At 36.8% G+C, this 141,823-nt stretch overlaps 19 protein-coding genes across 20 annotated transcripts in view; 13 read left to right on the plus strand and 6 right to left on the minus strand.

The window, feature by feature from the left end:
• Nucleotides 1-846, minus strand: part of LOC106392007 (zinc finger protein ZAT9) — a 1,107-nt gene extending 261 nt beyond the window's left edge. The window contains exon 1 of the mRNA XM_013832769.3: nt 1-846. This exon is cut by the window's left edge and continues 261 nt beyond it. Coding sequence (XP_013688223.1) covers nt 13-597 — 585 coding nt within the window. The 5' untranslated portion in view covers nt 598-846 and the 3' untranslated portion in view covers nt 1-12.
• A 2,475-nt stretch (nt 847-3,321) lies between these two features.
• LOC106395532 (putative glucuronosyltransferase PGSIP7) lies at nt 3,322-8,383 on the minus strand. The gene is made up of 4 exons (XM_013835959.3): nt 8,018-8,383; nt 4,336-4,799; nt 4,107-4,254; nt 3,322-3,962 (listed from the first exon to the last, which is right to left on the minus strand). Exons 1-4 carry the CDS (start codon nt 8,341-8,343, stop codon nt 3,434-3,436), a joined length of 1,467 nt encoding a protein of 488 aa, XP_013691413.1. The 5' UTR covers nt 8,344-8,383; the 3' UTR covers nt 3,322-3,433.
• Nucleotides 8,384-14,299: 5,916 nt separating this feature from the next.
• Nucleotides 14,300-15,946, plus strand: LOC106394251. The gene is made up of 3 exons (XM_013834832.1): nt 14,300-15,215; nt 15,369-15,652; nt 15,737-15,946. Exons 1-3 carry the CDS (start codon nt 14,300-14,302, stop codon nt 15,944-15,946), a joined length of 1,410 nt encoding a protein of 469 aa, XP_013690286.1.
• A 30,145-nt stretch (nt 15,947-46,091) lies between these two features.
• LOC106392003 (probable protein phosphatase 2C 55) lies at nt 46,092-48,094 on the plus strand. The gene is made up of 2 exons (XM_013832764.3): nt 46,092-46,343; nt 46,431-48,094. Exon 2 carries the CDS (start codon nt 46,507-46,509, stop codon nt 47,914-47,916), a length of 1,410 nt encoding a protein of 469 aa, XP_013688218.2. The 5' UTR covers nt 46,092-46,343; nt 46,431-46,506; the 3' UTR covers nt 47,917-48,094.
• A 279-nt stretch (nt 48,095-48,373) lies between these two features.
• Nucleotides 48,374-52,548, minus strand: LOC106392002 (protein arginine N-methyltransferase 1.6). 2 transcript variants are annotated; one of them, XM_022694856.2, is made up of 14 exons: nt 52,050-52,548; nt 51,741-51,954; nt 51,533-51,658; nt 51,144-51,308; nt 50,938-51,056; nt 50,755-50,834; nt 50,307-50,569; nt 49,937-50,167; nt 49,701-49,774; nt 49,512-49,605; nt 49,277-49,426; nt 49,120-49,200; nt 48,911-49,007; nt 48,374-48,685 (listed from the first exon to the last, which is right to left on the minus strand). In XM_022694856.2, exons 1-14 carry the CDS (start codon nt 52,388-52,390, stop codon nt 48,543-48,545), a joined length of 2,178 nt encoding a protein of 725 aa, XP_022550577.1. In that variant the 5' UTR covers nt 52,391-52,548; the 3' UTR covers nt 48,374-48,542. The 2 variants fall into 2 exon arrangements, with proteins under 2 accessions (XP_022550577.1, XP_013688217.1); XM_013832763.3 differs by having other exon boundaries at nt 49,120-49,197; nt 52,050-52,546.
• A 1,377-nt stretch (nt 52,549-53,925) lies between these two features.
• LOC106394250 (RGG repeats nuclear RNA binding protein A-like) lies at nt 53,926-55,475 on the plus strand. The gene is made up of 5 exons (XM_048743733.1): nt 53,926-54,082; nt 54,180-54,447; nt 54,674-54,791; nt 55,151-55,201; nt 55,278-55,475. The coding sequence occupies exons 1-5, from the start codon at nt 53,926-53,928 to the stop codon at nt 55,473-55,475; spliced, it is 792 nt and encodes a 263-aa protein (XP_048599690.1).
• Nucleotides 55,476-57,442: 1,967 nt separating this feature from the next.
• LOC106392000 (bifunctional adenosine 5'-phosphosulfate phosphorylase/adenylylsulfatase HINT4) lies at nt 57,443-58,887 on the plus strand. Its single transcript, XM_013832758.3, has 6 exons — nt 57,443-57,631; nt 57,722-57,768; nt 58,002-58,078; nt 58,193-58,256; nt 58,394-58,471; nt 58,564-58,887. Exons 1-6 carry the CDS (start codon nt 57,554-57,556, stop codon nt 58,661-58,663), a joined length of 444 nt encoding a protein of 147 aa, XP_013688212.1. The 5' UTR covers nt 57,443-57,553; the 3' UTR covers nt 58,664-58,887.
• Nucleotides 58,888-61,785: 2,898 nt separating this feature from the next.
• Nucleotides 61,786-63,636, plus strand: LOC106391999 (probable aspartyl protease At4g16563). Its single transcript, XM_013832757.3, has one exon. It carries the CDS (start codon nt 61,899-61,901, stop codon nt 63,375-63,377), a length of 1,479 nt encoding a protein of 492 aa, XP_013688211.1. The 5' UTR covers nt 61,786-61,898; the 3' UTR covers nt 63,378-63,636.
• A 2,529-nt stretch (nt 63,637-66,165) lies between these two features.
• Nucleotides 66,166-66,864, plus strand: LOC125579854. The gene has a single exon (XM_048743734.1). It carries the CDS (start codon nt 66,166-66,168, stop codon nt 66,862-66,864), a length of 699 nt encoding a protein of 232 aa, XP_048599691.1.
• Nucleotides 66,865-72,165: 5,301 nt separating this feature from the next.
• On the plus strand, nt 72,166-77,749 carry LOC106394248 (putative 57 kDa heat shock protein). The gene is made up of 3 exons (XM_022694857.2): nt 72,166-72,639; nt 72,754-72,780; nt 72,859-77,749. Exons 1-3 carry the CDS (start codon nt 72,279-72,281, stop codon nt 73,146-73,148), a joined length of 678 nt encoding a protein of 225 aa, XP_022550578.1. The 5' UTR covers nt 72,166-72,278; the 3' UTR covers nt 73,149-77,749.
• LOC125579855 (glutathione S-transferase T3-like) lies at nt 75,527-75,958 on the plus strand. The gene has a single exon (XM_048743735.1). The coding sequence runs from the start codon at nt 75,527-75,529 to the stop codon at nt 75,956-75,958; it is 432 nt and encodes a 143-aa protein (XP_048599692.1).
• Nucleotides 77,750-77,955: 206 nt separating the features above from the next.
• Nucleotides 77,956-82,168, plus strand: LOC106395171 (putative 57 kDa heat shock protein). The gene is made up of 5 exons (XM_013835685.3): nt 77,956-78,934; nt 79,039-79,386; nt 79,501-79,533; nt 79,621-79,668; nt 79,782-82,168. Exons 1-5 carry the CDS (start codon nt 78,895-78,897, stop codon nt 80,105-80,107), a joined length of 795 nt encoding a protein of 264 aa, XP_013691139.1. The 5' UTR covers nt 77,956-78,894; the 3' UTR covers nt 80,108-82,168.
• On the minus strand, nt 82,019-82,779 carry LOC106391998 (napin-2-like). The gene has a single exon (XM_013832756.3). The coding sequence runs from the start codon at nt 82,717-82,719 to the stop codon at nt 82,183-82,185; it is 537 nt and encodes a 178-aa protein (XP_013688210.1). The 5' UTR covers nt 82,720-82,779; the 3' UTR covers nt 82,019-82,182.
• Nucleotides 82,780-84,090: 1,311 nt separating this feature from the next.
• On the minus strand, nt 84,091-84,606 carry LOC125580933. Its single transcript, XM_048746234.1, has one exon. The coding sequence runs from the start codon at nt 84,555-84,557 to the stop codon at nt 84,387-84,389; it is 171 nt and encodes a 56-aa protein (XP_048602191.1). The 5' UTR covers nt 84,558-84,606; the 3' UTR covers nt 84,091-84,386.
• A 363-nt stretch (nt 84,607-84,969) lies between these two features.
• Nucleotides 84,970-86,762, plus strand: LOC106391995 (autophagy-related protein 8f). The gene is made up of 6 exons (XM_013832753.3): nt 84,970-85,169; nt 85,403-85,450; nt 85,528-85,583; nt 86,166-86,218; nt 86,306-86,424; nt 86,493-86,762. The coding sequence occupies exons 2-6, from the start codon at nt 85,414-85,416 to the stop codon at nt 86,585-86,587; spliced, it is 360 nt and encodes a 119-aa protein (XP_013688207.1). The 5' UTR covers nt 84,970-85,169; nt 85,403-85,413; the 3' UTR covers nt 86,588-86,762.
• A 594-nt stretch (nt 86,763-87,356) lies between these two features.
• LOC106394783 (protein GOLVEN 1) lies at nt 87,357-88,283 on the plus strand. Its single transcript, XM_013835341.3, has one exon. The coding sequence runs from the start codon at nt 87,763-87,765 to the stop codon at nt 88,150-88,152; it is 390 nt and encodes a 129-aa protein (XP_013690795.1). The 5' UTR covers nt 87,357-87,762; the 3' UTR covers nt 88,153-88,283.
• A 10,373-nt stretch (nt 88,284-98,656) lies between these two features.
• Nucleotides 98,657-100,210, minus strand: LOC125579856. Its single transcript, XM_048743736.1, has one exon. It carries the CDS (start codon nt 100,208-100,210, stop codon nt 98,657-98,659), a length of 1,554 nt encoding a protein of 517 aa, XP_048599693.1.
• Nucleotides 100,211-111,695: 11,485 nt separating this feature from the next.
• On the plus strand, nt 111,696-113,285 carry LOC106376918. The gene is made up of 4 exons (XM_048746235.1): nt 111,696-111,933; nt 112,036-112,323; nt 112,399-112,504; nt 112,574-113,285. Exons 1-4 carry the CDS (start codon nt 111,806-111,808, stop codon nt 113,183-113,185), a joined length of 1,134 nt encoding a protein of 377 aa, XP_048602192.1. The 5' UTR covers nt 111,696-111,805; the 3' UTR covers nt 113,186-113,285.
• A 7,016-nt stretch (nt 113,286-120,301) lies between these two features.
• LOC106395561 (cysteine proteinase inhibitor 4) lies at nt 120,302-121,088 on the plus strand. The gene has a single exon (XM_013835979.3). It carries the CDS (start codon nt 120,567-120,569, stop codon nt 120,897-120,899), a length of 333 nt encoding a protein of 110 aa, XP_013691433.1. The 5' UTR covers nt 120,302-120,566; the 3' UTR covers nt 120,900-121,088.
• The last annotated feature ends 20,735 nt before the right edge of the window (nt 121,089-141,823 follow it).

The following is a 141,823-nucleotide window of genomic DNA, read 5'->3' on the forward strand; positions in this document are numbered from 1 at the left end:
CCCTCATCTGTTTTACATGACCGAAACTACGGTGGTAACATCGTTTTCTTGCGGCGGAGGAAGATTCAGATCTATCACACAGCGGCGGAGCTCCGGGAATTGTCTCTTTTCCGGCTTCGTTTCTTCAACTGCAAAAACTGGTTTCTTCAGCACAATCTTCCTTGAGTCTCTCGAGAGCATCATCAAACACATGGCTAAATCATGTTCCTGAGAACCATCGGAGACAGAACTCGCAGGTTCGGGAGAGCTAATATGACTCGTCATCTTCTTACTCCTTTTCTTCTTCTTCTTGTTCTTGGAAACCGCTGTCCTGCTCCGTTTACGAACCGGGTCTACGGATTCAGGTTCGGTGTCGCTGTTGTAAACGATGGATGACTCAGGATCTTGACTGAAGACCCGGAAACTTTTCCTCGGGTTCTCTCGCAACCCGTAGACCAGAGTTTTACCTTCTGAAGAAGACGAAGACGAATACACCGAGTCGCTGAGTTTCTTCCGAGTTGGCGTGTGTGATGAGACCAAGTGGGACTTCATGTGACCTCCAAGTGCTCTGCCATTACAGAAACTCTTGGAACAGAGCTTGCATTTGTGCTTCTGCATTTTCCAAATGAAACAAGAACAGAACTAAAGACTTTATGTTTCTCTGTCCTTTAGAGAGAGAGAGAGAGAGAGAGTAGGTAACAAGCATTCTACTCTTTTGGTCCATACGATAACTACTACTAATGATACGTAAAGATAAACTTTATTTATTTAGTTTTAGTAGAACAATTTAGAGAAAACTATACTATTTTTTAATTCGACTGACAACGATGACCACTACCGAGTATAGAATCTCGAATTAATCCTAAAGATTGGAATTTTTAATGATAAGTTCTGTGTATATTGTGATTGGAATTATACATGTTCTTGCAAGAGAATCAGCTAAATTTTGTTTATTAAAAATGTAAAATCGTTTAAAAGAGAGACGAAAGGAGACACGAAAGAGCAAAAAGAAAGTTGTTGCTTTGCCTTTTATTGACTAGGCACTTCTCCAATGCATAGATGAGTTTAGAAGCTTAATAAAGGTAAATGATGTACAAAAATACAATTTTTTTAAAAAAAAACTTGACAAGAAAACGATTATTGATTGAAAAATCGTTTGCCAATATACCGAGAGATTATTGATTGTACTCATTGCTCTTATTTCGAATGAGAGAAAAAAAAAACAAAGCAACTTTCAGCTTTGTGATGTGTTCAAGTATATGATTAGGGTCTCAATATTTTGAAATTCGAACTAGGATTGGATTTTTTTTTTTGGTAATCACTAGGATTGGATTTTGTTTTATGACTGCAGGTTTTATTTGAACGGTCATATAACTGCAGTTTCATGTTTCTACAAACTTGACACATTCAGTTCGATCAGACCGGCCCTGAAATTTTGGGAACCTGTTGATGTTTCTATGTAAAAATTTTTTTTTTACAAATTTGGGGTTCTAAATATTATTTTAGGAACCTATTTGTATGTAATTTTTTTCAAAAAATTTGGGGGTATGTTACAAATGTTTCACCTATCATGACCTATGGTCTACCCTGGGTTCGATCAAAATTTTGTTATCAATTACATTTTCTGTTTTATTCTTTAAATTTCCAAGCCAAACAAATGTTCATTCATGTGTTCATTTGAGTGAACATCCAAAAATTGAAACAATCACATTTATATGGATTAGTTATACTCCTCTGTTTCATAAAATTTAAGATAATGATAGAAATACATTTATGTTTTTATTAATTACATCTATTTAACTAATAATATTTAAGATAAATAAAGCTATTTTTAAGATCAATGCATTTTGTAATTTCTGTTAAGGTTAAAGTAAATATAAACTACATTGAAACTCTAAAATGTCACTATTTGTGTAATAAAAAGAAAAAGTCAAAATAAATTGCTTTGTGAAACACATCGAATACTTCCTCTGTTTTTTGTTTACATGATGTTCTATGAGTTTCACACAAATTAAGGCATCTAATAAAATATTTCTAATACCCTTCTCCATCAATTCATTATCATCTCTGGTGACACACATTTCATTTTGAAAGAATAATAGTATAAGGGTTAATAAAGTCATATGTCATTATACTTCGTATTGTTTGAGAACGTCAACTATATTGAAACAAAACAAATATTCTAAAACATCATTTAAAAGAAAATGGAGAGAGTATTAAACATTTATAGACTAGTTGAATGAAAAGGTAGATAAATAAAAGAGAAATTAGACTCAATATACATAAAAAAAAAACACAAATTCACAAACTAACTAAAATCAGTCTCTCTCTCCTCATTTCTCTTTCTATCTCTCTTTATCTTCTTACTAAAAATCTAATTTCCCATTGTTTTTTGGTTATTTCACAAATAATCCCTAAATAAAGGTCGTGTTTAAAAAAAAGTATATAAGTAAAGGTACAATCCATGTCTAGATAATGAAATATCTAGTATTTATTTGTCAACAATGAGACATCTCAGGAAACCAAAAAAAAAATTGAGAAATTTGGCTAAAATGTAGTAAATGGGAGACATACATTATCGCTGGCTGGATATAAATTTCTGGAATATCGGTCTACATTCACCTTATTCGTTGCTACTTTTCAAAATTTTAAAAACAAAGTTTATTTTTATTTTTTTGGTAAAAAAGTATATTTTATTTATTCTGTTAGGTTCCTACTTTCTTTGTGGTTGCAGTTTCTGTCGCCAGCTGCATTCGTAGCTTTGTAGTGGTAGTTTTATAACACTAATACAGAACCATTCATGTTTCTGTCTTGACACTAAAGAAACATAACACCTTTTTTAATGGGCACCAAGTAACTTCCTTATTTATTACAGAAATATCCCTGATCCATCTTTTAAAATCACGTTTCTGCATGTTTACCCTTACCTGACTTTCAGAGTTAAATAATCATTTATCCACTGACGGTCGACACCATAATAAAGATGAAGAGTTTTGTTTAATGTTTAGATTTTTAACTTAACTGGAGCAACTTTCTTTTAAAGAAAAGACAGAGGGAAAAGATTTCATCATGTTTTTTTTTGGACAAATGATTTCATTATGTTATCCGAACAAAAACATGAGATGAATGGTTTTTGGTAAATCGGGTCTCGTTGGCCATATAAATGTGGGGCATGTGGCATACCCTTAGGCGCTTTAAGCCTTTAAGCTTCTGGTGGATAAATGTGGTCCTAGTGGGCCGATCATACATAAAATGAACTCAATTTAACAAAAGGTACTTACGTTTTCTTTTGAAATCTTTAGTTCCACTCATGCATTTCCTTTTAATCCCAGTGAAAAAAGCTAGACAAATGTGAGAGATATATCTTTGATAGGATATTAAATGAAGAAAAAGCCAATGTCATATTTGTTAATATTCTCTAACCTTTATGTACAGAAGCAATCCACCGTATTAATCAATACAATTTGCTGAGACTAGAACTACTCCCGGACTCCCCCAACCGGGGAAACAAAACCTCTTTGTCAATCAAAATTTGAAGATGGGATGTGATCTTCACAAAGGAGACCCATAGAAACGGTGCACAACAGAAGGCATATCCGAAAACCGACAATGCTCTAACAACACCATCAGGATAAGAGGGAAAAGCCATCACAAGGAGCGTCCCGAGAATGCCAAGCCACGGTGTCAAAACATGGAGCACTGGAAGCAAGAAAGCATTGATGGGAATGGAGGAGAAAGCAAAAGAACCGGTCAGGTAGAGTGACCAACCCATGAGCGGGTGGATGGTCTGTGGGATGATGAAGGAGGGTATAATGTATGCTGACAGGATCAAGAGGAGTGCAACCATCTTGAAAGCTGTTAGATTCTTGTCAGAACGTCGGTGACATAGCTTGGACATGCTGGAACGCGTTAGACGCGTGACTAGTATGATTCCTAGGTAGAACATTGCTTGGATTAGGACCCAAGGCATCTCCGCTGAGTAACTGCAATGTAAGAGGAGTGTGAGAAATTTATAAACTTAGACGTGGCTCCATAATATATTAAATATAGCCTTTTTTAATTTATAACAAAGCGATATGGAGATTATGAAGACTAGTATGGGTTTCGGTATGTGCAATGAAATATACCTTATGGTGTAGCAGCGTTGGTGGTGCCATGATATACCTAAAGGAAGAACAGGCCATGACCACCAGTACCATGGCTTTAACCAGACTGCTCCAGGGAATGTGATTACACTGTTTGGTCCACACGGTACGTTCCATCTGAGTTTAAGGTCTAATAATAATCCACAAAGATTAGCAAAATGTTCCTGAACTTTGGGGTTATTGAAATGGAGAGAGAATAGAGATCACTTACAATAGTAAGTGGCGTCCATTTGATACCCCAAAGGAAGCCTAAAATGTCCGATGAGCACGGTGCTGCGGTTATTAGGAGGACGAAACAGAGGCTGATTAAGTAAATCAGAGAAGTAACTAACAAGAAAGCCTTGATCAGCTCCATCAGGATTATCTCTTTTTACTTCAAGCTCACGAATCATGTCTCTGAAGACCTCCATTGATGGCTGCAACACAAAGAGGCCAGTGTGGAAGATGCAAGGGTTGATGAAGACAGCACAAAATGAGCCGCATTGGAAGAGCTCGTCGGTGCTCTTGAGGAATAGATTGTCGGCATCGAGCATAACAACACGGTCGTAGTTTGAGAGAGACCAAGCGTAGAGCTTGTTCAGACTAAGTTTGAATCTATTGTCGAAGTTGGTTTGTTTCTTGTATGGATTCTCCAGATTCTCTACTCTCACTACTTTTGCTCCGTCCAGTTCTTCCCTACATAAGAGCATGTTCATTGTTCAGTGGTAACTTGGTAAGATCTCAAGAAGGTATTAAAAAGATAATAAGAAAATGAAAAAGACAAAAAAAGAAAGAATTAAAAAGAAAAAAAAAAGAGGTGGGATAAACTTTTTGGACTAAAATGAGAACTCATGACACGTTTTAAGAGATTCTTGTACCATTTGTCAAAGTGTAATTAGTTTCATTTTCTTAAAAACAACTGAAATTTATTTAATTACAAAATGCTTTGAAATACAATATTTTATATTTTAGAAATCTCTTTGAGATACTAAGCATTGAGGGTCTTCTCCCCCATTAGTGAACTGTATTAATTAAGAATCTATTGTTCGAGAATTGTATTTGTTTTTGTAAACCCTCGAGAACTGTATTAGAGCACCTCCAACCATAAATATGCTAATTTGAGATTTTTATTAATAAAGTATTAGTATTTTTAATCTAAATTAATTATTTATTTAAAATTAAACTTATAAAGAACAATTGACCGGTGACATGATAAATAAGTGGGTGTAATGTCTTTCATACGGTTCTTGCTGAGGTTTGTTTTAGAACTTTTTTGATTTCTCTTTCCTATTTTGTTTTTAAATATTTTATGTCAGAGAACTCTATTTACAAACCTCCGTCGGAGATGCTTTTAGTTTCTTGTAGTTGAATGTTTTTTAAATATTATGTATTAAGCAAGAAATGTATTTTTAATTAATTTGACACTTTTCCCTTTTCAGAAAAGGAAAACCAACAAATTTTTTTTAAAAGGACCGAAACTATGAGTTACTAAAATAAGGTATTTGACAGCCCCATTTACTTTTTATAATATCTTTTCTTATCTCTTAAAAATTAAAATTATCAACAAGTCCACTATTGTTTATCATATAGTTTATTTCCACTTTACCTGGGAAAATTGTTTTTAGGCAAAAAAATAGTAACTATTGTCTATTAGACTAATTTCTATTTTGTATCATTTTTGCTTTTAGTGCTTTTTAGTATTTTTGAAATAAATTAAATAAATAGTTTTACAAACAAACAAAAAATTGGAAAAATAGTAACTACTAATAAAATACTTATAGAACTTAGTGGTATTTTTTCCTGTTCTAAAAAATGTTTAAATCATAATTTCAGATTTTGTTCTACATAAAGTAGAATTGACATTCTACGTACGAAGTAGAAAATGAAATCCATTTTTTTCATTGAATCTACTATGTTTATAATATGTGATCTACGTGATCTACGTAAATAATAGTACTTTAAAAATATTTAGAATACACATTCAGCGCTTAACTTATCACTCTTAAATCTGTAGAAATCGAAATTTACAGATTACAATAAATCTAAAACCTATAGTAATCGAAATCTACACATTATTATAAATCTAAAAACCTGTAGAAAACAATTTCTACAGATTTACTGTAAATCTAAAACCTGTAGAAATCAAAATCTACATAATACTATAAATCTAAAAACTTGTAAAAACCGAGTTCTACAAATTTAGTGTATTCTATGGATAAGAATAACCAGTTCCGAAAATATGAGAATAAAATATTTGGAAATATTCAGTTTCCATATATGAAAAAATTATTTTTTCAGAAAAATATGGAAAGAAAATAATCATTTTTATGTGGATTTTAACGTTTTCTTTTATTTTAATTACTTTAATTATTTATTATATTTTAATATTTAACAATAATTTTGTTAATTTTAATTTCGAACTTATAATTGAAATTAAGGACATTATTGCAATTTTAAAAATAATTAACATAATGAAACATAAAGTATATGAAGATTAGTCTAACACGACATAGTTACAATTTTTTTGGCTTAAAAACAATTTTATCAAGAAAAAAACATTAAACTTGCACCTAACCCGTGTAAGTTTTGCATAAGAAATCAAAAGGGTGATACGTATGGTAGACAAAAACGGAATTGATCATTACTCCCTCTGTTTAAAAAGTGTCATCCGAAAGATTTTGCAGCACATTAAAAAAAATTCTTTCTAATTAATACACTAATACATTGAGTTTAAAAATAAATATTTATTTAAAATTTTGTATTGAAAACACAAAACGACAGTTCTTTTAAACAAAAAATAAAACTCTAAAACAACATTTTCAAGAAATGGAAGGAGTAAAACTTTAAAAGTTAGCTTTCTATGTTTGAAGGAAACCATTTAATTATCGCTAAGAGAATTGTATATCAACCCCTGTTAGGAACTACGGTATGCGCTAGTCAGACGGTAATTTCGGACCTAGCGAATTACCGAAAAATTGGAGAATACTCGGAGATTATGTGAGACCTAGTTTTAAATACAATTTAATATATTTATAATATATTTAGCTAATTTTAAACATGATGATACAAGTTCTTAGACATAATTATATAATTTTTTATATATAATTTTAAACAGTCTCTTTTTGATTTGTAAATGGTGGGTTTGGTACGAAAAAAATCCCTAAATGTAGTATGTATGTGTTTGTTTTGGGTTTGATAGCTAATTATAATTATTTAGTAATGAATAATTACACAAAATCTGTCAATAGTGAGTAAAAAATAATCAACCGTGTTTTAACTTACACGGACGGAAAAAATAAAAAAATAAAAAAATAAAAACTTAGGCGGTCAACGCGGGATTAGGCGATCAACGCGGAAATTAGGCGGTCTTACGTGGGTCAACGCCTGACTACACCAATTTAGGATAATCACCGCAGTCAACCTCGGAACAGCGGCTAGACGGCCGTCTAGGCAGCTGCGTTTTCGAATAGGGATATCAACAATAGGTAGAGCCTAGAGATAAAAACGAATAAAATAGACAAGAAAGCTTATAAAGGTCGTGGAAACACTTCTGCTATTGAGACTGTCTTGTTCGGATATTTTCAGTTTTATTTTATGTTTTCAAAAGAGCCAAGGCGTCCTAAGCATAATCTTAATTGTTATTATGCCGTCTTTGTTGCTTCTAAGCTAAAAATACTTATAATTACTAATTTTTGAAAATATTAGAATTTTTTTCAGGCTGTTACCCGCACACTGCTCTTCCATGTTCTCCTCTATTTAGATATTAACAATTTGACTTTTAACATTTTTGTAATTTATACAAGGTTGGGAATTTTATGATATTACTTAATTAAAAGTTAAAAAAAATGTTTTAAACCAATTAAAACGGAAGTGTTTCGGGGGTGAAAAGAATAAGAAGATGAGAAGACACTTACAGGTTGTGAATCCAGTTGAGTGGAACGTCGAGGGAGGCGATAACGACGATATCAGCGTTAACATGGTGACCTTTGAGCGATCTGATCAAGACACGTGTCGCAACGTAAAACTCGTAGTCCCTTGGAGTTCCCATGTACATCATCGTCGCATATGCGTTCTTGTGCTCCGGCCGCCGCGTCTGTAAACCTCGCTCCATCACCATGGTCATCGCGTTTGCGTTTTCAGCTTCCAGCGGCTGAAACAGCTGATCGCGATACCCTGACGTCTCGATGATCAAAAGAGACAGAACCCAACACGAGAACACCATAGCTCTCTGCAAATCCATGCTTAGTACTCTCTATACACCAGCCAAGAAGGAAGAAACTAACAACTTTGAGAACTGTGTGTTTGTGGGGATTTTCAACTTTAAGGTTTTGGGTTTTGTTTCTCTCTTTTTGAGAGAGACTTACGTCACTCATATACTTATAAAGGGTAAGCAATTATATACAAACACATGTACTAGTTAGACTTAGGCATATTTCCCGGATCCGAAGATCCGAACCGATGCCCATCCGAAAAATTCGGTTTTGCATCGGAGGATATAAAGAAATACCCGACTAGATATGATTTTGTTTAAGCTTCGGGTACCGGATCGGATCGGGTATTATTACCCAGTATCCGAACAAGTATCCGATTGTATTTGATATACTTATGCAATTACGTAAATTCGGCCTCTTTTCTCCTTTTCATTGATATAAGATATTTTGATGTTTCTTAATCATTTTTTACAACTCTTGTTTTAATACATCTTTTTGAGCAACTTTCTTATGCATCTTTTTGTTTGTTTCATTATAAAACTTTGGGAAAATTGGCAATATAGAATAACTAAACTAAAGTATTGTTGTGGATAAGCTTCAATAAGATAGCTTAGGATACAAGTTATTCATTAAGGAAAGTAGAATAACTTATAGATTAGGATAAAGATAAGTTTCCTAGTCTCAAGTGTATTAGGACAAGTTAAGAGTTCCTATATAAAGAGATCTATAATGTATGTTGATCTCATAAGTTAAGAAATAAATAAAACGAAGGTACTGTTTTATTAAAAGCTTTGCACACAAACATACGATCCTTGGCAACTAGATTTGGTATCAGAGCTACAGGTTCTGTGTTTTGTTGGACACGAAACAATGGCTGATCCAATGGCATTGGTGGACACGAAGATATTAGGGAAAAGAGAAGGAATCCCTGGCACTGTTGTCTGTCCAATGTTAAGCTCAACCAACTACACGGTTTGGACAATGCGAATGAAGGTCCTGTTGCGTTTTCACAAAGTATGGGAGGCGATCGAACCAGGCACGAACGAAGGGGACAAGAATGATTTTGCTACTGTTCTTCTGTTTCAATCAATACCCGAGAACGTGATACTGCAGGTAGGCGAATGTGCATCTCCTAAAGAAATATGGGGAGCCATAAAAGCAAGAAACCTTGGCGCAGATCGTGTAAAGGAAGCTCGGCTGCAGACGTTGATGAACGAATTTGACCGCTTAAAGATGAATGACGACGAGTCTGTTGATACCTTCTCAGGAAAGTTATCTGAACTCTCTTCTAAAGCGGCCTCGTTAGGACAAAGTATTGACGAACCGAAACTTGTAAAGAAGTTCTTAAATAGTCTTCCTCACAATAAGTACATTATGATGGTGGCTTCTCTCGAGCAGATGTTGGATCTAAATACAATCAAGTATGAAGATGTTGTTGGAAGAATTAAAGCGTATGAAGAACGCATTAAAGGGAATACACCAAACGATCAACAAAACAGCCTGCTATTCTCAAGTTCAGAAGGATCATATGATCAGAACTCGAAAGGACAAGGGAGAGGTTCAAGTCGTGGCCGTGGCAGAGGGGACAGAGGAAGAGGACGCAGAAGAGGCAGCTCTGCAGAGTGGACAAAGGGAAAGAAAGATTACTCGCAGATCACCTGTTTCAATTGCAAGAAAAAAGGTCACTTCAAGTCAGTGTGCCCTGAGAAGAAAGAAGAAAATCAAGAGCTCAATCAGAATGAAACTGAAACTGCAGACGTCGCACTTTACATGCATGAAGTGGTGTTCTTAAACGAAGAAAAAGTGTTACCTAAAGCGTTTGATCCAAGCAAAAAAGAAGATGGTGAGTGGTACTTAGACAATGGTGCCAGCAATCACATGACTGGTGAGAAATCATATTTTTCTGAGCTAAACCATAATATCAAAGGAAGGGTGAGATTCGGAGATGGATTTTGTGTTGATATCGATGGAAAGGGATCAATATTGTTTGAAGCCAAGACGGGTGAACAACGACTTCTCACAGACATCTACTACATTCCTGAGCTGAGAAGTAACATTCTCAGTTTAGGACAAGCAACTGAACAAGGCTGCGTTGTTAGAATGCGGGAAAACTATCTAACTTTGAGGGATCCAAACGGGAGACTACTGACTAAGGTTCTTAGGTCCTCTAATCGACTTTATAAGATATCTCTCAAGGTAGGTAAACCCGTATGTCTTCTTACAAAGCTAAAAGAGGAACCATGGAGATGGCACGCACGCCTTGGTCACATAAGTTTCAAGTCAATTAAAGCTATGGCGACGAAAGAGATGGTTCATGGCCTACCAGAGATTCAAGAAGAAAAGCAGGTGTGCGACTCATGCTTAGTAGGCAAGCAGACAAGACACAGCTTTCCGAACGCAACGCCGTACAGATCATCAACTGCATTAGAGCTTCTACATGCGGATCTGTGTGGGCCAATTTCTCCAACTACACCATCTCAGAATCGATATATTTTTGTGATAATCGATGATTGCACAAGATATATGTGGTCCATCTTAATGAAAGAAAAGAGCGAAGCGTTTGAGAGATTTAAAGATTTTAAATCCTTTATTGAAAAAGAAGTAAAGAAATCAATAGGAACGCTTCGTACGGACAGAGGAGGAGAATTTACGTCCCGTCAGTTTCTAGAGTTCTGTAACAAAAGTGGCATCAAACGCCATCTTACTGCCCCCTACTCTCCGCAACAAAACGGAGTGGTTGAAAGGAGAAACCGAACTCTCATGGAGATGACCAGAAGTATGTTGAAAGCAACCAAAGTTCCTAATTACATGTGGGGAGAAGCAGTACGTCACGCTACGTATATTATCAATCGTGTTCCTACCAGAGCTCTAATGAATCAGACGCCATACGAGAGCTTGAAAGGAAGAAAACCTAGCATTGGACACATTAGAGTGTTTGGTTGTGTTGCACATGCAAAAGTGGACTCGGTCCATTTAAGAAAATTAGATGATCGCTCACAAGCTCTCGTTCATCTTGGGATCGAGCCTGGCTCGAAAGCTTATCGACTTTACAACCCTACTACTAAGAGGGTTGTAGTAAGCCGAGACGTAATTTTCAATGAAGATGTAGCTTGGAATTGGAAGGGAGCAGATATAGAAGAAAGCAACTCTGGTAACTTTCATATGGCTTGGGGAACAACACTGGACGAAGGCAAAGGTCCGTTTGTAATAGGTGCTAATCAAGAGGATGCTGCCGAAGAAACAGAACATCAAGAAACAGAGCAACAAGAAGATGGAACAGAGCAAACACACGCCGAAGATCAAATAAGTGAGGGAGCTAAAACTCATGCAACAAGAAGATCAACTCGTCAAACAAACAAACCTAGCCATCTTGACGACTATATCTTGCTTGCAGAAGTAGAATGTGAGTTGCTGCTACACTCAATCAATGAAGAACCTACTAGTTTTCGAGAAGCAAAGAACAATAAGCAATGGACAGGCGCGTGTGAAGACGAGATAGAAAGCATCAACAAAAATCACACTTGGACGTTAGTAGATAGACCAGACGGAGTCAAGATCATTGGCCTCAAATGGGTGTTTAAAATAAAAAGAAACGCAGATGGATCTATCAACAAGTTCAAAGCTCGTCTTGTGGCAAAAGGATATGTACAAGAACAAGGTATCGACTTTGACGAGGTATTTGCCCCTGTAGCCAGACTAGAGACGATAAGACTTCTAATTGGCTTAGCTGCTGCAAATCAGTGGGAGATCCATCATTTAGATGTCAAAACAGCTTTCCTACACGGTGAGTTGAATGAAGATGTTTACGTTTCACAACCTGAAGGGTTTGAAAAGAAGGGAGATGAACATAAGGTTTTCAAACTCTCTAAAGCGCTTTATGGTCTAAGACAAGCTCCACGAGCTTGGAACACAAAGCTTGATCAGATCCTGAAACGACTAAAGTTCAAGAAGTGCTCAAAGGAGAGTTCTGTGTATCGAAGAGAAGATGGAGGTAAATTACTTATAGTGGCGATCTACGTTGATGATCTCTTTGTGACTGGAACTTCTGTAAAAGAAATAAAAGAGTTCAAGAAGGATATGTCGAGTAACTTTGAGATGTCCGATTTGGGTCTGCTAACCTATTACCTTGGGTTAGAAGTTAAACAGAGTTCGGGCTGCATCACGATCAAACAAGAAGCCTATGCTCAACGTATACTAAAGGAAGCTGCAATGGATGACTGCAACTCAACTTGTATACCAATGGAGTTTGGTCTACAACTCTCCAAAGGAATGGATGAACCGGAGATTGATGCAACACTCTATCGAAGAAGAATCGGATGCCTCAGATATCTTATGCATACACGACCTGACATGGCTTTCTCGGTTGGCATCCTAAGTAGATATTTGCATTCTCCTAGAATTTCACACGGCAAAACATTGAAACAAATCCTAAGATACTTGAGAGGAACAGTTGGTTACGGCTTATCATTCAAGCAAGGAGGATCCAAGAAGCTCATTGGATATAGTGACAGTAGTCACAACACCGATCCCGACGATGGAAGAAGCACAACAGGTCATTTGTTCTGCCTAGGAGAAACGCCAATCTCTTGGTGTTCTCAGAAGCAAGACACAGTGGCATTATCTTCGTGTGAAGCGGAGTCTATGGCCGCAACTGAAGCTGCTAAACAAGCTATTTGGCTACAAGACCTGGTGAGTGAAATCACAGGAAAAGAGATGGAAAAGACAATGATTCGTGTGGATAATAAATCAGCTATTGCACTGGCTAAGAATCCTGTTTTTCACCGTCGAAGCAAGCATATCCATAAACGCTTCCATTTCATACGAGAACGTGTGGAACAAGACGAGATCGACATTGAGCACGTACCCGGAGTCGAACAGAAAGCGGACATCCTAACTAAAGCCTTAGCAAGAATCAAGTTTAAGGAGATGAGAGAAAAGATTCAAGTTCAAGACCTAAGTGAAAATGATTTGAAGCTTAGAAGGGAGAATGTTGTGGATAAGCTTCAATAAGATAGCTTAGGATACAAGTTATTCATTAAGGAAAGTAGAATAACTTATAGATTAGGATAAAGATAAGTTTCCTAGTCTCAAGTGTATTAGGACAAGTTAAGAGTTCCTATATAAAGAGATCTATAATGTATGTTGATCTCATAAGTTAAGAAATAAATAAAACGAAGGTACTGTTTTATTAAAAGCTTTGCACACAAACATACGATCCTTGGCAACTAGAAGTATTGTCTCCTTAGAATAAAATCAACTTTTGTCACTTTTGGACATTCACTACCCTTTTTGTATATAAAAATTCATATCAATTTTTTTAGAATGCAAAAAAATCTGGAAAAATAGTATATTTGATGTAGATAAGCAACTGCATATAAGAAAAATATATTTGGATTAAAAAAATGTTTGATTAGTAATTTCAAAAATGAGGTAAAAGTGTTACAAAATCAGATCTACTATCTACGGAGGTTTATAATATATAATCTAACAAAGACATAGTGATCTACCAACCGTAGAATGCGCAATACACCGAAAACATTAACAACTACTAGGGAAGAATATAAAATCCTCATTCCCTCTATGTTCTACATAACTGGTAGATTTGATGCGCTACAAAAATTAATTAATCTACTAAGGTAGGAAATGCATTATTCATATTGTCTTTTTGTCTACATTGGTGGTATACAATATTCTACCAGGCCTTCTAATTTCTAAACAGATAGAATGCAAATTCTACCTAACAAAATTACAAAATCCGAAAATTTAGCCAAAAACGGTTAGGAAATATTCAGTAAATCTTTTAATTTTTTTTTATTTCCTTTTTTAATTTTTTTTTCCTAAAATCTAGTCTTCTTCTTCAACATAGCACGATTTCTGAAGTTAAACATGGAAATTCTTCTTCATTTTTTAGTTCTTCCAAACTTTTGTCATTTCAAAAATATGAAGATTAACATCTATGCTTCATGTGGTTTTTTGAAATCGTCGATGAACAATGGATGGGGATTTCTTGTTGATGAAGAAAAAAGAGGCAGGTTACTTACTTTGGACACAGGTTCAAGCTTTGAAAACCTAAAGGTTATGGTGTGTGAAGACTTTGGAATTGATGTAAACATGGTCAATATAGAGCTGAGTTATTTACCTTCCGATTTGATCAGTAGCATCTACTCACCACCTGTTATCATCACCAATGATCGGCAAGTTAGAAATTTTCTTACATATGTAAAGAACAAAGCTTCGACGCAGTTTTGTGTGAGTACTCAAGCCCCTAACATAGCGGAAGAAGGTATTGAGTCGCCTAACAGAGAGGAAGAGCCTATGGAGTCTGACGACTCAAGTGATATGGAGTCTGACGATGCAGCTGATATGGATTCAGAAGAAGATGTTGAGGTACCTGACAGTGAAGATGACAAAAAGTGTGACAAAGAGAAGATCAATGAAGATAGTGTTCGCTTTTCTTTGGTGGATGTTGTGAAGAAGGGTCAATCTTTTAGTTCCAAAACACTTTTGAAGGCAGCATTCGAAATATGTGCAATGAAACATAATTTCGACTACGTGGTTGCCAGATCAGATAAAAAAATGTGGTACATTCGTTGCTCAGATGATGATTGCAGCTGGCGTGTTTGTGCAGAAGGATTAACAGGCTCATCGTATTTTATCATCAAAAAGTATGTACCTGATCATTCATGTGCTGCATCCAATAGGAAGGGTTCTGTTAGGACAGCTTCACCAAAAACAGTGGGTACTATGATTATGCATAAGTATGAAACTGCTAAAGAAGGGCTGATATCGAATGATATAATCCAGTATATGCGTATGGTATATGGAGTTGAGATATCCTATTCTTTGGCGTGGGATGCACGCGAATATGCAATCAACGCAATGAAAGGTATTCCAGAGAAAGGTTATAAAAAAATTCCCAAATACTTGCACATGATGAAGGAAGCAAATCCAGGGTCACACACGTTTTATGAAACGGATACAAAAGGGAGATTCATATTCCTCTTCATCTCGTTTGGTCAGAGTGTTCGCGGTTTTTATGATGCAATTTGAAAAGTTATTGTGGTGGATGGGACGTTTTTGAAGAGCAAATACAAAGGAGTATTACTAGTTGCTACTGCATTAGATGGAAACTCGAGTTTATATCCAATTGCCTTTGAAGTTGTCGACTCAAAGAATGACCTCGCGTGGAACTGGTCTATGAGACAACTTAATGTGGTCATTGCTGACGACCATAGTTTAGCTTTTGTGTCTGATAGGAATTCCTCAATTGCTAAAGCTATTGCGAGAGTGTACCCGCAAGCTCATCATGGAATTTGCATTCACCACTTGCTGAATAATGTTTGTAACATATTTCAGCGGGAAAGGTGCAGCTGGTTTGGTTGCAAAGGCTTCTAAAGCTTATCGAGCTGCTGATTTCGTAAGGTGTTCACTGCTATTTTCGCTATTAGTCCTGAAATTGGAAAGTATCTCATAGATGCCGATGTGAGGAAGTGGGCTCGTTGTCAGTTTTCGAGTTACATATATGATATTAGGACTACTAACCCTGCGGAGTCGAAAAATGCTGCTTTGCGTACGCCTAGAGAGTTTCCAGTGATACCTTTGTTGGACAGCATTAGGAAAATGATGATTTGATGGTTTTTCAAACGTAGAACTTTAAGTTCTAAGCATTCGAAACCACTGACCATTGTTGTGGATAAGAAGATTGACAGAAGGATTGAGAAGGGTAAAATGTTTAAGGTCTTTCCAGTTAGCGATCATAGGTTTTTAGTTCAAGGTGACACTTTCGACTACTCGGTTGACTTGGTCAGACGCACATGTTCTTGTGGGAAATTTGATCTGATGAAAATCCCATGCCGACACGCCATAAAAGCAGGCTTCAGTGTTGGAATAAGACCACACACACACTCACATATGACATGTACACAACTGCCTCATGGCGCTCTGCTTATGAAGAAAGCATAAATCATATTAGCGTCCCCGAAGATGCATGGAATGTTCCATCTCATGTGGAGAAGTCGAAAATCCTTCCTCCAGAGAGTAGACGAGCTGCAGGTAGGAGAAAGAAACGCAGATACGAGACAAGGAACTCAAGGCTCTACAGTTCGGAAATGCAGTCGATGTGGGATTGAAGGTCACAACAAGAGAACATGTGATAGAGCAATATAGGATTCTCAATTCGTTCTATGCAAGTTATGTTTCAGAGACTATGTGTTTCTTTCTTCTTGTTTTATGCAAGTTATGTTTCATTTTTTTCATGTTGAATTCAGTTTGATGCATATTTCAAGATTGTTTAACAATAGAATTTTATGTTTCAGAGACTATGCATTTTGTTCTTCTCGTTTTTGGAAGTTATGTTTCAGTTTGTTCATGTCAAATCGTGCAAGTGGAAATCGTTTAGGTCTTAACAATAGAATTCAATAGATGTTTTATTTTCACATTTGTTCGATACATGACGATAAAACTGGAAATCAGATTGGTTTAATCTTTGACAATGTAACTTGAATCAAAGAACCATTACAATATCAATCATATTTGGACCAGAGACATAAAATACTGAGAATGGATCCTACACAACCTACATGGAGCGAACTCTTCTGTTTCATAACTTCCTCCTCAGCTGTCTTCTTCATAGAACTCCTCAGATCTTTAATTTCCTCAGCAATTCTCGCCTGATGGTCATCCATCCGGTGAATCTCATTAAACAGAGCCTCGTCGACCCACTTAAAAAGATGCTCTTCTTTCTTTCTCTGTTTGAAAACACAAAAACAAGTCAATCTCACATCTGTTTATTCTCTTATCATATAGAATAATGATGAATAAGTAATTACAGATTTACCTGTATACCAATCTCGCATCTGAAGAATCGTCTTTATGGGTTCTCCTCTGTTTTTGAAACATAAGTGACAATCCCCTTCCCACACCAGCATCTGGAAGGGATCCCTTCATTGTTATTCATGTTAGTCATTCTTTATTGAGAAGGAAACAGAGGTTTTTTTTAAAGAGAAGTAGAAGAAACAAACGATGGAATATGTAGGGTTTCTGGCTATTTGATGGTCTTATATAAGATTATTTTTAGGGCAAACGTTTCTTCCACTCGGGTTTGGTTTTAGAGTAAACTTGTATGTGTTTTGATAATTAAGATTTGTTATGATTATTAAGATTTTTTTGTGATTTATAAGGTTTGTGTGGATTAATTTGGGTTGAAATCGTTTGTTATACTTTAGTGGCATTTAGGGCATAGATAAGGGTTCAAATAGTTTGTGATACTTTAGTGGCATTTAGGGCATAGATAAGGGTTCAAATGGTTTGTATTACTTTAGTGTCAAATAGGGTATAGATAGGGGTTGAATTGGTTTGTTTTACTTTACTATCATTTAGGGTTTAAATAAGAGTTGAAATCGTTTGGGTTTTACTTTAGGGTATCTTTAGGGGTTGATAAGGATTGTCTTTGCATACAACTCATTTAGGAAATATTTAGGCAAACTCAAACTGTCACAAGAGTTAAAGAGAGCAACTAAAAGTTTCAAATAAAGTAAAAAATAAAGAGTAACTACAAGAATCAAATACAAGAGTCAAATAAGAGAGTCAATAACAACCTACTTCCTTAACAAGTTATAATCGAAAGAACTTCATTCAAGTTTCACTAGAGGATTTGTAATCGTCTTTGGAGGAGTGTATTGTGCCATTCTCAAAATAAGCTCAGGATCATTGGCAGTTTCCCATAGGTCGTAAGCAATCTTTTGGCGCGCTTCTCGAATGTTATTGTCATTCACCAGGGAGAAGTCCAAGCCTAGAAGATGACATTAAATGTGCTTCAAGGCATATACTCCACAATCACTGCTACTCTTGTTTAGTAAGTAGGGCACTGGGCATAACTGACAGTATATTGCTTGACCTTGAGTTGCTGCCGACTCTTTGAAGACTGAGCAACTTTGACAATTCTAGGGATGAGAAAGGCAAATGGCTCCACTTCCTTGTTATATTTCAATCCCTCACAGTCAAGGACCTCTATCGAACGAGAAACAAAGTTGACACACATAGAGATCTAGTGTTTACCGACATTTAGAGGCACATACATGCGTGTAACGTCAAGATCCCACATTAGTCATGTTCGTCCGTGTGCTGGAAGTTCACCAATGTCGTACCGGCGAAGCAGTTCTGATACTTTGAATTTCTTCTTGTCCTTCCGAAACTCTTCGAAAGAGTTCTTCATTTGATTACTGAACATGCAGCTCATGAATGCTACTTTACTTGGTTCCCATCATCGCAAAGTAGTCCTCTCAGTGAATAAGTACATTATAGCATCAATTTCCTGAAAATTTTATAAGAGATTGTAAGTCGTGTACTGAAAATATTAATGACCAAATTTAGACTCACGTGATTCTTAAGCCACTCTGTAGGTCCCATGACGTGTGCTGCTAACTCACTTGTTAACATAGAAGGTCCAATTTTCAGTTCACTGCAATGCAAAATTCAGTTAAAAATGATCCAATTCTAACGCTTTGAGAAACAATAATATAAACTTACTTGGAAGTTGAGGACCACTCATTCAGTTTGGCCCATGAATCCTCAGGGGCAAACACTAATGAGTGACCACTGTCATGCACCCGATCCTCAAGTAAATCCTCATCTTTGAGAGTAGGTGGTCTCCAATCCGGAGGCTGAACTGAAGACAGTGGAGTAACCCATTCTGCTGGTTCTTCGTCCTTCAATTTTTGTGAGGGATTAAAACCTTTAACATGTGATGCTTGAGAAAGGTTTCTCATGGCGTCTTGTAACGACTCTTGCATCCCCTTATCTACATAGTTCGATGATTGTGACAAATTCTTCAAAAAATCGAACATGTCATCGTCATCAGTTTGAACTTCCTGTTAATAAAGCCAAGCATAACAACATTAATAGCAAATTACATTACAAAATATTCAATCCAACATGTCATAGTTATCAGTTCACTTCATAGAAAACAACAAGATACATTACAAGCCGATATACAACATAGCCCAATACAAGGACATTACAAAATAGTCAAACCACAGAAAAACTTACAACCGAAGATAATTCGTCCTACATATTATAAAGCTTCATGTTTTGGTTACCTTTCTTACTGGCCGAGGGCTACGACGAAGCGGAGGAGGATCCACACTCAAAGCTGCCTTGCCTTTGCCTTTTCCCTTTGCTCCTAAAGGACCCAGACTCTGTGATGATTTGTCTTGGTCTTTCCCAAGTGTTGCAGAAGGACAGAGAATCTCAGATGCTCTGTCTCGTCCCACTGCATTTGAAGGATCCGTAATCTGAGACATGGTTTCCTTCAGTTGAGCCATCTCATTGTCGACCTTGTCAAAACACTTGTATGTCCTTCTGCAGCAGCTCCTTGAAAGAATTGAAAGTAGAGGTGAACAAACCTTCAATGAAGGTCTTCATTTCACCGGAGACACCAATATTATGTTCACCCGTCCATTGACAAAGTAGTTGTTTCTTTCGAGACTCGACACCAGGATCAATTAGTTTACGCTTGCCCCTTTTTGTAACAACAACCGGTTCCTCTGCAACAACAGCTGGTTCCTCCACATGTGTTTCTGTAACATTTTCAACTTCGACATCCTCTTATGCGTTAGATAACACCATATTTGGAGGCAGAGTCTCAACTTCCCAAGTGAATTGCTTCTAATCTTGTTTGGCACTGATCAGAGCAACAATGCGACCGACTCTTCCGTCATTCTTCTCATCTTCCCTAAAGAACTCAACATTATCAATTGCCTTAGAGCTTCCAATAGATGATATAAACGGGAACAACTCTCCCTGGGAAGAACAAACGAAACAATAAGCTTCAGTTGTTTGATTATTGAACTCAACATTAATATAAGAAAGATAACTACCTTATCAAAGTTGGGCTATAGGCTGGTGATATCTTGGTATGATACTTTTCCACTTCCTTTCCAACTCCTACATCTCACTTTGGTCAAGTTTTTTTTTATCTTTTTACCCACCATAGAACCAATGTTTGGAATTGCCTCCATAATCCATATCTGAAACGCATATGAGAATCCATCCAACACATAACTGTTTTTCAGATGCACATCTTCCCTTGCTTTGAATATTGATGCAATCAGCTCATCATACGCGCCAAGACCCCAAGGATACATCCTCATTTTCTCAAAATCCATCACCAAACGAATGAACTCGTGAGGGATAAACACTCTCAAATCCTTAGCAATGACGAATCCATGTATAATACACAGATACACTAGCCTCACCCTGTCGACATACGTCCACTCGTTACAGACTTTAAGGAGCTCATCCCTTATAATCAATAAGTTGATCTTTCTATTTTCCTTCAGCACTGTGCTCCAGAACCCCTTATCACTCTTCCAGTTATTGAAGTCTACATCGGGTTCTTCTTTAAACTTCAATCCAGTCACATCATAAAACTCTTGCATAGAGAACCTGAGAGGCCTCTTTGCAAATATAAACCACAACTCGTGAAGCTTGGAAACCTTAAGCTTCTTGCATATGAAGCTGTGAATAATATTCCCTGAGTAAATGAGCTTGTTCTCTACGATTGCCAGAATCGGACCAAAGACAGGGTCTTTCAAAACTTCTTGATACTCATCCCTGAGAACCACCTTCAACGTCCCCAGAATCGTGCGTCTACAAGTGTTGTTAATCTTATCAATCTTGGTCTCAGCTCCTTCTTCAAGAATGTGTTTTGGAAACTGGTAATCCATTCCTATAAAACATGAAATCAAAAACTTTAACTCCTTAGCCTTTTCAAGTCCATTACGAATTCAAAACACAACACAAAGCCGATACCAAAAAAAATAGAATTCAAAATCAACTCAAAAATAAACTACAATCAACTCAACCCACAAACTACAATCAAAACCATAAACGTGAATCGATTTGTGTTTTTAAACAATTCAAGCTCTTTCTACTACATGCACATAAACAAAAACGAACAAAAAGAAAAAAAAAATCATAAAGGGGATTTCCAAACCCTAACCTTCAATTCTTGGGAACCGAGATGAAGGAAGATCAAAAGAAGAACAATGTGAAGCCAATCGTCCTTTATAAGCCAGAAGAAGCTACTCCCGAGCTTGAATAACTCCTATCGGTATCGGCGGATATTAAAAAGTGATTGTAATCGATGGTTCTCAAAGAGGAAAGACGACAGAAGAAGGACGCGAAGAGACGTGACGACGATATCGTCGTCTCCGACGAACGTAGACGGCCAAGAGAAAGAAAGTGTCGACGGCGGCGATTTGAAATCGCTTCTGCCTTTTACAAACGGGAGTCGGAGACAAAGAAAATTCTTTTTTTTTTACTGCCTACGTTTTTACTTCTTATTATTAACTGTATTTTACTAAAAATGACAAAACATGTTTTTCATATTTTTTTGTTCTAAGGGGACAAAGATTGGGATTTTTATTCTAAGGGGACAAAAGTATACTTCTTTTGTTCCTTATCGGCAAAAATCCTAAACTTTCATCTCTATTTTATGTTTCTTTGCTTGTTTGGAATGCTGGATTATCCTATATTTGAAATGTTGGATTTCTTGTTTGTTTGAAGTTTGCTTAAACTTTTGTTTTTTTTGGTTTTAAATCTTTTGTATTTATCTTATTTTTATAATGTGTTTGGGTTTATAGTAATTTAGGATAGGATGTTGATATTTTCGATTATGATCGGATAAAATATGTCAACCCGAACCAAAACCAAAAAATTTCCAGTTCATTTGGATATATCCAAAAATATTCGGATCTAACAAGTACCGAACTGAACCTGATCTGAAATTCTTAATTACCCAATCAGTTCCCATTTTTTTCTATCCAAAAGATCTGCTACCTGAAATATCCGACCCGAACTCGATCCGGTATCCGAGTGTCCATACCTATGCCTAGTACTAATAAAAGAGGAGGAGGTTTAGAGTAGATTGGGAAGGCGTTAAAGTTATAGACTGATAGTTGTGAGCAAGATTTCTTATATATAAAAGTTTCTTTTTCTTCCAGAATTGTAAAATTTCCTACTTAAGAATTAAATATTTGGAAAAAGTTTAACCAAAAGTGGTGGATTTTGGTTGTTATAACCGAATAAATTACTGGTAGTTGAACCCAAAATTTTAATGGACACTGAGAATTTCTGATACATGCATTGGCTGTAAAATTTCATTTTCACATTTAGCTTAATAGTACATGGAGTTTTTTCTAAATATACGTTGCATTTAATCAGAAATTTAGCAACGGAACAATCAGTCCATCTTTAGAGAACCCATCTAATAGAACTTAAATATCGTAGTCCAATATAGTAAGTAGCCCAAGACACGAAATTGCAACGTAAATTTATTTCCATCAAATTGCATCCTAATTTAAACAGTAGAGAAGAAAAAACATATTACTGATAATATATGGCAAATTCGTAGGAATTCAAACTCTTTGTGGACGAAGGAAAGAAATTTTGGCTACGAATGATTAGAAAAAAATATAGTAGCAAACCAATTTTTAATAACTTTTAAAATAAAAAAGCAATTAAAATAAAGGAAACCTAATTTTACTATTAATTCACGAAAACAAATCCATCACTAATAATTATATTCACTATTAGTTATATATTTTATTTGCATAATTAAAAGACTAATCTAATTAATTTCCAGTTGCATCTGTATTCATTATACAAACAAATTTTAACACCAACAGCTGTTAAGTTTAGAGGGTAATAGTTGAATTACAACATCGACTTTCAAATAAGGGATACTACAGTATATTAATTTTAGAGAAAAAATGCTATACATTTTTACACAAAACATCTTATTTTTAACAGTGAATAACAAACAACTAGGTAATAGTCCGCGCGTTGCGCGGTATGTGATTATTAGTTTCGTTATTTTTAATAAAAAGACATTAAATCTGTTTAATCTGGATATTGGTTTGGTTTTAAGTTTTTTTTTAGTTTTTAATCTTCTAAAATATAAATGTTATTTTAAATAATATTCATTTTAGTTTATTCGGTTAAAATATTTGACTTTTTGGTTTTTTCCCGTAAAAACTAAAAATTAATATTATTTGTTTATTTTCATGTTATGAATTTTAGATAGTCATCGTGTTGAACCAATAGTTTCATATTATAGCTTCTAAACAGATAATAGTTTATGAAAAAGAAAAGAAAATTATTAAGACAAATCATTTCACTACAATTTGGTCGGTAGTGAAAGAAGCATTAATAAAAAATATTTTAACTTTCAAAAAAATTAGATATTTCTGTTGTGGTGAATATTTAGTTAGAAGGTGCTCACATCAAGATGCACATGTATGTGTATGTAAAAAATAAATAAAAATAGTTGATAAATAGATAAAGATATTGTTAATTAATACTATTAAATGACATTTTTGTTCAAAATAATACATGAAAGATAAAATTAAAATTAATTTAAAGCAAAAAAGACTTTGACATTAGTCATTTTTTCATATAAAGAAAATAAAATTGTATCCGTAAATAGGGGTGGGCACAGATCGAATATCTGGGTATTTGTAAGCATTCGTGTCGATTCGATCTTTAGCCACCTATATATTCAGTGACTCGGATATCCGAAATATTTTAGAATTTTAAAGAATATTCGATTTAATCCGTAAATAAAATAAAATTTTAAAAATAATTGAAAATTTTAATAATAACATTTTATTACAAAAATAAAACATTACTTATTTTAAATTCTAGTACCTAATATAATAAATCTAATTCATAAAAATATTGTAAAACTGATATAAAGTATAATATATATAACGTATATATATATATATATATAATTCTTTTCATATATGTATATATAGGAATATAACAGATTGAATTAAATATATGTTCCTAAAAATATTGGTATTTGTGATTTGCTTCTTTTTTGGATATTGTATTTTAGTATTTGATTTGTTTCATAGAGTTATGGATATCCAGATTTTTTGGTTCAAATCAAAACGAATAACGAATCGAATCAAAATTTATGAATATGTTGCTCAACTTTATCCGTAAACAATAAAAATAATATATATATAGTTTGACTTTTGATTCGTTATCTATTTTTATTCGAACCGAAAAATCCAGAGTTTTATTGGGAACCATGTATTGGGAACCATGTATTGGGAATCATGTATGTGAGTTTTATATTAAAAAAAAGCACAAAGTACATAGTGTGAACACATTTATGAATATAGTGTGACGCGTTAGAATATTTATTATCAAATCATTGTGAGATTGCTACATGTCTATTATTGTGTGAATGCATTTATTACAATGCTTCTCATTTAATATATAAGAGATTTACATGCGATGATTAAACAATGGGGAAAGTTCTTAGGTTCTATTTTCAAAAAAAATTCAGAGGTTCGGATATAACCAAAACCGGAGACAAAGAAAGCAGTGGCCTGAAAAAATGATAGAAATGTAACCACTGGCGGACCCATGTTAAGAACTATGGTGTCATTTGACACCACAAAAATGTAAATCGAACTTTTCAAGCTGTAATTGTTAAATGACACTAGCTTTTGAAAGCTTGTCTCTGAACCCACAAATCTGGGATCACATCCCTTCTATGTCACTTTTTCTTAATATTTTTGTATAAAAAGTTTTCTGGATTCGTCTCTGAATGTAACCACGTGTGACCATTAATATATAACACCATATAATGCACATCCTAGTATGTATACTCCCACTTTTGACCCAAAAAAGAAGTATGTATACTCCCACCATCACTTCCTTTGAATTCACTCTGCAACAAAAACAGTCACACGTTGTTTTTTAGAATGTACTAGTATTAAAGCATGGGAATATTTTTCCTTTCAAACAAACAAAATTTTAGTATAATATGAGAAAAATGCCTAAAACCATTAGACAATTTTGAATAATTTTTTTCATATTTAACGCACAGAATCTACTTTCGACATATACTCATTTGTTTTATATACTCATCTCTTTACCTCATTTCGTCAGTTTCATATGACGAAACTTACATGTACAAAATAACTCTGATTAACCACGACATATAAGATTAGATTAGATTAGATTAGTTAAAAAAAAATTGATCTTTAATTAGTCCACTGGATACAAATACTATTTTAAAGCTTTCCTTTTTTCTATGTCTTGTTTAACTTGTGGTCTTCCTAATTATTAACCTACAATTTATGGCTTCTTTGTCTTATTACATTTAGTATCAAAGTATTCACTATTTTCAAAAGTGTCAGACATTTTTCTGTAAAACCTTTTGTACAATACGAAAACAATTAAACAATTAAGCTAATACGTCCTTACCTGAATAAATTTCTGAATTTGGTGCCCAAAAATGGGAAAGAGCACAAAAGACAACTGTGGTCAAGGAAATTTCACGTCTTGGAAATTCTAGAAATATATAAGAACAGGAGAAAAAAAGTTTGTGAAGGAAGGAAAAGGATGGTGGTTCGTGGGTTATGGTGGAAAAGAAACTGTTTCTACAGTTTGTTTTCAAAACATTATTTTGTTTTAGTTGTTTTTTCTTAATTTTGATAATATGAATTATGTGGCAAATTTTAATTGGTCATATGACTTGTACTTTAGTATATAAAGAATGTGTATTTCTTAAAAATACCACGTAGCTCTACTAGTAAGTTTTCTTTTAAATTTTGTTTTTCTAGCTTTTTAATGGGTTCATTCGATCTAAGGTCAAGGTGAACCTATACATTCACCAATCAATAATAGTTTGTCATTCTGTGTTCGAAAAAAAGAAACAAAATAATAATAACTTGCTAAGTTATATTATTTTTTAAAGTAAAAAGATAAAAATAAATAAAAAATAGTAGGAACTGCCAAATTTTTTTTTAAAACATTGTTAATGCCGTCAACAAAACACTAATCATAAATCCTAAACACTAAATCCTAAATCCTTGGAAAAAACCTTAAACTCGTAACAAATAATTGTTCCCCTGTATTTTTGAAATAGAAATTTTAATGGAAACAACAATTTGTAACTAACCTATTTGTGATACTTTGATGAATGGCTAGCCTGTTACAGATGATAGTCACAATAGTTTTGGAAAAAAAAACATATATACGTGAAGATATTTTTTGTGTAATGATTTATTGTACTTGTCTTGTGGTTGTATTAGGCTGTTCATCTTCATCTCATGAGTTCGACGCGTCACCTGTGTGAAATTTTATGTGTGGGGTTAAATGGTCCAGTGTCCAAGGGTCCATACGCTCAAAAGGCCAAAACGCCCAAAATATTGACAGTTGGGGTGGCTTATTTAGGCTATCTGAACTGACTTTAATTTTAATTCTTATCTAAAAATATCATTTGATTCGTCGATCGTCAAAAATGTTTTGCTACAAAAAGATTTTTTTTTAGCAAGTTTTAAAATTATCAGTTGTGTTTTATATCAGTTTTCAAAGCAATAGCTAAAAGATTAGAAAAATCTGACAATAAAAAATTATTATTATTTTTGTTTGAATGAATGTAAAATTTTATTCAAACAAAAACACTGTTACATCAAGTGCCACTATTATCCCTACTATATAAAAATAACTATTTTCAAATCTTCTTACACTGTCCACATATGATGAAATATTCCTAGCCAATCATTTGTCCATGTCATCAAGGATTCTTGGGCCATGAATCTGTGTTTTCATTTGGGCTGTGTTTACATTTATTAAACTACTTGAATCCAACCCATCTCACCATTTCTGAAGCGTGACTCTTCCCCGACTATTCATCTTCGACATTACTGATCAATTTCTCATCACCAAACACTTCGCCATTACAGTTATCCCTCTTCATTAGTATATTATGCTCTTTAATCTTGCTTTAATGGTTTCATTCCACCTTCCCTTTTCTCTCTTTCTATATAAAGGGCTCCATCTCATCGTTATCCCAGCCCTAATTGAAACTCTGCAGAAACAACTACATTTACCGGCATGAAATCCACTGGATACTCTCCCCTCTCCACCGGCAAGTCTTCCGTCGCTGTTTCTCTCTCCAATTGAAAATGACGGGCTCAAAGAAGGACGAGGAGGACCATCTTAAAAGAAGGAGGAGATGAAGAATCTACTCCTCCGTGATGATGACAGCCCGAGAAGTAGAAAAAAAAATATTTCGATCCAACTTCTTTTGGTATGTTTTCTACTGTTTCATCTGATCAAATTTCAGTTAAGCTTCAAATTTTGTGTTAAATTGTGGTGACAAAATATGATTTCGGGTTTTGAACCTATCCTCCAAAATAAGTTAAGAGGCTACACGATGGGTTATAAAGTTTATGATTTTAGCATTGGCCATTTTAATTATGTCGAGTTCTAACCATTTTTTGTCTTCTCAGTTTTCAAGATCATGTACTTGGATGGATATGGACCTCCACCTAGACGTTTCCAACCAAACACTCGAGCAAGTTGAGTGATGAAGAGCTTACCTACTTACAAAAATATTTTTCTCAAGCTTTACCATTTCATTTCATCCTTGGTAATTTGCTTTCCCTATTTTTTACTCATCTTCCTCGCCACTTTGTGTCTTCTCTATAGTTAAGCTTCAGGGAGAGTTGTGCATAAGCATCTTGAAGATTTCATGAGAGAGTGAGGTAACTTGCTCAAACGAGTTCTTTTCACAAAAATAAATCAGTTCATGAGTAGGTTTATAGAATGGGAAGAGCTAAGATCATGAAATGGTTCTAATGGTTATACAAGTTGCAATATTTCAATATTTGTGTTTAAATTTCTGTCTTTTGATTTGTTGATACTAATCTTTGTTCTCTTTACTTTGGTATTAACTAAGTTATGATTCTTCTGCATTTGGCCTGAGGTTTTCTTCCTCCAGCTCCTAAGTTCCTAACAGTCTTTTCCTTTTTCCTTAATCTGTAAAGGGAGGAATAATGAGCTAGCTTCTGCCATCGTGAAACTGTGGAAGAAATGTGTTACTGCAATCAATTAATTACTGTTTATCGTCTTTATATTTTGTCACGCACGTAAATACAGAACAAATACAGAACGGCAAGGCATCAACTGGAGACTTCAGAGGCTACCGGTATATACTTTTACATAATAATTTTGTGTTTTTCTGAACTATTAACCACACATGTCTCTAGAAAGTTGCTTACTCTTTTGAAAGGTAAAGTCTCGAAGGCAAAACATGTTACAAATATTTCTCTTTTTTTTTTCTTTCACAGGAGAACCTCGAGTGAAAGAAGATAAGGATGGCATCTATCAAAGATATCAAATCTCTTGACATTAAAACTTAAATTTCTATCAAAGATATCAAATCTCTTGACATTCTTTTGTATTTGTTCAGAATTTAATTGTTATAATATTACTTACATGTTTAATTTTGTCACTCTTTCTTTACAAGGAGCTTCGAGATCACATAAGCTCCAATGCCACAAGTGGAAGCTTAGAAACGTTTCTTTGAGCTGACAGAGGTAATTATATCACATGCATGGTTGCTAAAAATAACCTTTGTCTGCTTTCTAACCAAAAAGAGCATCAGTCCTATTATATTTGATGTTGTTTTGTTTATATGCCCCATATCCAAAGCTCCTTGCAAATACAGATTGAAAACAGGGTGGTACCTACAGATGATGTTGGAGAAACAACAGAAGTTACAAGAGACCCATGAGCTTTTCCTCAGTGACATCGCCAAAGCAATGCAATGTCACATTTGCCGCATCCGAATTTGGTTTCAAGACAAACTGTGAACCAAACTGTATCTGCTTTGGTATCAATTAAACTAAGTCCATTCATTTATTATTTTTCAATTCAGGTACAATTAAGGAAATATTTTATGTTGGAAAAATGAAGATACATATATATATATACATATATATATATATACATTGTTATAACAGTCCATATAAGAGAACACTACAAAGAAGCTAGTTTTTTTTTATCTGTGTGTATACTTAGAAGTAATATAGAGCTCAAAGGTTAATAATGTGTGGAAGTTCAGTTAGACAAACTTTTGCCTAAACCGAGAAGAAATGACTACAAAAACAAGACAAAGATAACAAGCCACCACACATAACCAGAGAATATTAGTACATTAACATTTAAGGTTGATTTTTTTTGGCTAAACATGTTTAGTGGGAATAATGTTAGATGGTTTGTTAAAACTCAGAGATTCAACAATACCATTTGTGTTATAAGAAAATTGTCTTTTCTTTGCTTCGAAGCTCATGCAACACAACTGAAGTAGTGAAGATGAGCACCAACACTACTAAAACTTTATATCTATTATTAATATTTAAATAAGTCACTCTTTTGTTTAGCTTATTATGATATTTATATTTTATCTTATAAATAATATTAGATTGGAAAATCAAAAGGCAGATAGTCTAGCACGATGTGCCAGAAAACAATCGTCTTTCGTCGTTCACATGGATGCGGAGTTACCAGTTTGGTTCGTAGAGTCTATATGAGTCTGTTTGTTGATGACAAAAAAAAAAATAAATAATAATAATAATATTAGATTCATATAATATACTAGCTAATTTTCTATTTATAAAGTAACCACACTACAACGATTACTTTAAACAATATTATGTTATTTTAATTAGACATGTGCTTTGCATATAAAGTATCTGGTCGGTTTGGTTATTATTAAGGTATGTTAGATTATATATATTTTTCTGAATTCAACCATAATATTATTATTTTTATAAATTTGATTATTTTTGTTAATGCATTTAGTTTAGTTATTTTTTCTTAGATTTGTAAATTTGATAGAATTATATATGATTTATATATTTTGTATTGAGAATTGAATATAAAAATTAAAGTATTGATCAATTTAAAATTTATAATCTCATGCTTATATATAAATTTTCAAAAGAATTAAATCATAACAATTTAATTAAAAGTACACTTTCATTTATCAATGTATCTTGAGTCATTCCGTAATTTTACATGTATAAAATTAAAAAATATTATAAAGTTAATTTTTTATTTTTTATAAGAATCTAGATTGATTTGGTTATTCATTTTCAGATATATTGAATTACATATCTCTCTAAACGGAATTAAAATATTTCTGATAATAATTCGACCAAATCATATTAGTTTTATTTATTGCATTTAGTTAAGTTCTTTATCTAAGATATGAATCTATCTTTTCATAAAAAAAATTGAAATTCATAATTTTACTGATCTTTTTAGTTGATATATTTTGAAAAAAATATATAAGAAAAATGTATGTTTTTTTGAAAATTAATATGCAAAATAAATAAGTATATCCAAAAAATACTTACATAATTAGAAAAAATCAAATAGTTTTTATTTTAGTTTACAAAATAAATATTTTAATAGACGTGTTTAAGTATAAGATAATAAGTTACTATATTTTCAAAACAAAGTTATAAATTCATTAAGATTTAGATAGTTTTAGAACTAATTAACAATAAACCAAATAATTAACCCAAAAATACTATGTTAATTATTTTGCTTCTGCAAAGCACACATCTCACAACATAAAGATGTCTTCGCCACAAGCTAATAAAAAATTATGAAAATTAAAGCATATAAGTTTTCAACCTTAAACAATATCTTCTAACTACTTTCATTAATATTAGGGAAATTAATATCCTCTTCTATTTAAGAGCTCCAATGGAGGTTCTACCCACTGGAGTTCTAAACTTACCATAAATGTATATGTATATATTGTATATATGTATGCAGTTGTAGGGTCCATTATTTTGTGGAGAACCTCTCCAAAATCTCTTAAAATCTCTTAAGAAACCTGATTTTACTTCAACAAGAAGATGGAGAATACTTCATACAAATTTGTAAAGATAAAACCAGAAATAAAAACAATGGAACCAAAGTCTACGCCACCACAAATCCACAACTTGATTTAACAAAGCCAATGTTTTCGGCATAATTTCTTTCACTAGCCTATGTTCTTTATATTTTGACATCATGTATTGATATTATTCTTTGCTTAACAAAAATTCTATAATAATTCTTACTTTTATGCTACACCAAGTAGAACCACTAACCACCTCTGATCAATTATATAATTTATTTCTCACTCAACCCTATTCAAAATGAGCAATACTAAGTTTACTCTACCATTATGTGCAAATTGGTAATTATACACATGTATTTAACGTTACAAATAAAATTTACGCCCACATGAAATCATCAACAAAACATTAACAAAATGGAACCCAAAATCTTATCGTACTTTTCATGTACAAAGTTTGTAGGTTTTTTTGATACAAAATGATGAAACTATCGATAACACATATTCATATTTATCTAAACAGAAAAAAATATAAATACATAACTCATAAATCAGCTTCTTCTATCTTAAGTTGTTCGTGTTCCAAACCAAACACTCAGCCCTTCTTCTAAATACTTCTTCCCCTTCCCTTTAACTGTCAACAGCTTCAAACGGATCAACTTATCCACAAACTTTGATATCATTCTCTCATCCTTTGGTTGCTCTCCATGTTTACGAGCATTCCTTTCTCTCCATATGCTATGAACCAAAGCCTGAAAAGCGTAGCTTACGAGGAATCCCTCCGCAGTTGTATAACTGATTCGAGATATGAGGGAAATAATTTCATCCCAATCAGTCGTAAATTCTTCTCTTAATAGTCCTCCAACCATTTCCTTCCAAATTTTCCCAGAGTAACTGCAACTGAAGAACAGGTGGCTCCGCGACTTGTGGATCCTAACATAGCACACATGTTGTATCTGTTGCTCTGTTCCAAAGCTGCATCCTATCACAGGTTTGCAATCTGTTCCGACTTGCTAACCAAACTGTCAAAGAATATTTTGGTGTTGATTGAGGAAGCCAGACTCCTAATTTATTCCAAATGCACTCCGGCTGGGATTGACGTAGATACAACCAAGTTTTCTTTGTAGAGAATTGCTTGGAGTATTTTCCTTCCTTATACTTCCACAGAAGAATGTCTTTCTCCTGATTCACACGCGTTCTTAATGTATCAATCTCATCCTCCAACTGATTTAAAATGCTAAGCATGTGCCTTCTCCTTCTATGGCATCTTAGGACATCAGCAATGTGAGCTTCATCATCAATACCGAAGTCATAACTTCCTCTTCCATTTAACAGATCCTTCAGGCAGCCCAACTGAGACCATGAATCATACCAGAAAGATGTGTATCTTCCATTCGCTGAAGTGTTTTTGCCAAATCTCTTAACTTCAAAAGCTTTTTCCACATCCAAGAACCAGAATTCATGTTGTATTTGATAGACGAGAAAGAGCCTTTTCTGATCAAATAACAATTGATCCACTGGACCCATAGAGACGATCGAGCAGCTGATAGCCTCCAAATCAATTTCAGGCAAAGAACCTTATTAACCTCCTTCAATGGCCTAATAGCCAATCCTCCCTCCCTTTTTGGTAAACAAACACATTTCCAGCTTACTTTTGCCATACTTGTTTTGAGTTCAGGTCCAGACCATAGAAAAGCTGAACAAAGACTTTCTATCTCCTTTAGACAGCTACTCGGTAGTCTGAAAGCTTGGAGCCAAAAATTAGCTAGACTTGTTATAACAGACTTAATAAGCTGTAATCTACATGCATGTGAGAGGAACCTCTCAGTCCATGATTTCATTATCTTTCTCACTTTCTCAACCAGAGGCATATAATCATGAACCGTCATTCTTTTTGTGAGTAAAGGAAGCCCTACGTACTTTACCGGTAACTGGCCTGATGAGAATGAGAATTGGGTAAATATTTCCTCCTTCTGGCTATCTGACATCCCAGCAGTATATAATTTTTTTTTTTGCCAAATAAAAATATTATTATCTAAAACAATATTTTAGCTGTAACAAAAAGTAGTGATGTAAAAATATTTTTATTTTTCATTTTTTCTTTTAAACTTTATACGTACAACATATAAAATATTATTACAATTACAGCATAACCAATCATCATCTGCATTTGTTTATTACATTTTTTGACGAATATTTTAACAAGTTATAATTCCTTGTAAATAAAAGTACACATTTATTTCTATTTTTGAGAGGTTTGAGGTCTTAGGGCATCTCCAACGGTTGTCATAAAAAAAAAATTCAACATGATGTAAACTCAAAATTAATTTGAGTTTTGCTCCAATGGTTGCATTCATTTTTCCCATCAAAATATAATATTCTAAATATATTATATTATTAATAATTATTATTATTTATAATAATGATATATATTTTAAAAACTTACAATTTTACCCTGCTATAATTTTTATTTTAACTAAACTAAATCTTCATTTATACAAAAATTTAGTTTCTAAAAGAATAAACAATTATTTATATGAACTTATAATTGTATTAGTGGAAGTATTATTAATTTCAATGAAGTATAAAACACAAATATTTAATCTCTTAAATATAAAATAAAAATATATAAAAATTTAAGAATCAATTTGTAAATAAAAGTTCAATAGTAAAAATGAGGTTGTGAATAGTATTCTCTCCCCTGGAAGCCAAGAGACAAACCATGTAAGATATCATATATTCCTATACGTGTGCAGCTTATTTGAGTGGTAGGTTTTGAACCTAAGATGTTTAGCACCTTTCCAAGTCCGCCACACCATCTGGTCACGCCCGTGTGGGCTAAAATAATTGCGTTTGGAGAAATCGTACACATATTGTAATAAATATAATATTTGTTTTTGTTTTTTGGGTTCACTTTGGTACACTACAAGAAAACACCGGTATTCCGACGACAAATATCGTCGGTATGTCCTCGGAATAACAGTATTCCAAGGACATACCGACGAGAATGGTCGTCGGAAATTTCTCGTCGGAAAGTAAAATTTCCTCGGAATTTCACCGGAAAATTTAGAGGGAATACCGAAAATCAAAGATTCCGAGAACATTTCGAAGAAACATTTTCTAGGATTTTTCGTCGGTATCTCCTCGGATATTTCCGATGGAACGGTCCTCGGAAACATTCCGAGAGAAAAGAAGTATCGGAATATTCCGACGAACTTTGGCCGTCGGAATATTCCGAGAAACCTTTGCCGTCGGAAAATTCCGAGGAAGTGTATCCGTCGGGATATTCCGAGGAACTACGGCCGTCGGAATATTCCGAGAAACCATTGCCGTCGGAATATTCCAAGGAAGTGTATCCGTCGGAATATCCCGAGGGATACACTTCCTCAGAATATTCCCAAAAATAATTTTTTTTAAAATTAAAAATTTATTTTTTTAATTGAAATTCGAAAATATAAAATTAAAATTGAAATAGAAAACATATTAGATAATATTCAAAGTTGTACGTACCAAAATAAAACATTCAGAGTTTTTGAAAAAAAAAAAAGAAACTAGGGGAACTGCTCGTTCGGGTACATCTTCCTCATCATCTCCATCATTTGCTCGTTCTGCCTCCTCGTTGCCTCCCATCCCGCCTCTTGATCCGCCATCTTTTGCTCCAACGCAGCTATGCGGTCATATTTGTCCTTCAACTGGTCCAGCACTTCTGGATCAACATAGGTCTTTGGTGCAGAAGGAGGAACCGACCGGGCTCGACGACCTAAACCGACCAAACGTCCCTTCTTCTTTGGAACCGACTGAAATAGAAAATAAACAAATTTAAATAATAAAAAAGATGATAAAATGAAAATAAAGAAATAAATGAATTGAACTTTTTTATAAAGAACATACCGATTCAACGATTTCGTTGATTCGAATCCGGGACAAGTTGGTCGAATCCGTCGAAGTGGCGTCCAGGTCGGTTTGAAGCTGAGATAGACGGGTCTCTTCGTCTTCCTTCTGAGTTTCGATCAGGCTGAGCACATCCCTCACAACACCATCATCAATCTCCTCGGTGTGCTTGTTGGTATGCGCCGTCTTCATTAGGACGAAATCATCAACCAGCTCGCCATCATTTTGATCCGCCTTGAAAAAAAACAAAAGTTAAACAAACATTAGAAATTAGAAGAAATGCATAAAAAATAAAATAAAAATACTTAAATCATTAAAAAAAAAGATTGAACTTACCAAGCGATCCCCCAGAGTGGCAATAGTCTGGGCACCCAAATTTTGCTTGTACATGCCCTTCCTGCCACGATCGCTCTTGCGGTTGGCGGAGTTGGTCACAGAGGTAGCTTTCGTCTCGTCCTTATCCCAATGCACACACAACTCCTCCCAGACCATGCTGTTGATCGACTTCGGGACCTTTTAATAAAAAAAATATAAAATAGTTTGATAAATCCAAAAATAGTTTAATAAATTCAAAAAATTGTTTAATAAATTAAAAAAAACCTTGTTGATGAGCCACTTCTGCTTCCACTCGTAGATATGCTTCCCATAGTTGTCCATAACTTTATGGACGAAGGCGTCACGGATAAAGTTCGGGTGATCGGGATTCCAGGTGAACTCTTACTGAAAAAAAAACACAATTTGTAGAAATTTTATATTAAAGATTAAATATATAAGTTAAAAAATTAGAATACTTACCGCAAACTGACGAAACCACATCTCCTGATCCTCGGCAGGGAAGTGAGAGAAAGTCGGATATCCCTTGCTGAGGTTCGAGTTCATCATATTGTTGATCCATGCGCTGATCCCGTTCTCGGATCGGTTGAACCTAATATAAGAAACAAATTATTAATAACGAAACAAATTTTAATGAAAGCAAAAAAAAAAGACTTTTTAATTACCATGTTTGACGTCGTCCCTTTGGACACGGAGTGAGATAGAGAAGATGCTCACGACCGGGCTGTTGAAACAACTGGGCAACAGTCGTCACTCCCGGAACGACTGGAGGAGCGGGAGGGGGTGCAGCAACGGGAGGGGGTGCAGCAACGGAAGCAAAAACCGGAGCGGAAAATGAAGAATCCCGACAGTGGCTGCTCGACCCCCGAGAGTGGCTGAACGAACCCTGAGAGTAGCTCCCCGTACCACTACGACCTCGTGGTGAGGCACGACGAGATCGAGACCGGGTCTGATCACCAGTAGACCTGTAAATTAAAAACAAAAACATATTTAAAAATAGTTTTAATAAATATTAATTAAAAAATATTTAAAATTAGTTATAATAAATATATAAATTAAAAAAACATATTTAAAAATAGTTTTAATAAATATTAATTGAAAAAATATTTAAAATTAGTTATAATAACTATATAAATAAAAAAAACATATTTAAAAATAGTTTTAATAAATATTAATTGAAAAACATATTTAAAAATAGTTTTTATAAATACAAAAAATAATAAAATAGTGTTTATAAATAAAAAAAATGTTTTATATATACAAAATTAGTTTTAATAAATATAAATATTTTTATAAATATGAAATCATCTTTTATAAATCCAAAAATCGAATTTATATACAAAAAACGTTTTGTAAAATCCAAAAAATCTAATTTATATACAAAAAACGCTTTGTAAAATACAAAAATCGAATTTATATACAAAAATCGATTTTATAAATACAAAAATAATAAAAAATTTATAAAAAAATTATAAATCAATTCAACACAACAAATTATCCAACCAAATCACAATTCTAAACCTATTATACAACCAAATCACAATCATAATCAATCACCCTAACAAAAATCTATCAAAAAACTTCTAAAATCATCAAATCTACACAAAAACCTAACAAATAGAACCTAAGAGAGTGGGATAGGGTCCATACATGATTTGTGTAGGTTTAGAGAGGATTCACCGGAGAGATCGTCGGGAGAGAAGGGGGAAATCGCCGGAGAGGAGGGAGAGGAGCCGGAGAGGAAGAAGAGAGAAATGGGGAAGAAGAAGTTTTTCGTCTTTATAAAACCTAGGGTCCGACGGAAACTATCCGTCGGAATTTCCTCGGTATTCAATTTCAATTTTCGTAAAATATTTCGCGGCTGGTTTGCCCGGTTAAATGAAAATATTCCGAGGAAATTCCGACGGACACTAATATATCCGTCGGAATTTCCTCGGATATTTCATTAATTCGAGGAAAAAGAATATCTTATGCATGTATTTCTATTGGTTTATATTGTTCCTCGGAATTTCCTCGGATATTTCATTAATTCGAGGAAAAAGAATATCCTATGCATGTATTTCTATTGGTTTATATTGTTCCTCGGAATATTCCGAGGAAATTCCGAGGAACACATGTTTGGGGTTTCAAAACATCAAATTTTTTTGCCCTATATCATTTCTTATACAAATACAATGCATACCATTGAGGAATCTTTGTATAGATGATCATAAACTATGAAATAACAAAATTTCAAAACGAATTGTAAGTATTCTCTTTACCGTTCATTAAAGTGTATAAGTGTTTCTCTTATGTTGTGGGGATTTCGTTCATACAATCGGAAAAGTGTTTATTATAGGGTAAGGAACAAATTTTTGACTTCATAATCAGTCTAAGACACTTAATAAGGGTTATATAAGTGTTATTCAAACCGCAAAATGTTGTTTTCGGTTTAAAAACCCTACTTCCTCGGAATTTTCTCGGAACTTGGATTTCCTCGGAATTTCCTCGGAATATTCCGAGGATTTTCCGAGGAAACAGAAACTCTAAAAGAAAAGCCTTAAATCGTCAAAAATCTCGGACTATTCCGAGGAAATTCCGAGGAAATCCCTAAATCCTGTTATCCCTCGGAATTTCCTCGGTATTCTTATATTTAAAAAAAAAAAAGCGATGCTACTCTGTTTCTGAGTCATCATCACCAGATGAATCTGAATCTGGATCTTGGTGAAACTCTCCAATCTCTTGTTCATCCTCTACGTGAACGACGGCTTCCTCTCTAAAGTCAGTTAAATCAACTACAAGGCCAACCGCAGCTAAATCTTCTGCTGCACTTAAGTTACAGGATGTGCTTGGTTGTAGTGGGTCTTCCAGCTCAGAACTTCCCTGAACTCGGCCTCTCGGGTTGAGTGATGTAACAGTGACCCATGGATCATCTCTGTTCCTAACCCGGGGGTACTTGATAAAACAAACCTGTAACATTTAAAAAATTATTTAATTTGTAAATAAGTGTTATTAATACACATGATGATGAATCATTATGAATAATTGATATATGTATATTTAATTACATGATCGGCCTGAGAAGCAAGAATGAAAGGATCATAATATTACAACTTTCGCCTCGAATGTACTGATGTAACACCAAATGCATATGTTCTCACACCGCGATCTGGAGTGTTGTCGTACCAATCACAATAGAAAACAGTACAGCGCAATCCAACCATGCCCGGATACTTGATTTCCATAATCTCCCGTATGTTTCCGTAGTATACATCATCTCCAGATGCAGAACAAACGCCAGCATCATAAGTCGTACTCGAACGTCTCCTCTTTTGAGTTGTGAATGCATATCCTCGAGTACAAAATCTCGGATATGACTTCACAACATACTCTGCTCCACGCATCATCTCGCGTATCCAATCGTCAAATGTTTCACCTCTGGTCATACCAGCAGACACCTATTAATAGCACATATATATGTTATATCAATATATGTGAATTAGTATAAATATGTGATAAATAATATTTTAATTTGTGTAAAGCACTCACATAAGTAAGCATCCATCCAGAAAATTCTCTCTGTTTTAGTTCTTCAAGTTCCTCCTCTGTGGCGTATCTATATTCGAACCGCTTTTCTGACATGAAAATCCTGTACATATGTTGACAAGAATATAATTAATTAAAATTCAAATTTCAACTCATTAAAAAAAAAATTTGTAAGCTAATTTATTTACCTATCATATTGAAGAACATCTTCGCAATTGGTGAGCAAATATGTTTGCAAATGACTGCGCTCCTGCTCAGTAAGTTGACGGTCCTTTGGTTTTCCGCTAAGTCGTCCAACATCTGTGAAGATGTCTGGAACCGTAAAATGATATGTTGCCCGTTCGCCTCTATCATCATGCCGAGCAGGTCTTCTTTTTCTGGCCTGCACTTCTGCTGGAAAGTAGAACTCGGCAAATTTTGAAGTTTCTGAATTTATCATCTGTGCGATTATAGAACCTTCCACCCTACTATAATTTTCACCATCTTCTTCAAATGGTACATATACCGCTCATACAAATACATCCATCTATACTGCACAGGACCACCAAGTTCCAATTCTCTTTCCAGGTGAATAACAAGATGCTCCATAACATCAAAAAATGATGGAGGAAATATCTTCTCAAGGTTGCACTGAATCACGGCTATGTTAGTCTTCAAATTTTCAATACCTTCAAAAGTCACTGATCTCGTGCATAAATCGCGGAAGAAAGCACTAATCCCTGCAATTGCTTCATGAACATTCCGTGGTAATAGTCCCTTGAAGGCAAACGGAAGGAGGCGCTGCATCATTACATGGCAATCGTGACTCTTCAAGCCGATAAACTTTCCTTCCTTTCTGTCGACACAGTTACGCAAATTAGATGCGTAACCGTCCACATCATTTGAAATCCAATCAAAGAACGAATCTTTTCCCTCTGCATCAAGTCGGTATATGGGAAAAGGAGCCCTACCATTCTCATCAACATGAAGTTCTGAACGAGCACATATATCGACTAAATCCAGTCTTGACTTCAAATTATCCTTTGTTTTACCTTGAACGTTAAGGATCGTGTTCATGAGATTGTCAAAAAAGTTCTTCTCAATATGCATGACATCTAAATTATGCCTCAGCAGATGATCCTTCCAGTATGGCAGATCCCAGAAAATACTCTTTTTGTGCCAGTTATGTAGCTCTCCAACCGCACTGACTCGAATGTTTTCATGTCCACCTACATCTGGCGTCCTTTTTGCATCAAAATACCTAAACTGCTTCAACGAATCTTTCCCACTAACTTCCTCAGGTGGACCATCAAACACCTGCTTGTTCTTCGTAAACGAAGTCTTACTCCTGCGATATGGATGATCAGGTGGTAGAAATCTCCTGTGACAGTCAAACCAACACGTTTTCCTTCCGTTCTTTAGTTGGAAAGCATCTGTGTCATCTTGACAATATGGACATGATAGCCTTCCATGCATTGTCCATCCAGATAACATACCATATGCTGGAAAATCACTTATTGTCCACATAAGTACTGCCCGCATTTGAAAGTTTTCTTTACATGAAGAAACCCATCAAGTGAATAACAAGTGATCTCTTAGGATGCTCTGGTCCGGGAACGAGAATGGAGAGAAACAAAAACTCTCGTCGCAAGCACAAGTTTGGCGGTAAGTTGTATGGTGTAAGAATGACTGGCCATAGAGAATACTGTCTTCCACTCTTGCCAAACGGGCTGAAACCATCAGTACATAATCCAAGGTATACATTTCTTCTCTCATACGCAAAGTCGGGATATTTTGATTGGAAATGTTTCCACGCTTTTGCATCTGAAGGATGTCTAATCTCACCATTTGTTAAATGCTCCGCATGCCATCTCATTGGTTGCGCTATGCGTTCAGACTGATACAACCTCTGCAACCTTTCCGTCAAAGGCAAATACCACATCCTTTTAAATGGCACTGGAACTCTTCCACTCGTATCTTTATAACGAGCCTTTCCACAAAATTTACATGTAACCCGCTCTTCATCCGCCCTCAAATAAATCATGCAGTTATCGCTGCATACATCTATTACCTGATACGATAAACCAAGACCAGCTACTAGTTTCTGAACCTCGTAGTATGAATCAGGGGCTACATTATCCTCAGGTAGAATACCTTTTACAAAATCAGCAATCGCATCCACACAGTCTTCAGCCAAATTATAATCTGTTTTAATGCCCATCAGTCTTGTTGCAGATGATAAAGCTGAATGACCATCTCTGCAACCTTCGTACAAGAGTTGCTTTCCAGTATCCAACATAACATAAAATCTCATAGCTTCTGCATTGGGTAAATCTTCCCCTCTAAAATGAACATTTACCATCTGCTCAGTACCTACACCATAATCTACATCCATTCTAATTGGTTCTTCTAACCTAACCGCAGGCTGAGGTTCACTAGTACTACCATATTCATAATCAGTTTCTCTATGATGATACCAAATTTTGTAACTTCGTGTAAACCCATTCAAATATAAATGAGTCCAAACATCCCACTCTTTAATAATCTTTCTATTTTTACAATTAGAGCAAGGACATCTTAACATACCTGTTTCTGCTTCCGGTTCTCGTTGAACTAACCCCATGAATTCGGTTATACCTCGTTGGTATTCTTCCGTAAGCAATCTCGTGTTCGGATCCAAAATAGGTCGATCGATCCAAGAACGATAATAATTTGAAGAAGACATGTTTTTTTCAATCAAATTAGTGTGTAAATATAGTATGTGAGAGGATGAAGAAATGAAGTGAATGAAGAGGTTGGGGGTGCGGGTATTTATAGATGAAATGCTGCCGACAGTACCGAGGAAATTCCAACGGAATACCGACGGCAACGGCTCTTTTCTCGGAATTTCCTCGGAATTGTTAAAATCCCCAACGGCTCTCCAACGGCTATAATATATCCTCGGATATTCGTCGGTGTTTTCCGAGGAATATGCCTTCCTCGGTATTTCATCGGTATATTCCGAGGAAATTCCGAGGAAACCCAAATTCGTCGGAATATTCCGAGGATCTCATTTTCCGTCAGAATATCCGTCAGAATTACGATGTTTTCTTGTAGTGGTATGTATATAGATGATTTTAACAACTTCTTCTTCAATGCGAAATCAGAAAACAATTGTATCAAAATATCTAAATTATGTTTTATTGTTATGGTATTAGAGCACTTTTTTTCCTCTTTGAATCTCTTTTGTTTTTTATTTTGGGTTTTGTTCCTAGCTCAAATTTATCGAATAATCAATTTTCCTAATTTTGATATGTGTTCCTAAAACTCATTTTGCTCAAAATGGTGAAGCGAGGTAGAAAGACGTAGATTCAAAGCTCAACGCGTGAGATTCTATGTTCTGAAGCTTGGACTAGGTTTTAAAGCTGATTCTTGATGAACACGAAGATTCTCATGCATATGTATTCAATAATAAAGTGTTTTTTCAAGAATCCTAGAATTCTATATATACTAAGAACTAAAAGATAAAGAAGATATATGATCATAAGAGCATCGTTAGTAGTGTAGTACTTCCACAAATTATTTAGTCAATTATCTCTCTTAAAATCCATTCTATCTAGCCTTTTTCTACCTCTTCTAGGGTTTCAGCCGCAAAGTCCCATTTTTTGGCGGTTGCCACCGTGCTCTCAAGCGACCGTTGGGACTCAGATTTCTTTGTCTATGTTCTCCTATGTCGCCCCTGTCTTCTGCGGCTGAGGGAGTGGTGGTCCAACGCATCAGGTCTGGTTTCACCAAATCCGATCTAGGATTGTGGCATTTGGAGATGCTTGAGGACGGTGTCACTTTCTGTCGCGTTCATCCTGCATCTGGCTAGGTCTCTCCAGCGTTTTTTCCGTGTGCTTAGTCTTCTCCTCCGAGTGTAGTGTAGAGGCGTGTGCGGCGCCGTCAAACTCTTCGTTGGTCTCGTGTTCTTCCTCTGGTGTGGCGTCTGGTGGTGTATGAGACTGCTTGTTGAGTTGGAGCTCTGGGGTTTGTCGTCTCCGGTAAGGCTTGTGTCTCTGTTTTGTTTGTGGTGCCTCCGGTGTGTTCCCGTTGGTAGCAGCACGTGTGGATGGCAGAGGCGTCGGTCTGCTTCTCCGAGGTCCCTGGTGGCAGCGTGTTGGTGTTTAGCTACCTCCAGTTGGCCTCAGATCGTCTTTGGCTCCAATGTGTGCCGTCACTCTCCATATCAAAACGGTAGGTTGTGGCCTGCTCTGTCTCTCGCTCTTCTCAAATAATCCTTTCAACGCCGTGTTCATGTCTCGTGAGCGAGTGACAGCTCGGGTGTGTTCTTTGGTGCGATAGTTAGTCACTCAGATCAGAGTGTGGCTTCAGATTTTTTCTTCTGGAGGGTTGTGCGTTTCCTGATCCGTCTTCTCTATATGAGTAGGGATTGGATTGGTGTGTACGGTCCCGGTGGAATGCAAAGGACGTGGTAATCTCTAGCGTAAACTACTGAATGACAGCATCTTTGGGTCTCGGCTTCTCCTCGTACTGGTGGTCTCATTTTTCTGGCCTGCTTTGGTTTCATGTTCGGATTCTTTGCTCGGGTATGCTATGGGTTCTCGTTTTAAGCTGGAGAAGCCGTAGCATTCAGGGTTTTAGAGTGCTCTTCTCTTGGTAGCTCGCGGTAACTAGCGGGTTTTCTCATCTAGAACTTGTGGTTGGTTGGTCTGAGCCTGTTTCGCTATTAACTGTTTAATCGCTTGCGTTTGTATTGCTTTTGGTTCGTTCCTTTGTTGTTGCGTAGTTGTTCTGGTGTTTTTGTTCATTGTTTTTGTTACTTGTTTCCTATGTAATGTCTGTCAATTTAATATTAATATTATTTTTCTGTGTAATTAAAATTAAAGAGAAAAGAAAAAGATCATACATTATTTGACACTTAAGATTTTGAGTCTCTCACCATTCTTTCCAAGTTTCTTTAAGAATAATCACTTTTCCGTTTCAAAATAAATAATAATTTCAAAAATAAAACTTTTTATACATTAATAACTCTATAAATTAATAAAATATTATAGCTCCAACATTATTAGTTTATAGAGTTTTTACTTAATTGGTGAGAATCATGGGAAGAAGCACTGCTCTAATAATAGTAATCATAATCTAAGAAGAATTTTTTTACAATTATCCTAATGTAAAATAAAAATAAAAGAACTATTTTTAGACGTATGCACCATCCAAGTAAGTCTAAACCGTCTAAAGTAGTGAAAGATATGCTGAAACGAAAATCAACAAAGAGAACACAATTAAGCCAATTAGGACTTCAAGCCCTTGCAGTTGCAGCTACATATGTTCCAGGCTTTTGCTCCAAATGAGTTTCTCAATTTCTCATTGAAAAAATATTATTCAGTTCTTCATTTTTTTAAGATGAACTTTTTTATTTACAAACTAGTTCTTAACTTTAACTTATTGTTATTTTATACTTAAATAAATTATAAGTGTTGATTTCACCCAATTAATTTCAAAGTTTGTATTATTATTCTTTTCTAATTAGATGTTAATAACATAGAACATGAAAATAATGATTTTTAAGAATTTTAAGTTTCTTTTAGAAGAATTTAGAATAAAATAAATACATTTTTTGTTCTTACATACTTTTTGTTAATCACTTAGGAGATATATATACTTGGTGTTTCTTCATAAAATCTAATATTCTTTATTTATTTATTTATGTCATGTGTAATAATTAAATCATATAATAATTTTTAAATTATAATAAACAGTGATTGTTTCGGATTATTGTTAAAATAAAATAGTTGGGTAAAATTAGTGAATTTGAAAAAAAAATTAAGGTAGTATTTATAATTGATTATAAAGTGATAATATAATATATTTAGAATATTTCTTTTTAAAGGAAAAAATGAATTAAACCATTGGAAAACATGTGGTTCATTGTTTTAAGAACTTCAGAAAAATAATTTAAAAGAAAGAAAAATCTATACTATTAAAGTTTTGGATTATGCCCTTGAGTTTTTATCATATTTACAAGACAGTACCACTCTTTATTTTTAGAATTTTGAACTAAAATTGGCAAGAAATATAACAGATTTTATATATATATGGAAAACTATATATATGGCATGTCAACAATTATTATTATTTTAATAGGTTTTGGAAAAATATATTTAAAACGATTTTCCAAATTATGGTAACCAAATTTATCTCATCATTTTAAAAAGTCACAATATTAAAATATTAACAATATTTTAATTTTGAAAATCCTTATACGCTCCAAGGTATTCCCTAAAAATACTAACAACCTAAATATTAAAATAGCTTAACGTGTTTTCCTATCTATATTATTAAAGTTGAAGTATCTATATGAATTAAAATTTGAAATAACCTTTTAATCACATCTACTTTCATTTCTTTTTTACTCATAAATATAATTAATTTTAATAAGTGAATTTACAAAAAAAAAATATGATGAATATGAGTTTCCTTATAAATCATAGGTATTACATTAAATTACCTAATATTTAGCTAATTGAAAAGATTGCAATCTTTCAATCATTTAATACTTAACAAAAACGATTTTATAAATAGCATATATATATATATACAATCATATCTAATTTTAAATTTATCTAATATTCTCAAATCTTGGTTAGAAATTATTGCGAATAATTATTTGATTTCGTTTGATCTATGTGCAGGTCGGTTCACTTTCACAATATAAATTTTCTACGTGTATCAATTTATTACTAACTTTCTTTTATTGTTTTTAACTAAATTTACATTATTTTGAACCCTCTAAGCATGACAACTGTAGATACTGAATTTTTTATACATGAATTACATTAATTTAATTTTCTATTTTTTCAAAATAAAAAATCTAAACACTGCTTTCAATTTTTTAGAAATGAATTAAACACTTCTTAAGAAAAATACAATACAAATCTATTTTTCTAAAAACTAAATGATTTTGGTCACTCAAAATTAACTCAAACCGGTTTAAATATATGATCATTACAATTCATCTAAATAGATAGAATTATTAAGAACTTAAAAGTAAATGAGTTCAAGCGGTCAAGACATAAATGTGTGATCTAAATAAGGTGAATCTACCATTTTATAATTCTTAACAAAGAATTTGACAAATTTTTCAAAATCTAGTTAAGCATTAGAACACATACTCTCGTTGACTTGCTCGGCTTCTTGTGAGTCAATCGTTTTGGTTTTTATCTTTTTGTGAGTTCGGGTTGATTGGTACTTAATGGGCTTTACTAGGCCCAGTAACATGTCGGTTCTAGGGTATTAGACTCCATGTAAACACAAAATATATACGGCTGAGATATCGCGAAACAAAAGATCCAACGGCTAAGAAAAATTTACATCCAATAAGATGTGAGACGAACAACAATCCATCATCCACAGAAAAAATTAGACATCCCTAATTTGACCGATTTGTTATTTGCCTCTGACCTCCTCCTCCACCAGCTCTTGTGTCTTTCCTTTCCCTGAAGATCAGATTGGCTAGGGTTTTATCCCTTTCCTAAAATCAAAATTCTCGATTCTAGCCAATTTGTGCGAGAATAGAAAAGTTTCGTCCTTTTGGTAAGTTACGAATCCGTCTACGTTTCTGGGGTTTCGTTTTGTGTTCATTCAATCGGATGGTTTCGTGAAAGCGTTTTTTGTTTGCAGTGATGCCTTGGGGTGAGATATGATCCTCTCCGTCTCTGGTGATTACTACTGGTTTCTATATCATCCTTAAACAAGAATGTTACCCGTGAGAGAAGGTCTTCAGAAACAGGTTAAGATTCTTATTGGATTAGGGTTTGGGGGTTACCGGGGTTTCCACTCTAGATTCGCTCACCCTAACAGGTTTCTCGAGCCCGCGAGCTCCGATTTGCTTCTGAGCAACGAAAGGAGGAACCTTTCTGTCCTCGGTGCTCTCTCTCGAACTTTCTCCGTTCCTTCAGTGTCCGGTCCGGCGTTTCAGGTCTGTGGTTATCACATTGATCTCTTGCTCTCGGACGCGAGTTTGAGATCGGTGGGTGAATCAATGGCGAGTCTTGGTGGTTCAAAGTCCTTGTTTTTAGATCGCCGTTTTGATCCTTCCGTTTCTGGTGTGATGGTGTGTGGAGATGGTCGTAGCCGTGGAAGGATCAGTATGAGACTCAGAGGAAGAGATCACGGGGATAATAACTCTACGGTCTACGGCTACTTTGCTTATCGAGCTGCTAAGAAATGGATTGCTTTCAATCCTAAAACTGGAGGGTTAGGGTTTAGAGGCTTACACAGCTCACTGTTGAGCCGCTTTTCAGTTGGGAATGCGCCTGATGTCTCGTTTGATAGCTCTCCCGCCGAGGAGCTGGCTAAAGGCTCTTCGGATTCTGTAGCGGATAAGCTTTGTGTTAAGCCGTTGAAGCTTGTCTCCGGGTCTTGCTACCTACCTCATCCTGATAAAGAGGCGACGGGAGGAGAGGATGCTCACTTTATCTGCGCAGAGGAGCAAGCTTTGGGTGTTGCAGATGGTGTGGGAGGTTGGGCAGAGCTTGGCATCGATGCGGGTTACTACTCTCGTGAGCTTATGTCTAACTCTGTGAACGCAATCCATGACGAGCCTAAAGGATCGATCGATCCTGCCAGAGTATTGGAGAAGGCTCATACTAGTACAAAGTCACAAGGGTCTTCAACGGCTTGCATCATAGCGTTGACGGACCAGGGACTTAACGCGATCAACCTAGGGGACAGCGGGTTCATGGTGGTCCGTGAAGGGCATACCGTTTTCCGCTCTCCCGTTCAACAGCATGACTTCAACTTCACGTATCAGCTGGAGAGTGGGAGCAACGGCGATTTGCCAAGCTCAGGTCAGATGTTCACGGTCGCTGTAGCTCCCGGAGACGTGATAATAGCTGGAACAGACGGATTATTCGACAATTTGTACAACAACGAGATCACAGCGATAGTGGTTCAAGCGGTGAGAGCTGGAACAGATCCTCAGGTGACAGCACAGAAGATTGCAGCTTTGGCGAGGCAAAGAGCACAGGACAAGAACAGACAGACTCCATTCTCTACAGCAGCGCAAGATGCTGGGTTCAGATACTATGGAGGTAAGCTTGATGATATTACAGTTGTAGTCTCTTATGTGGCGGCTTCGAAGGAAGAAGGGAGAACATTGAAATGAAGATACAAATACAGATGTTGTGTGATGTGTTGAGTTTCTTAAGGTTTGTGTTTTGCAGAGAGACCTCTCTTGTTTTTGTTTGGTGGCTTGTGAGCAAGCCGGATCAACTGATTATATTTGATTTTTTTGATATATGTGTTGTATATGTAAATAAAAGGAGAAAGAGAACTTGTGTTAATAGCTCGTTAGCTGTAATTGATTCAACACACCCACGGGACTTGCAAAATCTATTAACACGCCCACAATATAAGTCTCTGCTGGAGTTTCTCTGTCACATACTTTTTTTTTTTTTTTATCTTTTTACTTTGACTACATATCTCAACTACATAGTCACTCAAAGTTTCACTTTCTTTGTTGATCAAGATTCTCATCTACTCTACATTTAGCATTGAAGTGCATCATTTTTAGCTGTCAAAACAATGAGTGCATGACTTAGTCATTTGAGGAACCATTACTGTACATCACCAGCATCAAGTTTACTTAGATTTCTACTTTCTAATAAGCTTAGGCGTCGTTGATCAGTACAAATAAACAATTAGGTCCCAACTCTCAAGTCATTTGGTTGTGAGAAAGACTGACTCGTACAGATATTTAGACATAAAGTGAAAATGGTTAGACGAAAACAGTCAACAGAGAGTATGTGTGATGATAAGCTCGCCGTTAGAAGAAGGATCTAAGGAAGCTTTGATCCCTATGGATGATAGACCTTCCACTCCCACTGCGACTGGCTTTCCTAGTAGCTTCACTCCTTGCTTCCAATATCTTTCATCTGCACGATAGATAATGTGATAAAAAGGATTGCAACAATACCGATAAATATATTCGCCTCCTGAAACTAACATGTTAGACAACCCTATTCTACCCCTCCTGAAAGTAGAATCCATCCATCAACAACAGCCTTTCGTCGTCAAATTAAATCCAAATTACATGTTAGTAACCACAGGCATTATTTCGAACCGCTTTATGAGTACACTGAGAGTTATGAGTCTCATACCCGGTCCTGTTGAGATCACGATTGAGTTTTCTTTGTCCATCACCCAATCCATCCACAATGCAATTCCATGGCATACACCGGGTTTGGTAAACTCAATCTGTTTGCAGAGAAAATGCATTCATCAGAGTTGTTTGTACTAAGGATGCATGCCTCTGCAAACTGTCTGCATGTACATAATATATACGTTCTGAATTCTCCAACGAACATACCTGGACTTCCCCAGAACATGGACCTGCGATGGGCTTGGAGAAATCAAAGTCCATAACTGTGAATTCCTTGCTAAGTTTCTGCTAATTAACAGGAAAAAGAACAACGTTAACATACACCCAACGCTTGTCAGTACAGATTTTAAGAACTTTTGTTTACCTTTGTCTCTCCACATTGCCAGACAAAAAAGGGCAAACAAGGACTTTCTTTACCAGAAGGTAGATCACCACATCCCCCTAAAGTTGTATTCACCAGTGCATGGTCAAACCCTTCTACACTCCCAAGGCAACAACGGCTCTTCCAAAGATCCTGCACCATAAGCCAGTTAATGAATAATATATAAGCAAACGCGTCACTGTTTTAGAATTGGAAAGAAATGATAAGGACTACTTACAGGAAGATACATTGCGCAACCTCTCAAAACTCCTTTATACGGCATCACCACTGCATCTTTTGACAGGACAGGATCCAGTAGAGTTCTGTCTTTCCTTCACGCATACCAGAAAGCAAATCAGCCAACCGTTAGCAAAACTTTATAGCATCTTTTTCAAAGCTAAGCGACCAATCGAATAGCTACATTTACCAGAATCTGAGATTCTGCCACGGAAGCCCGCTTTCAAGTCCGTAGTAGTATGGCTCTCCAATCAGCAGATCAATCTGTTGATAGAACATAGGGACACAGTCAAAATGGAACCAACGAATCACTAATTTTATTGACTTATTAGCATAATGACTAAACTAAGAGACATCACTTTTCAAGAGGCACAATTTAACTATGAGTTTTGATTCTTTAAATGTGATGTAGATCACGTGAATTACCTTGCTTGGAAACGCTTCCGTCAACTTTGCCTTCCCTTCTCTGAAATATTCAAAACGATCTTCTGAAAAGCCATTTGAGTCAGCAATGGCTTCCAAATATCTGGCAGCATTCTCTTGCAGCCCCGGTGACAGTGATATTACCCGTGATCCGTTGGAGATATGTAGAGCCGTAAGTGGTAAGAGAAGACTATCATCAATGACGAGACATTGTGCATCAGATTTTCCCTGTAACTGGAAAATAGGTGAAGAAACATTAAAGTGTGAACCAGAATATATGAGAAAAAATAGCATAACTATACGAATAATGTTCCTTATGCAATTTTTCAGAGCAAACTATTTGTTGTTAACGTAAGACAGATATAGAACATACAGCATTTCGTGTGGCCTCAAATATGGTTTGCCTATATATGCTGTCGCCATATATTGCAACTCTTTCGGGTGGTAATGTGAGTAGCAGTTCTCCAGTGCTAAAAGAAGAGTGTGTCATCTCATGTGCCTTCTTCAGATTGTACAGGATGTTAGTACAAGTATGAGCAGCCTGCAAATGAAACTTTTCTCCTTTGGATATGGATACGCCTGCTCCTGGAGTAAACCAAACACACTGTTTCCAATGGTCACACCAGTCCCTAGCACCTGTATTATTATGGATAAAAGAAACGAAAATTCGTCAAATGAGATCAGTGGGCAAATACGGCATGGATCCCAACGGAGCTAAATGTGGTGCGAGGGTCTGTAGAGAAAAGGGATTCCACTACAACCATATAAGTGCGTGAGAAATGAGGTAAATCAAATGATTTCCACACGAAGGTGTGACTCACTTATCTCAGAATTTGACTCTATCCATCTGGGAGCGGTAGAGTAGAAGATTGTTCCTTCACTGTCAAGCTGAAGCACCCACCTGAATGGAGAAAATAAAAGGTTCCTCATATCATATTGGGAAAACAGAACAGATCTTGATCCCTTTCCCTAGGCCTTTAGGTGGACTTTAGTGAACATATTACCATGAAATTATGGCATGGACACTACCCTCGTTTATAGCTTCGATGTGCACATCAAGCTCTCCATTACTTTCAGGCCGTTTCCAAAAGTCAAATTCAAATACTTTGACGGGCTCTGACAACTGGATGAATATATATAAACTGAGTCTATGTGTATAAACACTAAATCTTATAGCAAAACTGTAGAGGAAGGTTAGCGATATAAATACCAGTTTGATCTCTTTCTCAATTGCATCGATATGCATGCTATATTGCTGTGATTTGATGCCAAACAGACTCTCTAAGCCAGGAGGAGCTAGACGAACACCATCGGATATTCTAGCCTCGTTACTTTGTAGATCGTGCATGTTACATAAGAATGTGCTTTCTACAAGCTTGACATTTCAAAGGAAAACAACGTGAGAAGAGGTATTCAATCAAAATCAAGATAAGCCAGTGTTCTTAAAATCGGTCTAGTCTGAGCAAAACGATTTTTTCAAACCGATTTATTAAAAATCGTTCTAGGCATTCAAAAATTAGGTCTAGGCGGCGCCTAACCACCTAGCTATTTCTTGAACACTGAGATAAACAATAAAGACAAAGCACACAAGCAACGAACCTGACAATACGTAGTAGCACGGTACGGCACCGTTTTAGGATTGTCAACAAGCAACATGTCATGAGCATGTTGTAAACTTGGGATTAGACCTTCACCAAGTAACTCAGAGTCCAATATTTCGCTTACCTAATAAAGAAGTAGCCATTTATAATTAACATTTCCTCTCAAATTCCATACAAAGTATGTACATTTGTATCTTTTTACTCACAAGAACATCAGCTCGTGAAGCAATGTCAGACCCAACTTCCAGTTCATCAGATCGTTTATTGAAGAGGTTAATGTTCTTGGTCATCCCGTTCTTATGCAAAACCTTTCTCATAAGCTTCACCATCGGGAGGTACGATTCACACGCCGTCACACAAGACTCTTCTTTATCTCCCATTGCTCTGGCAGCCATCATCGATAGCAATCCAGTTCCAGCACTATAACACACACGCACATTCTCCGTGTCGGTTAATTACTCATTAGGGACCAAAATTGAATTCAAATTGAGTTGTGGTAATGAGGAGAAACAAACCCAATGTCGAGGACGTGGCAAGGTTCGGTGATGGTTTTCTCGATTGCTAGACGGTAAGCTCGGTTGCGGCGAGTGTCGTTGAGCATGTCTAGATACGACGTCGTAGCGAGGAGGCCGTCCGTGGAAGTTACTGGAGCTCCAGCTTCGTCGTTCTCGTCGATGACGATCCATTCCGAGGTGCCGGTGAGAGGGTCTTGTCTGAGCTGGAAGACGCGTTGATTTGATTGCGAGGTCATGGTGCGAGCAGTGACGACGGAGCTTAGGCGAGTCGGTGGGGGCCAACGGAAGGAGAGAAAGGGAATAAAGGTTTTGGGGAGAAGAAGAGACAGTGGCGGAGACATAGACGGAGGAGCCTTAAAGGGTTTAAGCCGCCGTGATGACTAGTGTGAGGAGATTCCGCACTCTAGATCCCCACAATATTCATTTTATTTCACATTAACTCCAGAGGTTTTAAAAGGAGAGTTTTACCACCAAATCAACATGCAACGAAATTTTGATGTCAACTGATAGTAGACTAGACTAGTAGTAATATGTTGTAAATGTTATATGATGGTAGTCAACTCAAACGATGCCGTCATGTTTGAGGATGAAATGTTGAAACATTTTATTGAAAACCAAACCGAAGTCTTCGGGTCTGACCAGTGACCATTCTGGAAACAAGAAGAACGAATAGGAAAAGAACGTAAAGGAATAAAATTGCAGGAACGAAAAGGAATGGTTGTTTCATCTCAAATTTGACAAGAAATAATTTTGTTCTTTATTTCTTTAAAAAAAAAAGAATGGTAGGGAACGAGAAGAAAAAATTATTTTTTATGAATGGTGATTTTTTTTTAGGAACATTAAGGAATGCATTATTCTTTGTCGTTCCTTGGTCACCATTCGTACCCTTCCTAACAAATTTGTTTTTAATAATTATGAGTGATTTAATTTATAAGATATTTGGATTTGGCGAGAGGGAAAATGCAGAAATTATGATTTGTACTAATAAATAAAAACAATCTATATTATAATAGATCAGTTTTTGTTCACTTCTCAGCGCGCCACGTCATCGTTTTGTGGATCCCACTTTTAAAAAGTGTGAAAAAGTGTCAAACTCATGGCTCGAACCCAGGTTATTGAGATATAAACACCAACATTTATACCACTAAGCTAACTGATACCTTTGTACATTGATGGCCGAACCTAATATATATTTATGAAGGTCGGAAGCTCTTGCCCCTCGGCTTCCTCTGAGGGTCTTGAATCTTTGTGACACGTCAGCAACTCCTTTATGTTTGTGGGTCCCACATTTACATAAAGTTTCTTCGATATTTTAGATTTCCTGAGATATAGTTGAGACGAGACGTAGCTCTTCGCTTCCAAGCGTTTCTGTTCTTCTTCTTCATCTCCTGAACTGTGTCTTCATCGTCTCTACGCTCTACCAAGCGATCTAAGGCTAAGATCGATGCCGCTATTGAATTTGTACGTTATTTCTTGTCCAAATCTGAGTTTTTTTTGTTTCGAATCTAATTTTTGATTTTTTTATAGCTTAGGCGAACCGGCGGGGTCTTCCTCGGCGAGCCCGTGATGGAGATCTATCCTGAAGCCGATACACAAAACTGATGTAGCTGTGATGGAGATCTATCCTGAAGCCGATACACAAAACTAAATCTAATTGTTTATTGAATCTCAACAGATTTATTTCAGTAGTAAATTTAGGTGTTGATAAGGTTCATGTACGTCTCCTCGCAAAAACCCTCCAAATATGAAACGTTACACCTTCGCTGCAATTATAGATTTCTCTCACCAACTGATGTAATCAGTTGTGTTCTGTCTGTGTGATAATTTTGGTTAGGAAAAAAACAAGGGTTGTAATCAATTCGATTGATTTGAAGATATGGCAACTTTGAACCCTTTTGATCTGTTGGATGACGGCGCTGAGGATCCGAGCCAGATCGCCGTTTCCATCGCTGCAGATAAGCCTAAGAAACCTGCACCTGTTTCCGCCGTCTCTGCTAAGTTATCTGCTCCGTCGAGGCAGCTTGCTCAACCTGGTGAGATTCGCTTAACACGATTAGCAAGTTATTAAACTTTCGTGTCTATTTGATTCCATTCGTGGTATCTAATTGTTTTTTTAATGATGTTGATTAGTGAGAGAGGCTAGGAGTGATGCTTCACGTGGCGGTGGACGTGGTGGTGGAGACGGTGGATTTAGCCGTGGTCGTGGTGGTTACAACCGTGATTTTAGAGGCGGTGATGGTAACAGTAAGCCCTTTGAGGAAGCAGGCGTTTCAAAGCCTCTCTATGAGAAACGTAGTGTATATGGCGGTGCTCGTCGTGGTGGTGGTCGACGTGGTGAAGCTGGTGACGGTGAACGTCCTCGAAGGACATTCGAGCGTCATAGTGGAACTGGCAGAGAGTCTGTCCTAACCTCATTCAATTTTTGTTGTTGTTGTTGCATTAATCTTTTAAGGTTAAGCTTTAAGTTTTGGTGAAGGGGTGACATCAAAAGCGAAGAAGCTGGTTGTGGAAATTGGGGAACACCATGAGAAGGAGTTGTTGTTGTGTAAACATTTTCTGATGTTTTATCTCATAGTAGTGATTGTGAAATTGGATTAAAAAAGAAGCTCTGGTGTCTATTTTAGGGAGACTGGAGAAGTTGCTGGTGTTGAGACTGAGAAGCCTGCTGGTGATGAGGTTGCTGCTGATGCTAACAAGGAGAACACTGCTGAAGTGGAGGAGCAGAAAGAGTCTGAAGAAAAGGTAAGCAGATGAGTTAAGAGAGATGTTAGGTTGCTAGATTAGGACTTGGAACTGAACTTACTCTTGTCTCAGCTTTTTTCTTTATTATCCTTCAATGCTTATTGGCTTGTGGTTTGGTAGGAAATGACTCTCGATGAGTATGAGAAAAATACTTGAGGAGAAGAGAAAAGCCCTTCAGTCTCAGAACACCTCTGAAAGGAAAGTTGATACTAAAGTGTTTGAATCAATGCAAAAACTCTCAAACAAGAAGAAGTCTCGATGAAATCTTCATCAAGTTGGTAAGACATATTATCTCTCTGTCTTGTCGACTAGAAACACTCTTAACTGGTTCTGAACCTTGCATTTGATCTATCTCCCAGGGTTCGGATAAGGACAAACGCAAAGATGACAAAGAAGAGAAGGCTAAGAAGGTTTACAATGTTGTCTGAATGAAGGAGTTTGTAAAAGTCAATAAGTTTGCTTATGGATGTGTTCTGTGGTTTACAGGCTGTGAACATCAACGAGTTTTTGAAACCAGGTGAGGGTGAGAACTACTACCGAGGAGGAGGTCGTGGTGGTCGTGGAAGGGGACGTGGTGGTCGTGACGGGGAAGGTGCTTCTGGTGGTGGATTTGATGGTTACCGTAGTGAAGCTGCGCCTGCCATTGGAGATACTGCTCAGTTCCCATCTCTTGGGGGCAAGTAGGATCCATCCTTGGAAACTTGTGCTGTCTCCTTCAGTTTTCCTCATCAAGACTGAAGTGTTTCATGCTGAGTGTTTGCCGGTCTGTTGTTGTCAGGTGTAAATTGTTAGTTGTCGTCAGTTTTTAGAGTTTCTGCAAACTTATGCATGACCTGTCTTTTTTTTTAACGTTTGAAACAATACCCTTTTCTATTTTGGTTTACCACTTAGTCTTTATAGTTGTTTGTTGTCTTCTCAATATACCTTTTTTTTCACTCAACTCATCGTCTCCCATCTCTCTTGATTTCTTATATACTGATTACGTCAAAATCTCAAGCGATCATAACCAAAATCAGATGAACCACTATAAAAAACGAGCCCCCAAAAGAGATACCAACATCTGATTCTCTCATTCTGTCCATCTCCACGTTGATGTTATTATCTCTCTGTTCTAAAATGATTACATATGCGGTGATGCTATTTCTGACCGATGCGATTTGACGATATTCGCCCTTGCCAAATTTCAAAGGAGATTAGTGGTCGTCATCTCCGTTTCTGAGATTCACGTAACATCATGGGTATCATCCTCTTACTTTAAGATGAGAAGGTATGAACATCACGAACCTCGCACCAACTCATTAATTCATTACCATATTCTTAGCTTTGAAACAAATCGTTTTTTATCTTAGACATGGCGAATTCATGGGCTTTCTACTTTGATTTTTGATCATGAAAAGTTATTTCAGTATATATACTTAAAAATATGTAACCTTCTGTTTAGAATATGTGACTAATAACGTCTTCACTCATTGTCCACATCATATTGTAATCCATGGCTTCATTTCAGCTTGACTTATTTTTGTCTACCACAAATCATTTTCAACAAAGTCCAGTAAAAACTATAAAAATAAATAATTTTGTAATTATATAATTTTATAAATTTCTAGAGTTATTAATTTAATAAAAAAAACAGTATACTACAATTCTATATTTTTGAAGTTAATTTTGGATAAAAAAAAAAAATTATTGTTCGTATAAATTGTTAAATTTTTAAATCCGAATATTATACATTTTTTTACGCTATTTGATTTATATACTAACAACTACCTAAGTAAACACTAACCAATCCCTTAAATTTCAGCTTTTGAACATGGAAGCGCTAATAATGTTAATGTCCATCAAATCATTACGAAGATAAGATAATAAAATATCAACAAATATGAATTCGCCGGTCATTCTTATATCACCTTAATCAAACTGTGTAATATCTGATGTTCCATTCATCACCATAATAAACAACACGGAAAATCAAAAGTTAAAAAAAAAACGACAACAACCCATACACAACACTACACAACTCATCAAACAACGTATCCGGCTCCCGCTTGCGCGGGGGCTATGTCCCTAGTATATATAAAAGTGAAAGTAATGGTCGAATCAGTTGAGACTTGAGAGAATATGGTAAGTGTTATAGTTAGACAAGTTAGAGAAAACTTATGGTTTATCACATGAACAAAGTGTGACATATGGAGGAAGTGTGTAGAATTATAATTAATGTTTTTAAAAGTATGCATGAGGGTAAATAATTATATTTTGAATTGCTTATGGAGACTGGTTACATACTTCCATAGTAGTAATATGTTTTTTTTTTTTTGCAACCTAGAATTAGATAGTTGAAATATGTTGAATTCTCAATATCATGATTTTTTCGTAAAGTTACTATTAAAACTTTTTTTTTACTTTCATGCTAAACAACAACAAAAATGTTGTAGCTATTTAGTCCAAAAAATCACTATTCTCTCATAAGATGTATCTGTTTTTAAAAGGTTACAATATCTCATATGCGTTGTCAAAGAAAAAACATATATACAAAATGCGTATGTTTTTCAAATTTGGCACTGAAATATAAAAATTAGTATACCAAATTGTAATAAACAGGAATAAAGGGTTTAACTCAGAAATTTAAAAATACTTGTGGGTACTTAACAAATGTTTCTCAGTTATGACAAACTTCTTGCACGGACAGTTTCATCCAAAGTCCGAAGCCACCCCAAAAACTTTGAAATCGGAATCCAGATTGCCGAATTTGATCGGGAGAAGAAATGACGGGAGCGAATCAAACGTGTATATTCTGTCAGATCTTGCACGATCCCAGCTCAACTACTCGTCTCCTTCACACCGTTCGTTCTTCTTCTCCCCTTACATCGTTCCCAATTTCTTTTTGATGAGAGGCTAATTGAAGAACTTTTATTTTTTTTTGTCTTTCTCAGGATGAGAAGGTCGTCGCGTTTCAAGACATCAAGCCTGCCGCCCGGAGGTTTGTTTTGTTCACTCGCTTTGGTTCATGTTGATTCAGATAAATTATTTTTTTGTAGCATATAACAGCTAGTAATAACACCATTAACCTGTGTAATCTGGTTTATGGAAATGACGATAAAACGAAATGACTGGAAATGGTGGTTATTAGTTTCTTTTTGAATTAGCCATCTCATCACTGTTGCAACTTCTTGCTTAATTATTATTATTAAGAACCAAAAAACACTCATGTAGGCACTACTTGGTCATTCCAAAAGAACACATCCCAACTGTGAGAGACCTCCAGAGAAGAGATGAAGACTACTCTTTGGGTTAGTCCGGAAAAAAAACATATATTCTGTTTTATACACTATTATTCTGTTATATATCTAATGAAAAATTCGGATAAGGATGCGTTATTATTTTTGTGTGTGTGATTTGAGCAGTGAGTCACATGCTAAGTGTGGGACAAGAACTGCTGCAAAAAGACGCACCTCAAACCATTCATAGGTGAGGCTCTCTCTATTATTATTATTATTATTTTTGGATCAAACCCTCTACTATAATCGTAAGTGATGCTTGATGTTTTCATTGTCTTTGTGCTAACTAACTTATGTAGCATTGACCTGATCTGTACTCCCTCACAGATTTGGTTTTCACCAGCCGCCTTTTAACAGTGTCGATCATCTCCATCTCCATTGTTTTGCATTGCCTTTTATGCCCAGGTACACCAATATCCTTCATATCTTACTTTCCCATGCCTTGAAACTGCAAAAATACGATTTTCTTTTCTTATCACACATTGTCATCAAAACAGATGGAAAGTCGTCAAGTACATGTCTTTGGGACCTTTCGGTGGTTTTATTGAAGCACATAAACTTCTGGAGAAGATAAGGCCTCTTCCTTCAAAAGTTTAACTGAATCTAACTTCATTGCAGTGCTAAAATTGGTGCTATATCTCTTTTCTATTCTTTTTTTTTCTGGCATGTCAATACCACATATCATTGTTGGTTTTGTATGTAAGAAGGACGTGTCGTGTAATTTTATGTAATTTCTGTCGCTTGCCAATAGTTGTAGGCAATGACGCCATTCTCATTTTTGTGTCATACTTATAATATAGACATTAATAATTCTTCTAATATAATCTCTGGTGACTGACATAGAAGTAGACTTAAACAGAGATTCATATAGGATCTCTTATGTAATTTGTTTGTAGGCTTCTGCTGTTGTTTTGATGCTCTGACATCTCTAACAACAAGTGTAGGGGGAGGTACTGGTTGCAGTGCATGAGATTATCATTATTATACTCCAGCTTAACTGAGTGAAGATGCGCTCTTGCAACATCATAGCAATCTCCGCAGAACAGGTAACGCTTTAGTAAACCTGTACGTTAGCAGTAATCTTTCATGCTAACAAAATTTATGAGTTGTTAAACAGTGTGATAAACTTGTACATTAGCAGTAATCTTTCAGTAATTCATGCTAACAAAACTTGAGTTACTAAACAGTGTGATAACCTTGTACGGTAGCAGTAACCATTTATGCTAACAACACTTACGAGTTATTAATTAGTGTGACACGAGAATGAAATCCTTATAGCACTCAAGTTTCAGACAAGCACCTATACTTATCAATAGCGAGGATTAATATTTTGATGTTAAACTAAAAATTATGTGCTTATCTTAAGAACTAGATGCAACTGATACCAAATCTTCTCTGCGCACGTGCAACTTGTTCAACTAGGCACAAGTACAGCTTGCAGTTGCAGTGCCTTACGCTTCTTTGGTTGATATTTCGTCTACGGGACTAGTGTTTCTAAATAAAAGATTGGTTATGGGATAACATTCTGGTGACGTTTGATAAGATTCACTAGAAGAACATGAGCTAACAAACAACATAGCTTCTTAATGGTGTTGTGTCTTCAATAATTGAAATTCTTGATTTGCTATGGTCTTCGAAGGAAATAGCCCCACAAATTATAAGTTCTTTTGGATGGATTTACTGGTTATTCTCAACCACTCTTGTCAAAATACCAACTCTTTGTTTGGACTTGTTTCTCTGTTCTTTAGTTAATAAGTTCTGCATACAGACATATTCACAGTAATCAAGCGTTTTATTTTGCTTAAATTTTAAAATGGTTGGTCCTGTCCTTATATGTTTTTTTTTGTTTTGTATTTCTAATGCCTTTAAAGCAGATATATTATATTTTATAATAAAATATCGATTTGTTGTTTTGATTGGCAATGATTATAGATATAGAGTTTGGTGAGTTCTTAGGTTTCTCAATGATTATAGAGTTTGGTGAGTTATTATTCCCCATGTCTGTTGTGTCACCTTATGATACTACATGTCTAAGTAGTTTATTGAATCATATCCTCAAATAAACCATGAAATGTATATAGTTTATGGAAATAAGTGGTAATCTCATGCATGGACTAGCTTTTTTATTACATCAAATGTCTAATAACCTTTTTGTTTGTGGTGACACAAGAAAGTTGAAAAGCTTGAGCTGGCTCCTGTGACTTGTGAGGAGAACATCTCTTGCGAGGAAGACATCAATGAACCTTTTCTTCTCGAAGTGACGACCAAAGTTTATTGATTTTTTTTTGGTGCAGAAAACAAAGTTGCAATAACGTCACTGTCAAGTCTCAACACACTCAGGTATGCCTTTGCTTCATTGGTGCCTTCTTCTCGTTTTCCGATTTTCCAAATACAGCAAATATAATTTTTCTTGCATAATTCTTCGAATACGCCTCACTGTTAACAGCTGTATCCAAAAGCTGAATTTTTATAAATAAAATTCTTGTATGATTTTTTAAGAAAAAAAAAAAAGAATCCATACTCTCTTTAATTTAAGAGAAGAAGAATCCATATTCTGTACATTGACACGGTTTCCTTTCGTTTTTCAAAATTTCAATTACTTTTAGTAAAATATAATGCTAGTATTTTATATTTCCAAATTTTCAATGCGTTCCTTTTGCGAAACTTATCCTTAAAGTTATTTTATTTTATTTGTTTATAGAAAAATAACTAAAAAGTATCGGCTTGTACCGGAGGAGGTTGGTGAATTTTTATAGGTCCCTTGGTAGTAGCCCTTTTGTCGTTTAGCAATTCTCCACCTAATCCAGCTTCCAATAAAACATAGCCATAGCAATTATATTTAGCACTCACATATTAATTCTTTAAATTCTTATCTAATCACTATTTGTAATTGTAAGTACTTATCTTCCTTTGGTATTGATTGATTAGTTCATAAAAGTTATTCAAATTCATTTTCTCAAAAAAAAAGTTACTCAAATTCAGTATACGTTTATATAACAAGATATACTTGTTTGGAATACACAATGCATCGCATTTGGTCATATATCTTTCTACAAATTAATAAAATCTTTGATATCATAACTAGCAAATGTAATGTGTGGAATTATAAAGTTTGGCTGCATGACATAAATTGTCAGGAGACAATACCGAAGGAGAATTGAAGTTGTGTGTGGAGAAGACTATGGTACACGTACCTTTCACTCTTTAACCTTGTCCATGGCGATAGTCCACCTGGCTTGTCTATGTGGCCTGTACACAATTATTATTTTGTAATTTTTCGTTGTTATGGTATTTTAGGGTTTCAATGCATTGATTTTCATTTTGAGGTTTATGTGTAACCGAGGGGATGAATTGGATATGTTATTAGCCAATTAATATGGTTGATATTGAAATATTAATAGGGACCTAACCTAAATAAGAGAAGAAACATACTACTGAAAATGTAATAAATGTAGAAAATGTATGGTTGCATTGCATGCAAAACTCCCCCCACAATGGAGTTGACTTCCAGTGATCAGTTTTCACTATTCTATTGCGTATTTGTTTTGTATTGGTTAGTTCCGTGTCAAACTCCAATGCTATATTTGGGACTCTGCATGACACTATTTAAATCGCTCATCAAGTCTTTTTCTTTCAACCATAAGTAGATAGTCCAAAACAATGTATTTTGTTACTAGTCTTCATAATTGCTATTTAAATGTTAAACAGTTATACTTCATGCCATCATTTAATAATAATTTTATCTACCGATCATGTCTTATTGCTCTGTACTATAAAAAAGAGTCGACCTCTTCTTCACATTCAAAAGCAGAGTCATACAAATATATCCGCCATGAAAACGTGTTGCATCTTCTTCCTCTACTTGGCGATTATTCTCGAATACTGTTTCTACTTCTCTGTTTCGTCATCATCACCTCTTCTTCTCCCTCTCTCTCACTCTCTCACGACCTCCAAACACTCTTCCTCTCCTCTCCACCTCCTAAAGTCATCTTCCTCCCGCTCCTCCGAACGTTTCCGCCGCCACCACCATAAACGCCAACAACATCAACTTCCCCTCCCACTATCTTCCGGCAGCGATTACCTTCTCTCACTCTCCGTCGGCTCCTCCTCCTCCGTCTCTCTTTACTTAGACACCGGAAGCGACCTCGTCTGGTTCCCTTGCCGTCCTTTCACCTGCATCCTCTGCGAATCCAAACCTCCTCCTTCTCTGACCTCCCTCTCCTCCTCCGCCACCACAGTCCCCTGCTCCTCCCCCTCTTGCTCCGCCGCTCACTCCTCCCTCCCCTCCTCCGACCTCTGCGCCATCTCAAACTGTCCTCTCGACCTCATCGAAACCGGCGAATGCAACAATTCTTCCTACCCTTGTCCTCCTTTCTACTACGCCTACGGTGACGGCTCCCTCGTCGCACGTCTCTACTCCGACTCGCTCTCCCTCCCTCCCCTCTCCGTCGCTAACTTCACCTTCGGATGCGCTCACACCACCCTCGCCGAACCCATCGGCGTCGCTGGCTTCGGACGCGGACGCCTCTCTGTCCCCGCGCAGCTCGCCTCTTTCGCACCTCACCTCGGTAACAGCTTCTCTTACTGCCTCGTCTCTCACTCGTTCGACTCGGAGCGAGTCCGCCGTCCGAGTCCACTCATCCTCGGACGCTTCGTCGAGGAGAAGGAGAAACGCGTCGGAACCGATGATGACGATCATAAGGAGAAGGTCGAGTTCGTGTACACAGAGCTGCTTGATAACCCCAAGCATCCTTACTTCTACTCTGTTTCCCTCCAAGGAATCTCCGTCGGAAAACGGAATATTCCTGCTCCGGCGATGCTCAGACGAGTGGATAGAAACGGAGGCGGAGGAGTGGTCGTTGACTCGGGGACGACTTTCACGATGCTTCCGGCGAAATTCTACAATTCGGTGGTGGAGGAATTTGATAGCCGGGTCGGGCGGGTACACGAACGGGCTGATCGGGTCGAACCGAGTTCGGGAATGAGTCCTTGCTACTATCTTAACCAGACGGTTAGAGTTCCGGCTCTGGTTTTGCATTTTGCCGGGAACGGATCCAGTGTTACGCTCCCCAGGGGAAATTATTTTTACGAATTTATGGACGGTGGAGATGGGAAAGAAGAAAAGAGGAAGGTTGGATGTTTGATGTTGATGAACGGTGGAGATGAATCGGAGCTTCGAGGTGGGACCGGGGCGATTCTGGGGAATTACCAGCAACAAGGGTTCGAAGTCGTGTATGATTTGTTGAATAGAAGGGTCGGGTTCGCTAAGAGGAAGTGCGCATCTTATTGGGATTCGCTCAATCAAAGCTAACGAGCGCGCGTTATCCAATCCCAGCTTCAATCTTTTAAATAAGTCAATGTGCGCCTTACCGGTTCTACCGAAAACCGGATGATGGGTCTTATCGAACAGTAATTATGATATCGAGCTGTACGTAAAAATAGCTGTAGGTTTAATAATTCGATGGACCTGTCATCTAAAAGTATATAGAAGGGTGTATCATGTATGTATCTATCACCGGTTTTGAAACGTTGTAGATATATATTTTTTTTAATTAAGGCCATTTGTAGTATTATGTTTCGTTTAAAGATTTTATTCATTATAAAAAAAAGTTAAAAGTTTGGGTGTTGTTATTCATTATTGGTACGCGTCGCATTAACTAATTGAGAACCAGACGGATCAAAGAAAATCTTAAACGATGTCGGCAATTTAGTCAAAGTTTTGCTTGTAAACCAATTAGACCACACCTACAAGTGACTACTATAATTTGTGATATTTCATAAGATATCACTGTCTTGATAGATATTTAACGAACAAAAACAAACGAGTAACCATCAATTATTTGGCTTAGTGTCACTATTTAGTTGGAGGCAAAGAACTATTTAGTTGGATGAAAAGAAGATGGCTTTGAATCTTTGATAATTATGAATCAGATGACTAGACAAAAGGATTGACAGGCGAGCATACGTGGCGGCGGATTACGACCAGCAAGACTAGCAAGCACTAGTCGTTCGTTAATCTTAATTATTGATTTGCTTTTCAACTTACGAAGATAAAATTTTGTTATCCAAGTTTAAAACTTCAAGAGGGATTGGCTCGGAGTCCAGAGACAGCTAGCTGTGATCCACACGTGTGCTTATAGATTCTTTCCGCATATTTATGTAGGAGTGTAGGACCATTCATTACAAAATAACGAAGAACAAATTATCTCAAAAGTTTTTTTTACACTAAATGTATCCATTGTTTTATTGGTTTTGAGACATATTTTGTTGTAGCCAACTTAGTGTTATAAACCAAATGATGATCGACCATGGACCAGTCCGTACTGCAGGCTCAATCCGGGACATGATAAAGACAACCAGAGACTATATGTTTATCTAGTATATATTCCATGTATATCTGTAACATAGTGTTTATCCTTATCCTTATCTTGTTAGGATAAACATAACCTTATGACGGTCTAATACCTTGTATATATATGGACCTTCTGGTCGACAGTAATAATAACAGATGTATTTCCCCAACACTTCATTTACAACACGTTATCAGCACGACGTTGCTCTCATAAACCCTAACCCTAAAAACCAGAAATAAATCCGAGCAGTAAAAACCCTAATTCCCGACGAACTTCAAACAACTCTATCCCTCAACTCCGGTGGATACAGACGACGAGCCAGATACCAAATTAAAGCTCTTGACGAGACGAAGCCAACGCCGCTAACCCCGCATCAATCGGAGTTCGGACGCGCCCTCACGCTCAGCTACAATACAGGCGGAAAATTTGTTCCAAAAATCAAAATCTCTCTCAACCATATACCAGTCTCCTATTCCAACAAGCAGCAACAAAAACAATAATTCCTAGCAATCCATCGGCTAACTAGGAAAATCTCTAACTGATAGACCGATCAACCCATCAAAAGTCTTCAGGTATCATCGAAAACTCATATAAAACCCATAAAAGTATTAAATACCCCCATCCGCAGCCATGTAGCTATATATAGCAACATGTTTCTGCAAATAAAATAAAACCAGAAACCATAAACTCTTTAAAATCTCGAACCTGAACTTGTTTTGAACCTGTTCTTAATCTAAAACTGATTTTAAAATTGTTTAAAACTTTTCCTGATGATCGTTTCACATTAGAACTGTTTAGGATTAAAAGTTAAACAATTTTTTTAAAATCTGACTGATATATGTTGAAAGAAACCGACTGTTACTTGCTTAAACTTATCATTATTGTCCTGTTTAATGTTCTTATCTGATCTGAATCAACTAGAACTGTTAAGGACTGCATGTTACATAATTTTTTTTGAAAATCTGATCATGGTTTCATAAATTAATCTGAGGTTTTACCTCCTGTTCTTGTCTGAGAAATTTATTTTCCTGATGATTGATAACGACTAGAACTTGATTTGGATTGAAAAAAAAAATAATGATTGATAACGACTAGAACTTGATTTGGATTGAAAAAAAAAAATATTTTTTTTAATATTTAAAATCAAAATATCAGAGATATATCTGAGAAAATATATTTATTTTTAAATTGAAAAGTATATAATAAATTGCTTGAATAAATCAAATCTTCCTGATTTTTTTTTAAGTCACAATAATTTCTGATTTGATTATTTTTCGAAAAAAAAATAATAATAAATATATGGTATATTTTTTGAAAACCCTAACCTGATTTCATGATTGAATTGGTTTGCTTGATTGCATATTGTTTGCATACTAATATTGCATACTGAACATGAAATCTCGACTGTTAGGGATATAGATCATTCATAGTTTTCAAGAAATCTGATCTGAACTGAAAAAAAAAAATCATTATACTAAATGATCCGATCCAATGGGATGAAGAAAATATGGAACATTTTCCTGATCATCTAAGATAGAATCCCTAAAGGCCTTGAAACCTTGTGTTTGAAATAAGAGGACCTTAAATCTGAAAAATACATTGATCCACACCTTAAACCGTATGGTTTTAAGAAAATGCATCATTTAGAAAAAAAATTTCTTTTGGTCCGTGTGTGGCATTGATATGAAGCATGAAAAATTTCAAAAAGATTACTTGATTAAGACCTGTTTTGAATAATGATTTCAGATGTCGAGTTTCATACCCTCAGATTACAAAGCCCTTGATCTCTCTGGAGATAATTATCTTGATTGGGCTATAAACACTTCAGCCGTCTTGAAGTCTAGAGGACTTGGGAAGTGCATCAAGTATGGCAATGACACCCTTGCGTGTGAAAGACACAGAGCCATAATGATTATGCGACACCATCTCTGTGAGGACCTAAGAGACGAGTTTGGATATGTTAATGATCCTCATAATCTCTGGTCATTTTTGAATTCTAGATTCTGTGAGCCATTGTTGCACGAATCCAAGAAAAAATGGGAAGCTCTAAGGTTCCAGGATTATGAATCCGTGGACAATTATCACTCTGATCTTATGAGAATCACCTATAGTCTTAGACTATGTGGTGAATTGGTAACAAACGAGGATTTGTTAAACAAAACTCGTGACACATTCCATTCAGAGGAAGTGTTGTTATCACATCAGGCCAAAGGTTTCACCACCTATTATGACCTGTTCTCATATTTATTAGACATTGAGCAAAAGAAGCAGAAAATGATGGATAACATCAGACGGTTTAATGACATCATGGAGATATATTATGAAGTACTAGACAGTGAGATGAAAATCCCTGAAGCTAATAAAGCCACATTTGATAAGAAGAGATCTGAGGAGGATTCCGAGTGGACACTCATGGACCATGAGGTCGGATTATACATTGAATAATTTTCCGACATTCTGATTTTATGTTTTCATATCTGATTTGATTTATTTGTTATTCATTTATGTTATTGAAATAATAAAAACGATTTTGTTTTTATATATTATCTTGCTTGGTCTTGCTTGATGATTCTTGATTAAATAACAAATAAAACCTTAATAAAAGGATAATCAGTCCACTGATAGTTGATTTCATGCATGGTTTAACTTTACCTTGATTGTATAGGTTTAACTTTACCTTCCTGCAATCACATAAAATCAATTGTTGGGTGTAGACTAATGAGTCAGTTCACTGATAGATTGATTTCTCGCATAGATTTAACTTCATCTTGATTGTATAGGTTCAACTTTACCTTCCTACAATCACTTGAAATCAATTAATTGGTACTGACAATGGCAAAAGACACGACATTATTCAGACCCATTGAGTTATAAAGAAAAAAAAAATCAATGTTTTCTACATTGAACCAGTTTGCAAAGAAAATACGATTCCTTTCAGATTTTTGAAAAATCGCCTAAAAGCATTATGAATGCCTATACCCATATTTTCTACTGATTTATTCTATGCTAAGGATCAGTATGAAAGAGGCATAAAGCCATGGTAACCAGTATGGTTCACCACGAAATAAACACTTATGGCATGACCAGATTAGCCATCTTGATCCAAAACATGATGAAAAATTAATTAAGGCACAAAAGTGATCCCATAAAATCTCACAATGTGTTATAAGTACACAAAAGGAAAATCACTAAAATAATTAAGGCTCCACTGTCCTAAGCACTACGAAATTATGAGTATGTTCATGAGGGGGAGAGAGGACTAAAACCCACAGTCCATGATCATATCATAAATTCGGATTCCATGGTTTACAACCATAATATACACGGCTGGAAAGCTTTAAAGCTCTCACTAATGGTACATCACCCACGTCCAGCCTAAAGCTTAAGGACATTATGTATATAAATATTGATTTACATCAGGCCATACATGTAAGCATAGACATTCCCACCTCTGAATGATTAAGGGTCATAAACCAGACATATACACAAACCATCTTAAGAAAATACGAATATTCCACCACATATATGTGTGCCATTTAAGATGGAACCTCAGATGAGGATTGGGAATATATATTAGATAAATAAGACTTCCTCCACGAAACTATAATGTATCTTGTGCCAAACATGGATGATTTAATCAAGTGGCCAAGAACACAGATTACAAAAGATAGTAATCTGATTATCCAACTTTGAAAGGAGAAAGTTATCAGGCTGATAAAGAGTAAAGAGTAAAAGAGAAATATAATGGTATCAACCATAGTTGTCTTGGCAAGATCCTCAGACCAAAGATTATGATCTAGACGTTCTAAAAGAATATGATCAAAAGATATAAAAGCTAGCAGAAATATATGCCAGACACACTGACCCGAAAAGAAAAAATGACTATGTCATACCAGCTTAAGCACCACGAATTTGATGTCTAAGAGACACAATCAAGTTGCTACAATGTCTATTAGAGATAGACAAATAAGTTCCAAATAATAAGGAACCTCGGAAAGTAATGAAAGGTGCTCAGAATCGTACAAATCCGAGTTCATAAGAGAAACCAGTTCAGACAGAGAAATAAGGTTGCGCAACCACACATCTAAGGTACCAGACCATGTAGTTTGGGACGCCAAACTGCAAGGTATAAAGGTCTTGGATAATAAGATCTCAAAATCTAATTAGATCATGTCTGGAACAGTATGAAACTAAAGATAAAGAGTGTTAACACCAAAGATGTATTTACATACATAAGAGCTCATAAAAGATTGTAGTACTTGGGATTTGAAGGATATAACCTGAGGATCATGAACCCACATAGAGTACTCATAAAACCTATATAGGGACGTGGGGTGTTCAAAGAATTCAAAGTAATTATAAGACAGATGGGCGTAGTAACCATGTACATACAGAAAAGCCATCTAAGAAAGAAACCAGTGAATGGATCTTGTGAGATAAGAAATTTCGTGAGATTAAAGGACATGACCACATGGTATAGTGTGTCCATGTTCCTTCTAAATAACGTTCAAGTATAGCTTGATTACACAAGGATACTCACAAGGACCAAGAAACAATTTATAAAGAGATATGCTCCTATATGGTGGATGCTACTACAGAAAATCAAGTTTAATTTTGTCTGGATATTTACTAAAGAAATAATGGTGTAGTAAGCAGCAAATGGATCACTGGATAAAGGTATCAACGTACCATAGAAATATGAGAAAGAAATTCTCATAGAACAAGCTTTGTTCCTAAGTTGTTTATGGATTGTAATATACAGCAGCTGTAAGTAATATGAAAGACTAAGTATTTACTTAGTACAGTCAGTCCATACAGAAAATATTATAATTCCTTGTGATCATAATAAAGACCAACTGAGAGAAAAAAGTTTAATGGTTCAAAGGTTCAATGATACAAGTTATCGATTGATTAAACAGGCTATGTTTTACATATGGAAAGTCTGTAGAAAAATCATAGCCGTGTGTGTGTGTGTCAGCACGCCTAAGTGAGAACCATAAACCAGGATAGTGACCAGAAGGATGTCTGGTCGTGGCTTAATGATTATAAGCATTGCTAAAGCAAGAAAAGATCGATAACCATGTACAAAGGACATGAGTGTATGACTGCGAATTCATTGTGTGATGAGTTTCATTGCAGCAAATAATTATTGATGGTATGACCTTAGACACTCATGATTATGAACGAATATAGACAAGGTCTATAGCTCAACATGGATCGACAAAAGAAAATAAAGAATGATTGGTTACAATGGATAAAGCCATTGACACATACGAAGAGATATAGGTCCGAATGAACGAAAGATATGAAGTAAAGTTGTTCGTATGTGTTCTGGGTCTATGACTCAATATATATTGAATGTCCACGTTTTGGGAAAGCCATATAACCAAAGAGAATCCGTGGGATATGAAAAAGGACCTGCAAGTAAAGTTTTATTGCAGATTATAAAGTCCATCCGAGCACCGTTTGAAGCACCATCAGTTCATCCAAAACTTACAAGTTCATTCAAGGAGAATCCAGCTGATCATCTTCACCAAGTCATAGGCAACTTCCAAGAAGACTCGGATACCAGATGGGAATGCGTCTACTACAGTGATGCATTCATCTGGGGGAGTTCATGTGTTGTACTCTTTTTCCTGTCCTTAGTTTCCCATTTTGTCACATTGGTTTTGGGGTTTTTCAGGAGAGGTTTTAATGAGGCAATATTAAGCATGCAACGAACCTGTACCGGATGTGTCGATCAAAGGGGAGTGTTATAAACCAAATGATGATCGACCATGGACCAGCCCGTACTGCAGGCCCAATCCGGAACATGATAAAAACAACCAGAGACTATGTGTTTATCTAGTATATATTCCATGTATATTTGTAACATAGTGTTTATCCTTATCCTTATTTTGTTAGGATAAACATGACCTTATGACAGTCTAATACCTTGTATATATATGGACCTTCTAGTCGACAGTAATAATAACAAAAGTATTTTCCCACACTTCATTTACAACACTTAGCATATAATTCGAGTTTCTGGCGAATTTAGTTGTAGTCTGTTAACCAGGTGATCTATCCGTCTTCATAGCAGGTGTCCACTGATCAGATGGAGAAACTTTTTTTACTATTTTGTCGATTTATTTGATCAGCTGTCCAAGCGTGTATTGGGATTCTTCACCGCTTTGGCAGTTTGGCGATTCCTCTCTCCAAATATGATTAAAAACATGTATCAAAATATATGTCAAATTTTCTAATGTTAGGTTGTCGATATAAACGATAGTATATAGTCCCAATCAGACATGTAATGCTGCTGCAGCCTGCAGGAGGCCACCCGCCAAAAATACAAACCAGACCTGTTTTGAATAGTGATATGTAAAGAACATATGGCTTTATATTTTTTTTTTGCGGATATCCACAAAAAACACATTCCAATAGCCGGCATGCAGTCCACTGTAACATTCAGTCTCCAGTTGTTAGACGATTGTATATGGCTAGCCATATTTCAAAGGAGAATTTTGGTGTTAAATGCTTGAACCAAACTTCTTAACTCCATACTTTGATATTACTTCTTAACTGCTTGAACCAAGGAGTAATATAATTGCTAGCTATTTGTTGTACACTCTCGATCATAAATTTTTTGAAACCATTAAAACTGTTATATTAAACACATCGACTAAAAGCTACTACTTCTATATGTTATAGGTTTATGTTATCATGTGATTCATGTCCATATATAAAAGCATCACCTCGAACCCAAGAAAAAAACCATCACCCAAATTAGTTTCTGAAGTGGGCTTACATCCGATTAATATAAGGCCATTTAAAACTTGAAGATATTATTCATGCATAGTCCTGAGAGAATAGGCTCTATGCTAGATCATTAGTAGATGTATAGACACTGTTAACAAAAAAATATATGTATAAACAAATAAAAGAAAGAGAATAACGAAAATCGTATATGTTAACTAGGTCTGAGACGGATCGGATATCCGGACAATTTTAAGGTATCCGGATCCGGATTTTTATTCGGCGGATCCATAATTTTACTATCCTTATCCGGATCCGAGGTTCTCGGATATCCGGGTGTCGGATATCCTTCTAAAAATTGTAATATCCGGTGGATATCCGGATCCGGATTTGGATCCTTAAAAATAAATAAAAAATAATATTAATATATATAAAATATTAAAATAATTTTAAAATAAAAAATATATAATGTTTTTAATTATTTCTATGTATAATATTACAAAATTTACGTAAAATTTACATATACTATTATAAAAATGAAAATATATTAAATAAATTTAATTTTTATTTATAGATATTACTAATTTTGAAATAGTTATAAATAAAACTTACGGATCCGGATATCCGGACGAAAAAATCAAGATATCCGGATCCGGATCCGGATCCGATTTTGACGATCCAACATTTTAGTATCCGGATTCGGATTCGGCCCCTCCGAATATCCGAATTTTCGGATCGGATCCAGATCAAATCTCGGATCGAATCCGGATATCAGATAAAAGTCTCAGACCTAATGTTAACCACATGCATTATACGTGGGAATGAATTTGGGGACTGCGCAATAAAGTTTCAGTCTTGCTAATATTTCCAAAGACGAACTTAAATGTAAAAACACAGACCTTTTTCAAGTCTTCAGATTTTTTTAACAAATTAGAGGATGACGCGTATCCTTTTTGTCGTTTTCACTGAGAATATCTTCTTTCCCTCTCTCGTTGTTACCTTGCCCTCCCACAAAGATCCAAAAAAGAACTATAAAGCTTAAAATCTCAGAGAGCCAGATAGTATTATAAAGGAGAAGAAACCCTAACATTAAGTAGCTTTGAAACTCCCTCTGCTGAATCATGGCCGCCGTCCCTGAAGGATATTACGAATCCACAAACCCGTTTCTTGTTCACGGGCCAAGAGGTTTTGAAGAGTTCAAGTTGCTTGAGAGTTTTGGAATGTACGTGAGGATGGACTTTCCCGGCGTTCCGGAGGAGTGCGTGAGGGTTTCTCTAGACCCGGCGAAGAAATCTTTGGCTGTCTACGCAGATGCTCCCAAGGTCCACAGATACGACCTCGCTCAACGGAAGTACCTCTCCGTCATCGAAACCGTCTGCAGATGCTGCGTGTTCGACCGCTTCACTTACCAAATGTCCGACGGTGTTTTAAGGCTTCATCTCTCCAAGTCTAACATCGATCCAAGTCACTCTTCCTGCATCGGTACGTACGAGACTTTTCTTTTTCTATTTTCTTGTTCTTCATACATTTAAATTTATTAATTAGAGTATAGGTGAATGATTAGATTAATTTTCTGATTCTTTTTGTTTTCTACAGAGTTTAAATATTCTGCTTTCGGAGAAGGTATTTTCACATTTATTCCATTTCAATCGATATTTTGAAAAAATGTGTTTACTCATTTGCCTGTATTTGTGCTTGTAGATATCTCTGGCAATGACATGGACGAGTCGTATGAGTCGAAGCAGCTCGAAGACGGCAATTTATACGTGCGTTTAGACATGCCAGGCGTTCCCAAGGACAACTTCACTGTCTCAGTGGCTAACGGCAAAGTAAACGTGACTGGTCAAGCTCCTGCTCTTGACCACGACTCAGGTTCTCGGTTGTACTCTAGCGACGTGGTTATCCTCTCCGGTCCTGTCGACTTTCCTAGCCATCAGGTCAAAACCATCATCAAGAACGGTGTCATTAGACTCCTCATCCCTCCCGTTTGATATCATTAATTATGATGACGTGGCTAAAGATATGTTTCTTTCTGTTTGTTAAGTGGACCTATTTTGTTGGGATTGATTAATATTAGGATCAATGAGTTTGGATATATTCCAAAAAGAAACATTACTTCAATTTGTGTAGCACTCTTATCTTTTTTTTTTATATGAATATATGTCTAACCAAATAAAAACAATATGATAATAATTATGAACAAATGAAAAGTGTATTTTATGTGTGCCTCAAGGCTGCATTTACGAAGTCTACGATAAAGCTGAAAACTTACCAAATTTAGGCAAAGACCAACTTTGTTGTCTATCTTGATACAAGACAAAAACCTCAGAGCTTTCACCAGTGTAGAAACGAAAAGATGAAATTAATAAAACTTATACGTTTGTATATTAGTGGTAATTAATAAGAAAGATGATATTTTCGTGTCACTGGAAACTGTTGAGGTGAACACGCATCCTAGTACTATCATATAGATCACATTCACAAATGTAAAGTTAACACGTGTCATAAGAGGGATTGGTTGTCATTTTCACCTGACAACCTCCCCATACAGTCTCCAAAACCTCTCTAAAACCCTAGAGACAGTGAAAGAAAGAAAGAGAGAGATCTCCAAAAAGAAAAAACACTAAAATCCTAATTAAAAACAGGAAAATACTTAGCTGCCTAAGACCATGATTATCGGGGTGCCTTAACCCTGGTTCTTAGCTTAATTTTGATTAAAAGAAAAACAAAAAATTTTTTAATCTAAGGAACGTCGCTTAATTAAGCGTTACAAAAACCGTCGCTTGTGGACACGCGTCGTCCAACAACGAAGTCTCTATCTCTCTCTCATCCCTATCTCTCTCGCGAAAGGAAGAAAGATGCCGGTCTCGATTCCGAAATTTCTCTCGTGATCTCTCCTCCATGGATGATTCAGTCGGAGATTCCCCCTCCCCTTCTTGATTTCTCGTCGACTATGAGAGAATCGGCGTCTCTGTCGGTGCCTCCCCTCGAGGACTCCGCCGCTTTTTCGTGATCTCTCTTTGACGACTCCGGATCTCTTTGGTGATCTCTCCTCCACGATGAATCACTGGACGTCTCTCTCTGTTGCTCTCCTCGAGGACTCCGCCTCTCTATCTTAATCGTCGATTCCAATACCATATATCTCTCTCTCTCTCGACGACCGTTTGAGCTCGGTCTAATGGAAAGGTAAAGCAACAATTTTATTTGCTCAATAGGTCTTAATCCTTCATGCATGTCTTAGATTGTGCCTCTTATAATTGATTTTGATTTGATTTTGATTTTTTTGTTCTGCTGGTTTGGATCTGTTGATTTTGTCTCTTGTGTTTGTTTAGAGTTCGTGATGAATATATATGTGATCTGGTTCTTTGTGATTTTTTTCTGTCATTGGGAGATGGTTGGAGCGTTGAAGACACACGAAGGTTCGTCAGACCAGAGAACACATGAAGGTTCATCAGACACATGAAGGTTCGCCAGACCAGAGAACTACAATTGCAACAGAGGTAAATGCATATTTCTTTGCTCTTTTAAATTGATTGAAAGTGTGATAAAATAGCTGTGAATATTTTCGTTGGTTGTTTTTGAGAAATGGTTCACATAGAGGTTGATTAGTTCGTGTATCTGTTCACATGAATTGATTGTGTATCTGTTCTAAATTGATTAGTTTGTAATAAATGGTTAGCTTATGGTTGCTAATAAATATCATCTGATGGTTAGATAGAAATAGATTTGAAGTGTTATGAATGTGTGTTAGATATATGTCAACTCGTTTATGGTTGGGCCGATCTATTAAACACAATGCCTTTGCTTTCTCTCTTCTATAAAGTGTTTCTTCTTCTCTTCTATCTATCTAAAACAAAGTTATTAGCTTCATCTCTTCTTTAAATCATCTCGGATATGGATTCTCTTCCAAATACGCTGAGGCAAAAGTTTGTTGAACTTCTAAACAGTCAACAAAACATTGTCTTTGGTTTATCTGAAGATAGTCTCGAACTATCTTCATCTCAAATCCCTCTTTTTTACTCGCAACCGATGGAAGATTCCAACTTTGTGGAAGGCACTCCTGCAGAGCGTCGAAAAAGGAGGCACTAGACGCCGGTAGATGATGTTGTGCTCATTAGCTCCTGGCTAAATACAACCAAAGATCCAGATGTATCGAATGAGCAAAAATCCGGAGCTTTCTGGAAAAGGATTGCAGCATACTTCGCTGCAAGTCCTAAGGTGTAAGGCTGTGAAGTAAGGGAGGCGTCCCACTGCAAGCAGCGTTGGCACAAGATTAACGATCTAGTCAACAAGTTTTGCGGGGCATATGAAGCTGCAAGTAGAGAGAGAAGCAGTGGTCAAAATGAGAATGATATTCTTAAGCTAGCTCATGAGATTTTCTTCAACAACCAAAAAAAAAATTAACCTTGAACATGCTTGGAAGGAACTTCGAAATGATCAGAAGTGGTGCGAGCTTAATACTTGTAAAGCCGATGGAAGTGCAAAAAGGAGGAAGCTTGATGAGGGTGCAAATTCTTCAACCTCTCACGCGTCTGACAACAATACTGGTGGAGCTGATCAAGCAGCCACTCGGCCCCTGGGTGTTAAGGCATCTAAGGGGCATGGTAAGCAAAAGACTAAGGCAGAGGCGAAGTCGGCGTCTGAGTTTCAGAGCATGTGGAGCATCAAGAAGGAGGATATGGCCATGAAGGAGAGGCTGTCGAAGATGAAGCTGTTGGATAGTCTTATTACAAAACCAGAAGTGTTGCATGAGTATGAAGAAGCGCTGAAGAAGAAGCTTATTTCTGACTTGTTGTCTTAAGCTTTGATGCTTTTAAGTTGATGTTGTCTAAGTCTAATTAGGTTAAATGTTTAAATATTTGTGTTTGTGTTTCTGTTTAAACTCTTTGTTGTTTAAATCTGTGTTTGTGTTTCTGTTTCTTGTTCTTGTAATGGTTATTGATTATGGAAATGCCTATGTTTGTGTTTCATGTTCTTGTTATCGTTATTGATTAAGGATGCGTTTGTTGTTCATTCTGTTAGCTTAAAAATTATTGAAGTGTGCTCTCGTCTGAAGCTACTGTCACGGACTTGCTCTCATCTGCAATCAGGTAACTTTGATCACTTGTTTGTGTCGTCTTGTGTCATGGACATAACTCTGATCACTTGTTTGTATCTTCTTGTGTCTTATTGTCAGGGTGGAGAAGCTGCTTCTCCTCTGAAGCTTGTGTCACAGACACACTGTTTGTGGAGGCTGTTTGTGTCACGGGGAAGCTGTGTAGTTGTGTCTTTTTGTGTCTTATTGTCACGGGGAAGCTGTGTGATCCATTGACTACTTGTGTCTTATTGTCACGGGAATTTTGTGTACTTGTGTCTTATTGTGTAAAACTTGACAAGCTGTGAAGTTGTATATAAATGTTGTATTGCACAAAGATTTTATTCACAATCTCATCTTCTCTCTTCTCGTGTTCTATATAAATTTGGTGTTCTGCAAACTTTACAATCTCATCTTCTCTCCTTTATCTCTTTCTCTCCTTGATCTATATAAGTTTGGTATTGTGCAAACATTACAATATCATCTTCTCTCCTTGGTCTATATACATTTTTATCAACAAAATCATCTTCTCTCTTTTATCTCCTTGTTCTTGTTTGATATAAAGATTTTAAAATTCTTCATTTCCATCATAAATTTTATTCACAAATTCTCCGTTCTTTCCTTTGTCTATTCCCAATCTCATTATCCATTCTCTTCTTAATCATCACAAAGTAATCAATTTTTTTTTCACATATATGGCATCTTCCTCTCATAACACTTTTGAGGGAGTAGCTGATGCAAGTTTTGATCAATATTTTGATGAACATTTTGATCAAGCTTTCGAGAATTTTGCCATTGCTTCCGGTGATCAAGACGAAAGAAAAAAATGAATTTATATCGAAAGAAATCGAGAAGAAGGCGATGTACGTTTATGGAACGATTATTTTAGTGAAACTCCAACTTACCCTGATAATCTCTTCCGTCGACGATTTAGAATGAACAAACCATTGTTCATGCGTATTGTTCATCGACTCTCCAATGAAGTTGATTTCTTTCGCCAAAAGAAAGATTGTCTTGGAAGGCTTAGTCTCTCTCCACTTCAAAAGTGTACAACAACCATTCGTCTCATGGCATATGGTAGTGCGGCTGATACTTTTGACGAATATCTCCGACTCGGTGCAACTACTACTCGGTCATGTCTGGAATATTTTGTGGAAGGAATAATAAATTTATTCGGCGAGGAGTACCTAAGAAGACCAACACCGACTGATCTTCGACGTCTGCTTGATATTGGTGAACATCATGGATTTCCCGTGATGATAGGAAATATCGACTGTATGCATTGGTAGTGGAAGAATTATCTCACCGCTTGGAAAGGTCAATATTCACGTGGTTCGGGAAAACTAACAATCGTTTTAGAAGCGGTTGCTTTCTATGATCTATGGATATGACATGCGTTTTTTGGACCTCCAGGTACCTTAAATGATATCAATGTTCTTGATCGCTCTCATGTTTTCGATGACATAATAAAAGGTCAAGCTCCGCAAGTCACTTTCTCTGTCAATGGAAGAGAGTATCATTTGACTTACTATCTCACCGACGGTATTTATCCGAAATGGACAATTTTTATCCAATCTATTCCAATACCACAAGGGCCGAAAGCGGTTTTATTTGCTCAACATCAAGAAGCGGTCTGAAAAGATGTGGAGCGTGCTTTTGGAGTCTTGCAAGCTCGCTTTGCCATCGTTAAAAATCCAGCACTTTTTTGGGATAAAGTCAAAATTGGAAAGATTATGAGAGCATGTATCATACTCCATAACATGATAGTAGAAGACGAACGAGATGGATACACTCAATATGATGTTTCAGAGTTCCAACAAGGAGAAGGCACCAGAGGTTCACAAGTGGATCTCACGTATTCTACAGATATCCCAACAAATATCGCCAATATGATGGGCGTTCGAACTAGAATTCATGATAGACAAATGCATCAACAACTGAAAGCTGATTTGGTTGAACATTTATGGCGTAAATTCGGACAATATCAAGACAACAACTGAGTTCGGATGCTTCTTTCAAATTATTCTCGTTTATTTTACTAATCTTTTTTGTAATGTTTTTTTAAATCTATGTTTAAAACGTTTTCTTTTAATATGTTCTATTTAATAAATAATTTTTATCTTTATAAATTTTTATCTTTATAAATTTTTATTTAAATAAATTTTTTATTTTTAAGAATCCCAAATTAAGAAACCTATCATTGGAGCTCTAAAAATAGGGGTCTCTTGACTAAAAGTTCTTAACCATTATTAATTACTAAAAGATCATTAAGAGACCCATTTGGGTCTTTAGGGTTCATGCCGGTCTTAAACATTGGTCCCATTTGACCCAAAAAAAAACATTGGTCCCATCCCTTAATGTCAAGTTTAATTTTTTTGTTATTATTCAAATTATTAATCGTTATGATATAATCATATAGACATAATTAACCGTACGTGTATAGTAATGAGTTTGGTTAATAAACGCAAGGAGCATTGTTTCACAAATAAGAAGTGGACGCGTGCCCCCTTCCCTAGCAGTTTTTGTCGTTTTCACCTGACAATATCTTCCTTCCCTCCTCGTCGCCTTGTCTCCCATAAAGATCAGCGTGTGAGAGAGAGAGAGATTTATAAAGGAGAAGCAACCCCAATATCCAGTTGCTAAAAACCTCCATCTGTTGAATCATGGCCGCCGTTCCTCTTCCTGCCGTCCCTCAGTCTCCCGGTAAACTTCTTCTAAAACCAATAAGAAGCTCAAACTTATGCAGTTTTCTCGTTTACTGAGATTTTTTTCACTGATATTTCTTTTCCGTGTTTGATTGATAGCAGAAGGGTTTTACGCAATCAACAACGAGTTTCTCATGAATGGGCCAAAAGGGTTTCAGGAGTACAAGATGCTTGAGAACGATATCATGTTCGTGAGAATGGATTTTCCCGGCGTTCCAGAAGATGGCGTTAGTGTTACTCTTGAACCCTCCAAGACCCTTGTGAGTGTCAGCGCCCACGCACCCAAGGTCCATACACACGACTTCTCTCACCGGAACTACCTCATCATCACCGGACTCGTATGCGGATGCTGCGAGATCTCCGGCTTCACCTACCACATGACCGACGGTGTTCTCAGGCTTCATCTCTCCAAGACTAACATCCTCCATCCTCAACGCTCTTCCTGCAACTGTAACCCATTAATTATCTATTTTAGTTTATTATATATACCGAATCATTCAAAATTTTACTTTATTTATATCTTACAATTAAAAATAAACTGAGTTACGTTGTTTTTTTGGTCAGCGTTTCTCGGTGGCATACGTTTCAGAGGAGATGGTAATTTTATTTTATTTTCTTTTGAACTTTTTCTTACACTTTGTAAATGTTTTTACCGTACTCTCCTCTATATATGTGTGGTCGCAGATCTCTGTCGATGTCCTCAGAGGCTTCCCTATAACAGGGATCCTTATCGTACGTGTTAATTTTTAATTAATACTACTATATAAATTAATCATATTATGATTCAGTACTATGTTTGGTTTATTAATTTGTCATTGTGGTAATTCCTATGTGTGGAAGAGCAGACCCGGATTTAACGGGTCCGTTGTTGATTCCTCACCCGAATGTGCGTCAAGGAACGACTATGGCTTATGAGTCAAAGCAGCTCGAGAGCGGCAGCCTATACGTGCGTTTAGACATGCCAGGTGTTCCCAAAGACAACTTCAACGTCTCCGTTTCGAGCGGGAGAGTCAAGGTGACTGGTCAAGCTCCTGCCGTTAGCCATGACTCCGACGGTCGCTTCTACTCTGGTGACGTGGCTATGCTTTCTGCTCCTGTTGACGTTCCTAGCCGTCCGATCAAAACTATCATCAAGGATGGTGTCATTCGCCTCCTCATCCCTTCCGTTTGATGTGAAAAAACTCGTTCGCGTTTGAAATAATCTGTCTCCCGTGGTGGACCCCAGTTATGTCGTTGCTTTGAGGATTATGTCATTTTATTTTATGGACTTTAATTTGGATATGTTCGCAACTGTTTTTTTTTAAAGCCCATTCCCTTTATGCACGAGTAGTGTTTTAACAACACTCGATATACAAGTTCAACACTACTTTGTTGAACCGTGCAATATACAAGTTCAACAAAGCTAGAGCTAAAACCGTATGCTTCTCAGTTATGGGAATATGTTGCTAAAGGTATTCTGGGATCTGCTTATACTAAAGATTGGTCTGAGATACTGGTGATTATATCGGATGAGAAAAGGGAAAGATGAGTAGATTTTGTATAAGATATGCATTCCAGGTGGTGCTATATGCTGTGTGGAGAGAGCGTAACAAGCTAAGGCATGGAGAGAAGCTGTTGCCTCTTCAAATTATCAAAATACAGGTTGAGAAAGGAATTAGAAACAAGATCTCTTTGATGAGAATGGATGAGGTGAAGGGTATGGAGCAACTGATGCAATTTTGGTTTCTTACTAGAATGTAAAAAGGAAGCTAATATGTAAGAAGGGGAGGGTAGTTGATCTTGAGTTTTCTTTATAGAAACAAATGATGCACTTGATGTATACAGGTTTTTTTGAATGAATCAAAAAAAATAAAAATAAAAATAAAATAAAATAAAATAAAACCGTACCAATAAATGGAAAAAATGAGAGACTAAACAAATCAGCAACACTCAATTTCATTACTCAAACTTCAACAAAACAAAAACATCAATCGAGGCATTTCTCCAAAAAAGTTACCTTTTCTTTTTTGAAATAATGTTAAATTTATTCAAAAATTTTTTTGTACAGACTGTTACATTAACTGAATGTTTTGAAAAAAGGAAAACAGAGACAGAAAACAAAGAATCATCTGTAGGAGAACCAAGTTTCCATGGCCTTGTTATACTTTCGAGCATCCAACATTCTCAAACTGGTTATTCGATTCCTAACCAGCTTGTCGATGCGAGCGACCAATACGGATGTGGCCTTTGGCGTTTCACCATGCCTTCTCCCATTCATTTCATACCAAATAGTGGATAAGGTAGCTCCAAAAAGGTTACCATTTATAACAAAAACATCAAAACAAAAACATCAATCTTAACAAATTCAGTCTTTTTTTTCTTTCAACAGAGTTGGTTGAATTATTTGCAACTCGCAACTATTTTTTAATTCAAATGGTAACCTTTTGGTGAAATGTCAAATTCACACCCAATTATTCCTTTAGCTGTGTGTAACCATTTGCATCTCAGACAAAGGGATTTGTCTGCTATATATAGCTCTAGCGAAAGAAAGAAATATAATTTCTTGAGAATGGCGCGTGGCTGATGTGGTTGTTGTGGATGCGTAGAGAGAAACTTAGTTGGGTGTTATGTAGCTCTATATAGCGATGTATTAGTTGGTGACATGCAGAAAAATTGGTTGCTTGGGAAAAGGGAGAGAGGTGTAGGCTAGTTGCTCGAGAGCATAGACAATAGATGAAGATAAGGAAGAAGAGAGGAGAAAAAGAAACCGTTGTTAATGTAAATTTTACTTTTTCCATGTCTCTTCCTCTTGATCATGCATGTGTGTTATTTCTTGTGGATAACAAAGAGCTAATTAACACGTTGAGTTCATGTAAAATGATCTTCCAATAGTTGAAAACAAGCTAGAACTAGTTGCAAATTTGTAGTCGTCAATATGGAGACACGCCAGTTGTTTCTCTACACCGATGCCTATGGGGGAAAATAAAAGCAACTTAAAATCTATATGTGATTGATAGAGAACAGTCACAGAGCAGTTTGAACGGTGTTTCGCTTGCCGTTAAAAGCCCATGTACGAGTTAACTAAGATGATTGATCGAGTAAATTAAACATTAAGAGCCTCTCTTTTATTATGGAGTAGTGCTAATTTTACATTAGCCTCAAACATCCTAGATAAAACCTTACATATTATTATGAAACACGCGATGAGGTGTGGTGTTGACATATATCGACAACCACATTCATACACTCGAGGGTTTCGTTTGGAATCTAGTAGGAGGGCCCAGGCATGGTCTTCTGGAAGGGACAAACGCTAACTTGCGGGATGTTGCAAACTTTAGGTAAGTGCGTAGCGGTCTGGTAGATACGGCTCACCATTTGCTGCTTTCCTTGCTGTTGTCCCTGTTGTTGAATTTGTTGTTTAACCGCTTTGGATGCTCCTTTCAAGGTTGGGCAAACGCAAAGGGGCTCTTCCTGGTGGAGCTCGTTACAGCACTGCTGGAGTAGAGGCGGTCTCTGCTGTGGACCCTGCGGGTTCTCCATGTCGTCTTCAAAGTCAAACTCACCGTCGAGGGTCCAGCTAGGACCACCGCCAGACTGCATTGCTTGCTTGTGGAGCCACTGCTGGCAAGCTCTTAGGTGTTGTGCTTGCTGAAACTCCTTCCTACATTTTGGAATCCTAAATGGGCCGGCTGAGTTTGTGGCATCATCTTCGTCGAACTCGACGACCGTCCGGTAGATGGAGGCATTGGTGAGAAGGAAGAAGAAGGCGAGAGTTGCCGAGACGAGGAAGAGCTTGTTCGCCATTCGTGTATGTTTTTAATCTTGTTTGTATTGATGAGTTTTGGTTTGAGTAAAGAGTGAAGCGGATGAGTTAATTTATAGGCTATAAAGGAGATTTGCATGGCGATCACGTGTAATAATGCATGCACGCATGTGATTGTATGTGTGTGCTGTGAGAGAGAAGCTCTTAGGTGTTTGAAGGGAGTGACAAGTGGCGAAGAAAAACAATTCTCCGCGGCTGCATGCTATGTGTAACGTGTAGCTAATGTTCTGGCATGGCATCTTATGAACGATTCTTTTTAAAAACAAGGTAAAAACTTAACTTCATAAAATTAAAAAAAAAAACGTTTACTAAGTTGGTTTAAAAGGGGATGAGAGTCTATAAATTTTGGAGGTAGTGCCGTTGGGAATATAAATTGGGAGCTTAATCAGAATTATAGAAGTTAAAGTTGATTTAGTCACGGTCAATATAAATTGGGAATTTGAGTCAAAATCTTCCAAATTCGGAATCCGTCTTGTTACACCCGGTGGATAGGAGCCGAACGGTTTGAAAATACTTGAAATGTGGATGCAGGTGCAGGCTGGTTTAATTTTATGTTGAATGGATACATGTCAATCGAATTTGAGTTATAGGTACACATTTTACTCTGATACTAAAATGTAACATTTGTCTCAAGAATGGGTAGGTCATCCTTACTCGAGAACGGTATGCCATTCACTTGAACGTATATCTCATTCAACCCAACTCTAACACACATTTCATACCCATGTCTAAAATAAAGAAAATTGAAGAAAAACGCTCAATAGCGTCAATCCTTACAAATATAATGTACATGGCAACCTCGCATGAAAATAGTAATAAAGAGGAGTGAATAATATAAAGTAGTCACTAATTGGATGACAAAGCAAATGGAACCATCCGATAGATGTTTTGAGAACAAGAGGTACATTTGTATATATGCATTGGTTGATACATTTCTGCCATCTGAATTGTTTCTTCCTCAAAGAAGAAGCATTCAGCCAATAGTGAAATTTAAAATGTTGGAAAAATGAGGATGCAGTCAGAAAGTCCAGAATATAAGTGGTAACTGGTAACTGAATACTTGCCTCAGAAGCAAGATAAGAAACATAAGTCTTTAAAGGAATCAATCACCGATGAAGAAAGCTTAAGGATTCAAGTCTATATTTGGCCACTAGAGACGTCCACGCTAGGCTTGTCTCTACAAATGCAAACAACTTCAAGCAAGGCAGTGACAGGACAGATAATGCTTAGAGAAACCGTTGAAAAGAAGCATAAAGCACAACTCCCTGAATGATCTAATTATTGGCTGATCTAGGATTTGCACTGACCATATTACTTCAAAGATAGTTCCATTTCAAGAAACATAAACAGAGAACTTGAATGAGAAAATTCTATTATCAAATTCAAAGGATATGATAATCAAAGAAAAATTGCAAGAGTACATAGACAAATTCAGCAGCACATAGAAAAACCCAATTGATCTGCGTAAAAACCCCAATTCTCTCTTCTGTATACAAAATCACGAATCCATATACTCTTCGATTTTCAAATCAAAACCAAATAACCAGCCCTAAATTATAAAGTAAAATCCCGATCAAAACGGGTTAATAATTTTATGAAATAATACAAAAAGAAACAGACTGAGATCGGCAAAACCTCGACCAATAAATCAAACAACATCGTCCTTCTTGGGTTTCCGATAATTCTTTTCGATGTGCTCGACGATGACGAGAACAGTGTTCGTCAGCTTCTTTACATCGGGAACGTTGTAATTCTGCGCAACGTATACACCATAAGCCGTTCCCATCGTGAACACGAAGCAGCTCTTTATTATCCCCATCCCCCCCCCCCCACCCCTCTCTACTACACTTTCTCCGGCGAAGTTTCAGGTTTGTAGTAGTGTTCTATTTGCACTTGTATATGAAACTTTAATGGGCCTTCAATATTTATTTCTAAGGCCCATAATGGGCCCAAAACAAATAAACCCGGCATGCTCATTCCCCTTGGTTACCACCCTTGCGTGCTTCTTGACCAAACCCAAAGTTGTTAGGGGTAAAATACGTCAGAAACGTGATCCCGGCATATCCGAGTATCCTTTTTACGAGGTAGTGTTAAGGTGCAGTATTTCCCTCGTACACCGTCATTAGAATGAACGGTTAAGATTTTCTCTCCAAGATATTAATAAACACGTACCGTCAGATACTATTCTAAGCGTGCCACGTCAGCTGAGGAGTTCAGATATTATCCCGCTCCATCTGTATACAATCTTTTATCCTTATCGCGTAATTTTTTAAATGGTTAGCAGAATTTTAGTAGGTTGCTTGATTTTCGTTTTTCTTGGATATTCGGTTTGTTAATTGTGTCGCTGTTTGTTATCTTCAAACGATAGCGTTGAGCTCTAGGAAAAGTGTGTTTGATCGCAGAAAAGGCTTCGTCTTTTGTCTTGCAACAGGTTCGATCATGGAGTTCTTTTACCTTATTGCGATCTTGTACTTCGTTTTAGATTAAGTTTATGTTGATCAATCGATTTAGGCTTTAAGGAGAGTCTCTACTATGTCTTGTGAGAAAAAAGGGGGTTTCTGAAGTTTTTTGGGATTTAAGACATGATCGACAGATTAAATGACTTCTCGGTTTGATTCTGTTTTTGATGGTTGTCTGATTGGGGGGTTGTTATTGTACATGTAGGCTTATAAGGAATGGCAAAGAGCACATTCAAGGAAGAGCATGACCTAGGTTTGGATCCTACCGTTTGTGTTTGATTCTCAAGTAAACTTACTCACTTTTGGATCTAATGATGATTCTATTTTCAGAGAAAAGAAGTGCAGAGGCTGCTCGGATTAGAGAGAAATATCCAGATAGGATTCCGGTTAGTGCTCAGTGTTTTACATTACCTAAACTCATTTGTGATTAGCATATTGTCTTCCTTTTCCATGTTTGGACGATCCCTTTGTGTTTAAGCTCTTGTTATGTTTCATGGCCCAGCATCTATCTGCCTATATTATAGTTTTCCCTTTTTGTCTCTCTGTCTAGGTGATTATGAACTTATCATATCTTTGCCTATAGTTTTGTAGATAACCATCTGGCTTTAAATATACTCCTCCCAATTAACAGTTGGTTATCAAGTAATCAACATCTGATTAGCCTCATGCTTGTGCTATATATATATATATATGTATATATATTTTTTTTTGGCATTGTATCAACTGCTTTATGGAGTTTTTTGAATTCTACTGTCAATAACGACGGTAAGATTTCGAACTTGTTTGTTCTTTTTTGAAATGTAGCTTTCGAAAACTTGGTTTTAACAAGTACTGCTTGGTAACACTTACGACTGAATGGGTTGATTTGCATAGTTCATATTGGGAAGTGATTATTGATTTTATATGGTTACTTAAAAGCCCCACTTGAGTGATGATTGTCACACTTTTTGTATTTGTGTGGGATCCAGGTGATTGTTGAGAAGGGGGAGAAGAGTGATATACCAACCATCGACAAGAAAAAGTAAGCATCTTGATTACTGTAATCAATGTACATCTCCCTCGGACCTGGCCTGTGATTGACAACTAAGCTTTTTTATCCTGGATGCAGATACCTAGTCCCAGCTGATCTGACAGTGGGGCAATTCGTGTATGTCATTCGCAAAAGAATCAAACTGAGTGCTGAAAAGGCTATCTTTATCTTTGTGGACAATGTTCTTCCTCCAACTGGTAACACAGATAACACCTACTGTATTTCAAGACTTATTAAAATCATTCTGAGACATCTACTTTGGCAGGTGCACTAATGTCTGCTGTGTACGAAGAGAAAAAGGATGACGATGGCTTTCTCTATGTCACTTACAGCGGAGAGAACACATTTGGATCTCCATAGAGATCTCTTGCTGGATATTTCGTTTCTATTTTACCTATTTCGCCTGAGTATTTCATATCTTATTATTAGTTATCTATGTACTACTTTCTCTAAGAACTTTAAGATGGCCGTTAATGTGTACAGAGAACATAAAAATAATGTAGTATATATAATCTCAAAACCTACTTTGTCACGACTTGATTGTGTTTTTTATTTGACTTTCACTCAATAAGCCGACATAACATGATGCCCTGATGTGCCACAGTAGTTACAGAGGCAAAAGAGTCTTAACTAAATAGAACAGCAATGGCCGGTTATGGTACAAAAGGTCCCACATTGTCGTTGACGGAGAGAGGAAGAGACGGTCGGACCATGTTGCCTTGTTCTACTAACTCTCCACTCTGTCCATGTTGATTTTTGCTTCTTCATGTTTATTTGTCAATCGTTAAAGCTTGCTCGATTTATGTATTTATGAGTGATCCGTAAAGATATTATCTCATTCAAGGCGAGAAGGCCTCCTAACCAGTCACGTGAAACGTGAGACACGCGGTTGTGTCCTTAGGAAAAGATAGGTACTTTGAATATTTAAGTGAAAGTTGAACGAAAAGGTTCATAGCCAGTGTCTGTAAACTGAATAGATGGGGATGTTATCATGTTAACGTATGTAACATGTCTAGTAGTGTCTTGATAAGAAGATGAATGTCATCTGAGTATGACTTGCGAATGTTACGTCAAACTATTGTGTTATATGCTAAATATATCTGAATAAACTGCCGTGAAATTGTACAATAAAGATGGGTTACGAGGGTAAGTATAAGGTTTGCTAATGGAAAATGAGAGATTGACCCCACACGAAGACTTAAGTAGACAAAAAGTTTGGCCGATCAAGACACACCACTATACATCAATAGATACGTATATGTAATGCAGAAATGAATGTGAATATGTTTGAAAAAATGGACAAGAGAGAGAGAAGGTAAAAGAACAAGAGAGGAACAAGAGCATGTTATGGTAATGAAGGACCCCCCCACCTGCATTCAGTGCTTGTCTTTCTCTCTTTACTCTCTACATTAACTTTCTTCTCACTACAAATACTCCTTCCCTCTTCTCTTCTCTTCTCTTACACTTACATTTGAAAATATATTCGTCTTGCCACATTATATAAGTATTTAAGGAAAAAGAAGAAAAAGAGAGTCATGTCTTGGTCTGTGAGGAGTGGATTTGGGTTGGTATTCTGTTTCATTCTTCTGCTTTTGGCATCCAATGTTGGATGTGCTAATGCTCGTCGTCTAGGATTTCACAAGCATCATCACAAGATCCAAAAGGTTGCTTCTTCAGTACAAGACGTTGTCAATGGTGGAGGGAGGAAGAGGGCTTTGGGTGGAGTAGAGACGGGGGGAGAAGTAGTAGTCATGGATTATCCTCAGCCTCATCGCAAGCCTCCCATTCACAACGAGAAGGCTCACTGTACCTCTCTCTATACATCATATGATCACGAGACTGTTACATGCATATGCATTCACCATGACATTCTTGAACTATATTCATTACCAACTTCTTTTATTCTCGCTTCCTTCGTTCTATAAAACAAACAAGCTGCACCTCTCCCTTATAAATATACTGTATTTCATGTGGAAGTAGCTTTAGTAGTACGTAACGAACATTCTTCTGCTTATAATATACTGTATTTCATGTGGAATGAGCTTACTTTAGAACTCTTCACCACCATTTTAGCTCTAAGTAGCTTTAGCAGTACGTAACCAACATCATCATTACAGAGAATACCAATCAATGTCGGTGAGAGGTACAAAACCCTCACTGCAGCTCAAAACTTAGCTAATGGTATATAGTACCGACCGTATACTTCTGGTTAAATTAGGATGGAAGACGGGAATAATATTGTTAAAACAGACTCCAACTATGAATGGTTTCACAAAATCAATGAATTCAGATGTCCTGACGCCGAGCTTCAGATCAATCTCTCCACTGCCCAACCAGAAGAAGGCCGGTCTAAGTTTGGTTATGGCCTCATCCAGTATCACCTAAAAGTTTCCCAAAACCCATCCAACTCATCAGTGCTGCTCAAATGTCAACATAGTAAACCATATTTAATTTTCACATCAAAATCAATCCAAAATGCCTAGAAAAAAGTCTAAACATGAAGCATTTCATACATATCTCCACGAAAGGAACTTCCAACTCTATGTTTACTTTCCAAATAACATTTTGTTCTGCACAGACCGAACTGGAATCCAATGGTCTTTTTTTATCATGAGAACACAAGCAACAGAACTGAATACTCAAAAGGGAAAACTCACTAATACTTAAAAGATGATTTTGATGTGTCACAGATACAGTAGGATGAATAGTGTTTTGTCTGAAGTGGGCCACTTCTGCATAAGAGAAGGAGGAATACACATCAATGCAGTAGGGTATGAGCCTACTAAGATTATTTCTGCACACTCAACAAAAATAACGCCATTTAAGTGATCATGATCAACCAGAGCTCTTAATTTTGGGTTCTTAACTCGTGATTCGACGCTTTTTTTTTTTTTTTTTTTTTTTTTACACTTTTCGGTTAAGAACTGGTTTTTATATATTTAAGAACCGGTTCTTAGCTTTTCTTAGTTAAAAGTTAAGAAATGATTCTTAACCAAAACTAAGAACCCCACCCTAAGAACCCGGGTTAATCATGGTCTAACGCTAGTATTAGCAGTTCAAAGAAGGCATCGGACCGTAAAAAAAGTGGTTCTAGTTTTTCATAACGGCAAAAATACTAAAGAAAATGAGTGGTACAAACAGAAGCTGGCTCGCAAGAAAAAACTTTAACTAATTTTGGGCCCGTATCAAATGCAAACAGTGTTAAAATGTACCACACCTCCATTACAGACTTAAAGAAACAACCCAAAAAAAAAACTAGCTGTCAGACCTTCGGGGCCTCTGTGACAATTAGGACAGGCATGTCTGGGAAACGCTTGGCAAGAACATGTGTGGTAAAGGGAAAACTCTCTGTAACTATTTATGAACACAGAAGACAACACAAAACTGTTTGTCTAGGAGAAGAAAACACAAGTGGGCAGAGGTTATTATCATGCTAATCCTCATATCTTACACATGTCTAATATATAATTAACAGTGTAGCAGCAATGAGCAAGTACCAAGAGATAATCACCAGAGCATGGCAAAGTCGGTCAGCTTCAGACAGATTTGATTCTACAACGGAAATAAAAGTTTAATCGACGTCTCCTCAGGAGCAAGTCTTACTACACAAAGATTAGAGAAAGCCTGTCAACAAAGGGAAGCAAGGTATAACCTTCAATATCACCATTATATAAAAAAGAGTCACTAACGATTAAATCGTTTCTTTGGGATCTTGCCCTCGTTTAGAGGATAAAGAAAGTTCTTCGCTGCATCATGGACGTTAAATCTAGCAGAGTACTGCCATAGGAAAAATAAATAAAAAAATAGTAGGTGGTCAGATGAATACAGTTAAAAAACGAATTAAATGTGAGAATATATGCTAGGAACCATTAGGAGCACCTAAACAACAACCACATAGTATTTAGAGTTGTTGCGATCACTGCAATCCAAAATGTTTGATGAAGCTTGAGTATTAACCTGCATTAGTAAACATTTGGTGATACGAAAAGAAACCACCTTCAATAGCATAGATACGCTTTGCCTTTGCAACATGATTCAACAAGTGTAACATGAAACTCTATCCGAGGGCAAAAAAAAAAAAAAAATGAATCCAAGGATGAAAATGCTCTTGCAGAGATGGTGGACAGAGGAAGAGCCGAGAATGTTGCGGCGGGATTCGAGAGTCCAGTCCTAGTAATTGGGCTTTCAACTTAGTAGTATTTGAGCGTCAATCTATTCCATTAGAGTCTTATGTGATTGTAGATTTTCTTCAAGTAAGTTGGCTCGAGCTCAACACCAACTATCAATACTTTAACCTTGGTCCAAAAATCTTATGTGACTGTATAAGGTTCTCATGTAACCGCAGCGGTTGCGATTGCGGTTGTGGGAGTTTGCGGATGCGGGTGGTTGTGATTTTAAACGGGTTAAAGAAATTTGTACTGCAGTTAGAAATATAGAATCACAAGTAATAAGAAGTCCTTCTATTATTCAATCACAAAGTTCTCAAATCACAAATCACAAATCACAAATCATATGTTATGCAACACAATATGCATCTCCATATATATAGAACTAGATAACTCCTAATTCTAATAGTATTATCACAATCCATATTTCCTAATTCTTTTAGATAATTATAACTCAATAAGAAAAGGAAACTTGCAAGTCAAGCTTATCCAACAATTTTCCCCGTAAGCTTGAATTCGCCTTCATCCACGTTCTTGACCCCGATCAAATTCCTCATCTCGACAAACTTGGTTCTTCCCAATGACTTGGTTAGTATGTCTGCTCGCTGCTCACTTCCTGGCACATGTTCCACTTCAGTTCGCTCTTTCTCAACACATTCGCGTATAAAGTGGAACCTTCAGTGTATATGTTTACTTCGGCCGTGAAAAACATGATTTTTCGTCGAGCAATTGCAGATTTGTTATCCACCATTATCTTCACTTTCTCGCAAATCTTTCCTATGACCTCACCAAGTAATTCTTGCAACCATATCGCTTGCTTTGCTGCCTCTGTAGCAGCCATGAATTCTGCCTCACATGATGATAGAGCAACAATCTCTTGCTTCTGTGAACACCACATTATTGGACTGTCATCGAGATAGAATATGTGACCTGTAGTGCTCTTACCATCATCTTCATCGACGTTATGAGAGCTATCACTGAATCCGACCACTTCTAACTTTGACTGCCTTGAATACAAAACACCTAAAGAGACACTTCCTCGTACGTATCTCAGTACTTGCTTTAATGCTTCACCATATGATTCCTTTGGTTCCTGCATGTATCGGCTTAGTAGTCCCACGCTAAAAGACAGGTCCGGACTAGTGTGCAATAAGTACTGCATGCAACCTATGTTCCTTTTGTACTATGTTTCATCAACACCTCTTTCTGCAGGTGACTTGGACAGCTTTATGTTGAAGTCCATAGGAACATGAGTTAAGTTGCACGTGCCCATACCGCCTTCCTCAAGGAGCTTCATCGCATATCGGCTTTGTTTCAATGTAATACCTCTGTCGAACTGATGTACTTCAATGCCCAAGTAATATGTCAATCTTCCAAGGTCACTCATCTCAAACACAATTGCCATACTTCTCTTAAAGTCAACGAAGACACCTGATGAGCAAGTCATCGACATATACTACCACGATGAAAGTTCAACCCAACAAGAATCTTGTTTAGCTTAGCATTCCATGCTCGAGGCGCTTGCTTCAAACCATACAAAGCTTTTCTTAACTGATAAACTTTCCCTTCTGGTCATGCGATCACAAAGGCCTCAGGCTGTGCAATGAATACTTCTTCCTTTAGTTCACCATGCAAGAATGTGGTTTTCACGTCGAGGTGATGTATCTTCCAACCAGATGAAGCGGCCAACGAGATAACTAGACGAATTGTCTCGAGCAACTGGAGCGAAGACTTCGTCATAGTCGATCCCATGTTTCTGAACGTAACCTTTAGCTACTAACCGCGCTTTGTATTTGATGATACTTCCGTCGGCATTACATTTTATTTTGAATACCCACTTCAATCCGATCGGCTTCACTCCTTTAGGTAAATCAACTAGGATCCATGTATTGTTCTTCTCAATTGAACTTATCTTGTCTAAACACGCATCGATCCAGACCTGTAGCTTCCTTGCCTCTGTAAAATCCCATGGCTCATCGTTGATGACCATGAGAAGGCGTTCACATTCTTCATCGGCTAAGAGGACGTAATCTTCTAAGTACAAAGGTTTATTGCTTACTCTTGTTGATCGTCTTGGTTGTACCTGAGGTTGATCAGTATCAGCATCATCATCTTCTTCTTCTTCTTCTATTTCACTAGTTGGAATAATACTTTCATTGTCTCCTACTGCTCTTGTCTCATGAGTTTCTCTATTGTCATCGAGTGTCTTCAGTTCAAACTCAAAGGTACCGGAGTTATCATCTTCTCTCGCCTCCTCTGCTTTCCAATTCCAACTTTGGTCTTCCTTGAAAACTACATTGCGGTTTACGACAATCTTTCTCTTCGATGGGTCTAAAAGGCGATAGGCTTTAGACCATGTCTCTGTCCCGAGATGCACTAGACGTCTAGATTGATCATCAAGCTTCTTCCTTCCTGTTGTATCACTTGTAGCATAGCACACACACCCAAATACTCATAGGTGATCGAGATTTGGCTTCTTGTCCCGAAGAGCTTCATATGGTGTATTTCCCTTTAGCGATCTTGTCGCAAGTCGATTGATCAAATAGGTAGCATCTCGTACTGCCTCTCCCCACAAGAATTTTGGAACACTCATGTGTTTTAATATGCTTCTGGTCATCTCTAATAGCATACAATTCCGTCTCTCGACAACTCCGTTATGTTGAGGAGAGTATGGTGTTGTAAGATGTCTCCTGATACCATGTCGATCACAATAGGTTTCAAACTCATGAGATATGAACTCACCGCCTCTGTATGTTCTCAACGTCTGGATTGTAGCCTTTGTCTCCTGTTCGACCATCACCTTAAAACGCTTGAAGCTTTCAAAAGCTTCACTCTTATTTTTCAACAAAACGGTCCACATATAGCGAGAAAAATCATCAATAAGAACAAAAATGTATCGTTTATGTCCTGGGGTAGCAGGAGTAATGGGTTCACATAGGTCTCCATGGATGAGTTCAATGGATGGCTTGCTCGATATTGAGTTGTCTGTGGGTATGGTTGTCTAGCTTGTTTTCCAAGTAAGCAAGACGCACATGTTTCTTTTCCGACTGTGATGTTTGGAATGCCGGTGACAAGATCTTTATTTATCATCAGTTTCATCGTCTCAACATTGACGTGACCGAGTCGGGCGTGCCATGTCGATGATTCAGTTGACGCTATTTGCAAGTATTGAATATTATCCGTCTGCAAGGTGACTTTATAAAGCCGATTTCTTGATCGTATGCTCTCGATCATGAGATGTCCACAGCGATCGAATAGCATTAGCGTGTTACCTTTCATTCGTACCTCGCAGCCAACTTCTGTGGCTTGTCCCAGACTCACAATATTGCTCTTCAAAGCTGGAATATAATATACGTCGTTTAGAACTTTTTTAGCACCTCCCGAGAAGACAAATCGAATGGAGCCCTTTCCTTTGATATCAACACGTGAATCATCCCCAAACCGCACTTTGCCTGTAATTTTCTCGTCCATTGTATGAAAGAACATACGATTTCCACTCATATGGTTGCTTGCTCCATTATCAAGATACCACAAGTTCTTGTTATCATGACCAGAATCGTAGATGCTCAGGTTGACCTTTTGTTCATTGAGGTAGACTACCTCATGCACTATTAGCTCATCGGCCTCTTGAGTATCATCACCTTTCTTCTCAATAGTTTCTTGAAGCTTAAGTAATTTGTCCGGACATCATTTGCGTAGTGTCCAAGCTTATCGCACTTGAAGCACGCAATGTGTGAAGCGTCCCATTGAGTTCCTTGTCGATAAGCGTCACGTTGTTGTTGAAATTGCTATATCTACCACGACCTCAGCCTCTCCGCGAGTTATATCGACCTCCACGTCCTCGACCTCCGCGTCCTCCATATTGATCTTGTTGTGACTCCGTATTGGAGTACAACAATTTGGTTTTATCATCTTGTATGATGAAAACCTCCCGAGGAGTCGACACTCTAAGTTGGTAAAGGGGATAAGCCTTGCTGCTATGAAACCGTAAAGCTTCAAAGACAAGGGATGTGGAGTGAATGGTCACACGAAGGATGCGGAAGGCCATCGATATTCCAACTCAATGACCTAGGATATGACGCACCTAGACGACAATGAGGATGATTCCCTGGATATGACGCACCAGGACGAATCGGTTTGATCCCTTGGATATGACTCACCAAGACGGATCAAAAATATCAATGGATATTACACACCATTGAAAGAAAAGTGAGAATCACTCTCAAGGTTCCAAAAATAATCACTCAAAGCTTATTTTATTTCAATGGAGATTACAACTTATTTATAAGAGAGTAAACTTGTTCACAAAGCTATATATTTATTACATTGGAAATCATAAAACTAGTGCATGGAGGAGAGAGAGTGTTTTTGAAACAAGCATTCCTTGCATGTAGGAGAGAGAAGCTTTTCATGCAATTAACCACCTAATTTTCGTCACTCTCTTTGGACAGCAAAGAAACCATTTGATTTTGAATCTTCTTGGGCTTGTAACTTGATAAAAATGGGTTGGACATGTTAACTAACATCTTGGGTCAATTTCTGAATGTCTTCCATGTCCATAGCTTCATATATGAGCCCAATATCACAGCATACTCCTCCTCTTCAAAAAGATTTGTCCTCAAATCTTGCTCTCCAAAGAAAGAAAAACTTGAACACACACTTCCAAATGATCCAGCAGATTTGAAAAACATAAATAATAAAACTCTTTTTTTTCTTTGTTTGTAGAAGATGAATAGATGAGAATGGTGGATAACAGAAGTGAATACCAAACTCAGAGTGTTGCTCTGATACCAAATGATAAAAAAACCTCCCAAGGAATACACTCTGAAATTGGTAAGGGATAAGTAATGAGATCCTAGGACTCTTCTCTGGATGGTTTTGGATAGATCATTGCATAAACGAATCAAAAACTCAAGTTTATCAAGGCTGTGGATCGTATGGTGACACAAGAGGCTGCGGAAAGGCTTCTTGATACTCCTAGGCTTAGATCGGATATGACACACCTTTCTAAAGCCCTTGGGTGTTGGATATTACACACCAACAGACTAGAGATTACACACCTGACGCTCTCTTAACTCGTGAAAGCAAAGGGAGAAGAAAACACAAAGGTTTTAAGTGAAAGAAGACTTGATAGATTGCTAGGGTTGCCGTCACACACATATATATAGTGAAAGGCTTGGAACAGGCTCCAAGCATTTCAAAACTAAAGGAACACACTCCTTTAATAATGTAGAAACAAAGACATAACTTAGATAGAGTTTTTTTTTTGAAAATAAAAGACATAAGTACTTAGAAATAAAAGATAACATAAGGTTCTTCATGTGGTTTGGTCCGAGAGTATCAACTAGGTGATGTGTTAGCAAGACTATGGCCTCGTTAAAAACCTATCATTGCAAAACCCAGTGGGACAAAAACAATGACAGGAAAAGAGCACACATAGCTTGCTAGCCTAGATGATACTCAGCTTGATGGTAAGATGGCTTGAATGATAATGAGTGTGTCTTGATGTATCAAGCTTCCTCCAAGACATTCTTCTTGCTCCAAAGACTTCCTGATTAATCCTCCAATAGCTTCTTTGAGTTTCCTGGTTCTGGCTCGAGTTATGGGACCTTCAGGAATAGTTAAGACATCTTCTTCAGCTAGTTCATCTCTAAGCTCTCCATCTCTATCTCCATCAGCTGGCTGGTCCATGATCATATCATCCCCTCCCTCTTGAAAAGGATTTGACCTCAAATCAGGTTCATCTGCAATAAAAGGGATCAAGTCAGTAACATTGAAGCTATTACTCACATCATACTTACCTTGGAGATCAATCTTGTAGGCATTGTTGCTGATCTTCTTTGTGATCTCAAAAGGTTCATCAATTCTCGGCATAAGCTTGGACTTCCTCTCATTAGGAAACCTCTCTTTTCTTAGATGAACCCAGACTTGGTCACCCTCTTTAAAGACCATCTCATTCCTTCCTTTGTTGGCATGCTTGACATACTGCTTAGTTTTCTCTTCAATGTTGAGCCTAGCCTGCTCGTGGAGTTGTTTCACTATCTCTGCCTTATTTTTGCCATCCAAACTGACCCTTTCACACTCAAGTAAAGGGGTTAAATCCAAAGGAGAGGTGGAGTTGATTTTCAAATGTCAAAGCTATTCTGAAGTAAAGAAGATTCAAATAGCCACTGCTGAGTTTTATGGTTATGCTTCAAGCTGGTGGAATCAATTGGTGTCGTCTAGGAGACATTGGAAAAGAACCAGTTGCAACATGGCTTAAGTTAAGGGCTTTGATGCGTCATAAGTATGTTCCCAGACAGTACCACAAGGGAGTCCTTCGAAAGCAGTCTGAGGCAAGGCTATGTTCTTCAATCTTGGATCGGAAACAACAAGGAAGCATGAGATCAACTCCAACCAGTGTCATTAGTTTATCTAGAAAAACAACAAGCCGGGTCAGTAAGGAGGACATCAAGGAGCTTTCTCAGTTGATTAAGGACGTGGGGAAACCACTCAAGAGAACCAATACAACACGACCATTCATTGAAGCACAACATCAAGAACCAGTTACTACTGTCTCAGAACTCCAAGTTGAAGAGCCGGTATCAAATGAACATATTCAAGAAGATCAAGCCAAAGAATCATCACCTACCATTCAGAAAGAAGAGCAACCAGTTCAGGACGTGATGGTTACTATCATTCAGGATGTGAAAGAAGATGAGGCTGAGGCCCCCATGGAACCACAATCAGACCGTGGACTGAATCAACTGATTGTCTTTGATCTGTCTGATTTCCAAAAGACATTCTTGAGTACTTTTCTGATCAGTCCCTTTGTTTGGAACAAGACCAGAGCAGTGGAGCTTTCAAGACACGAATTGGGGATGAAGCAATTTGTATTTGAGCCTGGAGGAGAGTTGTGTAATCTCAGGAACAAGAACAAACTGATTGAGAAAAAATCAGCTACATCAACAATTGATTTTGTTGACTTCTCATCGTCTGAAGATAAGGTGTTGCACGTCTCATCTCAGCAAGACTTTCACTACAAAACCAATTGTAGAATGTTTACCACTCAGTCCTTGATCCAACAAACCAGACCACGCAGTAAATGGCCTCCTGATCATCAAGATATTGCCAATTTTGCAAAACACATCGATTTGGATCAATTCCGTGAGATACTTATATCTGATTGGGTTGGAAGGTTACAGACCTACTTGTGGAGACCTGGAGAATATGTCAGCATATTTATCTTCCTTGAAGAGCACTTTGCCCGTGCTAGAATCATCTTGGGTTATAAGGAGTTGGAAGCAGGTCAAAACGCCTTGCTTCTCGACCATGTCAAGATATGGAAGCCACCAGATATGCAGCAGCTTCAGCACCATTACAAAGATTATCAAACCATGAGTGGAGATGGAGGATTCACTGGAGAAAATGGTGAAGTAATTACTGGATCAGAAGAAGAACTCATGGTTTCTTCTCAAATCAAGGAGAAACCACCAGATCAACTTAGCTTATAACAAACTCCAAAGCAACCAACCCGAGGTCAGACTATTTTGAGGTCTACACTTTTCGAAAAGAAGGGTTCTAATGATCAGAGTATCAATGATGAGTCCCTGGCTAAGTTGGAGAAGCAACAAGCAAACCTTGAAAACTGTCTAGCCGCCAGCTTTGACATAGGAGCAGTCCAAGGATCATATCTCAACAACCAAAGGGAAGAAAGCAACAAACTCGACTTCCACGGAAACTTAACTCATAAGGGGCTCACGGCGAATTGGAATCATGTCCAAAGCTTCTCAGGGGAAATAGTTATGGGTTCTACAAGTCGGGTGAACCTGTGTTTGCTTTGTTTGAATTTTTCTAACAAACACAGGTTCACCCGACTTGTAGAACCCATAACTCTTTCCCCTGAGAAGCTTTGGACATGATTCCAATTCACCGTGAGCCCCTGATGAGTTAAGTTTCCATGGAAGTTTAGTTTGTTGCTTTCTTCCCTTTGGTTATTGAGATATGATCCTTGGACTGCTCCTATGTCAAAGCTGGCAGCTAGACAGTTTTCAAGGTTTGCTTGTTGCTTCTCCAACTTAGCCAAGGACTCATCATTGATACTCTGGTCATTAGAACCCTTCTTTTCAAAAAGTGTAGACCTCAAAATAGTCTGACCTCGGGTTGGTTGCTTTGGAGTTTGTTGTAAGCTAAGTTGATCTGGTGGTTTCTCCTTGATTTGAGAAGAAACAATGAGTTCTTCTTCTGATCCAGTAATTACTTCACCATTTTTTCCAGTGAATCCTCAACCTCCACTCATGGTTTGATAATCTTTGTAATGGTTCTGAAGCTGCTGCATATCTGGTGGCTTCCATATCTTGACATGGTCGAGAAGCAAGGCGTTTTGACCAGCTTCCAACTCCTTATAACCCAAGATGATTCTAGCACGGGCAGAGTGCTCTTCAAGGAAGATAAATATGCTTACATATGCTCCAGGTCTCCACAAGTAGGTCTGTAACCTTCCAACCCAATCAGATATAAGCATCTCTCGGAATTGATCCAAATCGATGTGTTTTGCAAAATTGGCAATATCTTGATGATCAGGAGGCCATTTACTGCGTGGTCTGGTTTGTTGGATCAAGGACTGAGTGGTAAACATTCTACAATTGGTTTTGTAGTGAAAGTCTTGCTGAGATGAGACGTGCAACACCTTATCTTCAGACGATGAGAAGTCAACAAAATCAATTGTTGATGTAGCTGATTTTTTCTCAATCAGTTTGTTCTTGTTCCTGAGATTACACAACTCTCCTCCAGGCTCAAATACAAATTGCTTCATCCCCAATTTGTGTCTTAAAAGCTCCACTGCTCTGGTCTTGTTCCAAACAAAGGGACTGATCAGAAAAGTACTCAAGAATGTCTTTTGGAAATCAGACAGATCAAAGACAATCAGTTGATTCAGTCCACGGTCTGATTGTGGTTCCATGAGGGCCTCAGCCTCCTCTTCTTTCACATCCTGAATGATAGGAACCATCACGTCCTGAACTGGTTGCTCTTCTTTCTGAATGGTAGGTGATGATTCTTTGGCTTGATCTTCTTGAATATGTTCATCTGATACCGGTTCTTCAACTTGGAGTTCTGAGACAGTAGTAACTGGTTCTTGCAGTTGTGCTTCAATGAATGGTCGTGTTGTATTGGTTCTCTTGAGTGGTTTCCCCACGTACTTAATCAACTGAGACAGCTCCTTGATGTCCTCCTTACTGACCCGGTTTGTTGTTTTGCTAGATAAACTAATGACACTGGTTGGAGTTGATCTCATGCTTCCTTGTTGTTTCCGATCCAAGATTGAAGAACATAGCCTTGCCTCAAACTGCTTTTGAAGGACTTCCTTGTGGTACTGTCTGGGAACATACTTATGATGCATCAAAGCCCTCAATTTAAGCCAGGTTGCAACTGGTTCTATTCCATAGTGTCTCCTAGACGACACCAATTGATTCCACCAGCTTGAAGCATAACCATAAAACTCAGCAGTGGCTATTTGAATCTTCTTTACTTCAGAATAGCTTTGACATTTGAAAATCAACTCCATCTTCTCTTCCCATTCCACATATGCAGTAGGATCAGCCTCCCCAAGGAAAGAAGGGATTTGAAATTTCAATCCAGCATGCTTCTGGTTTCTGTCCATCTGATCAAACTCCTTTTTCTTGTACTCATCTCTGGATGATCTGCTTTTCCTTTGCTGCTGTATGTCTTGTCTGAATTTTCTCATTTGATCTTTGCAGACTTTATCCAGAATGACCGTGAATTCTTCAAGAAAAAACTTATCTTTCTTGCTGAGTTCTCCTTTTTGATCTCCTGCCATGGTACCTGAGACCGAAAACAACACGCAGCAGTAACAAGTTCTACAGAGAAAACAAAAATAATCAATTTGCAAAACAAAAAAACAGATTCAAATCGAAACTTAAAACCTTAAACAACTCTGATTAATTTCGATCCCAGCCTGATTATTCTTACTCTTAACAGACCAAAACGAAAATAATAAACCCAAACACAAGCAGATTCGAAATCAGATTCAATAAGATCAAACCTAAATTCCTCTGATCAATTTCGAACTCAACCAAAGACAAGTACAAATCAAAACTTGAGCAATACGGAACAGATTTAAACAGATCAGACTTGTGAGAAGAGAGGGAGAGAGAGATCACAAAATCAGGTTCAGTTTCAGGCTTTGAGTTGTAAAAATTCAGAATAGAACAGATTCACAACAACAGAAACAGATCAACTCAGTTTAACAACAGAAACATATCACAGCAAATTAAAAACTTTCTGATCAAGGATGTGAAGAGTCTAAACACAGAAATCAGATCAAGAAACCCTATTTTATCAGAGTTTTGTCATAGAACACAGATCAACACGAAATCAAAGTGAATATGAAAGAACAGAAACAAATTCGTGATCAAAACACTCAGATTTATCAGTTTTCAACAACAGAAACATAGCTCGATCAAAACTGAACAAGAAGATGAACATATCAAATCGAAAACTTTAGAGAAAACATAAACTTCCCTTCCAGAGTTACTCTGATACCACATAATGAAAACCTCCCGAGGAGTCGGCACTCTAAGTTGGTAAAGGGGATAAGCCTTGCTGCTATGAAACCGTAAAGCTTCAAAGACAAGGGATGTGGAGTGAATGGTCACACGAAGGATGCGAAAGGCCATCGATATTCCAACTCAATGCCCTAGGATATGACGCACCTAGACGACAATGAGGATGATTCCCTGGATATGACGCACCAGGACGAATCGGTTTTATCCCTTGGATATGACGAACCAAGACGGATCGAAAATATCAATGGATATTACACACCATTGAAAGAAAAGTGAGAATCATTCTCAAGGTTCCAAAAATAATCACTCAAAGTTTATTTTATTTCAATGGAGATTACAACTTATTTATAAGAGAGTAAACTTGTTCACAAAGCTAGATATTTATTACATTGGAAATGATAAAACTAGTGCATGGAGGAGAGAGAGTGTTCTTGAAACAAGCATTCCTTGCATGTAGGAGAGAGAAGCTTTCCATGCAATTAACCACCTAATTTTCGTCACTCTCTTTGGACAGCAAAGAAACCATTTGATTTTGAATCTTCTTGGACTTGTAACTTGATAAAAATGGGGTGGCCATGTTAGCTAACATCTTGGGTCAATTTTTGAATGTCTTCCATGTCCATAGCTTCATATATGAGCCCAATATCACATCATTGTAGCTCCTCCTCTTCTTCTCCTATTCGTTCTTCATATGCTTTCAATCTCTCAACAATATCTTCAAAACTTGTGGTGTTGAGATCGAGAACTTGTTCCAAAGATGCAACAATGTGGATATATCTTCTTCTCGGTAAGCTTTTAAGAAATTTCTTCACAATTTTGGGTTCTTCAATGATCTCCCCTAGCGAGGCTGACTTCGAAGAAATCTCTGATAGCTTTCCAACGATTACATCGATTGTATCTTCTTATTTCATCTTAAGTCTATCAAACTCTGCCATTAGGGTTTGTAGTCTTGCTTCTCTAACTCTCTCAGCTCCAACATGTCGGGTTTTAATCGCATTCCAAATTGTTTTAGCTTTATCTAGGTCACCAACTTGTAGTGTTAAGGCCTCGGGTATAGAATGAAATAGCAAGGCAATAGCCATATCATTCTTTTCTTCAGCTTTACTTCCGGGGTCTATAGCCTCCCACGCTTTGTTGACCTTGAGTGCTATCTTCATACGCATAGCCCACACCGCATAGTTTGAGGAGTTTAGCATTGGAAATTTTATGGAGGAGGGGCCGGTTTCTTTGATCTTCATCGCATTAATATCTTCTGTCTCATCTCCCATCGTTTTAATTTTGTAGTTTGTGTGGCTCTGATACCAAATATAGAATCATAAGTAATAAGAAGTCGTTCTCTTATTCAATCACAAGTCTTATCTTATGTTATGCAACACAAAATGCATCTCCATATATATATAACTAGATAACTCCTAATTCTAATAGTATTATCACAATCCATATTTCCTAATTCTTTTAGATAATCATAACTCAATAAGAAAATTAAACTTGCAAGTCAAGCTTATCAAACAAGAAACTGGTGCGTTTGCGGGATACTTATGACTGGTTAGCCACTAAATACGACAACAGTTAAATAATAAATAAATAATATTTACATTTTATATAATTATAAAAGTATTAAACATTATAATATTATAATAAATATAAAAATTGTATTTTAAATTTTTTAAAACTAATAGAAATAGAAAATAATTTTATTTAAAAAAATTATAATATAAATTAAAATATGATAGATACATTTTAGTATTTTTATTATTTCAATTTTTATTTTTATTTTTATTTTTGTATTTATATGTATATTGTTTTTAAAAAAATGAAATTTTTTTTTACCCTCCCGTAACTGCAAACGCTAGATGAAACCAACTTTTAAATTTAAAAGGTTTAGAACGGTTTGAAGCGGTTTAGAGCGGTTTGAGTAATTATTGTAAAACGTTAACAACCACTACAAACCGCAAAAACTAGGTTTGTGGTTGGTAGAAAAGAAACCTGTCATGCCCTAGGTCTGGCTACTCCCGACGCAGTAGGATCTCATATCGTTTAGGCGACGCGATTCCACGTTAGCCCAAATCAACAAATCTGGGCCCATTTAGTGCCCACTGCATTCCTTTACAATGATGACTCTTTGGACAGTACATGTGTAGTACAGCCACGGGCCACCGTACTCTATCACGTTACATGCCTTACGCCACGTGGATGAATCCATTTTTCGGTGTTAAAAGCCAATAGACCATTGGACTCTTCTTAAATTTATATAAATAGACTCCAACCCGACGACAACGTTAAGACTAGCGAAAGAAAACGATAAGAACAAAAACAAAAAATGATGAAGTGTTTGATCTGTCTCTCTCTTATCCTCCTCTCTCTCATCTCCGTCGTGGAAAGTAATCTTGGTGGCTGGAAGCAGATTGATTTATCTGATCTGAACATTCATTAATCGCCACAACAAGAAAACAGCGATATTCTGACGGACATTCTGACGGAAAATGAAATCCTCGGAATATCCCGAGGAAACACAAAATTGGGTTTCCTCGGAATTTCCTCGGAATATACCGACGGAATTCCGAGGAAATATCAATCCGTCGGAATATTCCGAGGAAATTCCGAGGAAAAATGGGTTCTTCGGAAAAAACCGATGAATTTTGAGGAAATATTATAGCCGTTGGAGAGCCGTTGGGGGATTTTACAAAATTCCGAGGAAATTCCGACAAACTAGCCTTTTCCGTCGGAATTCCGTCGGAATTTCCTCGGTCTGTCGGCAGGATTTAAACTATAAATACAAGCACTCCTCTTCCTCTTCATTCACTCCATATCTTCATCCTCCCTCTTACTCTATTTACACACGAATTTGATTCATAAAAAATATGTCTTCTTCAAATTATTTTCGTTCTTGGATCGATCGACCTCATTTGGATCCGAACACGAGATTGCTTACGGAAGAATACCAACGAGGTATAACCGAATTCATGGGGTTAGTTCACCGACAACCGGAAGAAAAAACAGGTATGTTAAGATGTCATTGCTCTAATTGTAAAAATAGAAAGGTTATTAAAGAGTGGGATGTTTGGACTCATCTATATTTGAGTGGGTTTACACGAAGTTACAAAATTTGGTATCATCATGGGGAAACTGATTATGAACATGGTAGTACTAGCGAACCTCAGCCAGCGGTTAGATTAGAAGAACCAATTAGAAAGGATGTAGATTATGGTGTAGGTACTGAGCAGATGGTAAATGATCATTTTAGAGGGGAAGATTTACCCAATGCAGAAGCTAGGAGATTTTATGATATGTTGGATGCTGGAAAGCAACCATTGTACGAAGGTTGCAGAGATGGTCATTCAGCTTTATCATCTGCTACAAGATTGGTAAAACAGATTATAATTTGGCTGAAGATTGTGTGGATGCGATTGCTGATTTTGTAAAAGGTATTCTACCCGAGGATAATGTAGCTCCTGGTTCATACTACGAGGTTCAGAAACTCGTAGCTAGTCTTGGTTTATCGTATCAGGTAATAGATGTATGCAGCGACAACTGCATGATTTATTGGAGGGCGGATGAACAGCGGGTTACATGTAAATTTTGTGGAAAGCCTCGTTATAAAGATACGAGTGGAAGAGTTCCAGTGCCATATAAAAGGATGTGGTATTTGCCTTTGACGGAAAGGTTGCAGAGGTTGTATCTGTCTGAACGCACAACGCAACCAATGAGATGGCATGCGGAGCACTCAACAGATGGTGAGATCAGACATCCTTCAGATGCAAAAGCGTGGAAGCATTTCCAATCAAAGTATCCCGACTTTGCGTATGAGAGAAAAAATGTCTACCTTGGTGCATGTACTGATGGTTTCAGCCCGTTTGGCAAGAGTGGAAGACAGTATTCTCTATGGCCAGTCATTCTTACACCATACAACCTACCCCCAAACTTGTGCTTGCGACAAGAGTTTTTGTTTCTCTCGATTCTCGTTCCCGGACCAGAGCATCCTAAGAGATCACTTGATGTGTTTCTTCAGCCACTAATATATGAGTTGCAACAACTATGGGCTCAAGGTGCTGAAACATACGATGTTTCGTGTAAAGAAAACTTTCAAATGCGGGCAGTACTAATGTGGACAATAAGTGATTTTCCAGCATATGGTATGTTATCTGGATGGACAACGCATGGAAGGCTATCATGTCCATATTGTCAAGATAACACTGATGCTTTCCAACTAAAACACGGAAGGAAAACGTGTTGGTTTGACTGTCACAGGAGATTCCTACCACCTGATCATCCATATCGTAGGAGTAGGAATTTGTTTACGAAGAACAAGAGGGTGTTTGACAGTCCACCTCCAAAAATTTGTGGGAAAGATTTGAAGACACAACTAAGAGATTTTGGTGCAGAAAGGACGCCAGACGTCGGTGGACATGAGCGTTTTCCGGTAGATGCTGTTGGAGACCTACATAACTGGCACAAAAAAAGTATTTTCTGGGATCTGCCATACTGGGAGGATCATCTGCTAAGGCATAATTTAGATGTCATGCATATTGAGAAGAACGTTTTTGACAATCTCATGAACACGATCCTTAATGTTCAAGGTAAAACAAAGGATAATTTGAAGTCAAGACTGGATTTAATCGATATATGTGCTCGTTCAGAATTTCATGTTGATGAGAATGGTAGGGCTCCTTTTCCCATATACCGACTTGATGCAGAGGAAAAAGATACGTTCTTTGATTGGGTTTCAAACGATGTGGAATTTTCAGACGATTACGCATCTAATTTGCGTAACTGTATCGACAGAAAGGAAGGAAAGTTTACTGGCTTGAAAAGCCACGATTGCCATGTAATGATGCAACGCCTCCTTCCGTTTGCCTTCAAGGAACTATTACCATGAAATGTTCATGAAGCAATTGCAGGGATAAGTGGTTTCTTCCGCGATTTATGCACGAGATCAGTGACTCTTGTAGATATTGAAAATTTGAAGACTAACAAAGCCGTGATTCAGTGCAACCTTGAGAAGATATTTCCTCCCTCATTTTTTTGATGTTATGGAGCATCTTGTTATTCACCTGGGAAGAGAATTGGAACTTGGTGGTCCTGTGCAGTATAGATGGATGTATCTGTATGAGCGGTATATGTTCCATTTGAAGAAGATGGTGAAAAATTTAAGTAGGGTGGAAGATTCTATAGTCGCACAGATGATCAATGAAGAAACTTCAAACTTTGCCGAGTACTACTTTCCAGCAGAAGTTCAGACCAAAAACAGAAGATCTGCTCAGCATGATGATAGAGGCGAACAGGCAACATATCATGTTACGGTTCCAGACATTTTCACAGACGTTGGACGACTTAGCGGAAAACCAAAGGACCGTCGACTTACTGAGCAGGAGCGCAGTCATTTGCAAACATATTTGCTCACCAACTGCGAAGACGTTCTACAATATGAGAGGTAAATAAATGAGCTTACAAATTTTTATTTTAACAAGTTGAAATTTAAATCTTAATTAATTACATTATTGTCATCATATACAGGATTTTCATGGCAGAAAAGCGGTTCGAGTATAGATACGCCACAGAGGACGAACTTGAAGAAATGAAGCAGAGAGAATTTACTGGATGGATGTTTACTTATGTGAGTGCTTTAAACAAATTAAAATATATTTTATCACATATTTATACTAATTCACATTTATTGATATAACATATATATATGTGCTATTAAAGGTGTCTACTGGTTTGGCCAGAGGTGAAACATTTGACGATTGGATACGTGAGATGGTCGTTGGACCAAACTTTGTTGTGAAGTCATATCCGAGATTTTGCACTCGAGGATATGCATTCACAACTCAGAAGAGGAGACGTTCGAGTACGACTTATGATGCTGGCGTTTGTTCTGCATCAGGAGATGATGTATACTACGGACACATACATGAGATATTGGAAATCAAGTATTTGGGCATGGTTGGATTGCGCTGTACTGTTTTCTATTGTGATTGGCACGACAACACTCCAGATCGAGGTGTGAGAACAGATGCATTTGGTGTTACATCAGTAAATTCGAGGCGAAAGCTGCAATATTATGATCCTTTCATTCTTGCTTCTCAGGCCGATCAGGTAATTAAATATTAATTATTCAGAATGATTCATCCTCATGTGTATTAATTTATAATTTTTCTAAATGTTACAGGTTTGTTATATCAAGTACCCCCGGGTAAGGAACAGAGATGATCCATGGGTTACTGTTACAAGACTCAACCCGAGAGGCCGAGTTCAGGGAAGTTCTGAGCTGGAAGACCCACTACAACCAAGCACATCCGGCAACTTAAGTGCAGCAGAAGATTTAGCTGGAGTTGGCCTTGTTGTCGATTTAACCGACTTTGGAGAGGAAGCCGTCGTTCACGTAGAGGATGAACCAGTGATTGGAGAGTTTCACCAAGATCCAGATTCAGATTCATCTGGTGATGATGACTCGGAAACAGACTACCATTGATTTTTTTTTTTTTTAAGAAATACCGAGGAAATTCCGAGGAACACCTGATATAACCTCTTTCCTCGGATATTAGTTATTTGGTTTATCTAGCAAGGCAAAGCTGAATACGAATTAAAAACTACTCAAAACACAACCAAATAAAACGAAGAAACCATGTAAAAGAAATACGAACTCATAATTAAGAAACCCAGATCTTGTGTAGCATGTCGTTGTTTGTGGAGATTCGCGGAGTATACCTGTCTTAGGGTGAAAACGAGTGTAGGAATCAGGTAGAGCTCGAAAAATCAAGGGGAATAGAGTCCAAAATTGTTCAAATCGGATGATTATAGAGAGAGAAAGGGGGGGGGGCGAATTATAGGGGAAATCGGAGGGGATGAGAGTTCTGAGGTTTAGATCCAAAAAAGGTCGGGTTTTGCCTTATAATTCTCTTTCCCGCACACGCATCGATCGATGCGTTTTTGAACAAATACGGATCGATCGATCACATTCTTACGGTCCGGTCCATCTTAGTGATCGATCGATGCGTTTTTGGACATATATCCATCGATCGATCCGTTTATAAAAAAACTTACAAGATTTTCCGAGGACATTTCGAGGAACATTTGAGATTCTCGATCGATCGATGGGATAATCTCATCGATCGATCACATTCTTACGGTCCGGTGCATCTTAGTGATCGATCGATGCGTTTTTGGACATATATCCATCGATCGATCCGTTTATAAAAAAACTTACAAGATTTTCCGAGGACATTCCGAGGAACACTTGAGATTCTCGATCGATCGATGGGATAATCTCATCGATCGATCACATTCTTACGGTCCGGTCCATCTTAGTGATCGATCGATGCGTTTTTGGATATATATACATCGATCGATCCGTTTGTAAAAAAAAAAATTAACGTATTGAAACCCCAAACACTAGTTCCTCGGAATTTCCTCGGAAAATTCCGAGGAAATTCCGAGGAAGAAGAGGGTTTCCTCGGAGTTTCCTCAGAATAATCCGAGGAAATAGGGTTTTTAAACCGAAAACAACGTTTTGCGGTTTGAATAACACCTATATAACCCTTATTAAGTGTCTTACGTTCATTATGAAGTCAAATATTTGTTCCTTATCGTATAATTAACATTTTTCCGATTGTATGAACGAAATCACACAACATAAGAGAAACACTTATACCTTTTAATGAACGGTAAAGGGAATACTTTCAATTAGTTTTGAAATTTGTTATTTCATGGTTTATGCTCATCTATACAAAGAATCCTCAATGGTATGCATTACAATTGTATAAGAAATGAAATACGGCAAAAAAATTGATGTTTTGAAACCCCAAACACTAGTTCTTCGGTATTTCCTCGGAATATTCAGAGGAAATTCGGACGGATATTTTACTATTCGTCGGAATTTCCTCGGAATATTTTCATTTTACCGGGCAAATATTTCGCGAAAATTGAAATTAGAATTCCGACGGAATTCCGACGGATAATGTCCGTCGGACCCTAGGTTTTATAACCACGAGCCCCTTCTTCTTCCCCATTTCTCTCTTCTTCCTCTGCGCGACTCCTCTCTTCTCTCCGGCGATTTCCCCCTGAAATCTGACGATATCTCCGGCGATCTCCCCCTTCTCTTACACAAATCATGTAAGGACCCTATCCCACTCTCTTAGGTTCTATTTGTTAGATTTTTGTGTAGTTTTGATAGATTTTTGTTAGGGTGATTTGTTAGGATTGTGATTTGGTTGTATAATAGGTTTAGAATTATGATTTGGTTGAATAATTTGTTTTGTTGAATTGATTTATAATTTTTTTATTATTTTTTTATTTTTTTTGTATTTATAAAATCGATTTTTGTATACAAAATCGATTTTTGTATTTTACAAATCGATTTTTCTATATAAATTCGATTTTTGGGATTTTACAAAATTTGTTTTGTATATAAATTCGATTTTTTGGATTTTACAAAACATTTTAAATATCTATAAAACTTTTTTTGTGATTAAAAACTATTATTTGGGATTTAAAAATATTTTTAATATATATATATATATTATTAAAACTTTTTTTTTTTGTAATTATTAAACTATTTTTATTTATTAAAACTATTTTTTGTTTATTAGAACTATTTTTATATATATTTATTAAATATTTTTAATATATATAAATCTTTTTTTGTGATTAAATTATTTTGGATTTTTTTAAAAAAAAAATTAATTTATATATTTCTCTATTTATTAAATATATTTTTTTAATTTACAGGTCTCATGATGATCAGACCCGGCCTCGACAGCGTCGTGGTCGTGGTGGTACGGGGAGCCAGTCTCGGGATTCCAGCTATTTTCAGGATTTCCCTTCGTCCCACAGCTCCAACTATACATCTCCCTCTGCTGCACCCGCTCCTGCTCCTCTCGCTCCCGCTCCTGCTCCTCTCGCTCCCGCTGCTGCATCCGCTCCTGTTCCTCCGGGTCCTCCGGGAGTGATGCGTGTTGCGGAGTTGGTTCAACAGCCCGGTCGTGACCATCTTCCGTATCTCACTCCGTATCCACATGGACGGGGTCAAACATGGTAATTAAACATTTTTTTTTCTTTAAATTTGGATTCATTATTAACCGTTTATTCTTTTTATTAGGTTCAACCGATCCGGGAACGGGATCAGCGCATGGATCAACCGTATGATGTACTCGGCCTTCGACAGTGGACATCCGACTTTCACTCAGTTTGCGGTAAGTATTCTGATTTTTTACTTATATTTTTAATCTTTAATATAAATTTTCTACTAATTGTGCTTTTTTTTTCAGCAAGAGTTCAACTGGAATTCCGATGAGACGCTTTTTATCTATCACCACTTCGTCCATAAAGTTATGGACAACTATGGGAAACAGATCCACGAGTGGAAGAAGAAGTGGAAAATCAATAAGGTTCGATTTAATTTATTAAAAAATTTTTAATTTATTAAACTATTTTTTAATTTATTAAACTATTTTTTTTTTTTATTAAAAGGTCACAAAGTCGATGAACGACACGGTCTGGAAGGAGTTGTGTGCGCATTGGGATAAGGAAGAGACGAAAGAAACTTCTTCCACCAACTCCACCAACCGCAGGAGCGACCGTAAAGGGAAGGGCATCTACAAGCATAACTTGGGTGCTCAATCTATTGCCACTCTGTGAGATCGCATGGTAAGTTCAACCGCTTTTTTTTTCAATTATTTGAGTTTCAGAATTTTAATTTATTGTGCATTTCTTCTAATTTATAATGTTTCTTTAATTTATGTTTTTTTCAAGGTGGCAATGCAAGTCGGGTCTGGGTTGAAGTGGCCTTGATTGAAGATGCATCTCTATGGAGACCAAACTCTTTTCTGGAAGACATATCAGATGCTGTGGGCAGCACAGTGGCTTGGCCAAATGATAAGATTCTGTATGTTTAAATGTACTCGATCGAGTATTCTCAAAGACATATTTATGGATCGGAGTATGCTTGTTTTGTTTTAAGACATATTTTGCTTGTTTGGTTGTAAGACATATTTTGTTTGGTTGTTAAGACATATTTCTAATAAGATTATGTAGGCTTGGCATATATATAAATTATAAAAATAAGTGGTCCTTTAAAATTTTTAAAAAATAAGTGTTTCAAAATAATTTATACAATTTAAGTGTTCCATTAAAATTTTTACAAATAAATTGTTCATAAAAATTTATACAATTTAGATTTTAGGGTTTATTTAGGGATTCAACCCTATTGTAACAAATTTATACCCTATCATCATATAGGGATTCAAATTTAGGGATTCAACCCTATTGTAACAAATTTATACAATTTAGATGAAACAAATTTAGATTTTAGGGTTTATTTAGGGATTCAACCCTATATAACACATAAGGATTCAACCCTATCATCATCTATTCTCCATATAGAGAAATCATTTTATACTTATTTCAAACATATAATATTTTTGTTAAAAAAAATTAATAATAAAATTTATTAAAATTTAAATTTTGTTTATAACATAATTTCCCATCATTTTCATGCATTTTTCGTAATTTAAAAATAAATTAATATAGAATTGTACATAAACCAATAAGAAGGAATGGTGGGGATAGATGACGTGCCTTCATAGAAGCCGTAGGATCTGATTTTTTAATCTTTCAATCTCCGTCTTTCCATCGGAGATCTGTTCATTCTCCTTCTGCGATTACTCAAATCTAGGTTTAGTTCCTTTTGCTGACGCCTCCTTTTCGAAAATCGAAGGTTTCAGTCGATTTTTTTTCCAAGAGGACCAAGAGTGGCAGTAACTCGAGTATGTAACTACTTCAACAGATTGTGTCAGCGTGCTATTGACGCGGAGAAGCTGATAACTTTGGAAAATGAGTTTGTGGAGACAATGTGCCAACTCGAGCGGTTCTTTCCTCCATCGCTCTTCGATATCATGTTCCACCTTCCTTTACACCTAGCAAGAGAGGCACGTTTGGGAGGTCCTGTGCACTTTCGTTGGATGTATCCGTTTGAGAGGTTTGTTTTCATTTTGTTCGCGTAATGTAAATTGTTTATATCCTGAACTGTTTTTCCGATCAACTGAGGTTTGTAACTATTGCTATATTGTTTGAGCTGTAGATACATGAAAACACTCAAGGCATATGTAAAGAATTTTGCTAGGCCAGAAGCATGTATGGCTGAGGGGTACTTAGCTGGAGAATGCATAGCCTTTTGTTTAGAGTTCCTAAAGAATTCTGTACCCGTTGAAGAAGTACTTAACCGTAATGAAGATATTCAGTCTGATGGAATGGTTCTTGAAGGTCGACCACTGCAAAAGGGAACAGAGCTTATTCTTTCAGAGAAAGATAGAGACATAGCACATCGATATGTTTTGATGAATATGGCTATTATGGATCCCTATGTTGAGTAAGTTCTACTGTCCCTCTCAAATTCAGATTTTTTTATCAGTCTGATAACTCTCTACTTTGTTATGAGAACCAGGAAGCACTTACAAGAACTGCAAGATAATGATGTTCGATTAGCAACAAATGAAACTTTGTTATGGAAGCATCACACCCAACAATTTGCTGAATGGGTGAAGAATAAGGTTTGTACAACTTCACTATCTGTTCACTTTTCTATTCACATAGCTCACACAGTTTTACATCCTTGTTAGATACCTTCTAACTCAAAGGAGCATTCTACGAAGCTGAGGTGGTTGGCCTTTGGACCAAGGTTTACTGCTCATACCAATAAAGGTTTTGTCATTAACGGGAACCGATTTCACATACAATCCGTTAAGCGAAAGACTCAGAATAGTGGAGTCACTTACGAAGCTTTCAGCATGTGTAGATCTTCTGCAAGAGATACAAGACATACAGCCGATATGGTCACATATTATGGAGTGATAACAGAGATCATTCTTCTCGATTACCACATGTTCAGCGTTCCTTTATTCAAGTGTAATTGGGCGAACAGAGGCTACGGTGTTAAGGAAGAAGATGGTTTCACCCTTGTCAATCTTCATGTCAACCAAACGCCATATTTACAAGATCCATACATTCTACCATCACAAGCAAAACAGGTATTTTACTCTAGAGAAGATGAAGAATCGCCTTGGTATGTTGTTATGAGAGCACCACCGAGAGGATATCATGAACTCGAGACAGAGGAAGACGTTGTCGGAGCACCATTACTCGCACAGGAATTTGATGATACAGAGCAATTGTCTGATGATGAAAGTTTTTGTGTTAGAGATGATTGTGATGGAATTATAGTTGCTGATTGATTTTTTTTGCATGGAAAATTTGTGAGAATTGAATATATTTTTTATTTTCGAATATTTTAATTTTCTTCGAATTTTAATTAGAATTAATTTTTATTTTACATTTTTTGATTCTCTATTATTTTAAAAATCAAAATATTAAATAAAATTTGTTATAAACAAAATGAAACAATTGCATATAAAAAAATGCAATGAAATGTTCAAATATTGCTATTGATAGAAGACGACAATAGTAATTACAAATCGCTATATTTAATTTTAAAAAATGCTATAGTTAAAAAGTTATAATATCATTTTGGCGACGCTATAATACAAATTTACAATTGCATAACAAGAACCGCTATTAATAATAAAATATCAATAGCACAACAAAAATCCGCTATGAAATGTACGAGACCTATTATCGCGGGCGATATTGGAGCGCTTTCTACAACGCTATGGTAGCGTCTTATAGCGCTTTAGCGGTGCCATCAAAACCCTTATTTCCTGTAGTGTGGAAGAAAATGATGGCGAGCCGGTTGATGATCTCGCCCTAATGAGGAGGGCGTATACCAACAAGAAGACCGGCCAGATTGATGACGGTCTTGTGAGGGACGTGGTCGACCTGGTCCAAACTCAGGTGGTAGACGAAGTGTTTCAGCTTCAAACCGAGGATGACGCTTCGACGGCTTCGACCAACTTGTCCCGGTTTCGAATCAACGAAATCGTTGAATCCGAAAGTTTTTTTTTTTAAAAGTTCAATTCATTTATTTCTTGGTTTAAATTCGTAAATTTGGCTATTTTCTATTCAGTCGGTTCCAAAGAAGAAGGGACGTTTGGTCGGTTTGGGTCGTCGCACCCGGTCAGTTCCTCCTTCTTCTGCACCACCGCCCTTTGTTGATCCAGAAGTACTTACGGCTCAGTTGAAGGACAAAGATGATCATATATCTTTGTTGGAGACACAGATGACGCCTCAACAGGCGGGCTATGAGGCACAGAGGAGGCTGAACTAGCAAATGATGGAGATGATGCAGAGGATGTACCCGAACGAGGTGTTCCCGGACGTGCCAGACCCGTAATTTTTTTTTTTCCAAAAACTCGGAATGTTTTATTTTTATTTGTGAAACTTTGAATATTAATTAATATGATTTCAATTTTAATTTCATATTTTCGAATTTAAATTTCAGAAATTTTATTTTTTTAAAAAAATTAATATTTTTTACATTCCGAGGAAATTAATTATATTTTTTACTCGATCGATCGATGCGTTTTTGGACAAAAATCCATCGATCGATCTGTTTACAAAAAAACGTTCGGAATATACCGAGGGAACTGTTCCTCGGAATATACCGAGGAACTGTTCCCTCGGTATATACCGAGGGACATTTCCCTCGGTATATACCGAGGGACATTTCCCTCGGAATATGCCGAGGGACATTTTCCTCGGAATATTCCGAGGAATATGTCCGTCGGTATATTCCTATCGATCGATGTATTTATGTCCAAAAACGCATCGATCGATGAACGTCCGAGGAAATATCCCGACGAAGTTCTCCCTCGGTATATTCCGAGGACATTTCGACAAACTAGTGATCCTCGGAATTTCCTCGGAAGTTTGTTTCCTCGGAATTCCGTCGGAAAATTCCGAGGGATTTCCGAGGAAAGAAGAAATTCCGAGGAATTATTTCCGACGACTTGTTTCGTCGGTATGTCGTCGGAATAACGATATTCCGACAAAATTCCGACGATTTTTTCCCTCAGAATCCTTGCTGTTTTCTTGTAGTGCGCTCGCCAACTATGCGATTAATGAGCATAACATGAAATCTAAGGCGAACCTTGTGTTCGTGAAGAACGTCGAGGAGAAGGAGCAAGTGGTTTCCGGGAAGAAGTACAATCTGACCATTGCGGCGAAGGATGGCGGTGGCGCCACAAAGAACTACGAGGCCATCGTCGTGGAAAGGGTGTGGGATCATTACAGGAGCCTTGAGTCATTCAAGGCCTTATAGATCTAAGTTTTTTATTTTTGTAAATAAAAGCTCGATATGGATCAGATATTCAAGACCGGCTCAATTGTGTTACGGGACTAAGGCAAAAAAAAATTTTAATTTGTAAACTATTATTTTTTTAAAAAAAATCTGATAGATATATGTTTTTTTTTTCAAAATACCAGATGTATTTTAAAAATAAATCTTTGAAAATAAAAAAAAACTTTCATGTAAAAAAAAAAATTGGGTCTATTTTCTTATTATAATATAAAAATACATGTACTTTTTTAAAAAAAAATCGGATCCCTATCTATTAAAAAATAAGAGAACAACGGATTGGGCCCGGGACGGTCGCACCGCTTGCCTCTTATCTAAGCCGACCCTGCGGATATTATAATATGACTTATTTTTGGGTTCATCCCCTAGGGTGAACCTCTAAGTTCACCGACCAATAGAATTGTGTTATTTAATATTTGATATCTTTTAAAAAAGGAAACAAAATATTGTCAAATTATATTATTTTTTAAAAATTAAAAGGTAAAAAAAATAAATAAAAAATAGTAGTAATTACAAAAAAAATATTTTTAACGTCGTCAGCAAAACATTAAACTCTAAATCCTATTCCCTAAACCCTAAACCCTAAATCCTAAACCCTAAACCCTTGGGTAAACCCTAAACTCTAGGATAAATTTTAAACTCTAGGATAAATCTTAAACTCTAAATCAAAATCACTAAACACTAAAACACTCAAGGGTTTAGGGTTTAGGATTTAGGGTTTAGAGTTTTAGGGTTTAGTGTTTTTATTTAGAGTTTATGATTTATCCAAGAGTTTAGGGTTTACCTAAGGGTTTAGAGTTTACCCAAGGGTTTAGGTTTACCCAAGGGTTTAGGGTTTAGGGATTAGGATTTAGGGTTTAGGGATTAGGATTTAGGGTTTAGGGATTAGGATTTAAGGTTTAGTGTTTTGCTGACGACGTTAAAAAGATTTTTTTAATTCTTTTTTCTGTAGCTGTTATTTTTTTTTTTTTTTTTTAAAACATAATATAAATTGATAATATTTTGTTTTCTTTTTTTAAAAGATATCGAATTTGAAATAATGAAATTCTATTGGCTGGTAGGTTCATCCTAGGGGTTGAACCCAAGAATAACTCTTATAATATATATAGGTTTCGATGACTTGAGATTTTGATATTGTGCGTCCGTTATTTGTTTTCTTTTCAATAAAAACTAAATTATAGATATGTTTCTTTCTAAGATTCATATAAAATAATGATTAAAAAAAAGATCAAGTGGATTTGCTCTAAGCCTGTAATTTATATGTTACTTTAATTCAAAATAGATCTCTATCCGCGCAACCGTGCGGATTTTTGTTTTCATTTATTTTTATATAAACATTTTGTTTTCAATTCTAAATTGGTATATATTATAATATACATATATGTCTATCAATTTTTAAAACACAATAAGTTTACGGTATATTTTTTTCATTGAATAGATTGTTTCAAACTTTCACATGTATTTGTATCTTCTTCTATATATATATTTTTGGATTATTATTTCATTATTAAAATTGTAACTATATATATAAATATTAGTAAAATATTATTTTATTGTCATATTCAAAAATATTTTAACATTTCACAAATTTAGAAAGTTTTTTTTTTAAATTAAACTTTTCGCTTCACAGATTTATATTATCGAGTAAATAATTAAACATTTAGTTTTTGTTTAATTTTTAAAATATACTTTTAAAATTTGTTTTCATTGGTTTAATGTAGTAAAGAATAATCATTGTTAGATAATATGATTTCTGTTATTTAAAAAAAATCTTCATAATTTTAAAATTTAACATCGACAAATATTTAAATAATTAACATATGGAGGTATAGTATTACACTATTAAATCATATCTATTTAATTTATACAATCTATAAATTCAAAAGATCATCTATTGTTTAAATCCAATTATTGATATCCCAATAAAATTTTTTGGTAGGCCTAAAATTTAAATGATAAGATTAGAGATAAAATATAACATGACTTTATAGGAATATGTCCATTAGGTCCATTTTAAAAAAAAATCACACATGAATCAAAGTTGTGACTTCTGTTTTAATATATAAGAACATATAATGCATAGCAAGTTGTCAACTTATTAACCCCAAATTGACAAGTTGTCAACTTATTAACCCCAAATTGACGATGAACAGGCCTAATATTTGCATGCAGAATATTCTATGGGGGGTTTTTTAGAAATCAGTAACAAAATTTGAGATTAAAACATTATTCGTATCTCTTTTTGGGCGTTGGATTTTAAAATCTACTTGTCAATTAAGTTTTTTTTTGTCATCATATACTTGTGAATTAATTATGACAGAATCTACTCCCTTAAGTATCTAAATTAATTCTACTTATTTTACATTCGATTTAAGAAATTATTAATTAAATTAAAAAAAAAGACAATATTTTGGATAAGGGTTTGGGCTTACAAATATTATCAGGAGGTAATAACATACATTTGAGCCTCAGTCAATTCCAGTATGAATATTTTTATTCGAGCTCATGACTAGCAACTATCGAATACTATCTATATATCGTGGTCTAAAAATCTTATGCGACTGTATAAGTATGCTCTCGAGATTTATAAAGTAAACTAGGCGTTTTCCTGTACTGTGTGCAGTAATAAAAATATTAAATTTAAATTATATCTAAAATAAATTTTATTATTTCAGATTTTATTATTTTCTTATCATTATTTTAATATAATTTTTTATTTGATTGGGCATAGAATTAAATTAAAATAAATTATTTTTATTTATTTTAAATTATATTTATGAATAGATATGTATATATTTAAACTTATAATTTTAGATAGATTTTTATCTATTCTTTTTGATAAAACATATTAAATCAACTCGTATAATGTTAATAAAAAATTAATACAAAGATGTATAATTACCAAAAAGTATAAATAAACTCCAGTATAATCTATATAGTCTGATTCTTTTGTAAATATAATTCTTTAGCATGATAAATCAATAAATTTGAAATTTCATAAGAAAAAGTACAAAAAACAAAATTTTTAAAATGTGTACATATATAATGGAAACGAATAATATTATGATTAAAATTATATATTTTTAAAATAAAATTTTAAAGAATTTGAAAATAATTTTAGCAGTAAAATTTTGTAGTGATAACAAATAAAAATAAATAATATTTCAAAAATTGTAAAATATTATTTAATGTCATATTTGAATATATTAATGATGATGTATAATTTACTACCATATTCTAAAAAGTTTAACAAAAATATAAATAAAAATTAAATGCAATTATACATGTCATATTTAGCCATAACCATGTCATTATCTATATTATTAAAACTGAAGTACAAATTAGGTTTGTTTGGAAACATGAATTGCAGTTTAAAAGGGAGGTTTGTGGATGAAAATATTAAATGAGAATTGTTTGTAAACTTGGATAGCAGTATATGCATTTTCTTTTATTTACACATTTAGTCATTGCATTTATAATAAATTAGGTATTTCTTTTTATATTTCTTTTTATTTACAGATTCTACCACTACATTTAAAATCAATTTAAATTAATTAATTACAATTCCAAACTTATCTAAACAAATCGATATTCATATATTGATCATTATTAATATTGTACAAATATTAGTAAATAAAAAAATTTCTGTTTAATTTAATTTAGCCAAACACATTAAAATATTTTTTTATTTGTTTACGGAATCAGTTAGGCATAGACATTCAGGTACCCATTTAAGTACGAGTTGTTTCTTTCGGGTATAGATTTTTTGGGTTTTGAAATTTCTTTTTAGGTACTTCCTTTTTGTATTTATTTTTATTTACAAATTTTACCACGGCATTTAAAATCAATTTAAATTAATTAATTACAATTCCAAAACTTATTTAAACAAATTGATATTCTTTTTTTTTTGTCATCAACTTTACAGACTCATATTGACTCTGTGAACCACACTGGGAGATATTGATCCATGTGAACTACAAAAGACGTTTCCTTCCTAACGCTTATGGCTAAGCTATCCGCCTTCTTGTTCCGCGTTCTTGGTACATAGATAATCTCTGCACTAGTAAAACTCTCTTTCAGGATGTGTATATCTTCCAAATAACTTGCAAACGATGGTCATTCTTCTGGTTCTGAAACCATCTTCACCAATTGAGAACAATCCGTCGCAAATGTAACCTGAAATTGTTTTAAGTTTTTTATGCATTCCATAGCCCATAGTAAAGCTTCCATCTCTGCATGGAGAGGAGTGAGTGAAGCCTGGACATTCCTTACTCCCATTAGTCCCACAAATCCTTCTAATGTGCTGTACCACCCTTGACCTGAGAAACTTTCATTTTCTTTCCAGGATCCATCCGTAAAACACCATATTCCTGGAATTAACAGAAGAATATTAGCTTCTATATGTGTCGTCCTCTTTTTATCATTCAATATTCCGTTATCATTCAAATTGATATTCATATATTGATTATTATTAATATTGTAAAAATATGACTAAATAATTTTTTTTCTATTTCACTTAATTTAGCCAAACACATAAATATATATATATATATTTTTTTGTTTACGGAATCTGGTAGGCATAGACATTCGGGGTACCCATTTAGGTACGAGTGAGTTTTTCGGGTATAGATTTTTTTTGGTTTTGAAATTAGGCCATGTTGGATATAAATTTATGTGTGAGTTTCAAGTTGGATCTCCCGGGTCTGTATGAATTTGGTTCTGATGTACAAAAAACTAAAAATATTCAAATAACGAATGTATTTGAAAGTGATTTGGATATTTGAACAAAAAATAATCATATTATCCGGTTCGATCCGGATCTTTTGAATACACTTAGTTAAATGAAAACATATCTAAAATATATAGCACTAATAATAAAATCAAATATCAATGTATAAATACGTAGAAACTAATACTCAAGCTCTAATTTCTGTTATGCTATGAAACTGATTGTAAAGAGAATATGTATCAAAATCAATTTGTAAATAATATCCGGGGACAACGTCATAGAATCTCGTACTTTGTTTAGACGATGCGAGTCAACGTTGGACCAAAATCAACAAATCATAGGATCTCATACCTGTTTAGCCGATGCGAGTCAACGTTGGACCAAATCAACAAATCTGGCTCATTTAGTGCTCATCACTGCATTACTCAACAATGATGACTCTTCAGAAAATACATGTGTAGTACAGCCACCGTACTCTATCACGTTGTAAGCCACGTGTCCATTTGTGAGTGTTAAAAAACAATAGACCATTGGGCTCTCCTTAAATTTCTGGAATCTCTATAAAGAGAGATCCCAACCCGACAACACCAATAAGACTAGCCAAAGAAAACAATAAGAGCAAAACAAAAAAAAGATGAAGTGTTTGATCTGTCTCTCTCTTATCCTCCTCCCTCTCATCTCCGTCGTGGAAGGTAATCTCGGTGGCTGGAAGCCGATCAAGGATTTATCTGATCCCAACATCCAAGCGGTAGCCAAGTATGCGGTCGATGAGCATAACAAGCAAATTACGGGGAATCTTGTGTTCGTGAAGATCGTCGAGGGAAAGGAGCAAGTGGTTTCCGGGAAGACGTACAGTCTGACCATCGCGGCAAAGAATGGGGGTGCTGGGACAAAGAACTACGAGGCTGTCGTGGTTGAAACGATGAGGAGTCATCACTTCGGCCTGCAGTCATTCAAGGCCTTATAGATCTAAGTTCTATATATTTTTGTAAAAAAAATCGACATGGATCGGATATATTATAATATTAAATATTTATAGGTTTCCATGATTTGAGATTTTGAAATTGTGTGTCCGTTGTTTGTCTTTTGAATAAAAACTAAATTATAGATATGTTCCTTTCTAAGATTCAATAAGAGAATCAAGAGATCTGTTGTGTTACTTTGAACTTCTATCTAATTTCGAAAATTTGGGTTTGAATCGGTCGAGACGACAATGTGTCAATGTGATGAACGGCGTGCGTCGCGTTCCTGACTTTTGGCTTATTTGTATCTGTCTGTCCTTAACTCGATCGTTATTAACTGTAATTAGACCGGAGAGATCGACACGTTCGTATTTTTGAGGAATGACCGGTAAACATTCACATTTAAAACGCAACCGGTTATTAATTTGACATGTTTGATTTAGATTTAGGTGATGTTGATATGGATACAGTTTTGAAGGTTTCGCCAACCTTGATGATGAGTTTGTGGCTTCTTTGAGGAGAGTCCGGTTTGATCACGGATCAGCTAAGCTTCTTCGGTAATGATAAGAGTTTGAGTTGTATTATTCTAGTATTCAGTTTTGTATTTTGTAGTTCGTATATAATTTGAGAGAGTACAGTTTGGATCAGTTTATTTCTCTGATGAGACAAACCTGGTCCAACTCAATCGGTAATGATATAGTTTGACTTGTATTATTCTTAGTTCAATTTTTTAGTATCGGTTCCAGAATCGTGAAATCTTTCTTTAATCATTATATGTCTTTTACACTTTTCACTATCGTGTTTGTCTATTTCTTTTGGTTATTGTGTTTGGACAAGTCCTATCTTCATCTTCAGTTGCTAAGCAGTGAACTTCCCCTTACTAAGTCTTTACAGACCTGATGCCCTATGAACAAAACAGTCATTACAGACACTGAGCTTAATGCCTATTCCCTTTTGTCTCTCTGTCTAGGTGATTATGAACTTATCAAATCTTTGCCTATAGTTTTGTAGATAGCATCTGGGCTATAAATGTACACTCGACTAAACAGTTGGTTATCAAGATATTAACATCTGATTAGCTTCATGCTTGTGATATATATATATATACACTTTATCAACTACTGCATGGACTTGGCTGAATTCTAGTGTCAATAACGACAGTAAGACTTACGAACGTGTTTGTTCTTTTTTGAAATGTAGCTTTCGAAAACTATAGCTTACTCACTCCATTAACTTTTTTTTCGCACTACAAATATTCCTTCCCTCTTCTCTTCTCTTACATCTCAGAAACATTTCAAACTATATTCATCTTGCCCTCATCTCTCCACATATAGACACAGTATAAATAGAAGTATTTTGAGAAATATAGAGGTCATGTCTTGCTAATGTGAGGAGAGGATTTGCGTTGGTGTTCTGTTTCTTTCTTCTGCTTTTGTCATCCAATATTGGTTGTTCCAATGCTAGTCGTCTAGGGTTTCACAAGCAACTGTTGGGCTTAATATTATAGTCTAATGGCTGAATTAATAAAAGGCATAAGGTGAATACAAATGGGCCTACGGGTCACATGGAAAAACCCTGGTTGGGTTAAATGAATGAAATTTAAAAACATCCCACATCGGGGAAGTAGAGAGGAGATGAGCAATATATATATGCTCATGTGTTATGAGTTACGAAACGGCTCATGGAGAGAGGAAGTCTCCCCATGCGCGCGCCGTCCAGTTCGGCGTGGGTTTGGATCTTGGGTCTCCGGCTCAATAACAATATTTTTTTTGGACCAAGTTAAGCACTACATTTTTGCCATTTCATTTCTAAAAAACAGAATGACGTTCGTGAATAAACGACACGTAGTTTGTCTAAAAACGACATGAAGTTTGTCTGTTCGAAATGGATCAGAACGAGTCAACAGAAGAGAGATCTTGCGGAGAAAGTTTCTCAACTCTCCACTCCCGAGATTTCAGAGATATTTTCGCTAAACGTGTGCAACAGTTTTGAAAATCAAATCTGGTTCTCTTCTTTAAATACTCGCCTCCTCTTCATTCATTTCTCAACTTTTTCACATCGAAACCAACAGCAAAAATTCCTTTAGCGTAAGTCTTAAATATGAGAGTGTTTCGTAGAGTTTATAGTTCGATAGGGCCATCACGAGTGAAGCATGATGTGTCTGCCATGGTTGTATCATGGGACTCGTTATTCGTACAGTTCTGTCTCACTAACGGAGCGAATATTTAGAGTTAAGGAAAGAGATTATATATCGACTCCATGTTCATTAGCGAATAAGATTTCTTATCGTTCTTGTATTCGCTCTTCACAATCGTTTATTTCCTTAACATATCGCATTTATTATATCGTTTATTTCAGTCCGGTTATCCGGCTTCTACAATCTTAACTCTTATTTCGCTTTCTATCTAAAGCGTTTGATCGGATTGAAGAACGATCTTTAAAAACGGGTTTTGGAACCGTGTTTGCGATTTGCTTTCTAGCACTTCCGCGAAACGTTTGTAATTTATCTCATAAACGGTTTGCGTTTTGCTCTGCAGCACTACCGAAAAACGTTTATTCATATACGATTCATACAAACCTGTTATGGTTTCATTCAAACGATGTTTGCAATTTGTTATATGCTTATCCGCGAAACGTTTCTATGTTCTTTTGAAAACAAGTTTGCGATTTGCTTTATAGCCCTTCTGCGAAACGTTTCTTATTTGTTTCATAACGCTTTGCGGATTGCTTTCTAGCTTTATCGCGAAACGTTTTTTGATACATTATCAAAATGTTATGAATCATTTCGATAACCGCTGTCTTAAGCGAGTTTGTGAAACATTCTAAGTCTATACAAAACGATTTCTGCGAACGCTTTTAAGCGAGTTTGCAAAACATTTTTTCTCAAGACTTATATCGATATGATTTGGTTCAAACACCAAAAATGAAAATCGATTTTAGACTATTATTTTTTGCTTAAAAATAATATGTTATTTGTTGATTGGAGTACTAATCCGTCTTCATGTTTTCTCTACTGAAAAATGACAAACGATAACAACACCCTCATTGATGTCACAACAACTCCACTCAACGTTGCAGCCACTGATGCAACCGTGACAACCGTTGCAAATATCACAGCGTCAACCGCTGCAGCAACAACAAGCACTATCCTCCCTGCGGGAAATGCTGCTGATGAAACCACTCGCCGGAGTCTATTCGGTGCTGGTCTTTATCAGACGGGTTCAGTTTCAGCAATTGCAAGTGGTCCGGTGGCAGTTAAAACTCCTCCGGCTGTCCCTAGTGTGTTCACTCAAGGACTGATGCCAGACAAGTTTGATGGCAAAGGCTTCAAAACGTGGCAGAAGAAGATGATGTTCTTCCTGATAACGATGAAGTTGGACAACTTCATCCAGGAGGACAAGCCTCTTATTCCTTACGGGATTGATGATGTTCACAGTCTCGCAACTGTTGACATATGGGTGCCTTCCGACTACATCTGCAAAGGTTACGTTTTGGGTCGTCTCATTGACCCATTGTACCGTGTCTACTGTGAGATCCCCACGGCGAAAGAACTATGGAGATCACTGGACAAGAAGTACAGAGGTGAGGACGCTGGCTGCCAGAAGTATGTGGTCTCAAAATTCCACGACTTCAAAATGGTGGATTCAAAACCCATCATGGATCAGGTGGAAGCGCTTCAGCTCATTTGCCATGAAATCGCTGCTGAAGGAATGTCCATCTGCGAGACATTCACAACTCTCAGCTTCATTGAAAAGCTTCCTCCAAGCTATGCGGATTTCAAGAACTACTTGAAGCACAAGAAGAAGAAGATGGGGCTCGAGGAGCTCATCATGACGCTTCAAATGGAATCCAGAAACCGAACTGCTGACAAGGTCACTGCTAAGGAGCACAGTGTCAACATGGTTGAGCACAAAGGAAAAGGAAAGGCACATGCTAATACTCCTGCCAAGCCTTCCAAAACTTCTGCAGCCTTGAAGGCTTCTGGAAAAAACTTCAAGAACAAAGGTATTGAGATCAATGCGAATGTGGAGAAGTTCAAGGGGAAATGTCACTACTGCCAGAAAGTGGGGCACAAGACTGTTGAGTGTCGCAAAAATATCAAGGATGAGAAGGCTCAGGCAAATCTCACTGAGGAGGATCTCGTTGCTGTGGTGACTGAGGCCAACATGGTTGAAAGCAACAACCCCAAGGAATGGTGGTATGACACTGGTGCAACCACCCACATTTGCACCGATAGGGCGATGTTCAGCACCTATCAGAAAAGCGAGACTCATGAGAAGCTCAGGATGGGAAACACTGCAGTCTCCAAGATTGAAGGACGCGGCAATGTGATTTTGAAGATGACATCTGGACGTGAGGTCACTCTGACGAATGTGAAGCATGTGCCTGACATGAGGAAGAACCTGGTCTCGGGAACCTTGTTCAGCAAGAATGGATTCGCCATAAGTTTGGAGGCGGACAAGCTCGTGATTAGGAAGAATGAGATGTATTTGGGAAAGGGGTATGTTAAGGGTGGACTTGTCAAGTTGAATGTAATGACAGTCCTTCCGAAAGTTGTAGCTCCAAAAGTTTCAATGAAAAAGAAAGAGTCAGTTGCTTATTTGGTTGAGTCTTTTAATATATGGTATGAAAGATTAGGTCATGTAAACTACAAATCTATACAAAGATTAATGAATTTAAATCTAATTCCTAAATACAAAACAAGTAAACAAAAATGTGAAGTATGCGTACAGGCTAAGCTCACAAAAACGCCATCACCTCGTGTTGAAAGAACTAATAAACCTCTAGATTTAATTCACACCGATTTATGTGATTTAAAATACATACAAACTAGAGGTGGAAAAAAGTACTTTGTGACCTTCATAGATGACTGCTCAAAATATTGTTATGTATATTTATTACATAGCAAAGACGAAACCTTAGAAAAATTTAAAGAATTTAAACTCGAGGTCGAAAATCAGCTTAAAACAACTATTAAAGTAGTTAGAAGCGACAGAGGAGGCGAGTATGATAGTCCATTCAATGCATTCTGTAAAGAACATGGAATAATCCATCAAACTACAGCTCCTTACTCACCAGAATCTAATGGAGTTGCTGAACGCAAGAATCGAACTCTAAAAGAAATGATGAATGCAATGTTGCAGGAATCTGGGTTACCCCAGAACATGTGGGGGGGGGAGCGTTACTTACCACTAATTATATCCTCAACAAAATTCCACACAAAGTAACTGGCAAAACTCCATATGAATTATGGAAAGGTAATTTACCTTCGTATAAATACCTCAAAGTGTGGGGGTGCTTGGCAAAAGTTGCGGTACCGCCACTAAAAAAGGTCACTATTGGACCTAAAACAGTGGATTGCATCTTCATCGGATATGCACATAACAGTAATGCTTATCGATTTCTGGTACATAAATCTGCAATATCAGACATTCATGAAAATACAGTCATGGAATCAAGAAATGCATCTTTCTTCGAAAATATTTTTTCATATAAGGAAAAACAAGGTTCAAAACGAACTCGAAAAGAAAGAGACAATGTCAAAAACTCAGAAACTGAGACAAACGTCGAGATTTATACAAATGATATTTCAGAAAATGAAGAAAAAGATGAACCTCGAAGAAGCAAAGGAGCTCGAAAGGAAAAATCTTTTGGTGAAGATTTCCTAATGGCATTTTTAGTAGAAAATGTTCCAAAAACTTTGGCAGAAGCCATGGCTTCACCTGAAGCTCCATTTTGGAATGAAGCTGTCAGGAGTGAATTTGATTCTATCATGCAAAATTATACATGGTACATAACAGATTTACCACCTGGCTGCAAAGCATTAGGAAATAAATGGATTATGACACGAAAACCTGGTGGAAAATACAAATCTAGGCTTGTAGTTCAAGGATTCCGACAAAAGGAAGGTTTGGACTATTTTGATACATATTCTCCAGTAACGAGAATAACATCAATAAGACTGATGATAGCAATCGCAGCCTTAAGAGACCTAGAAATCCATCAAATGGATGTAAAAATCGCTTTTCTAAATGGTGATTTAAAAGAGGAAATTTACATGAAACAACCTGAAGGTTTTGTCGTTCCCGGACAGGAAGACAAAGTATGCCTACTTGTAAAGTCATTTTATGGACTTAAGCAATCTCCTAAACAATGGCACCAGAAATTTGACAATAAAATGATGTCAAATGGTTTCAAAATAAATGAATGTGACAAATGCATATACTACAAAACTACCAAAAAGGCGTTTGTTTTGCTATGTCTATATGTAGATGATATGCTCATTATTGAAAGCAGTAAAGACATTATCAATCAAACAAAAAACATGCTCAAAGGGACATTTGAGATGAAAGACTTGGGATTAGCAGATGTAATTCTCGAGGTTAAAGTCACAAGAAATTCAAACGGAATTATCTTAACCCAATCTCATTATGCTCAAACTATATTAGAGAGATTTAAAAATTACTCTAAAAGTACGGCAAAAACTCCTTTAGATCCCCAAATGCACTTGACAAAGAAGTCAGGTGAAGCGGTGTCACAAAACGAGTATGCACGTGTGATCGAAAGTCTCATGTACTTGACTAATTGTACGAGACCAGATCTAGCGCATGCAATAAACGTACTTAGTCGATATACAAGTAATCCAGGTCATACACACTGGAAAGCTATAACGAGAGTACTTAATTACTTGCGCTACACAAAAGATTTTGGGCTTCACTATGGTAAAGAACCAGCAGTTTTAGAAGAATACAGTGATGTTAACTAGATATCAGATTCTAAAAACTCAAAATCCACAAGTGGATATGTCTTTACACTAGGAGGAGCAGCAATATCATGGAAATCTACCAAAGAAACAGTGTTAGCCAGATCAACCATGGAATCTGAGTTCATAGCCTTAGACAAAGCAGCAGAAGAAGCTGAATGGCTTAGAAATTTTTTGGAAGATATTCCTATGTGGGAGAAACCTGTGCCAGCTATACGCATACATTGTGATAGTCAATCAACTATAGCTCGGGCTCAGAGTTATCTCTACAATGGTAAATCTCGTCACATCAGAAGACGACATAAAACCATTAGACAACTTATCTCAACTGGTGTAATCACAATATACTACATCAAATCGGCTGACAACCTAGCGGATCCATTTACAAAAGGTTTGTCACGAGATGTTGTTGCTAAATCATCAAAAGGAATGAGTTTAAAGCCTATTACAAATGAGGATGCTTGACTACAACCCTACCTATCATGACTAGAGATCCCAAGACGTAGGTTCAAAGGGAAAACAAAATCAAACTGAATCTAACCAAAGCACTTGAGAAAAAGTAGTCTCTTCCCAGCTCCTAAGATGATAAAAGTGCTAACAAATGTGAGAAGGATAATCATAAGCTTTTAATGATTCCATAGCTTCCAAAGCGGACTATTACTCAATACTTTTCATGGTCGATCACCTAATGAGTGTGAAATGGGGCCGTTTCTAGGAGAATAAATGCAAAGCTATATTCTCTAAGTTCACTCATGAAAACCAGGAATAGTTCAGGGCCACAATGAACACAATAGAGAACTAAGTTCTACGAGAAAATGAAGCTACGTTATGCCTGTTGTCTCGGTTTACATAAAACACCGGTTGGTTCAAGACATCATGTTCACCTTCTGGTAAAGTAAACCCGACAGATATTAACTATGAGTGGTTCAAGGCTTAAAAATGCCACCAACTCAAACACAGTGAATTTTTCGCAAACACTCTCGATAAGTCTGTCTAGTCTAGTCAGGATTAGAATAAGTTTAATTTTTTTTTTAGAGTCTATCGAGTCTGCATTTAGTCTGCATATGTTTAGAGTCATTTCTATTCATGTGAGGGAGTGTTGGGCCTAATATTATAGCCTAATGGCTGAATTAATAAAAGGCATAAGGTGAATACAAATGGGCCTACGGGTCACATGGAAAAAGCATGGTTGGGTTAAATGAATGAAACTTAAGAACATCCCACATCGGGGAAGTAGAGAGGAGATGAGCAATATATATATGCTCATGTGTTATGAGTTGTTAAACGGCTCAAGGAGAGAGGAAGTCTCTCCACGCGCGCGCCGCCGCCGCTGTCCAGCTCGGCTCGGCTCGGCTTGGGCTTGGGTCTTGGGTCTTGGTGGAGGGTCTCCTGCCCAATAAGAATATTCTCTTTGGACCAAGTTAAGCACTACATTTTTGCCATTTCATTTCTAAAAAACAGAATGACGTTTGTGAATAAACGACACGTAGTTTGTCTAAAAATGACACGAAGTTTGTCTGTTCGAAATGGATTAGAACGAGTCAACAGAAGAGAGATCTTGCGGAGAAAGTTTCTCAACTCTCCACTCCCGAGATTTCAGAGATATTTTCGCTAAATGTGTGCAACAGTTTCAAAAATCAAATCCGGCTCTCTTCTTTAAATACTCGCCTCCTCTTCATTCATTTCTCAACTTTTTCACATCGAAACCAACAGAAAAAATTCCCTTAGCGTAAGTCTTAATTACGAGAGTGTTTAGAGTTTATAGTTCGATAGGGCCATCACGAGTGAAGCATGATGTGTCTACCATGGTTGTATCCTGGGACTCGGTATTCGTACAGTTTTGTCTCACTAACGGAGCGAATATTTAGAGTTAAAGAAAGATATTATATCTCGACTCCATGTTCATTAGCGAATACGATTTCTTATCGTTCTTGTATTCGCTCTTCACAATCGTTTATTTTCCTTAACATATCGCTTTTATTATATCGTTTATTTCAGTCCGGTTATCCGGCTTCTACAGCAACATCACAAGGTTGCTTCTTCAGCACAAGATGTTGTCAATGGTGGAGGAAGGAAAAGGGTATTGGGTGGAGTGGAGACAGGGGGAGTGATAAACCTCTATTAAAGGCTATAATTGTTGATCACAAACACTTGCAAAATAATTGAACAAAAAAAAAACTTGCAAATAGAACTTAGAACACAAGTAACTTTCAGGCAAATTTCTCTGCTTTTTCTTTTTGGCTTTTTGATTTATATAGAAAACAAATTGGAACTACACTTTCCTACAAACTTGGAAGCAAATGCATAATGGAAAAGATAATGGGAAAGTGATTCACGTTACTTTGTTCCTATCAAATAGGAAGTGAAGTAGTGATCTAATTATTTGCATAAAACATAAATAAAAAGAGAAGACTAAGGCTCCGATTGTTTGCAACTGTGACGGCTGTGACTTTACAGATAAGTTTGGGTTACAAATTTTAGGTTTTAAAAAACTGACTGTTTCTTTAGAAAAAAACCTAAAGCCATAAATTGTTGTTTTTGAATACCACTGACGTAACAAATTATTAGAAGAGTAAATTCAGTTATTGTGACTTTGAGAATTTTAAGGAAGGCTTTAAAGACTTTAGAAACTTAAGTCTGATTGGTAATAATTAGACTTTAAAGGCTTTAGATTTAATTAACAGTCTCAACAGCCAAATCCCAATCGGATCCCAAGTCTCAAGACTTAGCCGTTGAACTTAATTTTGAATTTCTTGTGCAGATGAGTCTTCCATAGTTAGCTTTATTTGCTGACTCATCAAGGAGAAGTAGTGGTCATGGATTATCCTCAGCCTCATCATAAGCCTCCCGTCCACAACGAGAATGCTTAAAATTTACTCCATCTCTCTATACATCAGATGATCACCACAGGCCGACTCAAAGACATCATGGACCCTTGGAAAAAATAAATTTAAATATTTTTTCACATGTATTTATAGATAATTTAAAAAAATTTGGGCCCATATTCCTAATTTTATTTTAAAACTGAACCCTTTTTCCAATACTTTTTTTGCAAAAAAAAATTGGGCCCGGGACCCACGCTCCTTTGCCCCTACCTTAAAGTCGGCCTTGACACTGTTATATGCATATATGCATTCACCATGCTGGTGGCTCTAATGACACTCTTGTGCTATAATCACTACCAACTTCTTTTGTTCTCTTTTCTTCGTTCCCTAAAACAAACAAGCTGTACCTCTTCCTTAATAGTATACTTGTATTTCATGTGGAATGTTGCTTACTTTTAGAACGAACTCTTCACCATCATTTTAGCTCTAAGAGCATGATTAACCCGGGGTTCTTAGGATGAGGTTCTTAGCGGAAGTTAAGAAACTGTTTCTTAACTTTTAAATAAATAAGCTAAGAACCGGTTCTTAAATTTGGACTTTAAGAACCGGTTCTTAGTCTTTTTAGTTAAAAGTTAAGAAACAGTTTCTTAACTTCCGCTAAGAAGCTCACTCTAAGAACCCCGGGTTAACCATGGTCTAAGTAGCTTTAGAAAAAACTTTACACACTTCTGTATAAGGAAAAGAGGATAACATGATCAATGCACTTGGGTACGAGCCTAAGATTATATATGCACACTCAACGCCATTTAAGTCTCTCTCTGCCTGACGCCCATTACTAACTCTAGTATTAGCAGTTCAAAGAAGTATCATCAAACTGTGAAAAAAAATAAAGGTTCTAGTTTTTCACAATCAACGGGGAAAATACTGAAGACAAATGTAGGCCTGGGCTTAATATACTGAAGCCGAAGTCCATAGTGTAACCCGCACCGAAGTATCGGTTTTGGATCGGTAGCGGACCCAAAGAAAATACCGATTGGACTTTAAAGCCCACAAATTTCGGCTATGGTCCGGTCCGGTTTCAAACCGAGATCAAGACAAGGTAACCGAAACATACCGAGCATTTATATATTTCTCTTACATATACATACATTCATTTATACCAATACAGAAAACTCATCGGTCTCTTCTCTTTCATGCGTGAGGCGAGCGGCGTGAGGCGTGATTCACGAACCCTAGTTCCAAAAAAAAAACTCTTCGGTTATTGATCATCGTCATTAAGAATCTCAAACTGGCCTATATAAATGTCTTACCGTCTCCATCTTCTTCTTCTTCACACGAGCAATCGAGAATCCAATCAGAGGTTATTTTTTTCTGTTTCTTCAGTTCTTCTTTGTGTTCTTATTTTTTTTTTAAGTTGAATTGAATAGGTTATGTCGTTATGATTTAAATGGAATCGGTTATGATCAGGGGTTTGCATGTTAATTTTTTTTTCAGATGGACTCAACATCATCATTTGGCCGAGACAAAGATGATGCTGGAAACATTCAAGCTCCCAATACTACCCAGACAAGGAAAGAGTCAGAGAGAGCTAGTGGAGCGACAAGCAAAGTGAAGCGTATTCTCCCTCCAAGATCCGACGTTTGGCAGCACTACACAAGGACTACAGAAGACCGAAACAAGTGTGTTTGCAACTACTGTCAGAACACATTTTCGTGTCTCACAACCTCAGGGACGTCCAATCTAAGGAGCCATCTTGAGAAATGTAAGAGCCATCTTGCTTGGTCGGCTGGACAAAAAGATCAGCAAGCAAACATTGATGATGAAGGGAGACTTAAGAAGGCAAAGTTGACTGAAGGTCAGTTGAGAGAAGCCACAAATCAGATGGTTGTCTTAGGACAATTGCCGTTATCATTCGTTGAAAGCGTAGCATGGAAACAATTTTGTCACAAGGTTAGTAATGTCTAATGTTCTTGTAACTTATGATAATCTTCAAGTATCATGTTTCATTGTAACTAATGTCTTCTCTTTTCTATGTTTGTAGGTAAACTTTGGGTACACTCCTCATTCAAGAAAAACTGCGAGAAAAGACATTAACAAGATGTATGTGGAAAAGAAAGATGCACTCAAGAAATGGTTCTTGAGAAGCAATCAAAGAGTGTCTTTGACAACAGATATTTGGGTCTCTCAAACAACCGGTAAACTTTATACTTTTGACATCTCTCAATTCTTTTATACATATTAGAAAGCTGATCATGGTTTTTTTTTATTGAACAATGTATACAGGTGCGAGCTATATGGTCATCACAGTGCACTACATTGACCCTTTGTGGCAGTTAAAGAAGCTGATCATAGGGTTCAAACACATCACAGATCACAAAGGTCAGACTATTGCCAATGTCTTACTAGAGTGCTTGTCTGAATGGGGAATCATAAATGTTTTCTGCATAACTGTCGATAATGCTACTGCCAATAGTTCAGCTTTGAGGAAGTTTCAGAGTAGTTTTGTCCTTGGTTCAGATCAGGCTTTTGTGTTAGATGGGGAGTTTTTACACCTGAGATGTAGTGCCCATATAATTAATCTGATAGTTAAGGATGGAATGGCTGAAATAGATCACAATGTCGTTGCTATCCGCAATGATGTCTCCTATGTTAGATCGCATGCTAACAGGTTGAGCTCTTTTGAGTTGAAAGTTGACTCTGGTAAGATCACAAGGGGGAGTCTACCGTTGGATGTCAAGACAAGGTGGAATTCTACCTACCTAATGTTGTCAACAGCTCTGAAGTTCAAGGTGGCTTTCAGTAAGATGGAAGTAGAAGACAAGCTGTACAATGATCATTTTAGCGAGTTGGAAAATGGAGAAAAAAGGGTAGGACCTCCTCAGCTAAGGGATTGGAATGCTATTGAGAAGCTGTGTCGATTTCTGGTCATCTTCTACAATTCGACACTGGTGGTCTCGGCCTCAACTTCACTCAATTCCTATAGGTGCTACGGTGAGATTGTAACCATTGCGACTAATCTGATAGGTCTTTCCACAAGCTCTGATTCTGAAATGAAGTCTAAAGCCACAGAGATGCTGAAGAAGTTTGAGAAGTATTGGAATGGCATGAAGAATATTAACATGATGTTAATTGTTGCCACTGTTTTCGACCCCAGCAATAAGTTGGAGCTTGCAAAGCTGTGTTTCGAAGAGTTGTATGGGCTGGATACAGTTGACTATAAGGAGATGTATGAGTCCTTGATGTGTCTCTTGAGGAGCTTGTTCAAAGAGTACAGTTCACGACATGGACCCAGGGTTGATCCAAGTGACCAATCATCTCAGTCTGACCAATCTACTCAGCCGAGAGACCAAAGCATTGAAAGGATGGAGGTTGTGGATGACTTTGTGGGTTACAAGAGGATGGATGTTAGATACAAGCAGAAGCTAAACGAAATAGGGATTAGAGAAAAGAAGGATGAGCTGGAAACATACCTTAAGGAGTCCGTGGAACAGCCTGACTTGATGATTGGAATGGAGTATGATGTACTCTCATGGTGGAGAAAGAACTCAGTTAAGTTTCCTATCTTGTCTGAGATTGCTCTAGATGTTCTAGCTATACAAGTCTCGTCAGTTGCTTCAGAGAGTGCCTTTAGTACATCCGGTCGGCTTCTAGAACCTCACAGGAGCTGTTTGACGCATTATATGGTGGAGGTTTTGATGTGCACAGAGCAGTGGATGAAGCAAGACATAAAAATGGAGTCAAGAGTGCTTACAAATCCTCAGATACTAGATGACCTTGAAGAAATGGACAAGCTTGAAAGAGGTAAATTCTTACACACCTCATCTTCTTTACTTATAACATGAATGTTTGGTTTTAGTAATTGATTTGAACTTTGTATGAAACAGAGTATGAAGAAAAAAGAGTTCCAGTTGCAGAAGAAGAGTAGAAGACTAAGGCTTTGTGGTAGCTTAAGAAGATCATGGCAATCTTTTTTTATCTCGGTCTCAAGTTATCTTTTTTTTTTGCAATTTGAAGACTTGTTCTTGGTTTGAATGTTGGTTTTAAGTTTAGACACAAATTTTCTTGTCTTGTTGTGTCTAAAACTTGTGTTTCCATTGTGTTTTGGTGTGTTTGAACTCAGATTGTTTCAATGGAATTTTCGGATGTTTGGTTAAGTTTGGTATATTTCGGTTTGTTTGGTTATTTTTGATTGACTATGGTTGTTAAAACCGAAACCACACCGGAACCGTAATGTTATCGGTTGGTAGTGGATTTTGTTTACTTCAACCGCACCGATCCGAAACCGATTGATTCCGAACCGAAACCATTCTTCATTATAGAAAATACCGATTGGTACTTGTGCTCTATGAACCGATAGTCCGAACAACCGATTCAACCGAACCGAAACCGAACGGTGGACCGAACGCCCAGGCCTAGACAAATGAGTGGAACAAACAGTAACTAAATTTGGGTCCGTAATCAAATGCAAACTGTTTTAAAATGTACCACAACTCCACTACAGACTTAAAGAAACAACCAAGACCAAAAAAAAACTAGCTGTGACACATTCGGGGCCTCTGTGAAAATTAGGACAGGCAAATAGACTGTAATGTCTTGGAAACGCTTGGCAAGCACATGTGTGTGAAAGGGAAAACTCTCTGTAACTATTTTATGAACACAGAAGACAACACAAAACTGTTTGCCTAGGAGAAGAAAACACAAGTGGGTAGATGTTACTCTTATGCTACGTACTCTCCATGTCTTACACATGTCTAATTTGTAATTAATTGTGTAGAGACTATAGTAGTAGCAATGAGAAAGCACCAAGAGATGATCACCAGAGCATGGCAAAGTCGGTCACCTTCGAAATATGTAATTCTACAACGGTTTGAAAACAAAAAAAAGTACCGGTATGCTTGTCTTAATACCCTTATACATGTAAGTGGTAACAGCACTGTGCTTCAAACCCAGTCAGTTATAATTGACGTTTCCTCAGAAGCAAGTCTCACTACAACAAAAAGATTGGAGAAAGCCTCAGCAGAGAGAAACAACATTTATAGACTTTCATATGAAGATCATATAAATAAGGAGGAGCACTGACAATTAAATCGTTTCTTTGGGATCTTGCCCTCGTTTACTGAATAAAGAAAGCTCTTCACAGCGTCGGCAATGAATCTGGCAGAGTACTGCCATAGAAAAAATATTGTACGTATGGATACAGTAAAGAAAAAAACAATATAAATATGCTAGGAACCATTAGGAGCACCTGAACCATAACCACATTGTATTTTCAGTTGGTGCGATCACTGCAATCCAAAATATCTGATGAAGCTTGAGTATTTACCTGTGTTGTTAACTTCGTAATTTGGAGTCTCTCCATGCCTCCGCAGCTGCAGTCTCCTCCATGCGGTCGTGTCTACTGTAAATAAGAAAAGGTCAGGGTTGAAAGCAAGAAGAAGTTCAAGTGATCTGGAACAGAGACAAAGATAAACTGAATGTTTTCATTATATTTCTTGCATAAAGATTATTACAATAGCTTAAGCTGTATTTATACTAAAGAGAGAAAACCCTAGTCTATCTCCTTGCTGTCAATTAGGGAAACATCTCTTCATTGGATTCCAGCTGTTGGAAACGTTTCTTCAACACTATTGGTTCTTCTAGTTCGTACTTTCCAGGACCACAAGACTTGTCCTTTTCTCTGTTTTTCCTTTCATGACTTGTAGTAGCCGTTGCTGTTTTCTGATTCTGAATGGGCTTTGATTCTTCTTCTTGCAAGCCCATTCCGTGTCTAGTAAAACTTGTTTCAGCCCTTGGAGTCTTGTCTCTCAAATCTATTATCTCATTCTTCTTCTCTGTTTCAGAAACAGAACACGTTTCTGAAGTTAATGTTCCTTTTGGTTTCCAGATCTTCTTCTCCTTGTCACCTTTGTCTACATGCCCCCTCAAACTTTGTGTGGGAGAGCTGACCACACCAAGTTTGAACCTAAGCTCATGATATGTCTGTGACGCCAAGGATTTCGTAAATATATCGGCCAGTTGAAGTAAACCAGGTATATGATGCACAATTAACTTCCCCATAGCTACCTTCTCACGCACGAAATGAAAATTCACTTCAAAATGTTTCGATTTCTTGTGCATTGCTGGAGTTGCAGAGAGATAAACCGCCGATAAGTTATCACAGAACAGTTCCGGAGGTGAAGAAAGAGGGATGCCGATTTCACTCATTAGATTTGTAAGCCAAACCACTTCCGCAGCAGTATCAGATAGTGTGCGGTATTCAGCTTCAGTGGAGCTTCTGGAGACTGATTCCTGTTTTTGAGCTGACCAAGAGATGATATTTGAGCCTAAGAAAGTGCAAAAACCACCAGTGGATCTTCTTGTATTAGGACATCCACCCCAATCACTGTCACTATAAGCTCTTACCTTTGAATCAGTCTGAGAATTAAAGGAGATACCGTTGTTGGTTGTGCCACGAAGATACCTCAGAACACGCTTAAGAAGAAGAAAGTCATTCTCAGTTGGAGCGTGCATCTTTTGACATATGTAGTTCACAGCAAAATGTAGATCCGGTCTTGTTAAGGTCAGATACTGTAACTTTCCTGCCAAGCTTCGGAAGTATGTTGGCTGAGGGAACAATGTTGAAGTATCTGGAACTCGGTTGAGCTGAAGAGGTAGTGGTGTAGCTACAGGAGTGCAACCAGACATACCAGAGATATGAAGAAGGTCCTCAGCATACTTTTCCTGATTCAAAAACATTCCATTTGCAGTGAAGCTAGCTTGCAGACCCAAGAAATAGTGAAACTGACCCAAATCTTTCATCTTGAATTCTCGATTGAGAGCATCTAGTAGTGTACCAATGAGAACTATGTTACTCCCAGTCAAAGCAATATCATCTACATACAGCAAAAGGAGAATGATGTCTCCATTTTTCTTGTATATAAAGAGAGAAGGGTCTCTTAGACTGCAAATGAAGCCAAAAGCCAGCAGAAAATCACTAAATTTGTTGAACCAGGCTCGTGGAGCTTGTTTTAATCCATATATCGCCTTGTTTAGTTTGCAAACATGAGCTGGCTTCTCAGAGTTAATAAAATCGGGAGGTTGATGCATATAGACCGTTTCTGTCAAATATCCATAGAGGAAAGCATGTTTGACATCAAGTTGTCTTATATCCCACTTATTAACTGTGGCAATGTTTAGTATGGCTCTGATTGTAGGAGATTTAACAACTGGGCTGTATGTATCCATGTAGTCAATCCCTTCTTCCTGATCATAGCCCTTCACTACCAGTCGTGATCTCAGACATTTAACAGTTCCATCAGCATTTAACTTAACCCGAAAGATCCATCTACAGCCAAGAATATGCATATCAGGCTGATAAGGAACAAGAGTATAAGTATCAGTCTCGTCAAAAGAGACCATCTCTTCAGTCATGGCTCTGTTCCATCCAGGATGTTTCAAAGCTTCTTTCACTGTTCTTGGTTCTTGCAATGTAGAGGTTACTGTAAAGAGGACATATCTCGGATTTGGTTTTGTAATTCCCACCTTTGAACGAGTGACCATTGGATGTGTAGATTGACTAGGAACATCAGTGGACAACGGTTGAGAAGGAGATGTTTGATGTATTGAATCAGCTGATGTTGAGGACGGTTGCTGATTTGTACCAGTGGTAAAGGGTATCGATTTGTCTGTGACTGGCGAGCTTTGAAGTTGTACTGAGGGCAGAGTACCAAACTGAACCGACTGTCTTTGTGTTGAACTGATACTTGAACCAGAGGCGAGTGAGTTGTTTGTCTGAACTTACAGGAGTATACCCGGGTAGATCATCATCTGAAGCAGAACCAGAGGAATGTGAGTTGTCTATCAGAGCTGCAGGGGAGACTGTAGAAGACCGCAGCAAACTGACAGGAGGAACAAACAATAAAGATGAAGTACTTATGTAATGAGGAGATCCTGTCTGAGGCACTGAAAACTTTTGAGGACCAGTAGATCTATCTTCAGATTCAGCTGATGTAGTAGAGTAAAGAAAACTTTGTTGCCACGCTGAGAGAAGAGGAGAGGAGTTTTGTTGATGAAGGTGAGAGTAAGTAGAGGCAAAAGGGAGACACAGTTCATCAAACAAAACATGTCTATTGATGTAGACTTTCCCAGTGGGAGGATGAAGGCATCTATAACCCTTATACTTCTCATTGTAGCCAAGAAACACACACTGCAAGGACTTAGGATCAAGCTTGTTTGTAGGCATAAGGTCGCAGTGAAGGATAACAAGCGCTGCCAAACACTCTAAGAGCAGAATATTCTGGTTTTCTGTTGAATAAGACCTCATATGGACTCTTGTGATTTGACAGAGAAGAGGAAGGCAAGAGATTCCCAAGAAAACTTGAAGTAAAGAAAGCTTCTACCCAATATATCTGTGGAACCTTACCTTCAAACATCATAGAAAGTCCAAGTTCAGTGATGTGTTTGTGCTTTCTCTCAGCTATCCCATTTTGTTGGGGAGTATGAGGACAAGAGATCAAATGTTTGATACCACAGGTTGAGAGATGATTCACAAACTTGTTGCCAATGAACTCACTTCCTCCATCACACTGAAACATTGATATCTTCTGGTTTAATTGGTTCTCTACCAAGGATTGCCACATGATAAATATTTGATGAAAATCAGACTTTTGTCTCATGGGATAAAACCAACAATACCGAGAGAAATTATCCACAAAGATGACATAGTATTTAAAACCTTGGACAGAACACACTGGTGAGGGACCCCATAGATCACAATGAACCCTCTCAAGAGGTCTAGTAGATACATAAACAGAACTAGAGAAAGGTAGTTTAGCACTTTTGCCAAGTTGACATGAATCACAAATCTTGGACATGCTTTTATTTATACTAATAGCTAGACTTCTGGATAGAATTTGCAGGATCTCAGCACTTGGATGACCCAATCTTCTATGCCAAACCTCAGCACTAGCTGCCACCTGACGAGCAGAATAGAAGGCAGTGAAGGCTGAGTTCTCCAGGACATAAAGATCTTTACGTCTGCTTCCTTGAGTCAGGATTTGCTTGGTGAGCTTGTCCTTAACATACACACCATCACAATCAAATGTGAACTCACAAGGATAATCAACTGTCATCTTAGACACTGAAAGTAAAGATTTCGCAATGTTTGGACATACTAATACATCCTTCAGTGACATTATACCTGAACTACCTGGAGTTGACTGCAGAGGCACTGAACCTACGTGAGTAATGGGCAGGAAGTTGCCATCAGCCACCATAACCGAGTCATTGCCTGTGTACTGCTGAGAATACTGAAGATTATGTCGGGAGTCAGTGACATGTGCCGTTGCAGCAGTATCAGGAAACCACTCTGTTCCATTGTAGGTTTGATCAGTAGCTGGAGGATCATTAGAGATGTGCAGAGCCGCCATTGCAGAGGGTATATCATCACTCTGATAAGATATGTCAAAACGTCTGTAGCATTTAAGAGCATTGTGTCCAAATCTACCACAAATCTGGCAAGAAGGTCTGTTTGAAGCCTCTCCCTGAGGTGATGAATTTCTAGGAGGAACTTGTTGATGGAAGCCTCGACCTCTAGTGGAATAACCTCTGCCTCTATTATACCCAAAGCGACCATTACTGCCCCCTCTGCCACGGTACTGATTGAAATGTGGAGCTTGTTGAGCATAATGGTTGTTTTGAGAGTAGTTAGGCTCTTCCGAAGATACATGAAACGCCAGGTGTGGAGACACTGAACTTTGAGTTGTTTCATAGGATTTGAGACGATCTTCGAACCCAGTGAGGCGAGGAGAGATATCTTCAAATGAAGGCGGCAAAGCAGAATCCATAGTTCCTTCAATACTGGTCTTGATAGGCTCATACTCTCTTCCCAAGCCTTGTAAAGCAGCAAAGACCTTCATCTTCTCGGATACAGGAGATCCCACAGAGTTTAATTGATCGCATAACCCCTTTATCTCCTTAAGATAATCAGCCATGGTCTTGTTGGACTTCGAAACTGTTTGAAGACGACGCTGGAGCTCAAAGAGACGAGAGGAAGACACTCTGTTAAAGTGGTTACCAAGCGAAGTCCATATTTCTTGAGCAGTGTTAGCACCAAGAGCAACACTAAGGATGTCTTCAGAGAGCGATCCTACTAACCAGGCTTGAACTATTTGATGAGATCTGACCCACAACTGATAATCAGGGTTTGGAACGTCTCTGTAGCCACCTCCTATATTTGGGACGTGAATCAGAGCCACATGCGCAGGAGAAGCTCCATTAACGAAGCTCAGAAGACCAACACCTGAGAGGAAAGATTCAAACTGTCGTTTCCAGTGGATATAGTTTCTTTCAGTGAGCTTGAGAGTTGCGCAGTTGGTGATGTCAAGTTGAGGTTGAGAGTATAGATCTAAAGTGTTTTCCATGGCTCAGGATTGCTCACTGAGCTCTGATACCATGAAAGCAAGAAGAAGTTCAAGTGATCTGGAACAGAGACAAAGATAAACTGAATGTTTTCATTATATTTCTTGCATAAAGATTATTACAATAGCTTAAGCTGTATTTATACTAAAGAGAGAAAACCCTAGTCTATCTCCTTGCTGTCAATTAGGGCAACATCTCTTCATTGGATTCCAGCTGTTGGAAACGTTTCTTCAACACTATTGGTTCTTCTAGTTCGTACTTTCCAGGACCACAAGACTTGTCCTTTTCTCTGTTTTTCCTTTCATGACTTGTAGTAGCCGTTGCTGTTTTCTGATTCTGAATGGGCTTTGATTCTTCTTCTTGCAAGCCCATTCCGTGTCTAGTAAAACTTGTTTCAGCCCTTGGAGTCTTGTCTCTCAAATCTATTATCTCATTCTTCTTCTCTGTTTCAGAAACAGAACACGTTTCTGAAGTTAATGTTCCTTTTGGTTTCCAGATCTTCTTCTCCTTGTCACCTTTGTCTACAAGGGTAATCTGAGCCGTTCGATTTGAGTTTTGATTATGATATTAAATCTAGAACCTTGGATCAGGCTTTGGGCATACAAATATTTTCAGGAGGTGGCAATAACATACATTTGAGCCTCAATCAATTCCATTAGTCTTTCTGTGATTGTAGATTTTCTCAAGTAAGTTGGCTGAGCTCAAGGCCAACCATCCACATATACTTCACCTCGGTCTAAAAAATATTCTGTGACTCTGTGTTTAATTAGAACTAGGATTTTGAACTGTTCATAAGTTTGCTCCCGAGATTATGAAGCAAACGACGTCGTAGGATCTCATAGGACTACTTCGATCTGGGCCCATTTAGTGCTCACTCCATTACTTAACAATGACGCTTCTACACTACACGTGTGGGGACAGCCACAGTTGACTCTATCACGTG

The sequence above is a fragment of the Brassica napus genome, chromosome C1, assembly GCF_020379485.1.
Source record: "Brassica napus cultivar Da-Ae chromosome C1, Da-Ae, whole genome shotgun sequence".
Classification (NCBI taxonomy): Eukaryota; Viridiplantae; Streptophyta; class Magnoliopsida; order Brassicales; family Brassicaceae; genus Brassica; species Brassica napus.

What these genes read in the sequence shown, in the direction of transcription:
- LOC106394251 (XM_013834832.1), top strand. Translation starts at nt 14,300, where the DNA reads ATGAACAATGGATGGGGATTTCTTGTTGATGAAGAAAAAAGAGGCAGG. An exon ending in GAAAGGTATTCCAGAGAAAG is followed by an intron (nt 15,216 to 15,368) that starts GTTATAAAAAAA and finishes CAATTTGAAAAG; the next exon opens with TTATTGTGGTGGATGGGACG. An exon ending in TTCACCACTTGCTGAATAAT is followed by an intron (nt 15,653 to 15,736) that starts GTTTGTAACATA and finishes TGATTTCGTAAG; the next exon opens with GTGTTCACTGCTATTTTCGC.
- LOC125579856 (XM_048743736.1), bottom strand. Translation starts at nt 100,210, where the DNA reads ATGGCAGGAGATCAAAAAGGAGAACTCAGCAAGAAAGATAAGTTTTTT.
- LOC125579855 (XM_048743735.1), top strand. Translation starts at nt 75,527, where the DNA reads ATGAGATTTTCTTCAACAACCAAAAAAAAAATTAACCTTGAACATGCT.
- LOC106395561 (XM_013835979.3), top strand. Translation starts at nt 120,567, where the DNA reads ATGAAGTGTTTGATCTGTCTCTCTCTTATCCTCCTCCCTCTCATCTCC.
- LOC106394248 (XM_022694857.2), top strand. Translation starts at nt 72,279, where the DNA reads ATGGCCGCCGTCCCTGAAGGATATTACGAATCCACAAACCCGTTTCTT. An exon ending in AAGTCACTCTTCCTGCATCG is followed by an intron (nt 72,640 to 72,753) that starts GTACGTACGAGA and finishes TGTTTTCTACAG; the next exon opens with AGTTTAAATATTCTGCTTTC. An exon ending in ATATTCTGCTTTCGGAGAAG is followed by an intron (nt 72,781 to 72,858) that starts GTATTTTCACAT and finishes TTGTGCTTGTAG; the next exon opens with ATATCTCTGGCAATGACATG.
- LOC106376918 (XM_048746235.1), top strand. Translation starts at nt 111,806, where the DNA reads ATGTGCCAACTCGAGCGGTTCTTTCCTCCATCGCTCTTCGATATCATG. An exon ending in TGGATGTATCCGTTTGAGAG is followed by an intron (nt 111,934 to 112,035) that starts GTTTGTTTTCAT and finishes TTTGAGCTGTAG; the next exon opens with ATACATGAAAACACTCAAGG. An exon ending in CTGAATGGGTGAAGAATAAG is followed by an intron (nt 112,505 to 112,573) that starts GTTTGTACAACT and finishes CATCCTTGTTAG; the next exon opens with ATACCTTCTAACTCAAAGGA.
- LOC106395171 (XM_013835685.3), top strand. Translation starts at nt 78,895, where the DNA reads ATGGCCGCCGTTCCTCTTCCTGCCGTCCCTCAGTCTCCCG. An exon ending in TGCCGTCCCTCAGTCTCCCG is followed by an intron (nt 78,935 to 79,038) that starts GTAAACTTCTTC and finishes GATTGATAGCAG; the next exon opens with AAGGGTTTTACGCAATCAAC. An exon ending in TCAACGCTCTTCCTGCAACT is followed by an intron (nt 79,387 to 79,500) that starts GTAACCCATTAA and finishes TTTTTTGGTCAG; the next exon opens with CGTTTCTCGGTGGCATACGT.
- LOC106395532 (XM_013835959.3), bottom strand. Translation starts at nt 8,343, where the DNA reads ATGGATTTGCAGAGAGCTATGGTGTTCTCGTGTTGGGTTCTGTCTCTT. An exon ending in AATGGACGCCACTTACTATT is followed by an intron (nt 4,255 to 4,335) that starts GTAAGTGATCTC and finishes GATTATTATTAG; the next exon opens with ACCTTAAACTCAGATGGAAC. An exon ending in CAACGCTGCTACACCATAAG is followed by an intron (nt 3,963 to 4,106) that starts GTATATTTCATT and finishes CTTACATTGCAG; the next exon opens with TTACTCAGCGGAGATGCCTT.
- LOC106392002 (XM_022694856.2), bottom strand. Translation starts at nt 52,390, where the DNA reads ATGTCTCCGCCACTGTCTCTTCTTCTCCCCAAAACCTTTATTCCCTTT. An exon ending in TTGAGGCCACACGAAATGCT is followed by an intron (nt 50,168 to 50,306) that starts GTATGTTCTATA and finishes CCTATTTTCCAG; the next exon opens with TTACAGGGAAAATCTGATGC. An exon ending in CGTGATCTCAACAGGACCGG is followed by an intron (nt 48,686 to 48,910) that starts GTATGAGACTCA and finishes TCTATCGTGCAG; the next exon opens with ATGAAAGATATTGGAAGCAA.
- LOC106391995 (XM_013832753.3), top strand. Translation starts at nt 85,414, where the DNA reads ATGGCAAAGAGCACATTCAAGGAAGAGCATGACCTAG. An exon ending in CAAGGAAGAGCATGACCTAG is followed by an intron (nt 85,451 to 85,527) that starts GTTTGGATCCTA and finishes TTCTATTTTCAG; the next exon opens with AGAAAAGAAGTGCAGAGGCT. An exon ending in CAATGTTCTTCCTCCAACTG is followed by an intron (nt 86,425 to 86,492) that starts GTAACACAGATA and finishes CTACTTTGGCAG; the next exon opens with GTGCACTAATGTCTGCTGTG.
- LOC106394783 (XM_013835341.3), top strand. Translation starts at nt 87,763, where the DNA reads ATGTCTTGGTCTGTGAGGAGTGGATTTGGGTTGGTATTCTGTTTCATT.
- LOC125579854 (XM_048743734.1), top strand. Translation starts at nt 66,166, where the DNA reads ATGTCGAGTTTCATACCCTCAGATTACAAAGCCCTTGATCTCTCTGGA.
- LOC106392003 (XM_013832764.3), top strand. Translation starts at nt 46,507, where the DNA reads ATGTTACCCGTGAGAGAAGGTCTTCAGAAACAGGTTAAGATTCTTATT.
- LOC106392000 (XM_013832758.3), top strand. Translation starts at nt 57,554, where the DNA reads ATGACGGGAGCGAATCAAACGTGTATATTCTGTCAGATCTTGCACGAT. An exon ending in CTACTCGTCTCCTTCACACC is followed by an intron (nt 57,632 to 57,721) that starts GTTCGTTCTTCT and finishes TGTCTTTCTCAG; the next exon opens with GATGAGAAGGTCGTCGCGTT. An exon ending in GCACCTCAAACCATTCATAG is followed by an intron (nt 58,257 to 58,393) that starts GTGAGGCTCTCT and finishes ACTCCCTCACAG; the next exon opens with ATTTGGTTTTCACCAGCCGC.
- LOC106391999 (XM_013832757.3), top strand. Translation starts at nt 61,899, where the DNA reads ATGAAAACGTGTTGCATCTTCTTCCTCTACTTGGCGATTATTCTCGAA.
- LOC125580933 (XM_048746234.1), bottom strand. Translation starts at nt 84,557, where the DNA reads ATGGGGATAATAAAGAGCTGCTTCGTGTTCACGATGGGAACGGCTTAT.
- LOC106391998 (XM_013832756.3), bottom strand. Translation starts at nt 82,719, where the DNA reads ATGGCGAACAAGCTCTTCCTCGTCTCGGCAACTCTCGCCTTCTTCTTC.
- LOC106394250 (XM_048743733.1), top strand. Translation starts at nt 53,926, where the DNA reads ATGGCAACTTTGAACCCTTTTGATCTGTTGGATGACGGCGCTGAGGAT. An exon ending in GAGGCAGCTTGCTCAACCTG is followed by an intron (nt 54,083 to 54,179) that starts GTGAGATTCGCT and finishes GATGTTGATTAG; the next exon opens with TGAGAGAGGCTAGGAGTGAT. An exon ending in AAGAAGAGAAGGCTAAGAAG is followed by an intron (nt 55,202 to 55,277) that starts GTTTACAATGTT and finishes TGTGGTTTACAG; the next exon opens with GCTGTGAACATCAACGAGTT.